Here is a 140,432-nt window from a genome sequence, read left to right as displayed (position 1 = left end):
TGGCTGAAGTCGGACGCTTAACCGACTGCGCCACCCAGGCGCCCCGAAAGGCCTTTTAATGGCATACTCTACATTCTCAAATTTTTCATTTTTAGAGCCTATCACAAAAGGAATGTTAGTGCTCTCTGATTTTTATTTGCGGAAGGGGGGGGCTTCAATAACAAACATTTATTTCTCACAGTTATGGAGGCTGAGAAGTCCCAAGATCAAGGTGCTGGAAGATTCCAAGTCCAGTGAGAGCCCAAACCCTGGTTCATAGATGATGGTCTTCCCAATGTGTCCTCACATGCTGGAAAGGGCAAGGGAGCTCTCTGGGGTCTCTTTTATAAGGGCACTAATCCCATTCGTGAGTACTCCACCCTTATGACCTAATCACCTCCCAACCCTACCTGCTAATACCATCACACTGAGGGTTAGGATCTCAACATCTAAATTTGGGGGGGAAACATTCAACCTATAGCACACAATCTGAACATTAGTGGGCCATTTTCTTCTTTGCGCTGGACGTTAACCACCCATCTCAGCATCACAAAAGAAACTGTCACTCTCTGGTTTTTATAAGCACCTTTGTTCATTTATTCATTCTCTCTTATTCATTCAGCATACAAATGCCTGCTATGTAGAATATACGAACAGCCAATTATATACACTTCTTTTATTGCAACCAACTACATGAAACCATTCTGATCTCCCCATCCTGTGACATGGCCCCAATTTAACCGTGCTGAGCCAGTCCTGCCACCGGGCTTGGTGTCAAATGTGAGAGAACATCTGATACGGTATCTTTCTGAATCACTTCTTTTCTTGCAATTTCATAAACACTGATGCTATTTTAAAGAAAATTCTACTTTGGAAAATCTCTCTGCACAAAATCTCTTATATTCTTTTCATTAGAATGAAAATGCTGTTAGAATTTCTCATCTATTTTTACCCTTTCTAAGCCCCCAAATGCTGTAAACTTATGTGATAAAGCTTACAAGTAATAGTATGCTATAGTGGAATCAAGGAAAAGGAAGTTCATAAATTTGGTATTATATGAAGTAAAAGCTCAATATAATCAGCCTCTAAATTCCTTGTTAATCACCAGAAACCCTCTCTGATTTCCAAAAGAAAAAGTGTCTTTTCTCTTATTAAACCTGGATTTCTTCAAGCACTAACAGTACAGATAAATTAAAAGCTGTTCCTAGGTTATATTAATTTTTGGTATATTTATTAGTATCCTCTCCCAGCTATTTTTCATGGCAAAAACACAGAATTTCAACTGTTAAAGCCACATAGGCTTTGAGGGGTTAGCACAGAAACCTAAACCTACTTTGTAATATTGTTTCTATAAGGGAAAAAAATGCTCTAGATTCTAAATAGCTGATACTCAGACTAAATTTGAAAGTTCAACCTATTTGTAAGTAAGAAAATTCCTGTTCTACATATAGAAAACTTGCAGAGATAATTACCTATTTTTACTAAGATTTCTTTCAGAAGCCTGAGGTTCCATGTGCTGCGACATGGGCATTCATATTAACTCTATATGCTTCAAGACCAAAGACACAGCTAAGTAAGGGAGAGGATTCCAGAACCAATCAAAAGATTTATTGTAGGGGGGTATCTGGGTGGCTCAGTAGGTTGAGCACTGACTTCGACTCAGGTCTTGATCTTGTAGTTTGTGGGTTCGAGCCGCATGTTGGGCTCTGTGCTGACAGCTCAGAGCCTGGAGCCTGCTTTGCATTCTCTCTCATTCTCTCTCTGTCTCTCTCTCTGTCTCTCTCTCTGTCTCTCTCTCTCTCTCTCAAAAATGAATAAACATTAAAAAATTTTCTTTTAATTAAAAAAATTTAAAAATTAAAAATAATTCTAGCAGTCTTTTTAGATCTATTCCAGCTTGCCTCAAGTTAATGGAATCCACATGACCTGTCTGGAGCTGATTAGAACTCTAAGGGTGTTGAGGACCTAAATTCCCTGAGAAGAATCTTCTACTTCAAAGATGTTCTAGAAAGACACAAATTCAATCTTCTGAACCTCAAGTCTCAGATCTGAATTGCCCATAAGAGGATCAAATTCCAGAGATGGGTAAGTGGGAAACTCATTTTGTCAATGCTCATTCAACAGCTACCCTTGTTTCGTTAGGACTTTACTTGGCTCGATAAGCTAACTGCTAAGGATAATAGCAGCCTGTTTAGGTAAATCTTATAATCTTATCGTGGAAATACAATTACATTTTATACTGTTACCTACAGTTTATGCTTAATAGTTTAAAAGATCTCTGAACAATGATACAATTAAATTGATACTAAAGAAATGAATAGGTTACAATTAAACACTATGTTTAAAGTTATACACAAACCTGAATACTCCATGACCTCTTCAGGTGATTTGCCCTCCACCTCTCGAGCTATATTATCAATGTCATCTCTTCCATACTTCTCATTAGCTTTAATAAACTGGTTAAAATCTCGCTTAGTCCAGTTTGTGAATCCCTGTGAACAAAATATTAAGCATCATCAACAGAGGTTAAATTAGCAAATCCATTTATCCATTTATTATTCTACATGTTTTTTACAATGATACATTAAAAACAGTTTGAAAGACTTAAAATGTTCCTCCTTATAAAATCCCAGGGTATTTTTGGAATCAGAAGTTGAGTGTTATAAAAATAACTGATTTTCTATCATGAAGAGATATACTTCTAAGTACTACAAATGGATTTATAGTTCCAAGATATTGTGTAGTTTTTAATTCCGTATTTTATAGATGCCTACATTAAAATACAAATGCACTGATATAAAAATGCTAATATAAAAACGAAGTCCTTTATATTTCAGTGCTTCAACAGTTTTTTTTCAGATCTGTTCCCATGTAAATTAAGAAAGGAATGTGGTTGCATTAAATCCAAAAAACTTAGAGGGAAAAATAAGAATGCAGAAAATATTTCATACTCTTTATAGCATTCCAAATTACAGGTGACCCTTGGGTTTGTTTTTTTGTTTTTTTGTTTTTTTGATGAATACAGTGCAGCACTATAAGTGTATCTTCTCTTCCTTATGATATACTTAATAACATTTTCTCTTCTCTAGCTTACTTTATTGTAACAATACAGTATGTAATACATGTAACATGAAAAGTATGTGTTAATCTGCTATTTATGTTAGCAGTAAGGCTTCCAGTAAACAGTAGGCTATTAGTAGATAAGCTTTGGGGGAGTCAAAATTACAGGAAATTTTTCAGCTTCATGGGGGGTCAGCATCCCTAACTCCCACATTGTTCAAGGGTCAACTGTACTGTGAATAAATAATTTCTATTCAAAATTGTATTCATAAAATAGAATCTGTATAATCAGAATATGACTGGTCCCACCCAATTTCCTTATTAAAAGATTGAACAGTTTAATCACTGTTTTAAATCTCTGGTATTATTAGCATGTCTGTGAAATCACAAAACCAAGAATTTGTTTTCTACTTCTTACTTCCCAACCCATAAAAATATGATATCCCTGGCAGTTCAAAACTCTATCCCTAGCTTTTAGTTGATGAAGATTTCAGGTGACCCCACATTTTGTTTCTTTGCCATGATTTTTGTATTAAGATTAATTATTTAAGGCACCAGAGAAAGATGTTTAAAGATGAATTCAACTACTAGGAGGAACAAAAAAAAATTGACTTTACTTCTAGTTACAAACTAAAGCAATTTCTCAGTTGATAATGTGTATTCACAATATACTGTACATTCACCATATACTACAAGCCAAGTAGTATTCTAAGACCAGAACTTTACTTTTGTGTTCAGGAAATAAATTGTGAAAGTACAACATGAATATTTAAATGTTTTATTTTATTCTGTGGTAAGTCCTAATATTCAGCCAAAGCAATTACATTGTCAAACTAAACTTTATGACTTCCAGGCATTTGGCTGCAAAACTTATGATTATACTTTGCAAAAATTCATTCAGTAAAGTTACACATCATAACAAAGATCTATATAATAAGATAAAAATACAAAACTATCTTTCAATAATTAATGTGGCCAACTTTCCTAGCACTGTGCTTTCCATATTTTTCAAAAGAACTTGTTGAATAAATAAATCTTGCTAGCAACTTTCTATATACTAAGGTGGTACCATCCGGTACATTTGTTTATTATCTTGCACGGGTCTTTTACACTGTAACTTTTTTTTATCTTCTACAGATTATTTGTGTATTACTTCTATACTCATAAAACTCATTAAACCAACAATGACCAGAAAGCATTAATATTTTGTTGAAATGAAAATGTTCCCTATTTAATAACTATTAGCTTTTAATTATACAATAATCACATTACAGGTTCAGAAATCTCTCATTGTTATATGAAAGTCCTTTCCAAGAAAGGATAAAAAGCATTTTGAGAATTACGAAATTATTCTAATAAAATATTAGTAGAGTACAATTTCAGAGGACAGTTCACAAAAATGAAATAAATTTAAACTTTGAAGAATATGCTCGTAATTACTGTCTACCAAGCTTCGTATGTGTATTAACTGAGTTTAGTATAATTGCTAAAATATGTCTTCTTAGTAACAACTGACACTTATATTTTGCATTTATGTATTCTCTAGCATTTCCAAATCATGTATTCTACAAATGGGATAAAAAAAAAAAGAGGAATATCTGATCTAAATGTATGTTTACAAAATAGCCCTGAGTGTTGCTGATGTGTCTAATCAGCCCATACAATAAAAGGTAAATGTGATCTGTTTTTTTTCTTTTTCTACTGGTTAATGAAGAAGCACTTCAGCCACTGAAAATATTTTACTTGTGTGAGAAGTTTTTCTTTTTCTTCAGTCTCTTCTGGTGTAAGAGGTTCAGCTCCATCAATCTTTTTTTGCTCCTCTCTTTGAGCCACAGCTGGATTGGGGATATCAGGATTCCTTGGGACCTATAAATCAAGAGATGAATTTTAATTAAACTGTTGAGAAAAATTAATTAAGGGTATATATATATATATATATACGTATCAATCTTAGAGTTATTTCAACAGTAAACAATATAAAGCCATACCAGAATGATACGGGAACCTTTCCACGTTCTTCCTACAATGCTATTACCAAAATAAAAACCATTTTTAAATGTGCCATGTGGTATTTTAGAGTTAAGCCCACAGCTAAATGCCACATTATATTCTAGATTTATTTATAACTGTGGAACAAAATACATCCTTGTAATATTGTAATATATGGTGGTAACAATAATACCATTATGCCAACACTAACATTATACAATAAAATTTCAAGCCCAGAAGAAACAAAAAGTTTGGCAGTACAAAAAGAACTCATACACACCTGGCAATATAGACCAGGGTAGAGAAGTGCAATGCACTCAATGCTCTGATCACTTCAAAATGCAAAAAGAAAGGAATGGTTTTACTGCCTGCCAGGGCATGGAAAGGGAGAGCAACTTCACATAAAATGCCAAGACTGGAAGAAGTGACAGGATAATGAAGAACCCAAACTCTACACTCTACATATATAGAGAATATATGTAAGAGGGAAAGGGTGGTCGAGTATGCGAACAGCTGTGATGCAATCAGCAGTCAAGAGAAAAAGATAAAGTAGCAGTGACCAACAGAAATTCTAGTGTTTAGGATACAGAGTTACAGATAAACTGACAACTAAGAAGAGAGTTCAAGTCCAAAAGAGTGGGGACAGAAGCTCAGCTCTCCAAGGAAGCAAGCAATCAGCCAGGCACCTGTATCTCAAAACCGCAGCCCCTATGTCCAGTGTGTCACAGTGAACACAACCAGTACAGCTCAGCAGTTTCAGCAGCATTCACTGTATGGATTGACAAACTAAGTCACTCAGCCCAAAGCCTCACACCATTTCTATGTGCATCTGCAGTAACGTAAGTAACATAAGAGGGCAAGTACCTAACATGTGTACTGCATTTTATAGTATTCCATTAAACATGAAAAGAAAAGGGTTGGGGCACCTGGGTGGCTCAGTCAGTTAAACGTCCAACTCTGGCTCGGGTCATGATCTTAAGGTCCTGGAGTTCGAGCCCTACATCGGGCTCTCTGCTGTCAGCACACAGCCCATTTCAGATTCTCTGTCCTTCTCTCTCTGTCCCTCCCCCACTCATGCTCTCTCTCTTAAAAATAAATACAAAAAAAATTTTTTAATTAAAAAAAAACAGGTTGACACTAAGCCTTCCACTGTTTGATATGCACACCTATCATAAACAACTCATTCCCTATGGTTTTACTACAATGTAATTATGATACACATCAGAGTACATTTTTCTAATTGTTGTACATATTGCATAGAGTTTGAAACCATAGTGTAACTTGAAAATAAATATTTTTTAATTTATTTTTTGAGAGTGAGTGAGTGAGCCAGTAAGCGTGAGCCAGGGAGGGGCAGAGAGTGGGGGGGGGGGGGCGGGGAGACAGAGGATCAGAAGCAGGTTCTGCATTGACAACAGTGAACCTGATGCAGGGCTCAAATTCACAAACCATGAGATCATGACTTGAGACAAAGTCAGACACTCAACAATAATTTTTAGTATTTTCATAATAATTTTTAAATTATTGTATCCAGTAGTTTTTTAAATGTAAACCCTACTAATTTTAAAAGAATTACTGAAAAAACAGGTTCATTTGCAATCATCAGTACCAGACAATCAAATTAGTAAGTACAGACTAAATGTCTATTATGTCTGTAGCACCATGACAGGTATTCACTGGAATATAAAATCAGTGGACATGGTCCTTGCCTACAGGAAGCCTCACAACCCAGTTGTGGAATTTTGAACTCTAAGGATTTGGGGAGCTGAAGAAGAGGCAAACAATATTTGAGGCTGGAACACTATGAGCAAAACCAGTAAAAGCAATGCCAGGAAGGATCATACAGGGTTTATGTTGAAAAGGGGTAAGAAACAAGGCCAGGTGGAGAGAGATTTACAAGCCTTTTAAACTACACAGTACACAACAGCAAGCCACTGGAGATTTTTCAATAGGAGACTAAAGTGTCAAAACGTGTTTTCACTTGGAAGCTTTGTGCTGGATGCACTGAAGTGTGGAAACGGCAAGAAAACCAGCTAAACGGCCATAATCTAGAAATGAGGTATGATCACCTGGCCTAAGATGGTTACAAATGTAAATGGAAAACGTATAAATTAAAAATGAAATGCAGGCCAGTGACAAGCATGACTAAAATAACTTTTATCAAAAAATATATATATAAAATAATTTTTCAATAGCTAAATTCAATTTTTAAATTACAGGCGCACCACCAATTCCATTCCTAACATATCTATCTATACAAAGGCTTTTACAAAGGGGTGCCTGAGTGGCTCAGTCAGTTGAGTGTCTGACTCTTGATTTTGGCTCAAGTCATGATCTCATGGTTCGTGGTTTTGAGCCACATCAGGCTTGGGATTCTCTCTCTCTCCCTCTCTCTCTACCCATTCTGCACTCTCTCAAAATAAATAAATAAACTTAAAAAAAATACTTTTGCAAAAATGTTCACAGCTTTACCCCCAACAGCCAAAAGCCAGAAAACAGCCCAGATGTCCATCAACATGAGAACAGATAAGCAAACTGGTATATCCTTACAATGGGATAGTACTTAGCAGTAAAAAGGAATGAGCCACCAAGAATGGGACATGAATGAATCTCAAAAACATTATGTTAAGAGAAAAACACCTTACACATAACACATGATTACATTAATGTGAAATTCTAGAGTAAATAACTAATCTATGGAGGAAAATACTATCAGAAAGGTGGTTGTCTCTGGGGAGTGAGTATAGAGATTGACTGGGAAGAGGCACTTTCTGGGGTGACGGTAATATGCTATATCTCCATAGGGGTTTAGTTCTGCAAATATACATTTGTCAAAATACAATGAATGAAACACTTAAGATTTATACATTTCATTGTATGCTAATTTTACCTTGAAAAAAGTATCAAATAAATATTGAACACTGGCTAATAATATGCACGTTGAAGTGTTTCTGAGTGAAATATACTTAGGTCTGCAACTCTGAAATGCATAAAAAATAAGCTGGATATCCATTTGCTAGAAGGCTGGAGAAACGGACAAATAGGTGATAAAGCCAATATAGTAAGATATAAATTGAAGAATATATGTGGTGTGTATGTAGATGTTCACTATACAATCATTTCAATATTTTTATATGGTTAAAATTTTTACATAACAAAATGTTTGGAAAAAATTACAGACAGAGCTTTAAAAAGTTTAATAGACCTGGGGTGCCTGGTGGCTCAGTTGGTCAAACATCCAACTTTGGCTCAGGTCATGATCTCACGGTTCATGAGTTCAAAAGCCCGCATTGGGCTCTGTGCTGACAGCTCAGAGTGTGGAGCCTGCTTCAGATTCTGTGTCTCCCTCTTTCTCTGCTCCTCCCCTGCTTGCACTCTCTCTCTCAAAAATGAATAAACATTAAAAACATTTTTTTAAAAAAAGTTTAATAGACCCTTGGTGATATATGAAATTACTGTGACTTTAAGTTTTAATTTTAACTGAGAAAAACTTATTTAATCTTAAGATATTTCTCTATGAAATAGCTTCAAAATTTCCATGTCCAAGAAACCATTTTAACAAAGTACATATTTTATAAACATCTAATTTTATGCCAGAAAATGGAAATACACCTGGAAACATACCTGCACAAAATAAACTGCTCATTCCTATGCAGATATACCCAATACTAAAAATTTCCCCCTTGAACTTTAACAAAAGCAAAATCATAATACTATATTACACCATTAGATTTTAGGCTCCTTGGCAGACTACTTTTTCCACATCTACTGCTAATATTTTCAGTGCAGCAAAACTTTAGAAGGACTTCATCTGTGTTATGTTTACTATTTTAATTAAAATACCTAACCGCTAAAATTTCTAGTATTAGAAATTACTCAAAATGCCTACATTCCCATATCTCTTCCTATAATATTCATTTTTAAAAGGTATTATTTTTTCATTTGTCATATTTGAAGCTGGAGAAAGCTGTAGAACATTCTAACATTTATCTTCAATAAAAAATTCGTTAGGGACAGATACAGACATTTGACAAATGGAGAAAGTTCTATAATCTCCGTGAGTTTTGTACATATTTTATAAATATGTTCTTATCAGCATTAAACTTCCTGGAGTGATTTCAAAGTGCCATATAAGAACTAAGTAAATAAATCATAGAGATACCTACACACTACCTGAAATATTCATACTGTATGTCTTACTGATGCCCCTCCCCCCAGTAACACTTAATACAGCCACAATAAACTAAAAGTTATCTTTCGAGAGGAAACATCTCCATTATTACTTGGATTTCTAGTCAGACATTAAGGAATGTGCAACTAAGAGCGGTGTTCCATTGAAAAGTGAAAAAAAAAATTTGGTCATGGTCAGAATGAGTTTTAGGAAGCCTTTCATAGAAATATGGAACAATGAATTAAATGCAGCGGCACACAAAGTCATGTAGTGACCTGAAATCAGCACATGGTACTGTCCTGCCACTGCAAACAGCTGGCTCACGATGGCACATTACCAAAAACTCACAGAGATTATAGAACTTTGTCAAGTGTCTGTATCTGTCCCTAAAGAATATTTTATTGAAGATAAATGTTAGAATGTTCTACAGCTTCCTCCAGCTTCAAATATGGCACAGGTCTTTCACACCAGATCTTAGACTCAATGGGACTTACAGATCCTGTTTTTTTTTTTTAATTCTGCAATCGAAATTTCAATGAAGTCATCCTCTTCCAACAGAAAGATTTCAGGGAACAAGTGATTAAACACACTGAGTAACTCATTTAAGTTGCAAGGGCAGTAAAGCTTCTGAATGTGTCTAACTTGCAATAAGGTCAAAGCTAAGACAGCAGGGAGAATTGGCACATGATGCACTGCTATCCAACAAGTGGTTAGGGCAAAACAAAACAAACAAAACTTCTCAGGTTCAAATAAAATAAAATGCTTTAATTCCAGATGTTATCATGAGCAATATTGTTGTGACCTTGTTGTGCTGAGTATCAGGGGGAAAAACAAAATAAAATTAAAAATGCAAATAGGCAGGCTCTGGAGAAAAAATGTTCTTTACTAAGTGCTTCAAAAGTACAGAGCCCCCAACTAGACCCACCCAAAATCACTACAGAATAAGACTATGGGGGCTCAAAATGGACAAAACAGTACCATGCACCACAATACCCCCAGCTATAAGACAACACCTCTCTCCCCAACAATCCTTTAAGCAGAAAGGGGGCAAGAGTCCTTTTTAAGAACCTAACTATACTTCGAGAATACCAGGTAGTTTCACTGTAGCAGTTGTGTTCAACTGAGAATAAACCATTGCTCCATTCACTTTGTAGCTCTAGTGAGTTTTCTATAGCTATAGGGGAAAAAATGTTAGATACCTCTGAGAAGATATGTATAACAGTTATTAATATCACATGGTCCTGGGAAAAAAAAACTTTTGCAGAGGACTAGCATGCCATGCTCCTCTGCCTATAGTCTCAACTCCAACATGACACCCACCCAATTGAAGCACACACCTTAGCTCAGATCTGCATCCCCTGGTAAAGAATGGAAGAGACAAGGTTCAGAAACAGCCAACATCCAGAATGTACTCTTATTTGTGTTATAAATCCTCAACTAAATAAATATGCATATGGAGGATCAAGGCAAGTCTTAAGATGACACAAACACAATCCACGATGAGGCTGAAGAGAACACACAGCTAGTAGAGTGGTAGGAGATAAATTCTCCTTCCACCATCGCCACCATGCTCCAAGCTGCCATCATCTTCTCTCATCTTTTCATCCTTCAACAGCCGCCTGGCTGGTGTCCCTGCGTAAAGTCATCATTCTCTGTATGTAGCCAGGGTGATCTTTTAAAAAATGTAAATCTGATCATACTCCACATCTTAAAAGTTGTTTAACCTAGGGCAAATTACTCAACCTCTATGTGCCTCAGTTTCCCCATCTGTAAAACAAAAATACAGTCTCAGGGCTGTTAGGAGGATAATGAGCCAATCTTTTTATTTTTAAATTTTTTTTAACGTTTATTCATTTTTGAGAGAGAGAGAGAAACATAGCACGAGCGGGGGAGGGGCAGAGATAGCGGGAGACACAGAATCCGAAGCAGGCTCCAGGCTCTGAGCTGTCAGCACAGAGCCCGCCGCGGGGCCGAACCCACGAACCATGACATTGCGACCTGAGCTGAAGTCGGACGCTTAATCGACTGATCCACCCAGGCATCCCGAGCTAATCTTTTTAAATAACTTAGAACAGAAAGCAACACAAGTAAGGACCAAATAGGTAACTGCTATTAGTATTTCACGACCCACTCACCCCTCCACCTTAAGAACGTCTCAATGGTTTTCCTTTGCTCTAAAGCTAAAGTTCAACTTAATGGGACCTACAATTAATGTTCAGTTAATGACCCACTCCACAACTTCATCTCACCCCTCTCCCTCATCACTCCTTACCAACCCTGGTCTGCCTTCAGTTTCTGAAGGGGCAATCCTCCTTCCTACTGTAACACCTTTGTACCTATGGTTTCTCCGATGAGCTCTTCTCTCCCACACTTCATACTTTGGCTAATTCCTGTGCATCTCTCTGATCTCAACTTAATGACACTGCCTTAGGGACCAACTCCCTGATCTCCCAATCCACATTTGATACCCATATCATGTTCCCTTGCAGCACCCTCTGTAAGCATAGAAAACAACTAATGCCATTACTCTGTTGTATCAACTTAATATCCATCTCCTCCAATGAAACACAAGTTCCATGCACTGAGGGACCTTGTCTGTCTTATTCACTACTTTATCATCAGTGCACGTCATAGGACCTGGCACAGAGGAGTCCTCAGTAAATATGAATTAAATGAAAAACAGCCCTCCTTTCACTCATACTCCCTTCTCCTGTTACTTCTCTCTGGGAGGTGAGGAAGAGAAAACAGCAAGGTGCCATAGCGTGGATTCCATGCCATCTTCCCTTTCCTCATTCATCCCTGTCCTCCCTCCTTCCACCTGCCTGCTTCTTGTCACCCTCTGCAGCTGTCCCTTCATTCCTCTCTCTACTAGGGTTTCTCTCTCCTCCATCTCCTTCCAGTTGGCTACTACCCAAATATGATTGTAAGACCTCACCCCTAACCACAAACTGCCCGTAATGAAAGGCACTGCTTACATTAAAACCAGAGTTGTGGCGAGAATGTGGTGGGCACTGTACTATGACAGGGAAAAGAATTTCAGTATCTCCAAAGGAGCACCAATAGTTATATCCACAGAGATGATTTTTTTCATTGCTGCTATTTGACTACCACTTGGCTTACCTCCCAAACAACATGTCACACCACTATAAACACAGTCCTTATTTAGGACTGCAAAGAGAAGCACGGTTATGTCACATGCAGAAATAGCCCAGAATGCCTGGGGGAAAGAGCATAGCATTTGAACAGTGAGAACTCAGGTTTGAGACCAGCACCCTTGGCAACTCTGTTAGCTATGTGAACTTGAACAAGTCTTTTAACCTCTCTGAACTTCGGTCTCCTCATGTCTTATATGGAGGAGATAACACCAATGTCACAGGACTGTTAGAAATCAGATGAAGTGTGTGATAAAGGATTTCATAAATTATAAAAGGCTCTATACAGATATTTGATTAATAACTGGGTCTAACATTTCAATTAATTTTCAAGTCTCACTGATAACAGTCCATAAAAGTAACAATATAACGATTAACATTTTTATAACTTTAGTGGGATAATATATATTTGTAATTTGTTCACCTCATGAAATATTACTAATCACTTTATTAATATACTATTTTCATTTTTATTTTGAATCATTATTAAAATAACGTTATTATCACTATTTTTGAAATATTGGATAATTCTCCATTAATTTTACAGTTTCTTCTGGCATATTGCCATTTTCACTTTCTTTGAAACTGATTTTACTCCTGGTCTGAATGTTCAACCATGGTACTTTTACTCTTTCACAACTTCCTAAGACAGATTTTATCCAGTCATGTTGATTCAATACATTCAAATTTAATCACATTTCCTAAGCAGATTATAATTAACTACTTATATTCACCTTAAGTTTCTTGTTCCTGTTTATATATATTGAAATTTAGTACATAAATAGCAAGCAAACCTTTTTTGCTCCATTTCAAATGGTACTGCTCTCACTCTGGACAAACAGTAGAAATACTCTAGAAATTCACTCTACTTTCAAAATATAAATGAACTAAGCATCTTATATACATGAAGCTGTTCTAGACACAACTACTAATCAAAATAATTGGGTATAGTTCCACTTGTGATAAAGGTTCACAAAATAAATTAAAGCATAGCTTCCAATGCATGAAACAGAAAAGCTCATAAAACTACAATAGTGTTAATATTTTTTAAGTTTATTTATTTATTTTTGAGAAAGAGAAAGAGAAAGGAAGGGACAGAGAGAATCCCAAGCAGGCTCTACACCAACAGCACAGAGACCAACATGGGGCTGGAACTCACGAACCATGAAATCCTGATCTTAGCCAAAATCCAGAGTTGGACACTTAACCGACTGAGCCACCCAGTCCCTAGTGTTAATATTTTTTATAATTTTGTTTATACTACTGAATTTTATACCTTGGTCATCCCTTTCCATTCACCAGAAAGTGAGTTTCAGCATATAGAAATAACCAGGTATGCTTAATCTCTCAGTGTGAAAGCTTTAGGGTGACAAACATTTCACTCACTAAAAATGGGTTCCTATCTACTTAAAAATTAAGAGTTTTGATTTCCAAACTATCATTTTTTAAAGTTTATTTAAATGTTTATTCATTATTTTGAGAGAGAGAGTGTGTGAGTGGGGAGAGGAGCAAAGAGAGTGGGAGAGAAAGAATCCCAAGCAGGCTCCACGCTGTCAGCACAGAGCCAGAAGTGGAGCTCCATCTCATGACCTTGAGATCAAGACCTGAACCAAAATAGACACTTAACCAACTGAGCCACACAGGCACTCATCTAAAAGATCATTTTAAAATGTTAAAATTCATTATAATGTCTATTATTAGCTTTAACACCTACGTGGCAACAATCAAATAAACACCAACAGTGCTTTCATCAACCCAAGAACAATAAATACAAAAGTATTATTTCTTGATCTTATTAAGGAAAATGATTTAAAAAAAAAAAACCTCCTGTCATCTATCATATATTCACTTCTAATTAAAGTTAATTGTTCGATTGTTCTTTCTACATAGTCTCTGACCAAACACTAGCATTATTAAAATAATGTTATTATCACTATTTTTGAAATATTGGATAATTCTCCATTAATCCCATTTCAAATTCATCCTATTGGTGACTTGATAGTTTGATGCTTTACTTCTAGTTAAACCTCCTCTTTGGTTTTAAAAACACCACTAATTTGAATTATTCTGATGTTCTCTCACATTAAAATGGAATTCTTTCCAGTCAACTTTAACAGATTATATTAGTTTAGAAGATTATATTATAGGGCTTCCTGGGTGGCTTAGTTAAGCATCTGAGTCTTAATTTTAGCACAGGTCATGATATCACAGTTTGTGGGATCAAGCCCCACATCAGGCTTCACGCTTGCTGGAGCCTGCTTAAGATTTCCTCTCTCCCTCTTCCTCTACCCTTCCCCCACCTGCATGCATACACTCTCTCCTCAAAAAAATTATACTAATCTGAAAACTTTTAAAAATAATAAATACTTGAAAAATTACCTTATAGCCTATTGTCTTCCTGTAATAAAGAATTTCCTTTTCCAGGAGCTCAAACAAACGTGGTGGGAAAAACTGAAAATCCTGAACATTTGGCTGCTTTGGAGGTCGGGGAGCCTATGGGGGGAAATGCATTATACACATATTTGTTTTCAGTACATGAAGTGAACATACTTATCTTTAACTATTTCTTTAATATATAGAAAAATAAATATAATAAGTCCTTTTATATAAGGCTGGGCATACCAGCTACTTTTCTACATTGTTGTTATATTTTAAAGACTATAATTTCACACTAATATAAACCAATCTAAATCACAGACCATGTTACAGGAGAATTCTGCTGTAGAGCAAAACAACAGAGCTCATTCTTTTTTACCTTTGGAATCTTTGGCTCACTGACACGTAAAGCCTCTCTAAAGTAGGCATCCACTGCGTAGTTTGCCTTGCGTTCTCGTTTAGGAGGTTCGATCCATTCCACCATCCCAAGCTATACACAGTAAGAACAAGGAATTTAATTATTCCAAAATGTTTATAAAAAATCAAATACAGCAAAGTTGCACAAGCATGAGAAAACTAAAGCTATTAGGAAGAATCAAACTTGCTTTAGATGTCACAATTATGTATCCCAAGTTCCAAAACCTTGTACCATACAGGCCAAGTTCAGGTTCAAGGATGCTTATCTTTTTCCTTTTTTTTTTGTAAATAAGTTTAATTCTTATTTTAAAAAAAACCTACTTCTTCCTTAGTAACTGGGAAGAATTTGCACAATCAGATTAGTATTTTATGTTAAAATGAATACACAGTATCTAATACAGATGGAAGACTAACATTGATTCTGGTGACTGTGTCAAGTGTATGAATTAGAAATAGCTGAATGGAGTATGATGAATATCAACACAACAGGCATGTGTCCCTTCAAATCAAGAGTTAAGTAAGGTCTTGGGGCACGTGGGTGGCTCAGTCAGTTGAGCATCCAACTTCAGTTCAGGTCATGATCTCACCAGCTCATGAGTTCGAGCCCCACATTGGGCTCAGTGCTGACAGCTCAGAGCCTGGAGCCTGCTTCAGATTCTGTCTCCATCTCTCTCTCTCTCTCTGCCCCTTCCCCACTCGCACACTCTGTCTCTCTCTCTAATGTAAATAAACAAATTTTTTAAAAAGATGTAAAATGAAGTAAGGTCTTAGTAAGACAGCTGTGGGAAAAATCAGTGGAATCAGAAAGACCTGAATTTGAAACCAGGTTCTGCCACTTTACCAGTTGTAGAACTTGGGGAAGATTAATTTCTCCCTCTATGAAGTGGGAATAGTAATACCTAACTTTAGGATTAAATGTGACCATGTAAGTGAAGGTATTAAATAAACTGCCAGGAGGTAAGTGTAAATTATTATTAAATATCCAAAGTTGGGTGAACAATGATTAGGTCACATTAAAAGACTTTACCCCAATATTAACTAGAAAATACAATTTAAAAGCCAATAGGCAAAACTGACAATCCAAAATTCTGGAGTCTCAAGAGATGGTTTTCCAGTTCAGATATTTTTTTTTTTTTTTTGGTTTCAGAGTGTCTATCCTAGTGCCTGTACACAAAAGAGGCCATTAATCTATAATTAATACCACTCTATTTGATTCTATCTGAGGGTTGAGTTCCAACCTTGGTATCCTATTTTAAGAATGGATGAAAAACCAAGATGACTAAGATGGTCAGAGATCTACAAACTCTCAGTGTCCAGAGAAGGGAAGACTAAAGACAGACATAATGGTGGCATTCACATATGTAAAAGTCTATCAAATAGAAGAGAACACAGTTCTCTTTTGAGCCATAAGGTTAAAACCAATGGGGAAAGTAAACTGCTACTTGATATAATTTAACAAATATGTCGTAAATACCTATTTTATTATTTACAAGTCAGTGTCATGGATACAAAGATGAATAAAATAATGTCTTCCATCAAGGAGCTTGTAAGTCAAATAAGAAGTGTTATGAGAAGCAAAAAACATAAAACAGTGAAATGAACTCTCCCAAGGAGTATGATTCCCAACATGACCACATGCAAATAGAGGCTGGATAACTGTCCTACATGCTCTAGGTGGGATTTCTTAATTACAAAAAAGGTCGGACTAAATGACCTTTAAGTTATCTTTTAACTCTAAAAGCTTATGAAATACAGATAGTATAATGTAAGTTTACATAAAATAAAAATACTCAGTGAAATGAGTTTTGTTTTTTTCCCCTCAACTGAATTAAAGTTAGAGGATAGTAACAGAAAAGATGTTTTATTAATAACCAATATGTTATTTGTCTCAATTGGGATAAAAATAAATCAATAATAATTTAAATTAACTTAATCAAAAGTAATGTACTGGCCATTTAACCCAAACTTACATGCAAGTCTAGGTATTCAAACTTGGAATAAGCATTAAGGGTCAATTCCCAAACTTTGAAAAACACCAAATGGTGCTGAATTAGTTTTAGATAAGTAAATTAATACAAACTAATTCAAGTTGATTTCTTCAGGATCAATGTCAGTCATTATGATTCAATTTACCGGACAGACATGGCTGTAAAGTAATGCAACTGGTTCAACAAATCATATATGAACATCTACGTCATTATATAATTCCCATGATTTATGTACAAACCACATTCTTCTATGTTTTCAATTCTCTTCAAAGGATAATATTAACCTATTTTTTGAACCTATCTAGAAAATATGAAAAGCCAGAAATAAAAGGTCATCTCAAGTCAGAATATTTTTAAAAATCTTATTTGGCCATTCAATTATAAAAACACAAGTCATCATAATTATTACTAAAATTTCTCTATATGTGTACATTACTTTGCTAGAAATGGAAGCACAGGAAAACCTGATATATTAGAAAGACAAATATTTTACTAAGTCTAATTTTACTCTAAGAATGTAGATATGAAGATCCACTGATATTTAGACTTTTCGCTGTTTAATATTTTTCCACTTTATAAAACACTCTTATTACCAATAAGCCCATGGAAATAACTGTAAAGTTTACAAAATTCATACCACACAATGAGATCTGGAAAACAATTTCTACCTTATGCATGCAAGCCATCACGTTCATCTCATCAGAATAAAACGTAAACAGTCTAAACTAAGATTACAGATAGAACCACCAAATAGATGTAAGTGAAGACACTAAAAACTACCAGAACTAATGATAGCAACAGAGCATTATCAGCATACTAGTTGCAATGCAAACTAAAATGGCTCACCTCTCATTCTTCAGTAAAATCAATATCCAAAATAAGCTTTCTTATTTTAACAAAATTCATTTCTGTGAGTTAAAAATATAACAGCCTTATGGAACAATTTCAGCAAACAAAATGATAAAATTATATTATAACTCAGAAAGTGAAATAAATATCCATGAGTCCATGCTGATATAAATAATTGAATATATAAATAAATGGGAAGGGACAGGTCTTCCTTACAGAAAACTCTCCACTAATAAGTGTAGGAGGAATGAAAGGAAAACAAAATTACTATTAGGCAAACACCACAATAATAACTATTGCAGGCAAACTCCAATACATGCTTAAATCAATGGGTATGTTTGAGGAGTATATTCCCCAAGATATTTATCAAGTACAAAGGGAAAATGGTAACTCTACAGTGAAGAAACCCAGAAGACACCACCTCAACTAAGTGATCAAGGTTAACAGTCCCTACAATACAACACAGCAACATCTTATATTCCCTGGTAAGATGTACTGAGGACATAACATCTCTTCCATGGCATTCTTGCCAAAAAATACATAATCCAATCATGAGATAATGTCAGACAAATCCAAAATGAGAGACAAACTACAAAATAACTGACCAATACTCTTCAAAATGGTAAAAACTGGGAAAGACAAAGAAATACTGAGAACACAGATTAAAAGAGCCTAAAAATATCAGCAAAAAAATGCAATCTGGGTCAACAGAATGAGAAGACAGGCTCAGAATGACAGAAAATATTTGCAAAACATAGCTTATAAATGACTATTATCCAAAATATACAAAAAACTCCTAAAATTCAACAATAAGAAAACAACCTGATTTTAGGTGTTTTTTTTTTTAAGTAGGCTCCACACCGAAGATGGGGCTTGAACTCACAGACTCCAAGAACCAGAGTCACATGCTCTACTGACAGAGACAGTGAGGTGCCCCACAAACAACCTGATTTTAAAAATGGGCAAAGGGGGCATCTGGGTAGCTCAGTCGGTTGGGCGTCTGACTTCAGCTTGGGTCATGATTTCACCTTCTGTGAGTTCGAACCCCACATCTGGCTCTGTGCTGACAGCTCAGAGCCTGGAGCCTGCTTCTGAGTCTGTGTCTCCTCTCTCTCTGCTCCTCCCCTGCTCATACATTCTCTCTCTCTCTCTCAAAAATAAATAAACATTAAAAATTTAAAAATAAATAAATAAAAATAAAAATGGGCAAAGGATCTGAAAAGATGCCTTGCCAAAGAAGACATACAGATGGAAATAAGCAAAAGCAAATAGGCTGAACATCTTCTGTCAGTGAAATACAAATGAGAACAATGAGATACTACTACACACCTGTTAGAATGGCCAAAATCCAGAACATTGACAACACCAAATGCTAGTGAGAATGTGGAGCAACAGGAACTCTCATTCACTGCTCATAGGAATGCAAGAAGAGTTGGCAGCTTCTTACAATACTAAACATAAACTTACCATGTACTCTAGCAACCATGCTCCTTGGTAACTACCCAAAGGAGTTAAACTCTCTGTCCATCCAAAAACCTGCACATGGGTTTTTATGAGAGCTTTATTCATAACTGCGAAAACTTGGAAGCAACCAGGGTGTCCTTCAGTAGGTGAATGAATAAATAAATTGTAACACATCCAGACAATGGAGTATTACTCAGCATTAAAAAGAAAAGAGCTATCAAGCCATGAAAAAAACAGAAGCCACCTTAAATGCATACTACTAAATCAAAGAAGCCAATCTGAAAAGGCTACATACTCTAGGATTCCAACTATATAATATTCTGGAAAATGCAAAATTATGATGACAGTACAAAGATCAGTGGTTGCCAGAGGCTGTAGAGACAGAGAAATGAATAGGTAGTGTACCAAGGACTTTTAGGGCAGTGAAACTATTCTGCATGATACTCTAATGGTGGATACATGTCATCATACATTTATCCATACCCACAGAATGTATAACACCAATAGTGAACTCTAACATAAAAGATGGACTTTGAATGATAATGATGTATCAGTGTCAGTTCAATTTTAACAAATATACCACTCTGATATGGGAAACTGGTAGTGCAGTAGGCTATGTTTGTTTGGGGCAGGGAGAATATGGGAACTCTTTGCATTTTCTGCTTGATTTTGCTGTGAATCTAAACTGCTCTTTAAGGCTTCAGGGGTGGCTGGGTGGCTCAGTCAGGTAAGCGTCCAACTTCGGCTCAGGTCATGATCTCATGGTTCATGAGTTCAAGCCCCACATTCGGCTCTTGGAGCCTCCTTTGGATTCTGTGTCTCCCTCTCTCTCACTGCCCCTCCCCTGCTTATGCTCTGTCTCTGTCTGTCTCCCTTTCTCAAAAATAAATAAACATTAAAATAAATTTTTTTAAATAAAGCTCCATTTTTAAAAATTGCAATGTTGAGACCCTGGATTGTATTTCCTAGAACAGAGAAAGAACATTAGGGAGAAAATGTGTTTATTTCCTGGACTTGATAATTGTACTATGATCATGTAAATTGTTAACATTAGGGGAAGCTGAGTGAAGGATACATGTGAACTCCATATTATTTTTTGTAATGAAGTCTAAGTCATTTAAAATTTAAAAAAATTTAGGGGCACCTGGGTGGCTCACTCAGTCAAACATTTAACTTCAGTTCAGGTCATGGTCTCTCTCACAGTTCCTAGGTTCGAGCCCCACATCAGGCTCTGTGCTGATAGCCAGAACTTGGAGCCTGCTTTGGATTCTGTGTCTCCCTCTCTCTGCCCCTCCCCTGCTCACACTCTTTCTCTCAAAAATAAATAAATATTTTAAAAAATTTTTAAGTTAAAAAAATTTTAAAAATTTTAGTTATGGAGTGCCTGGGTGGCTCAGTCTGTTGAGTATCTGACTTCAGCTCAGGTCATGGTCTCCCGATTTGTGAGTTTGAGCCCCACATCAGGCTCTGTGCTAACAGCTCAGAGCCTGCAGCCTGCCTCAGATTCCGTGTCTCCTCCTCTCTCTGCCCCTCCCATGCACATGCTCTGTCTCTCTCGGTCTCTCAATAATAAATAAACGTTAAAAAAAATTTTTTAATTTAGTTATAGCCATAATTTTAAACAAAATAAGTAAAACTCCCACTTCCTCAAAGGACTCTTGTTGTCCATACAGTGCATTACTGTACCCTCAATTTGACAGGGGAGAAAAATGAGTACCCAAAGTCAATTAGTGACACAGTTGGGATTTCAGCTTCAGAATCCAGGAACTCAACCACAATCCTACACTGCTTCTCAAAAACAAGAGTAGCAGTAGCAACAGCAGCAAATACAATGATGAAGATTATGGTACTAATAACCTAGCAGAATATATTAAAAGATAACACTTGCATGAGATCTTCTGATTTACAGCAAATTTTACTCCATAGCACAGCACTGTAAGAGTTAAGTGCCAGTGGTTATTTTATTTTATTATCATTTTAATTTTATTTATTTTTTTAAGTAATCTCTACACCCAACATGAGGCTTGAACTCACAACCCCAAGACCAAGAGTCGCATATGCTTCTGACTGAGCCAGCAAGGCTCCCCTGCCAGTGTTTTTTAATAATGGTTATGGGGAGAAATGCTAATTTGAGAGTCTAATGGTTAAGGTAAAAGGTTACCTTCTGTTTTTCTCTATAATCTTCTCCTTCAAACTTGTACAAACTTTGTTCAGTGTCCATTCTAAAATTTCTCAGAGAAGATTCTCCCATTTTCTGCAAGCGTTCATTCATCTCTGCGGTCTAAAATTCAATACATTGAAATTAGAAAATTATCACTGAACTGCTTATAAAAATCTGTGGACTCTCTTTTTAGAAGTCAGGTTTTGACATGAAATATCCAATCGGTTAATTTACAAGGTAAGAATACAATGCTAACATTAAGTGAATATAAATTTAACTTCAAGTATTTAAATATTTAAATGGTTATTCAAGTATTCTCTATTAGGCTTTCTTTAAAATCTTTTATCACTGAAGATGTAGTCACACTTTGATTTCAGTCTACTCTTACTTATATTTGAAATTATCCATAATTTTTAAAATAAAAGAGATAAATTCAACACAAAACTATAATAGTCTGAAACAGCTTATTAGACTTTAACAAATGATCCTTTAATATTTCATGAAATGTTCACAAGAGATTTTCATTCAATGCAATTTATCAGTAGATAATTTCTAATACAGTGCAAAAAAATGGGAGTTGTAAAAATGTGGTCCTGATAGATGTGATTAAAAATGAAATTTATTTGGCTTTTAAGTAAATATCAACATCATTTTCAATAAAAATAAGGTATAAGGTCACTCAATTTTAAACTCTACTTCTTAGGGGCGCCTGGGTGGCGCAGTCGGTTAAGCGTCCGACTTCAGCCAGGTCACGATCTCGCGGTCCGTGAGTTCGAGCCCCGCGTCAGGCTCTAGGCTGATGGCTGAGAGCCTGGAGCCTGTTTCCGATTCTGTGTCTCCCTCTCTCTCTGCCCCTCCCCCGTTCATGCTCTGTCTCTCTCTGTCCCAAAAATAAGTAAACGTTGAAAAAAAAATTTTTTTTTTAAACTCTACTTCTTAGTGTTTATTGCCAAAAACAAAACTAAAAAACCCTAAACCACCTCTGGATATCAATCTACAAATCCTTAAAACAGGAATTATTTTAAACATGCATTTGAAATGATGAAAATACAAGAAGCATGCCAAAGTATGTTGATGTTAAAGCAATTCATCATGAAAACAAATGCCATTTTAACAAACCTTCTTTTCCCCTCTTTCTAGGAGAGTTGTAATATCTTCATCTGTCAGCTCACTTTCTTTAGAAGCAAAAACATGGGTGGCTCCATGACGTATCATTTGCAACATTTCCTCTTTTGCCAGCTTATTAGACTGTTGGTCAATGAGTCTTCCTAATAATAAAAGTTGTGTATTTTCAATTATATTCCAGAGAAAGCACAGCCTCATAGTTCTAACCAGACACTACCACATTTAACCATAAGTCAAGCTTTATGAGAAAGAACAATTAGTGAACTTTAAAGTTATATTAATGAACAGCCCTACCAATTTTTCTTCTACCATACCTTCTATTTCAATAGAAGTTTTTCTGTAAAATTCTAATTTTTAAAAAAGGAAGAACTTCTAAGCTATGCCTCACTGACATTTTAATTGCTTCCAAAAATAGTAAATTATCCCATAATTTATTGGGATTTTGAGTGCAAAGCTATTTTGCATCTTTGTACTTCTGAAATTAAATTTCTTTATCTTAAAATGTGAGTCACACTGACAGATGTGACTCTAAAACTCAGAAGAACAGAAATATTTTTTCATGTTCAAACTTCATTTTTCAGATCAAAATTTCTTTCCACCAACAGGCACTCTCTAATACCTGCTTAAAATGTTTTAACCTAGACATTTTAACTGCTGCTTAATATCAGAATCTTCAGAAGACATGCCATTGGCATTCACCTAGAAGGCAGTGATGTTCAACTATCTACTCCATACATTACTGAATACAAGGCTTTAAATTAGAAAGATTTAAATTAGCACTTATTAAAAAAAACTGACTTTTTTCCTCTAAATTTGCAAATTTTTGTCAACTTTAAAAGTAATCTCCTTTAAAGAAAATTGCATGTGTTTTTGCAAAAAAACACCTAATTGAGTTTATATGTTTAAATACCTTGTTGTATAACAATTGAGTCAAGTCTCAGTTTTATCTCTGCTCTTTCTACAATCCTTTCTTCAACAGTGTTGTCAGTGATGAGACGGAACACACGTACTGGCTTCTTCTGACCAATACGATGTGCTCGATCCTAGTAGAAAGAATCCTAATGTAAGATATTGGGTATTCTGGATAAAATATATAGTATAGCCATCATATGCTATAAAATGCTGGATATAAAATTAGTTTCTGAGCTCTCTAGACCTGTCACTTTTTAAAGAAGGATGATGAGAGGTGGTGGTGACTCAGTCGGTTGAGTGTCTGACTCTTGATTTCAGCTCAAGTCATGATCTCACAGTTCATGGGATCAAGCCCCACACTGGGCTCCACACTGACAGCACGGAGCCTGCTTGGGATTCTCTCTCTCTCTCTCTCTCCCTCTCTCTCTGCCCTTTCTGTGCTCACTCTCTCTCTCAAAAGTAAATAAGCTTTAAAAAAGGAAGATGATGAATATTAAGAATATCTACAGATCACTGTGACCAAAAAAATCTGCAAATATTATACTATACCATTAATGGAAAACTTCCAGAAAGACAACAGCCAAAGCCCCTGTAAGATGAGGACTAGAGGGAGTTTATTAAATAAATTTACGCCACTAAATACAAACATCTTCCCCACTAGCAAGAAATTTTGTGAGGAGCAAAGTAATTATCAAGGGTTGCTGTGGTGGCAAAGTTAGCTTTATCTCATCATCACGCAGTTCCTTCTGTTTATGGAGGCAATTCAGGGATGTAAAGGGTCATAAAAATTAATGGTATATCAAAATCCTTACTATATAATGGTCTAGAATTAGTCCTATGATTTATAGTTGGTAAAGGTGACAGATGGCAAGTACTGATTATATAAAAATAGCTAGGGAAGTGTCTTTAAAACACAGAAGCTGCTAGGGGTGCCTGGGTGGCTCAGTCTGTTAAGCATCTGACTTCAGCTCAGGTCATGATCTCAGGGCTCATGAGTTCAAGCCCCACATCAGGCTCTGTGCTGACAACCCAGAGCCTGAAGTCTGCTTCAGATTCTGTGTCTCCCTCTCACTCTGCCCCTCCCCCACTCGTGCTCGCTCTCTCTCTCTCTCTCTCTCTCTCTCTCTTTCTCTCTCTCTCTCAAAAGTAAACATTAAAAATATAAAAATAAAAATGTCCTGATGGTCAATATGTTTCAATTCTCTATTATAAAAAAAAAGAAGGTGGTGGGTGCACTCCTGAGTTTTGGCCTCAAAAAATATAAATACAAATATATAAATACATTTTTAAAAAAGGAAGAACTTGGGGCGCCTGGGTGGCTCAGTCGGCTAAGCGTCCGACTTCAGCTCAGGTCATGATCTCGCGGCTAGTGAGTTCGAGCCCCGCATCGGGCTCTGTGCTGACAGCTCAGAGCCTGGAGCCTGTTTCGGATTCTGTGTCTCCCTCTCTCTCTGACCCACCCTGTTCATGCTCTATCTCTCTCTGTCTCAAAAATAAATAAACGTTAAAAAAAATTAATAAAAAAGGAAGAACTTCTAAGCTATGCCTCATTGACATGACTTTAATTGCTTCCAAAGAGAATAAATTATCCCATAATTTATTGGGATTTTGAGTGCATAGCTGTTTTGCATCTTTGTACTTCTGAAATTAAATTTCTTTATCTTAAAATGTGAGTCACACTGACAGATGTAGCTCTAATTTAGTAAATGACACCATGATGAAAAGGAAGAGAAATAGCTCCTTGAAAAATTTTTTAAAGAGTAGGATAGTTTAGTTTTGTTTGAGAAAGAGAGAAACAGTGTGTGTGTGCACACATGCAAGCAGGAGAGAGGCAGAGGGAGACAGGGGCAGAGAATCTTAACCAGGTTCCAAGCTCATCACAGAGCCAGATGCTTAACCAAATGAGCCACCCAGGTGCCCCAAAAGGGTAGGATCGTTTCTAATGCTATCCTTAGGTAGCAAACATTTTCCTGGAATATATTCTTTTGTTACCTTTTAACCTCCTCACCTCATATGTTTTATTACAAAAGGTAAAATCATATCTCTCCCAATTTCAGTGCTAAGGATTTTAATATATTTACATATTAAGCAGAATTAATACTGACAGATTGACTTTTTAATCCTTTTCATTAAGACGTACGTATTATGTCCCCTTCAATATTCAGGAGTGGGAAAAAATATTACTGTTTCATGATAAAAGTCAAAATAAACACACAAATACTATCATTGGGTCTGGGGTATATGTGTGTTTGTTTTTGTTTCCTTTTTTGTTTTGCAACTGGCACAGCATCTTTTGTTTCCCAGGATAATCTATTTCAACACCTTGAAAACCTCCCAAAAAATAGTTACCCTTTTATCATTATTTATGTCTGTGCTGTATACATTAACAATAATATTCTGAGCTAAGATAAATGTCTGGCGTCATTGAAAATTACTAACCATAGCTTGTAGATCAACCTGTGGATTCCAGTCTGAATCATATAGTATAACCACATCAGCACTTGCCAAGTTAATTCCGAGACCCCCAGCTCTGGTACTCAGCATAAAGATGAATTTGCTACTATTAGGAACATTAAAGGCCTCTATTGCTTCCTTTTTTAAATTGACATAGGAGATGAAAGAAAAAGAGAGAAAAAATAACATTTTATTACCACAGTCCTTAAGAAAGAAACATTTTTAACATGCATATACAAAACCCCACTTTATAATATTCTTCCATCTCAAAAATATTAAAGCAAATGCCTATATATTGTACTTTGTGATTACTGTAGAAAGTATATTACATAAAGTTCCTAATGTTTAGAAGCTTACATCAATAGAGACAAACTCAGAACAACTGCACAAAGTAATAAATATTTTATTTAAAGTAATAATAGTGAATATGTTTTAATTGAGAGCTGAAACATATCTAGGAAGTAAAATGGCAGCTATCTCAACTTCATTCCCATTACTTTATATAGGATTAATAAGGAAGGTATAGTTTAGAAGATCAGCCAAGAGAGAAAAAGGTTCAGGATGCAAATGAGAACAATGGATAAAGGGGAGGCTAAGTAGATTTATTTCCATATCATGAAAAGGGGTAAACAGGGAAGTAATGAGGAAATTCAGGAAGGTAATCCAGGGATATTTAGTAAAGAGTCTTAACAATTAATGGGATGCTAACATCTAAACTATATAAAGATCTCATACAAATTAATTAGAAGAAAACACTAAGACCCCAATAGAAAAATGAGCAAAAAGAAAAAACAGACAACTCACAGAAGAACAAATACAAATGGCTAATAAATACAAAAATAATGTTCAATCTCACTAGTAAACAAATAAATGCAAATTAAAACATAATACCATTTTTTGAAGATTAAAAAAATGATAATACTCAATGTTGACGAGGGGGCGGTGAGACGGGCACTCTCATACATTGCTGCATTGCTGCAGGGAGTGTAAATTGGTACAACCTTTCTGGAAAGCAATTTGGCAATATGCATCAAGAGTCTTAAAAATGTTCATACCCTTTGACCCAGTAATTCCACTTCTAGGAATTTATCCTAAGGAAATAATCAGAAATGTGCACAAAGATTTATGTATAAGGACTTTCACTTTAGCATTATTTATAATAGTGAAAAATTGGAAACAACCTAAATGATCAACAATTGGGGAATAGATCATTTATAGTACGTCCACTGGATATATATTATAATTAAATTATTTACAATAAATTTTATTACTGATATAGGAAAGTACAACATAATGCTAAGTAAAATGTTACCAAACTTCATATATAGTATATATAATTTAACAGCAATTACTTATATATGTTATATATACAAGAGATTGGCCAGAAATACTTTTATTTTGCAAATTTCCTTCAGCAATCATATATTACTTTCATAATCAGAAAATACAGGAAGTTATATTTTTAATGAATGGAATGGCATGGTCAAAAGTTGCAGCAGAGGTGACACTCACTGCCGCAGTCCATATAGCATGTAGAGGGGGCAGTGTAGAAAGCAGCATGGTGTAGTGAGAGGCAATTTGGTGTAGAGGAAATAGCAAAAACCTGGTGTGAATCATTATCATTCATTACACATGTGTTTCTAAGCAAGCATTTAACCTCTCTGAGACAGTTTCAAGTGGAGAAAATTATACCAGAAAATTATACTTTACTGGAATGCTAGAAGAATTCAGTTGGAACTATACATTGCCTAGCTTCAAGTAGTTGCTTGACAAATGTTATATCCTTTCCCTATAACAGTGAGGAGGCCAATTAAGTAAAGGTTATAGGAAATGAGTCAGAGAATGACCAGGGTCTTAGCTAGCTGAATTTACCTGTATCACTGAAGGGCAAATCTGAGAACTACTGAAAAAGAACTGTTAACAGCTGGCAAATAATGAAAGTAATGAATCAAATATGGTAATTTCCTCCTTACTAGGGAAATAGATGAAATGATTATGTGGACAGCAGTATAATGGGAAAGGGGGGCATTTCCAAAAAAAAAAAAACAGCTCTGCTTTGCTGTATCTAAAGTCTAACTACTATAGTTAGTAAACTACTAAAGTAAACTATTATAGATCAGGGATCAGTGTAAACTTTGAGACACCCATTATTTGCAAATGTTATCAATGGGTATCAGGTTAACCCTGAATATTAAAAGAGCCTGTGTGTCTGCTATAGGCCCTATCCTATGCTATGAACCAAGCTTCAATAAGTAAGCACACAAGGGACAGTGTTCACTGAAGCTATGGAAGGAAAGAGACATGAACTAAGAGTCTTTGTAGCCTGAGATGGGGCCCTAAAGTTGAGGTAAAAGGCCTGTGTGCAATTTCCTGACAGTGTATCCTGCATGACACAGTTTAAAAACTATACTCACATCTATTATATCCAATGATCCTCACAACATTATCAGAAAAAAAGAAGCCTAGGTATTAACATTACCCTAATAATACAGTTAAAAATACTGAGGCTCAGAGAATTAAATAGCTTGCATATACTACAAAGTGGTGGAGTTGGTGTTAAAATTTAGGTCTTCTGAAACCAAGTTCAATGCATTTTCCACTATACCATGAAATCACAATCTTTGCCCAGAGCAGCAGAATAGACTTAAAAGAGAAGTCAAAGACATAGCCTTAAAGGACCACAGAAAAAAGAAGATAAATTAGCAAAGCCCTCCTCCCCCCAAGAAAGTGCTTTACATTAGACCCATGACATTCAGGAGGGATAATCTAAAGATCTGTTAATAATTCCTTTTGGGAATTCTTACAGGCTGAGAAAGATACTGGGTGCTAGTTAGCCTTCCTCACTAGCTAAGTGACTCATTCCTGTACACCAACCTTTTAGTATTCCAAGATCCAAATGCATGATAAGCACCTATACCTATGCTTATCCAATTTCAGTTTTACAAAATCTCTCTAACACTGAGATTATTCCCTTTACAAATTACTGTTTCATGAGTCTTTAGGGTTGCTAATAAACTAGAAAAATCTCAACTGTTAAACTCCAAAATGGCGAGGGTCTACTGTAGGAAGGAAATCAAGAAAAGTAAGATACAGAATCAGAAGTTAAAAAGTAGGATGAGAAACAGTAATCAAAAGGTTAGAGATAGCAGTGGTTAGAGGAGGTAAGGGTATAATGGTACAGTGTCCTTTAGATAAGTAAGGATGTCTTTGACGATCTTGAAAAGAATGATTTGTGAAGAGTCAGTGTAATGGGAGCCAAACTGAAGATCTCAGACAGAGAGAGGGAGAGGTGTTAGTGAGAAATTCAATGCACCTAGCTTAAAAAAAAAAAGTCAAAGTTCAAAACTACTGAATGATGAAAAATATGGATTAACTGAACTCTGAATTTGAAGTTTTTTTTTTCCTCACCTCTCTTTCTTCATGTGGGGTTTGTCCATCCAGTCGACAGTACTCATAACCACGCCACATACAATAATCCTCCAGAATGTCCAGCAAGCGAGTCATCTGGCTAAAAATGAGAACCCTTGAACCTAAAACATTTCCCCCCAAAGAGCAAGTTATTCAATTTGTGTAAAACTAATTTGAAACTTACAAAAATAAAAGTAAACATCACATGTAATAAAAATGCATAGTGCCTGAACACTCCACAAAACACACACATGCACACACACACAACCTTCAAGGAATGCTATACAGAATTATGCATTGCTGAGTTATGCATTTTTAAGGACTTCAAAACCCTCCACACATATTGAGATTATTTAAAGTCTTCCTTTATTCTGTCCCAAGGATGAGTGATGGTCCACACTACCTTTCACTAGACTACTGCAGTAGTCTCCCAACTAGTCTCCTGTTTCTCATCTGTCATCCTCAGTGGAACCCGGATACTGCTTCCAAGGTTCTCCTTCAAACATAGAAGTCTGATCATGCCAGCTGACACAGCAAAATCTTCTAGGACAAACCCCCTCCTCACCTTCCAAGTGGTCCAAAGTCCTTAAAGCATGCTTAAAAGGCCTTCTATAATCTGGCCCATCCAACTTTCCAGATTCATCAACTACCACTGTACCCAAATACCATAAGCTCTGCATTCCCTATTTTCACACTGCTGTTTCATTGCCCTAGATAATGTTTCCCTTCCTTTTCCCCATGAGTTACTCCTACACATTCTCCAGTGCTTAACTTCAAATGTTGTCTTTATGAAGATTTCCCCAACTCCCAGTATCTCAACTTACTTATTACTTACTTATTACTTACTCCCAGCATCTCAACTTACAAATTGCAACTATTCCTCTTCACTACACTATGAGTTTCTCCAAGGCAAACACTGTTGTCTTACACATCTTTGTACACCCAGCCCATAGGACAGTTCCTAGCAAATAATAAGTACTCAACAATGTTTGCTGAATGAATGGATGATGAGTAAATATGCAAAATATTATTTATACACAAGTCACTAATACAGTTATTTCAAGTGAATGTATAGATTTGTAACTCACCCTGTTCTTTCAGTTTGGCCAAGAGTTTATCAAGAACTACCATTTTACCACTATTGCTGACAATGTGCTCATCAGTGGTATAAGGTGGGCCAGGTTCAGCACCATCGAACAGGTAAGGATGATTACAACACTTTCGAAGCTGCATCAGAATGTTTAAGAGTCGCATCTTGTCCATCTTGCCAGCAGAGTTTAACACATCAATATCTTTCATCAGGATTTTTGTATACCTAAAATTTTAAACTATAATTAATCATTGATTATTAGAAAGGTTTAATGGCATCAAGCAATATCCCTTTGGTGATCAGCATTGAGTCCTATTTAAATATAAACAACAGGTCTGACTTTGAGACTAAATCTGATCGCTAAAATCAAGAAACTTTTGAACATTTTAACGTGTATATTGCCCATAAACCTGTTTCCTCCTGCTTTATCCATTGCTACAAATTGCCATTAGCTGATAAGTATTCAGATAACTGTATCTGATAATTAACTATTCAATAACTACAATATTTGCTGAAAGATGGCATCTACCTTTTACTTGTTTGAGCTTAAAACTATCACAATTTCTTATACCTATATTCATAAGGCATTTTTTTCTGATCTATAAATGTTTTTCATTATCTTTTGTTGACCTTTACCCAGATGAAAACAGACCTATTTATCCACCTGAACAGCAATTAATATTTAATTATAGTAACAGCCAACTTGCACTGAGTGAAAGTGCCAGGTATCATGGGAAGGGCTTTCTATAAATTATCTTGTTAAATCTTCACAACAACTCTGAGGTAGGTACTAGAATCACCCCCATTTTATGAATGGAAATTCAGGCAGCTATGAGAAGTGAAACAGCCTACTCAGGACCACAAAAAGGGACAAAGCCAGAGTTTGGTCTTTTGTCTGAATCTAGAGAAATATACTCTTCACCACTACCCTATACTGGTCTCAGTAGTAGAGAAGTCATTATATATTATAAGTGACCTGATTTTATTTATATAAGCAACATTTTGCTTCTTTAAGCAGCATTATGACATAAGCATATCTAATTTGTGATTCCTTGTGACTTCTCGTCAATTTCCTGCTTTGCTTGTACTTATCAAACCGATTCAGCTTCTATTTTTGTAATACCCACAATCGCTATTCTCATCCATCTTATTACTACTTATTATGGTTATTACTATTTTCACTGATGCAAAAAGCAAAAATAACAAACAAACGTGCAAGTGACATCAGCCTCTTTAACCCGGACATCAACTCATAAGCTAAGTATCATACCTGTTTTACAGAAGAGAAACTGAGGTTATAGAATTTGCCCAAGCTAAATAGCTACTAAGAGACGAAGCACTGTATTCAAATACAGGTGTATAGACTCAAGGCCGACATGCTTTCCCAAAAGCTAAATAAAATATTCACTAATTTTCTATTAAAATATTTGAAATAATTAACTTGCTATTTAAACATAAAATGTAAGTTTTGATCTAAAAGCATAACTGAACCACTAAAAAGTTAAATTTTAATAAATCCTTATACATAAATAAATGCTAATGGAAACAAAATAGCTCACCATTCTCGCTGCATCTTACTCAGTCCCAAGTAAATCTTTATTTCCTTTTTAGGAGGTAGGCTCTTCTCTACATCAGTTTTTATACGACGTAACAAAAATGGTTTCAAAACCTAAAAAGTGACAGTTTTCATAAAAGTTTATAAAATATCTAATATTATAAACTACATCTTTCATTGACAACACCCTAGTGTGAAATTTACTTCCCAATGCATAATCTGAAAAAAATCTGGCATCCACCAATGCCAGATGCCAATATTCTCAGTAAAAAAGAATCAAGTAATGGCCCATTAGAAAATCAGAATGGGGGGGGGGGGTCGCCTAGGTGGCTCAGTTGGTTGAGCGCCAGACTTCAGCTCAGGTCATGATCTCACAGTTCTTGGGTTCAAGCCCAGTGTTAGGCTCTGTGCTGACAGCTCAGAGCCTAGAGCCTGCTTCAGATTCTGTGTCTCCCTCTCTCTCTGCCCCTCCCCCTCTCCCTGCCCCTCCCCCCTCACAAAAATAAATAAACATTTAAAAAATGTAAAAAAAATAAAATTGGAATAGGGAACCTAAATTAGATATTCTTAATTTGATGGCACAAAATACATTAAAAAGACAACAAGATTACTGACTACTGAATAGTCATAAAAGAATCTCTTTTTAAAGTTTATTTATTTATTTTGAGAGAGACAGAAACTGTGAGTGTGGGGGAGGGGCAGAGAGAGAGAGAGAGAGAGAGAGAGAGAGAGAGAATCCCAAGCAGGCTCTGTGCTGTTAGCGCAGAGTCTGACATGGGGCTCAGTCTCACATACCAAGAGATTATGACCTGAGCTGAGGTCCAGAGTCAGATGTTTAACTGGGGCGCCTGGGTGGCTCAGTCGATTAAGTGTCCAACTTTGGCTCAGGTCATGATCTTATGGTCCATCGGTTCAAGCCCTTCGTTGGGCTCTGCACTGACAGCTCAGAGCGTGGAGCCTGCCTCAGATTCTGTGTCTCCCTCTCTATCTGCCCCTCCCCTGCTCACACTCTGTCTCTTTCCGTCTCTCAAAAGTGAATAAATTTTCTAAAAAAAACTTTTTAATTAAAAATAAGTCAGATGCTTAATTGACTAAGCCACTCAGGTGCCCCAAAAGAATCTTTTTTTTTTTTTAAAGCTGTTGTCATACAAGATTTGTTTTTTCATTTGGTATAGGAATAATTTTGATGGTAAGGAATATACATTTTTCCGAAAAAGACATACAGATGGCTAACAGACACATGAAAGATGCTCAACATCACTAATCATCAGGGAAATGCAAACCAAAACTGCAATGAGATATCACTTTACACCTGTCAGAATGGCTCATATCAAAAATACAAGAAATATCAAGTGCTGGCAAGAATGTGGAGAAAAAGGAACTTCATACACTATTGGTGGGAATATAAATTGGTGTAGCCACTGTGGAAAACAGTATGGAGGTTCCTCAAAAAAATAAAAATAGAAATACCATATGATCCAATAATTCCACTACTGGGTATTTACCCACAGAAAATGAAAACACTAATTTTAAAATATATATGCACTCCTATAGTTATTGCAACATTATTTACAACAACCAAGATACAGAAGCAACACCCAGATGTCCATCGATAGATGAACAGATAAAGATATTGTATATATGTGCATATATGTGTGTGTACATACACACATGATGGAATGTTACTCAGCCATAAAAAAAAGGATGAAATCTTGACATTTGTGACAACATGAATGGACCTAGAAGGTATTATGCTAACTGAAACAGCAAGATTTTTAAATCTTAGAGGAAATCTGAAGTCAGAGTATGGATCAGAGTGTCACTAAAAGTAAGATAAAGATGTAGGCCTCTTCAAAATAGCTAAATATATACATGAAGAGAAAATGGTTCAATGTAAGATACAGATAAATAGAGAAAAAAAGGTGAAATAATCAGTGTATACCTGCAAGACAGATTCTATCACAAGAACATAATAGCACTACCGTCTATAGAGTACCTGCAATGTGCCAGAAACTGCACCATAAACTTTACAAGACTGAGTAATAAATCCTTACAATACATCCTTAATGGGAATGTGATTATTTCAATTTTTATTAACTTAACCAAAGTCATTTTGTCAGTAAGTGGTAGAAGCCGAATTCAAACCGACATCAAGCTGATTCTACCATCAGCTCAGTCCCTGATTAGCTGTTGTGAGCCTAGACAAGTTCCTTAACTTTTCTGAGACTATTTATTCATCCATTCATCAAAAAATTATGATATATGTATATGACAAGCATTTTAAAATTAGGATAATGATACCTATTTCCAAAGCTGCTGAGAAAATTTGTGGTAGTACTTGTGTAGACCTTAATAACTGTAGATGTTAGTAAACAGCAGATATTATTATTAGAGATCTATGGGAGGTAAAGAAAAGGAGAGTAAAAGACAACTTCTGGTTACTGGTTTGGGCCACTTACATTTGTCTAAGAGAGGTTCTTAAGAGTTTAAACTGTCTGTGAGACATTTAGTCAGAAAGACTCAGAAGGCAGTGGGATATGTAGGAACTCAGCAAGAAATATGGAGAGAGAAACTTGGTAGTTATAAATAGATAGGTAGTTACTAAAACCACAGGAGTGGATGCCCAGAAAGAGCACATATGAAAAAGAAAGTCAAAGACAAAGCCCTACAAAACATGAAACTTTCAGGGACAGACTGAGAAAGAAAAGCCCATAAAGGAGCCTGATAGGAATGGCCAAAAAGGTAAGAGAAAATCCACTCTGTATCCCAGAAACCAAGTAGGAAATGGTTTCATGCAGGAGTGGTTAGCAGTGCTAAGCAGTACAGAAAAGACAAAATACTGAGCAAAAGGTATACCCTGAATTCAGCAACTGGAAAATGACTGAAGACCTTGCAAGGTAAGTTTCAGTTGTGTGGAATGGATAGAAGCCAGTGGTCAGCGGTTTCAAGAGTAAACAGGAGATCAGGTAGTAGACATGGAGAATATAAACTAATTTTTCAAGAAGCTGAGATATCAAGGGAAGAAACCAGAATCTCAGCTAGAGACACACAATGTTGAGAGTACTATTTTGTATATTTGTGAGGGTGGGTGGGTATGGGTATGAGTTTGGATTTTAAAATACTTCAGCATGTTTACATGTTAGAAAAAAGAGCCAATATAAAGTGAGAGCCAGAAAATTCAGTCAATAAGAATGATAAATAATGGGGAAAGGTCCATAAGGAAACAGGAAGAGATGAATGAGATCCAAGGTTCATGCTGAAAGACTTAGCCACTGACCAGAGAAAACACCTCTTCCACTCAGGAAGAAGGTAAACACAGAGGCAGATATCCTTGGAAGATGGATATCCTTGAAGGAGTTCCTACCTAATAACTTCTATTTTCTCTGCTGAGAAAGGAAAAGGGCAGGGAGTATCCATGATAGAAGTCTTGGAGAGATTGGGGAAGGTCTGAAATAGTTGTTATAGGAAATTGGAAAGAATGTTATAGGCAGCCATGTTGAAGGATTGCTGACATCATCAAATCCCAGCTTATGTTACAGAACATGAAATCTGGAGTTGTTCCAACGTATACAGTTGTATAACCTTCTTTATCAGTGTTGAGAAGCCCCCAGTATAGAGCAAGTCACTCTTCTAGTAAATGGTAGAAGCAGAATTCAAACCCAGAAGACAGAGACAGTTATAGTATTCTAGTTTAGGGTTTCCAGGGCAGAAATGACAGATGGACAAGAGAGAAAAAGAGTTTGGGAGTATTGGCAAAAGGGTGATTCAAGAGATTGAAAATGGGCTCAGTTCACTGATACAGAAAAAAGTAACCATAGGGGCGCCTGGTTGGCTCAGTCAGTGGAGCATGCAACTCTTGATCTTGAGGTTGTGAGTTCGAGCCCCATGCTGGGTACAGAGATTACTTAAAAATAAAATCTTTTTTAAATTTTTTTATTTTTTTAATTAATTTACTTACTTTTGAGAGACAGACAGCACAAGCAGGGGAGGGTCAGAGAGTAGGAGACACAGAATCTCAAGCAGACACCACAGCATCAGCACAGAGCCCGATGCAGAGCTCGAATCCACGAACCACGAGATCATGACCTAAACCGAAGTCGAACACTTAACTGAGCCACCCAGGTGCCTCACTTTTTTCTTTTTTTAAATAAAGGTTTTGGGGTGCCTGGGTGGTTCAGTCAGTTAAGCGTCTGACTTTGGCTCAGGTCATGATCTCGCAGTTCGTGGGTTCAGGCCCCATACTGGGCTCTTTGCTGTCAGCTCAGAGCCCATTTCAGATCCTCTGTCCCCCTCTCTCTGCACCTCCTCTCACTTCAAAATAAACATTTTAAAAAACTTTTAAGAAAAAAGTAACAACAGAAAAGAGGTAATGGATGGGGAGAAAAACAGGGGTCCAAGGACTAGAGGTCTCTGTATGGTAACAAAGTACAGGAGTAACAGGAATGAAGGAGTTAAAAGGACATAAGAAGTTGTTATCAAAGAATGGAAAAGTGTTGTCTTTTCTTAAGTTTATTTATTTATTTTAGAGAGACAATGAGAGTGAGCAAAGGAGGGGCAGAGAGAGAGGGAGAGAGCTCTGCCAGTGCAGAGCCTGATGAGGGCTCAAACGCACGAATCGTGAGATCATGACCTGAGCTGAAATCAAGACTCAGACGCTTAACCGAGTGAGCTACCCAGGTGCCCCAGAAAACTGGTTTTTAACAAATGTGAGGGAGTCACCTGGATGAATAGATGACAGAGAAGAGAATGGGTAGAGGTTGGACCTGCAACATAACTTAAGCTTTAAAGGAAGAGTTTTATACATGATGGTGGAAAAGCAGTGGCTTAGAAGTGGCATGGGTGGGGGGGCATCTGGGTGGCCCAGTCTGTTAGGCATCTGACTTTAGCTTAGGTCATGATCTCACAGCTTGTGAGTTTGAGCCCCGTGCTGGGCTCTGTGCTGACAGCTCAGAGCCTGGAGCCTGCTTTGTATTATTTCCCTTACTCTCTGCCCCTCCCCCACTTGTGCTCTGTGTCGCTCTCAAAAAATGAACAAACATTAAAATTTTTTTTAATTAAAAAAAAAGCAGGGGGCGCCTGAGTGGCTCAGTCGGTTAAGCATCCAACTTCGGCTCAGGTCATGATCTCACGATCTGTGAGTTCGAGCCCCGCGTCGGGCTCTGGGCTGACAGCCCAGAGCCTGGAACCTGCTTCGAATTCTGTCTCCCTCTCTCTCATGCCCCTCCCACACTCATGCTCTTTCAAAAATGAATAAATGTTAAATTTTTTTTTTTTAATTTTAACAAGAAGTGGCATTGGGGAACTAGAAAAATACTGATGCCATCTTGAGACAGGCTGAGAATATAGTGGAGTTCATTTCCCAAAGAGGCTGTCAGAAAGGTTGGGAGAAGCAGTGAGACTGAGCCAAGAGGTAAACCCAAAAGTTCAAACAGATTCTACGTCCGTTTGTTTTCTAGCTGGGCTATATACATTCAATTACTAAATTTTCTTGTCTATTACTTACTGCGTGAAGTCTTTCCACAAGTTTTTGATCACCAAGACAGTTTTTAGTGTCAAACCAAGAATCAAAGTCCTGTGGAGGGGTGGAAATTCTGCAGTAAGCACACAGGTGTTTGTTTGTTTGTTTTAATAAACTCAATATTCTATAAATTCTTATACAGTGATACAGCAGTAATTCATTTTAAAAGCACTTTCAAAAATATATTAACCATGATGGTCAATATTATTTACTTATGAAAATAGCTAAAATACTGGAGGAGTTAAGAAAATTTGAATTTCATGATACAGGAACTCCGCCAGCAGGGTTTCCTTATAAGACTTTTATGAGGCTTCCCCACACCATAGTAGTATTATATCCAGTTAAAGAGTTAGAGTAGGAGTGAGAATATAAAATTGAAGGCACATAATGATAATGAAACTTTTACACAAACAATAAAAATGAACAAAAGCAAGATAAGGTATACAAACCAATGGATAGCTGAACTTGGTACTTTTTATTATCAATTAATAGCAGTAATGAGGAAAGCTCCAAAAGTCCTTAAATCGTTCAATTCGGTTTGCTGCACTAGCATAACCTTGTGTTAATGATAAAAACAATGTAAATCATACATTTACAAAATATCTTGTTTTTCGAATCACACATTATGAGCTCTTCAGTACTCACAAATATTAACGACTACAATAATCAAAGATCATTTTAAAGACTCCACCTGCCAACCTAGTATGTAGAAAGCCCTTTCAAAGAAAATTTTGAGCTTGCTGTTATGAACTCAGCCTATCTCATATCTTAAGTTGTGGTAACAAGGAGATATAGGCAAAGTTTAAAAGGCAGAATAATCTCAAAGAAAAGAAAATCATTTCTCTAAATATCCCCATTTGAAAAATTTGTGCTTAAGAGCTTTTTTTCTGAGAACACCAAAACACACAGATAAACAGTTACAAGTGAAAAAAGAACTATAAATTTTATCTATATTCTATGATTGGAAAAGAGATCTGTGAACATAAGAAGACTGTACTTAAAATATAGGACTTAAACTTACATCTGCAGAATTAAAGACATCAGGCAATAAAAAGTTGAGTAATGCCCAGAGTTCATGCAGGTTATTCTGCAAAGGTGTTCCAGTTAGGAGCAAGCGGTTAGTTGACTTGAACTCACGAACAATCTCTGAAAGCTAGAAAAAAACAATAGTTCTGTTAACATTATTTCATTTGTAAGAATGCTCAACATCCGGAGTTCTTTATCCAACCAATGCATTTTTTTAATAAATCTTGAAAATTATCTTTCTATAGAAAAATATCCTAGTTCAGGTGACACTGCCACAGTGAGTCACAACTGAACAAAATATTCTAGGCATTTTTACACTTATAAGAACGCAAATCATAGTCCTACCTGACACCCCTCCCTCACTTTAAAAAACTTATTTGGTCTATTTTGGGTCCACAGAAACAGTCAGAACTCCATGGAATCCAGGCTAGTCACTTAACACAATAACATCTTTCTCCCTGCCAATCATGTTCATCCACATACCTAGCCAAGTTCTAACTTGGCCTGGTGACAATTTTTTTTTTAAGTAGGCTTCGCACCCAGTGCAGAACCCAATGCAGGGCTTGAACTCAAAACTCTGAGATCAAGATCTGAGCTGAGATCAAGAGTCAGATGCTCAACCAACTGAGCCACCCAGGTGCCTCAAAGGCCTGGTGACAATTTCTAAGCACCAGAGTTGAGCCCATTTTCCCTGATATCTTAACTTTCTAAATATAAGACTATAAAAATTAAAGCACAAAGCATAAAAGAACAGTAATCTTATCAATACAAATGCATATTTTTATAATGCTCTTAAACAATTATTCTCTAACATGCATCCTTTTATAAGGTATTAGTCTCAATTTGAAGTTAGTATGATCTGCCTGGTGGTTTTGCTCCAGTTCTGTCCCTGTTTCTCCCAAAGTAGCCCAGTAATCATAATAATCGATGCTTTTCCTATTGTTGATGGAGTTGAATAGCAAGAAATAGTGGTATTTTTCAAAATTTACACCATGCTGTAACTCACACAAATCAGGTAATTCCAGGAAATTATTTTTTCTAATCCTTATGAATACACATAAGGTAGAAGGCTCCTCAATAAAAATCAATGCAAATGCCTCTGGTACACAAATATTACCAAAATATTAAAATACTGTAGCATAACAGAGTTAGACTGCAACAGGTATAGAAAATGAACACCTTATTTTCTTTACATTAAAAACTGTTCAATTTTCATTTGTCTCATATTCAATAATTTAAACTTCAAATCATTTTTAAAATGGATTTTCATTCATATTCTGTGAATAAAATCAGAATCTTCCATCACATTTTTTTCTTTTGAATACACAGAAGTAATAAACGGACATGGTTAGTTAAAAGAAAAGTTTAACAATGATATTGAAAACTGGCTTACCTTAGATTTTTCATTCTTTATTCTGTGAGCCTCATCAATGACTAGGTATCGCCAATGAAACTTTTTAAATACAGATTTTTCTTTAATTACCATCTCATAAGAAGTAACACAAACATCCCATTCTCCTGGCATCATTTCATCACGAATAAAAGCAGCCTAATGCAAAATAAAGTTCTTTATATTAAAATACACTGACATGATGATCACAGAATTAAAGCATCAAGAAAATACTAATAATTCTAAGAGCCCTCAGAATCATTTGGTCTCATCCATCTTAAAGATAGGAAAACCATTTGGTGTCATCCATTTTAAAGACAGGAAAACCAAATCCCAAAGACACATTATCTGGGTGGCATACTAATATCAACAAAAGAGAAGCAAAGGCTTCCCTTAACCGAGTACAACATATTCAATGAACTGGAAAAGTTCTTATCACCAGATGACAGATATTAGGCTCTCTTCATACAACAAATGGTCCAAAAAGACAGGAGCAAAGTAAACTGCTTTCTGAAAAGCATGTTCTTACTAAGGTCAAAGCACTACCAACTATTACCAACACAGTTTCAACAAATGAAAAGAACTCAATATACATGAATGATTTCCACCTTTTGATCTCTTTTATGTTCCTTCCATTTCTAACAGGAATGAGTCATATATTTTGTTAAGGGGTCATGAAAGCCCATTAATGCTTTTGTGAATTCCCTGATATTGTTGTAAGACTACAAATATGATCTTATAAAGAGGACTTGCTCTATCTAGTACAGAGGGCTATTTAAGACAGTGAGACTATTTAAAACTATTTTTAAATCTTCTAAATCTTCATAGGCAGTGGCCAACATAGTAGGCAAGTTGACTGAGAGCATTTTTAACTTGTATGAACTGAATTTCAGATGTTATGTATGGGTCAAAATAAAACCATAGAAGTTAACAGGGAGCAGCCAAATCTATATTGAGAAGGTTCTGATTAGTACTGTAAATATGAAATTACAGTGCATAAACAAAATTAACTGTTCACTGCAAACTCATTATTTCATAAACTCACAGTTATGCACCAAACACACTGTGGACTCATTCAACAAATATTTACCGAGTGCCCTGATATCTAAAAGGATTGTCTGGACTGAAGTAGAGGACAGAAAAAAGGCCTTTGTAGAGATCCCAGTTGCACTCTGGGAAGTGGTCATATTTAAAAAGTTAATTAAGACATTACAGAATTGGAGGCAAAATAAAGAGAACCAGGATGCCAGACTCCATTTGGTCTTGCAAACACCTTATCTTTGTTTGATTTTTTTGAAACACTCAACTTTGAAACTCCTACAGTTTCACGGAACACGCATATATTTTTAATTTATATTAGCTCTGCCTTGAAATTTGTGTAACAGAACACTGAACATCACATAATCCAAAAGCTCTTTTATAGGTGACAAAATGAAGGCCCTTCAATTGTCACTCAATGTCACACACGGTCAATAGCAAAGCCAGAACTAAAACCAGATCTCCTGTTTCCAGGTCCAAGATCTTTGATGTCTCTGGAGTGGAAAAGGAAGGAAAAACCATGTTTGGTGGGGTGCCTGGCTGGCTCTGCTGGTAGAATATGCAACTCTTGATCTCAGGCTCATGAGTTCAAGCCCCACATTGGGCGTGAAGCCTACTTAAAAAATAGAAAACAACTAAAAAACCATTTTTGGGATTCACACCTCTATATACTGCAGGACTACATTAGCGTCAAACTGGGTCAGGAGTATTACTAAGAATTTCCCAACTCAATCAAATACCTGTGGTAACCTACATCAAATTTTTTATTAGTAAAACACTGACCTCATAAAATGTTTACAGAAGGCCAGGAAATTATAAAAACACATTGTATCTATCCCATGTGGTACCAAGATTCAAATTTGTCTATAAATAATTATCTGGGTGGTGCCTAGGTGGCTCAGTCAGTTGAGCATCTGACTTCGACTCAGGTCATGATCTCACGGTTCGTGGGTTCAAGCCCTGCATCAGGCTCTGTGCTGACAGCTCAGAGCCTGGAGCCTGCTCCGGATTCTGTGTCTCCCTCTCTCTCTGCCCTTCCCCAACTTGTGCTCTGTCTCTCTCTGACTCAAAAATAGATGTTAAAAAAAATTTTTTAATAATTATCTGGATTTTCTCTATACACTCTAACACCAATCTGTAAGTGCTGAATATAGTACATTATTTATGTAATTAATAATTACCATTCCACAAACTCTTTGCCCATGGCCCACAATAAAATAATATTTTAGGTTGCAATCCTTTTTTAAAAATGTTTTTAAGTTTATTTATTTATTTTGAGAGAGAGAGCAAGTGGGGTAGGGATAGAGAGGGGGGAGAGAGAGAATCCCAAGTAGGCCCCTCGGCGTCAGTGCAGAGCCTGATGCAGGGCTCGAACTCACAAACTGGGAGATCATGCATGACCTGAGCCAAAATCAAGAATCAGATGAGTAACCGAGTGAGCTACCCAGGCACCCAGGTTGCAATCCTTAAAAAATGAGCAATACATATCCCTACCATGTGCGAAACACTCTATTTTCTATTCTATTCTCATTTTTTTTATTGTTGTCCACACCAACACGAATTTGCAATATTAATGACTGGCAATATGAAAAGCACTGACTTTGAAGACTGGTTTTCAAGATTAAAAAATTTTTGAAGCCACTAGTAAAATCTCAGCCACTCATGGGGTAGAGATAGGGCAGTCACAAATTAAATACAAGCATTCTTCCTTTAAAACTCCCAGAGAGAAAAAAAAAAAAACTCCCTGAAATATTTCATGAAATCCTTGGATTCCATATAATATAGGGGAAAACCACTGACACAGTTTTATTGAGACATATGAAAACACAAGTGCACATATTTCTTTTTCTTTATGATCTTAGAGAAATACTTTCAAACAAAAATCAATACTTCAGAAATACAAAGTTTTTTAAGGAATGATATTACATTAAGTAACAGCAGTGATCAGAAAAGGGTTCTAAGTGACTAATTTGCCACTGGGAAATATTAAGCATAAGGAAGAATCAAGCTTGTAATTCTAAATTTATGACCTCAGTATTTCAATACTTAAATTATTTATAAGCTGAATTTAAATAAATTTAAGTAATTTTTCTGCAAGCAAAATGGTAAGAATAAAATTACATAATTCATTATGCTACCATTCTTTTGAGGATATCTTTTGATAACCTATCTAAATATGAAAAATAGAATAAATCTTTTCTCTACACTATGTCCTCTGGAAGCGAAATAAAGGCAAAGTTTAATAATATGCTTTCTAAGCTGATTATTCATTTTTATATTTTTGCATAATTTATTTCTTTTAGATTAATTCTACAGTCCTAAAATCATTGTAGCCTACTAAATTGACAAATGGCTAATTTAAGCAAGAGCCCAGCATTTCCAAAACCTAAGAATGTATGCAGGTATGTATTTTTGTATTCAGAGCAAAACTGAAAGCTGTGCCTTTGCAGAAATACAAAACACAGGCTCTCTGTATGAATAGAAAAGGCCCATTCATGTGTGCATCTATGCACAAGTGTGTGCATGTATACCAAATCAAAGTTAAAAAATTAAAAATTTAAACATAAAAAATTAAGTCATACAAACGTATATATTTTTGGTGTCAAAATAATACAACTGATGAGTCACTGATAAGATATACTGTCAATGATGATTTCTTTTAATAAAAAGTGATTTAAAATGCAACTCAAAAAAGCTGACGTTAATGTGCCAGTTAAAAGTAAATGCAGGGGCGCCTGGGTGGCTCAGTCGGTTGAGCGTCCGACTTCGGCTCAGGTCACGATCTCGCGGTCCGTGAGTTCGAGCCCCGCGTCGGGCTCTGGGCTGATGGCTCAGAGCCTGGAGCCTGCTTCCGATTCTGTGTCTCCCTCTCTCTCTGACCCTCCCCCGTTCATGCTCTGTCTCTCTCTGTCTCAAAAATAAAAATAAACTTAAAAAAAAAATTTAGAAAAAAAAGTAAATGCAGATAAGCATAATAAAAGTGATTGCGTGTTATTAATAGGTAACACATCTACTTCACAGGAGTGTTGGATTAATTAATATATTAAAGGCATTTACAACAGAGCCTAACATAGAGTAAGCACAATGTGTTATTTACTAGTAGTAGTCAACTTAAATGTCTTTTATGGTATTTGTATAAAACTTAACCCCAGAAATGATGTTATTCTTGATTGCCTCTTTAAATCAGTTTCTCACTTACTCTTGCATCCTTGTCTCCGACGAAACAAATAACACGGAGAGATGGGACCCATCGTTTAAATTCATTCATCCAGTTGTATAGAGTAGACTTTGGAACTAAAACCATGTGAGGTCCTGGAATGTTTCGGTAATGTTTCAGGTAACCAAGCAAAGCAATCGTTTGTAAAGTCTTACCAAGACCCTGCATTATCGTTACAAAGAAAAAAAATCCATAAATGTTTATTTAATGAAACATTTTGTTAGTAATAACAAAGACATTTGCCAACTATCTCACGTGGGGAAAAATTTTAAAGACCTTTGTTTTTTTTAAGTGAATAACCATACCAATTCGTACTTACTGTGTGCACAAAAAGAAACCAGGAACTTGCAGGCAGAAAGTTGCTTTGTTGCTCCTCTTAAAGGAGCAAGTAGCATACTTCATAATTTTTCCTAGTGGCAAAATTAGGGAATTTTGTGTATATGTGTTTCACACTCAAATACCAGCCTGCTTCGATACCAGTCTTTCCCATTGTCCCCAACATTATTACAGCCCAGGCATGAAATATTCAGACTATGCATCTCAAGGGGCTTGTAGCTCTGTACTTGCATCTCACACCTTTGAAGACCTATGGAACCATAAAAGAACAAAACATGAAAGAACTCTGCAGCCAGAAAAGGCCTTAGAGATCACCTAGTCCAGTAGACTTTTTAAAAAACAACATACTGAACAGGGGGGCCTGGGTGGTTCAGTTAGCTGAGCATCCAGCTCTTGATATCAGCTTAGGTAGTGATCTCATGTTAAGGGGATCAAGACCGGCATCCAGCTCTGTGCAGAGCATGGAGCCTGCTTAGGATTCTCTCTCTCCCTTTCTCTCTCTGCCTCTCCCATGTGTATGCACTCTCTCTCGCTCTCTCAAAATAAATAAGTAAACATTTAAAAATAAATAAGTAAAAATAAAAAACATACTGAACACCATGAACCCACCACCTAACCCATGAGGAAGGGAATGATGTCCTATGCTGTGTGGCCTTTTAAAACAGTTTCTGGCTTTATCTCTATGCAAGGTATATATTTTCTTTTATAAACCTAGGCTCAAAACTATTTTTATAGGGTTTATCCTAATATTTCACTTAATGAGATGCATCAAAACCTTAAAATACTTAAAATTCCTTAATCAAGCAATTCCATTTTTAGGAATCCTATGGAAATAATTTGAAAGGTACAGAAAAAGTAAATTACAAGGGTTCTCACAACAGCATTATTATGTACCATATACACGTGTATCAACCAATATATACTATATACATCAGTCCAAATGACCAGCAATAAGGGAGGATATTAACAGAATTATGGTAACTCTCCAGGATTATTATACAGTAATTAACAATTATTTTTACAAATATTTGAATTATACAGAAAATATGTATGAATGTGAAGAAATCAGAATACCAAATTATATGTACAATATGATCTCAACTATATAAAATAAATACATCCAGAATTAAAATGGTAAAACAAAAGATGCCAAAATGTCAACTGTGGTTATTTCTGGGTAGCATAATTATAATTTACTTTCAATTTTTTTCTTGTTTTTTTCCCAAATTTTCTATACTCCTTAAAGTATCTTTCCCTTAATAAAAAGTACCTGGTGTCAGCATAAATTCAATATGAAGGATCTTCAGATCCTTCATGTTTAAAGGCTGCAGTCAAGAAGAGCTTGGGGCAAATAATCCTGGTCTTTCTGCTATCCAATTAACCAAGCTCCTCCCCTCCTGAGCTAATTGTAGTCTCCAACCCAGAATACTAAATATAAGGAGCTACAGACCCTTGATTTTAAAGGACTTCCTGCCACACACCTAACAGTTGCTTAGCATCTATGGGATCATTACTACACTACATGTTATAGAGCATAAACAGTCATATGGCTCTTCTGGAGAAGAGTGATTGCAATAATGGCTCCAGAGTTTCATAAATAGGAATATCACTGGGTCATATAGATCTAGAACTCCCCCCAGTCCTCTCTTAAATCACATTTAATTTATATTGTCTTAAAATACCAATCTAAGTCTTCATATACTCCCCCAATCTGCTGAATTAGCATCTTCAATGGACTTACTTTTTCTCTTTGGTCATTTTATTTATATGTCCATCACTCCTTAGCTTACTTCCCAGGCCCTACCTGGTATTCTGCTAGGTCAGAACTCAACATTGCTCTTTACTTTTTTTTTCCATCTATTCACTTTCTCACTGCTCACACATTGAGGCATTTACATTTATTCATTCATGCTTTCATCATTTATTGTCTGGTCTATTCATTCACTCATTTAGTGTTTGGTTTATATACCCCACCTCATTACCAAAAGGATTTCAGGTAGCCTACAAAGAAAACATGTTTCAGGTGGCCTACAGTGAAAACATGGAACGTAAATTAATGGTAAAATAGATATAAAGAAGGGCCAGGGAAAGATTAGAAGGTATTGAATAGGAAAAGACACAAAAGACACAATGGGCCAACCATTACATTACACAGGTGCTCCATTTTGGCATTCATTTTGGCTCTGAGCTTCCTGGAAGCCAAAGTATAAATAAAAACAAAAGTACAAGGAGGTTTTTTAAAACCATTTGAGGAAATCACACTAAGAATTATGTAGCCTGTGAAAGTGTAAACAATCCTAGACTTTACAAATGCCTTTTACATTATAACTAAATAAAGCAATTAGCCTCCAGACCTCAGGGGTGCAATATAGCTCAGGCACTTCAAATTTACAAAAAAAAAAAAAATTGATAACTGAGATCCTGTTTTTAGCTATCATCTCCTTACCATTTCATCTGCCAAGATACCATTGACTCCATTTTCATACAAAGAGATCAACCAGTTCAGCCCTCGAATCTGATAATCCCTCAATGGTCCTCCTTTCACATCTAAAAAAGAAATCAAGATGCCTCATACTTTTATTAATATAATCAAGTAAATTTTTTCTAAAATCAAATTGGGAAAAAAAAACACAAACATGATGAGGTACTTACATGAAGGTGACACCTCAAATCTAACACACACATTAGATGTTTTCCGACTCTCTGAGAGTAGCTCTTCATCTTCTTCTTGTTCCGTGCGCCTGTGGCGGTAGCTGAAATGAAAAGAAATACCTTTATGTTCAACACAAATGTTAAGGTGTCAATGAAGTCAGTATACATCGCTAGTATCTTCATGAAAAGAAAATGAGTTACTTAAGGTCTTGCTTAGAAGTTGGTAGAACTGGCCTACATTTTTACTGATTTCTAGTGAGAAAAACATGTTGCCTCCAAAACTTATTTACACTGACAATAACCTTATTTTTTGAACATAGAATTATACTGAATAAGTGACGAGGGAATGAGAGTATAAGGAGGGAGAAGGGGGGACAGGAGGAAGAGACGGAAAGAGGGAAGAAAGTAGAGAGAGATGCCAACATACTCTCCAGCAGAAATTAAGCTCTGCTTGTCATCTTTCTTTATTCGAGGACGTCCCAATTTCATGTTCAGAGGAGATGTTGGAGATTTCTGTGCTGACGGTTGAATGAAATGTGCAAAAAGTTCTGTTTGCTTTAATAAAAATTCAAATCTCTTTGCTCGGTCTGCTTTCTAATGCACAAAAGAAAAAGTAATGATTTTCTTTTTTATTTGCTCGAAGTTATTTAACAAACACTTACATTGCCCTTACTTTGTACTATGTTCTAAGCACTTTAAACATACTAACTCATTTAATTCTCTTAATAAACCTATGAGGTAGACACTAATATTATGTCCATTTTACAGATGATAAAACTAAAGTACTGAGAGGGTAACTAACTTGCTCAAGTTCCCACAGCTAATAAGCACCTAAATTTGAAAAATGGCATTTTCAGATACTCTGAATAGAAGCCAAGTGATCTAACAGAAGTAAATGCCCCAATAAGAAGTATCCTGCTGGGGCACCTGAGTGGATCGGTCTGTTAAGTGGTTGTGCATCCAACTTCTCAGGTCATGATCTCATGGCTCTGTGAGTTCAAGCCCCGCATTGGGCTCTGTGCTGATAGCTCAGAGCCTGGAGCCTGCTTCGGATTCTGTGTCTCTATCTCTCTCTGCCCCTCCCCAACGCACAAGCGTGCACACACATGCTGTCTCTCTCTCTCAAAAGTAAGCAAACATTAAAAAAAAAAGAAGTACCCTGCTTAAAGAGTCAGGGTCAGAAAGCAAATCCTCTTTCCAAACCATAATAATTTTCTTTTCCTAGTTAACAAAATAAAGCATCATAATATGTAATATATCCTAAATGCAGAAATATAAATTATTGGCTTTGATATACATATACCATAAACTGATCTCTTAAGAATTTATAAGATTTGGGGGAAAAATACACATACACATATAAGTAAAATAGTTAACATATATTAACTATTAAAAATTTATATGTGGGGCACCTGGGTGGCTTAGTTGGTTAAGTGTCCGACTTCGGCTCAGGTCATGATCTCCCTGTCTGTGAGTTTGAGCCCCGCATCGGGCTCTGTGCTGAAAGCTCAGAGCCTGGAGCCTGCTTCGGATTCTGGGTCTCCCTCTCTCTCTGCCCCTCCCTGCTCACACTCTGCGTGTGTATGTATGTATGTATGTATGTGTGTGTGTGTGTGTGTGTGTGTCTCAAAAATAAACATTAAAAAAATTTAATTGATATGTGCTATAATTTCTCAATAAATTGTAAAAGGTCATGTAACTTGTACCATATTAATGAAATAAAACTTCACTAAAAAATCTTAGAAGATCAAAAAATGTACACATTATTCTAGATGAAGAAAAAATGAAAATGATTTTTTATTTCCCAGTCACTTTCTGACCACAGGGTAAGGAATATTTGATTGCTAATGAAGGATGCATAATTAATAATACCAGAAACTTACAAGAGTTCATTAACATAAACACAAGAATTAGACAAACATTCAGACCAGAAGCTGGAAGGAGGCCAAAACTTTTCCATTTTATGTTATCCTCACTGGAATGTTGTTTTTAGAGTTGTTAAAACATTAACTGTCTATGTTAGATGTGACCTTAAACATTAAGGCATGGAGTATGGCAAAATCACTATGAACAACCAAAAAAATACTTCATTTCTACTTATTTTTATAATATTACTGCAAAAGCTACCCCTCAACAAAAAAATTCAGTTCCAACTACTTGTTAAATTTCTCTTTTGAATTAACCAAGTTCACTGGTTTTGAAAGATCCCAGGGCATAAAAGATTAGTTAAAATGAAAGCTAAGATATGGATTTTAGTAAATAAAAACTAAATAATTTGAAATACACAGCAAAGCAGTAGGTGGCATAATTAAGATTATACTGTTTAAATACGTAACAGTTTCACGTACTGGGAAAATGTCCTCTCCTCCAGAGAAAGTGTTACTGTATTACATGTCTCATAATATGTAACATTCATTCAAATATCAAAGCAAGAACAGAGGGAGAAAAAAAATATCAGTCCAGCTCTGTGACCTGATTTCTTTCAGCCATACTGATATTCCCACTGATATTGTCACTTAGTGGATACAATATTTCTAGCATAAAGCATCTTAATATGAGATAAAGAGTGCTGAACAACAGTGAAAACATGTGGTTTCTGTTCCCAACTATTTCATATAGTTTTTCTGCTCCTTATTTTCTCATCTGAAAACGAGATTCATTTATTCAACAAAATTATGATGGATTTATTATTAAATTACTTTCCAATTCTAAAATCTATGATCCTGTATTCATTATATATGAACATGTATCATTTTAATCTTTCACATCTCCTCAATAAAAATCAAGTACAGTGAAACTAATGTTAATATTGGGTGCCAACTACAGTTCAATGACAAAAAAATCAACTACATTATTCATGATCAACCCAGGAATATATTTACCATTTTCTCTTCATATTCTGGGTCCATTTCCTTTTCAGATTTAGAAGCTTTAGCAGCAAGTTTGAGTTGAAATGAAGAAACATTTTTCTAGAATTTCAAGAAAAAATAAGCCATCAAATTGCAAAGCAAGATCTTAAAAATGGTCGACACTGTCATTTGAAGAAAGTAAAAAGTAATTAAATACTAAATAAATAAATCAACATGGGCCACACATAGACCAATGATGAGAGCATGTCATGAAGCAGGGCTTATGATTAATCCAGTTCTGTGCACCTGGGGTCCAATAAAAAATCTGTATTATAAAAGCTAGAGAAAGAACATTAATTAAAATAAACACCAAAAGGTGAAACATTGAGCCATTTCATCTATTTTTTAATTTCAAGCATAAGAAAGTACAGAACCACTGAATAGATTTAAAATCTAGAATATGGTAATATTATCATCCACAAACCAAGGAATTCAAGGAAAGTAAATATTAATTCTCAGAAACACATCTTTATGTAATAGAAACGAGCCAAAATTTCAGAAGGAGACTATGGTTTCTGTTCCTGAAAAGACACTTTTTCATTGTTTTCATATTCTAATAAGAACATTTAAACTTTTTAATGTAATACATGTTAATTTCTATTTAAATAATAACACAATACAGTTTTAAACTTTTGATTTATGTTAATTTTTCCCAACTGGAAAGAAAACTATTTTAAACCCTGTTACATAAATATTTTGTAGCAGTTTCTCAAGGCTATCAACTGTTAACATTTGATATTTAAAAAGTTGTGATTTAGTGAAAACTAACATAAATCAGCTTCTTCAAAATATTGAAATTATCTGGGGGTTATTTCATGCACACTATCCTTTGTAAAGATAAGCTTGTACTTGCAAATATAATTAGGTATATAGAATATACCTCCTTCCCTATAATAAATAGAAAAATAATAAAAACACAAATCTACCGTTTAGTATCAGAGCTGAGAGTATTTCAGTTTTAACACAGATTTTGCCCAAGTCACAAATCAGTTTGTGAAAACTACAGAAATTACGTCCATTTTATCATGGCTTTTGTCAATCAGTTCCTGAAAACTTAGATCATAAATCAAAAACAGAATGTGATGTTAAACATAAAAAAAACATAGCTCCAATGGTTAATGAATATGCCTTCTAACATTTACTGAAATTCCTAGTTTAAGACAATTCAAACTAGGATTATGGAATTTGACCCTGGTCAGTGTTCTACTTTGAAGCACTGATCAGATATTGTTCAGTTATTCTTAACCCAAATAATAGCCATCTTGATTTAAGCATCACATACATATATATCGTCCATGTGAGATGTTTTGAATGTAATCCTGGATGGACAAGAATAGAAAACTGCTAAAATCCCCTCAATCCCACTCTTTCAAACTGTCCCATGTACTATAAATCTGATTTTATTTTCAAAGCAACAAGTAATGGAATACTGGGTAACAAAATTCACACCTTTATCATTCCTTGAAAAGCTGCATGAAGTCTAGTTTTCAAGTTTCAAAACAGTGAAAATTACTTCACATCATATACACAAGTATATATCTAATAGTGTGGGACAAAGACTTCGCTTATAGAAAAATTAAGGCTTTAATTAGAAAAAAAAACTTTACTCAATACTCTTGCCTACCTTGTGGTAGAATACCATAAAATTTAATTATATGCTAATTAAAATTCCTAATCTTAAGCAGTGCTATTAAAAGCTGTGGGTAATTACTTAATTGGCACTATCTTCCACAACAAATTTTAAAATACCTACCTTCTAAACCTTCTCCTTTGCATGTTTTCAAAAATACACTTCTTGTACAAGAAAACATAAAAGGATATTTTAATGAATTTCCTATGGATTTCATCATCTGGTAGTTTAGATGCCATGAGAATGTGGACAAGGTCATCAAGATGCCCTTAGAGACCATGACCTTTTTCTTGATGTTTTCATTACCAGAAATACCAACTCCAACTTCCAGTGTTAGGTTATCCACTGTCACTTAAACCAAGTTAAGCTCAAGAACCAGAAAGTAAACAAAAATACGTTTCTGTAGCTAAATGTCACAAGTCAATCAACCAAATCTCATCTACTTTATGCATCACAAAAATGCGCTTACTCAGAGCCTATTTTCTTTTACTTGATATACAATTCTAGCAAGTTTCATCATCTGACTTGCCATACTACAGAGAATAAAAGCAACAGCAAATGACACAGGAAAGATCACTTAGAAGAAAGAAAGCACAATGTCAACAGCAAGAAGGGATGGCAGAAGCCCAGGACTAAAAGAGGAGTTCCACTGCAGTAACATCCCTTTTCCTTACTATTCAGGCATAATTATTTCCCTCTCCCTGCTGCATCACTTGTATTTTTATATTTTGTATTTTTACAGTTGTTTTAAATGATTGTATGGTTTTGTTACATCTATGTCATTTTATCATATGTTCTTTCTGATGAAAGTAGATGAAGTTTTTAAAAAATGATAGCTAACACCTGACAATTGAAGGAGGCGAGTGAAAAGTCATTTAGGAAATCAACACAATACTGGGGGCACTGGCTAACTCAGTCCGTAGAGCATGCGACTCTTAATCTCAGGGTTGTAAATTCAAGCCCTGTGTTGGGCATGGAGCCTAGTTAAAATTTTTTTACAAAATCAACACAATAGTGGAAATGCCCGGGAAGTGGTTATTTAATTGAGGGGGAACAGCCTCCTACATCTCAAATACTGTACACTTTCAGAGTACAGTAACTGATGAACATGAAGGAAAGTTTAATCTACATTTTCAGTCCATCACTTAGGCAGTCAAGGTAGTGAGCAATCTATTTAGATGGAGTGGGGGGAGTGCCAAATTACTTTATTTAAAGGAATGAAATGATACACATGAAAGAACTTAAGTAGATATTTGGTACTCTTTAGATTTTTCAGAAAAAAATTAAAAATGAAAGATGTGGTGACTAAAATAATCAACTTAAGGTATTCAGAAAGTTCCTGCCATGCAACACTTCACTTCCCGATGCTGAGCAGACAAATGAGATAGTATTAGGACAACTTCTGATGAGGCTATAGAATTCATTAATATATGTATCAATTCAGTGTTTGTTACATAGGTTTTTTTTATTGATTCCCAATTTTTTCACAACTCAAAAAATTTACACAATCTGGAAATTCAACAATCTTTGCTGCCATACAAAAGAGTTTATCCCTTACATTTGCACAGTCTAGGGAATAAAAGGCACCTAGACTCATTGGTGAATTCCCCAGCATTTGATTTTATATTGATACTTCGTATCTGAACCATCTTTACAATACCATGTTACTGATTCAAGTACCACATAGATGTTAAAATGTGTATGTTTTGTACGGTTTTCACTTACCACTACAATTGTCTTTCTGTTTAGTCAACCTTGTAACAGTAAAATATATCACTTTAAACAAATGCTGGATTTAAAATTACTAATTCACGGCAAAAGGTGTTAATTGCCTTCAAAAGCTTTTCATTTGGTCGCATCGTACCATATAATAATTCAGACAAAGCCACTTGAGATCTCTAAAGCATAATTTTAATTACCTACCGTTGTTTTAATTGCGAGATGTCTACTCGTAAACGGAAAAAAAAAATCTACCCATAAACGATCCATTCTACAATTTAATTATACATCAACAATCCTTATACCCCATCTTATTTTTTATTCTGAACGTGTTTCATAGTTTCATTTGCATGTCTTGGTCCATATGAAATATGCCTTATGGAGATAATACATATTTTCAGGATTTGGCTTTAATAGGTGTCTGAGTGGTCCCTTTATGTATGTTAGCAGGAGCTCATCCTAGCGACGCTGGGTTAAAGAAAAACAAAAGAAAAAGAAAAAGAAAAAGAAAAAAAGAAAAAGAAAAACCCTGCATGTGTCCAGGAACCAGCAGCGCCCACTAGGAGAGGGAGGCGGAAGCCTGGAAAGCTTGGGGCCGGATTGGGGGACCATTTGGGTGGCCCTGGAGTGAAACACTATACCGTCGGGGGCGGGGCAGGAGAGGGTGAGGGTGCACACGTTGGAAATTTTCGTAAGCCAGCGTCCACGGTTCCTCAGTTTGGGGTCTGGATTGCGGGGGAGCGGGTAGCACGCGGAGAGCTCATTTTCTCGGGGTGACACCCCCGCTTCAGCAGGCGGGGACCAAACGAACAAGGGATGATTTTTTTGCTGCCACCTAAAAGGCCGACATGGCCATTCAAAAAAAATAAAAGTCTCTCCTATCGTCCTCCGCCTCCCAACCACCAGCACCTTGAAATTCAAATTAAAAAATTGTAAGCCCCAGCAGAACCCCTTTCGCGCGGGTGTGGGATTGAAGGGCCCAGATTTCCCAGGCAGAGGCCGACGGGAAGGGGGGGAGAGGGAGCGAGCGAGAGGAGAGGGAGAGGCGGAGGCTTTTTCCTGCACAACCCCATCCCCCACCCTGTTACCCCAGTTCCGGGAATATGGATGGGGCCGGGGGCTGTCGAGGGGCGTCCAAGCCCCGGGATAACGGGCACCCTCCGCCCCGCGCCGCGCCCGCGCCCAGCCCCGCCCCCGCCCTCCAGGCGGCATGGAGGAAAGGGGGAGGGGAGCGAATGCTAGACTGTTCCGCCGCCCCCCACTCCCAGCGCGCCCGCGGCCCCCATCCACGCTGAGCTCCGCCGGTACCTGTCGGCGCTGAAAGGTCAGGGCTTGGGCCCCTCGGAGGGGCCCGGCTCAGGATTTGTTGACTACACACACACCCCCTTCCTATTTACCTCCTTCTTCTCGCCCTTCTCCGTGGCCACGGTGGCTTCTGTGGCCGCGGCGGCCGCTCCCTCCTCCTTAGAGGTGGATGGCCCCGGCTGCTCGTCCTCTATGACCACGATTGTGGCGGTCGCATCAGCAGCTGCCACGGTGGCTGCCACTGCAGCGGTGTCCGGCTCCATTGCGTTGGAGCGGGAACGAGGAAGGGGACGAGAGCTCCTGGGCGGCGGCAGTGGCTGCACTGGAAAGAGCTAGATGGAGCAGGGGTGGGGAATCACTCCGCTTCCAACCCCTTCGCTCGGCCCCCCCTTCTTTAAATAACCCTCAACCCTGCCCCACTTCCGTCCACCCACCCTACGTCATGGCCTCCCCCCCCGTCACCCTCCCCCTTCCTCCACCCCCCCCCTCAACGATCGCGAGACTCCCCCTCCCCACCAAGAGCCCGGGCCGGCCCCGCACGACCAACTGTTGCCTGAGTGTGGGGCGCGGACTGCGGTGGAGGCGGGAACCCACAAGCCCGCGGCTCCCTAAAAATCTCCCTTCCCACACGCCCCCAACAGTCAGCCTGAGCTCCCCACGCATATGTGTGCAGAAGGAATCCTCTTTCCCTTAAATCTGCTCTTTGTACCTCGGGGCGCTCTCCCCTTCTTGCACAAAGAACTTTTACTCTGCTTGTAACTGCACTGTAAAAGGTCTCACTATTTGCAAAGCAGAGAACCCCTCTGGGGACTGCCCTTTCCCAGGTTCCAAAAGGGGTATTGGTGGTGCTATTCCCACCTTTGGAAATTCTGCAGAAGGAGAAGCATTCCTTGAATCTCTTGATTATAGCTGCAAACATTCTCTTACAAGGCAAAGCGTGACACTTGGGTTTTATGTATATTTGCTCTATATGCAACTCTGATACTTCTCAGATGGCCAAAGTGCAGGAGCCCTTCTGTTGCCATCACCGCTGAATTTTAAAACTCGTTGCGTGGGGGACAAGGTCAAGGGCCTCAGAGAACCTGGGGCAAATCATGGTAGAAACCCAATATTAGTAATTAGATTAAATTACCGTGAGTTTTTTGGTATGTGTTCTTTTTGTATCCCCATTAAGTAGTAATTAAACACCAATAATAGGCATAATCATGGATATAAAAGCATTTTGTAAAGGGTGGGACAGTAGGCAAATGTCGATTATTAAATATTATTGTTTCTATTTCTCCTCACCATTTATTTTGATCAATCATGGGAAGGTTTACATCTTTCTAGATTTTGATCATTACAGACGAAAGATAGCAAAACAGGTGGAAAATAGTATACCAAACAACAATCACAAAATCTACAATTTCCAAAATGAAGCAAATACTTTTCAAAGTGTAAACAAATCATGATTAATTTCCCTCAACACACCTTCCTAAATTACCAATTAAAATCAAATGTGATTTCTATGAATAGCAGGAAAGCACACAATTGCCCCCCAAATATATCCCTTTTTCCTGGGAATAATAGCCTAAATTCCTCTCTGTTTTAAAGTTGTGACTGCTTCATATGCAAAATCCTTGTGACATTTTACCTACTATTGGTCATTTAAACCTTAGTGTAAAGAGGTGTGAGATACTGTCCAGGGACTGGTTTTGCACAGAAGCACACAGGTTTTTAGAGGCAAAGAGCAAGACAGTGGTGATTGAAGGAGTGTGTCACTGAGACTGGTAGTGATAGCTTTGCTCTGATTTTACTTTCATTATTTTTATCATTTGCCCTTGTTTCTCATCCTGAAGTACACATGTGTAGTATCCAATGGGTGTGTGTGTGTGTGTGTGTGTGTGTGTGTGTGTGTGTGTGTAGCATATATAACAATGGTTTGTATTTCTGGAACATCAACCTTAATCAAAAAGTGGGATGGAATTAAACCACTTAACTGATCATTTGAAACACTATTTTTTCTGTAAAATATGCAGATGTATTAAGGAATGAACTGCAGAGTTTGAACTCTCTCCACATAAAAGCTTGAGACTTCCAGTTAGATATCCTACCCCTTCACCACCACCTTTTCAGTCTCCTCAGTCATTAAGACTTGTTTCATAGGGAAGTCCAGGAAGCACTAAAAGACAAGGATGTACGTATCCACTTGACTTGAAAAGGATCCTTCTAGAAAGTGTGATGAAAGATTTCTTTTTCATGAAACTGAAGCTATGGAAGGATATAATTCCCCTTTCCTTGCCTGGGGATTCAAAGAAAAAAGGGTTAGTAAATATTTATTATGTATTGGTGTGTTCCTGCTTACAAAGATACTTTATTCCACTGTATTTCTCATTTCCAATGTATAGTATTTCAGTTACACCTTGGGCTAAATGCACTCTTAGAGGAAATCTGGGAAACTCACATCCGTTTGTAATACCTTTTCTTTTGAAACATGTGTTTCAAGTTCCAAAAAAAATAAGTTAGAAATTCATTTGGGGGCCAGAACATATTTGTGTGTTGGTAATTTTCCATATGTGTATAATGTGATCCTTCCTTTTCAGGATGACATGGCTGAAAGTGCTACCAAGTAATGAGTTTGGCTGGAAAGGTCAACGCTTGGTCCATAGACCTTGCTTCAGGATTCATGTAAATATTGCCCTTTGGCTTGTGGCAACAGCTGCTATTTACAGAGCATGTGCTATCCTTATTTGCAAATCTGCCTAAAATTCATGATCTGTAGACTTTGCTCAACAAAAGTCATCTCATTTCTGAGCCTACCCAACACCTTGCTCTATCTGTTGCTACTACTACCTTCTATTTTGTCTTTTCATTTGAAATGGTCTTTAATTGCTGTACTCCAGTGAGGTAGGAGAACAAACCAAACTTTTGTAGAGGATCTTGGGGTCATATTTGGGAGCCTCAAAACCAATCCTAGTCTACTAGACAATACACCCATCTTGGCAGATAGCAAGTATCATAGAAATTATCCAATAGTCATTTTTGTATAGCCAAACAGTATCTGCCAGAATGCATGTCCAGTAGTGGTATTAAATACTTTGATAAAGTTCATGAAGTCACGGTCAAAGACTTGGTGTTCATTCTCTTATCCTGTATCTGATATTTATCATTGAAACCACAGTGTGACTTAAAACTACACTGTGATCCCACTAATCAACGTTCTTTAGAAGTTGGTACAAAGGATTCCGGTCACAGTATCTCGCTTACCAACTATAGTAACCTCTCTGTTCTTAGCAGTAAGCTTTCTCACCATTCTCCTTGAAGACATTTATGATATGTCATTTTTGAAAATATGGTTATTTCCTCAGCACTCTGTATATTAAGGAAAAGGTCATCATAGTGGCTAGTATACATCAACCATTTCTTGAGCACTCACTATTGTACTAGGTTCCTGACATATGATGTTGCTAATCCTCCTGGTAATGCTATGAAATAAATGTTATTACCCCTATTTTACAGATCAGAAAATGGAGACTTAGGGTAATAACTCATCTAAGGTTTCACAGCTAGTGAGTGACAAAAGCCAGATTCAAATCCCAGGCCATCTGGCTCCAAACTTCATCTTTCCACTTTACCTTTATGAAGTTCTCTGTTCTTCATAGGGCTTCCTCTTTGACAGTTGAAATCATATTGAGAAAATTACTGAAAAATACTTTTGCCATCTATCTCCAAAGTGTTCCCTCTGGATTTCTGAGGAGACATTATCACTCTTAAGGCTCTGGTAGTATGCACGGCCAGATAATTTCTTAGGCTGTACATAAAAGTTGCTGTAAGGTGGAGATTAGAGAATAATTTGGGATTCTTGAACAGCATGTACCCAACGTAAATTCTCAGAACAGTAATGGGACTCAGGACACAGTGCAGAGCGGGGGAAAAGCTAACTGAAACAACTTAAATGTGCAAGAGGAAGTGTTTGGCAAAATGTTGTACAAAACATTCATAAAGGGAATACTATGCAATCATTATGAATGGTTATGGAAGTATGTATCTGGTTGATATGGAAATATAACCCTAATAGGTTGTTTTTTCCATTTTTCAAGTTTTTCATTTTGTTCATTTTATCATGTGTATATAAAATATTTGAGTCTCAACAGTCAAAATTATGTTAAAATATGTGTTCCTAGAATCTCTACTACAACACTGCCTTATCTTTTTTTCTGTTCCCATCAAGTAACCACTTGTATTCTTTTTCAGTTTTCTTTCCCATTTTTACACCAAAAAGCTAACTGGCTATATGATATTCTCCACATATAGTAGAGATCACTCCATATTAGATTGGTAGTCTTTCTCAGACTTTTTATAACTCCACGTTATAGAATCATGTGTCCCCCCTCATTTCCTAGGTCGTTTTTTTGTTATTTTATTTTTTTATTTTTGGAAGAGAGAAGGGGAGAAAGAGCGTAAGTGGGGGAGGAGCAGAGAGAGAGGGAGACACAGAATCCAAAGCAGGCTTCAGGCTCTGAGCTGTTAGCACAGAGCTGGATGCAGGGCTTGAACTTACAGTGAGATCATGACCTGAGCTGAAGTCAGATGCCCAACTGACTGAGCCACCCAGGCGCCCCTCCTAGGTCATTTTCAACAGGGCGAGTCAATATGACAAATTCTACCTAATAGGATAAGAGTAGAATAGATATCTCACTTCTAGGCCAATTTTTTAAGAGATAGTCTGTGGCCTTCTTGCTCCCGGTTCCTTTACAGTCATGATCACAGAGGCCCCTAATATATTGTTGAGTGAAAAAAGGCGAGCAACGAAGTAGAATGATCCCATTTTTTAAAAGAAAGAAGGAAAGAAAGAATTAATTAAGTAGGTAACTAATTTACATAAATAGATTTCCACAAAGGAAAAGGTCTTGAGGGTTCTACCCCAAATGTTAAAGTAGTTGCAAGAAGGTGGTGGGATTATGAGTGACTTTTTTCTTATTTTGTTTCTCTATTACTTCTAATTTTCCTTGGTGAAGGTGCTTATACTTATATAATGAATAAATAACATTTTAAACGATTAATTGCAAAATATTGCTCAAAACTAGACAGGTTGAAATAATCCGTAACAGATGGAGTAGGAGCTAGTAGACAGAATGATTCAAAAAAAGGAAAAGAACACTTTCATACTAAAGAAACAACACAGTTATTTAATGTGTAAAGTAAGAGAAGAAATATAAATTACTGGGCCGTTTGCAATAATATTACCTGGTTAAAGAACTATTTTTGACATTATCATTTTAAGTTGTATGTAAAAGGATTTTTCAACTTTTAAAAATTATCACCCAAATCCTAGTTCTAAAAAAAAGATATTGTCAGTTTTTTAAACACTTCCCACCCTGAAATTGTATACAGCAAAGCATGCCCTAAAACCTGTAACACATACTAAGTAGTCTGAACTGGGTTTTCTAAAAACACATGGTGAATATTACCGGAAGGAGAATAGCACAATTATTACCAACCTGGGCTCTAGAGTCAGAAAGACTTGGAGTTCAAATGCTACCAAATTATTTTTTTTTTAACGTTTATTTATTTTTGAGACAGAGACAGAGCATGAACGGGGGAGGGTCAGAGAGAGAGGGAGACACAGAATCGGAAGCAGGCTCCAGGCTCCAAGCCATCATCAGCCCAGAGCCCGACGCGGGGCTCGAACTCACGGACTGTGAGATCATGACCTGAGCTGAAGTCGGACGCTTAACCAACTGAGCCACCCAGGCGCCCCATCTACCAAATTATTTAACCTCCCTACGCCTCAGGTTTGCGTCTGCAAAATGGATATAATATCTAACTCAAAACCAACTGCAATTAAAATAACAACTTTTAAAAAACCTAACTCAGAGTTGCTTTACAGAGAATTTAATGCACAAGTATATGTAAAACATTTCGCATTGTCTTGGTACATAATGTGCATTCATTGGATGGTAGTTAACATGAAGGTGATGCATTGAGCTTCAGACTGAGCCAAGGAAAAAGCCAGGACACAAGAAAAGTCAGTCTGGAAGTAAGTCGTGAACTAAAGTGGAAATAAAGCAAAACTGTTGTTTGCCAAGTTAATTTTCTCTCTCCATTATCATTTATTATGGTCAGCAATTACACTTTCTCAAAGGTAAGTTCTGAAGAAAAGTAGTAAATGAGGGAAAAGAGGGTCAGGACACTTTCCTACATAGACCGTGACCTCCTTGAGGACAGGGACCATATCTGATTCATCTTTGTTAAAAGCCTCCATGAAATGAGGTGGAAGGAAGCGGGCCCAGAAACTGGCTCCCCAGCTCCATTGTGTCTTCCACCCTCCGCATATACCCTTCAGATTTTATGTTTGCCCCTGAGGTTTCTCCCACTTTTCCTCCTAGGTATCTATTTGGCAAGATCTCATATGCATAAAAATGCATCTATAGGACACGTTTGAAGGCTCTTTTACAGCTTATCCACTATGGGTAGAACTAAATAGGAAGGACTATGATGGCTCACAAAGAGAATGGATGAGGTCCTTGTCCTGCACCTAGACCAGAGGTCTCAGACTTTAACAAGCCCTCCAGGTGATGCTGATGTGTTAAAACACAGATGGCTTGCCCCATTCCCAAAGCTTCTGAATCAATAGGTTTGCAGTGTGACTAGGAATTTCCCTTTATAACAAGTTCCCAGGTGATAATGATGCTTCTAGCCCAGGGACCACACCTTAGAACCAATGACCAAGAACAGAGATAACAAACTTTTTCTGTAAAAGGCCAGATAATAAATATTTCAGACTTTGTGGCCCTTAAGGTCTTTATCACATGACGCTATTGTGGTAGCATGAAAGCAGCCATAGGCAATAGGTAAACCCATGAGTGTAGCTGGGATCCAATAAAATTTTATTTATTTATGGACACTGAAATTTGAATTTCATATGAGATATTATTCCTCTTTTGATTTTTTGAACAATTAAAAAATATAAAAACCAGTATTAGGTTGAGGGGGCATACAAATATTGGCTCAGGCTGTTTTCTGATCCCTGCCTGAAAAAGGTTCATTATCTAATGAAGGCAAAACAAATACAAGTGAAAAAATGAGACATATCAAAGGAGTAAATGTATCAGAAGGTGTTTAACCTCAATAGTCATCAGAGAAATGCAAATTAAAGCCACGACAAGGGCTCAGTTGGTTAAGCGCCTGACTCTTGGTTTCACCTCAGGTCACGATTGCATGGTTCATGGGTTCGAGCCCTGTGTTGGGCTCTGCACTGACAGCGCAGAACCTGCTTGGGATTCTCTCCTTCCCTCTCTCTCTCTGCCCCTCCCTTGCTCTCTCTCTCTCTGAAAAAAAAATAATAAATAAATAACAAATTTTAAAGCCACTATGAGATCCTGCTACACATCCACTAGAAAGGCTAAAATGTTTTAAAGATTAACAGTACCAAGAATTGATCAGGATGAGAAGCAATAGGAACTCTCATATAGTGCAGGTGAGAGTGTAAATTGTACAACCACTTTGGAAACCAGCTTGGCATTATTAACCAGAGCTGAACACTTATATACCCTATTGCGGGTTGTGGTAGAGAAAGAGATATAATGCCACCCAGGTTCCCCTTCAAGGAAGGGCATTCTGCACAGGTATGGGTAATGCACCAACAGATAGCCTCCAGCTGCCAGCTCCTTGAGGGTCTACATTATCTTCAGAGAGTTGCTTTGCCCAAGGTCACACTCTTCCTAAGGTGAACGAGCAAGGCAGGAGCAATGCAGAACACATGAATGAGCGCTACTTGTTCCAAAGCTCTATACCAAATCAGCTCAAGCTTTGTCAGACTTGTATCACAGTTCATCTTTTTTCTCTGCTTAATCCTACTTCCTTCACCTTTCTTTCACAAATGTTAGTCCCTAATAAACATCTTGTACTCCATACTCCATCTCAGCCCTTACTTCTGGAGAGCCCAACATGCAACACCTTTGACCTGGTAATTCTACCAGGATAATATACCCTAGAAAATAATCATTCATATGTGCACCAAAAGCCATACACAAGAATGTTCATAGCAGGTTTTATTTATAATAGCCAAATTCTTGCAACCGTTTAAATGTCCATCAACAGGAGAGTGAATGAATTGTATTCATACAATGGAATACTATACATCAGTGAAAATGACAGCTACATACAGATACATGCATGACATAATATTGAGTGAAATGAGCAAGACATGAAATAGTGCATACTGTTATGTCATTTATATAAATTTCAAAAACAGGCAAAGATATTTATGGCTGCATCTGTAAGGGGTAAAACTGTAAAGAAAAGCAACTAAATGATTATCATAGAAGTCAAGACAGTGGCTATGTACAGGGATGATCCTCAAAAATTTAAACAACTGGTAAGATACAAACCTTGACTAATCCAAACAGACAGAAGCTTTTATGCCTCATCAGATTATCCTGGCTCAGTACCAGCCCTGTTTTTTTTTTTTCTTCAACGTTTATTTATTTTTGGGACAGAGAGAGACAGAGCATGAACGGGGGAGGGGCAGAGAGAAAGGGAGACACAGAATCGGAAACAGGCTCCAGGCTCTGAGCCATCAGCCCAGAGCCAGTACCAGCCCTGGTTTAATTCTGGGTGGAAGAAGAAGAGGTGGTCAGAAAGAGAGGTATCAGGTTGAGGGGTGTCTTCCAAAATGCTAACAATGTTTGCTTTATTTTCTTTTTCTATTAAAGACTTTATTTTTAAGTAATTTCTACACTCAACCTGGAACTTGAACCGTCGGCCCCGAGATCAAGAGGCACCCCAATGATGTTTGATTTCTTGACCTGGCTAGAGGTTACATGGGCATTCACTTTATAATCATTTGTTAAGCTGTACATATATATTTTATGTTCATCAAAAGAAGGAAAAAATAGGCATACTATGGAAAAATATAAATAAGTGTTTTATAAATGATTTACTTGAAAAAGCATAACAATAAAATGCTGAGGAGGTGGTGGGAGAGTAAAGATAAGAAACATCAGAGCTCATCATGTGCTTCTTCGTTCTGTAACAATATGATACAAGATAGACCTTGAAAAGTTCCAAGAACTGTTGTTCAGAAGAGGGAGCATTCTTTTCCAGCTGAGGGGTGACAGGAGAAGAGCTTCAAGAGGAAGGACCATTTGAGGTGAGCATTGAAGAACAGAGAATATTCCCGCAGGTATAGTTGCAGAGGAGGTTGGGGAAAAGACAACATTAATGAGATGGAAATCGTACCATGTGATCAAGAAATTAAATAGTCAAATTGATTAAAGCAGCATTTCACAACTTGTTTTGATGCTTAACACCATTAGGAAAATTCTAAATCATGCATTATTTTCTTCAAGGGATAATTATATGTTCCACAGATACCTATCAAATAGCTACCGTGCTAGGTGCTAGGTGCTAGGTGCTAGGTACAAAGCCATAGCAAGAGAGAAAAGGTTCTTGAGCTTACACTGCCTATATTTAGACTTAATTTCTTTCTAGAGGCACCATTCTTCCTGGGAGCAGAAAACAATCTAGCCTTGTCCCCGTAAACTGAGTCAATTCATTGCTGTGTGTGTGTGTGTGTGTGTGTGTGTGTGTGTGTGTATCATTTCATGTTAAACTCAATCAGATTTAGGAGTTACCTCTTCCCTTATTTACTCTAACGTTGATTTGGAACTCTAGAGTTTATGCAAGACTGAAATAGCAGTGGTGGGAGGAGGTGTCTACTTCTAGGGCTCTTGATATATTCTGGACCATCCTTCCCTGGGATATACAGTCACCCTCTTATCCATCCCTACTGCCATTCATTAAGGCAGCTAACTCCCCATCAGGCCTCTAATGACACAGTCCCTACTGCTACCAAATGCTGCTTCCTCTCATCATGACCACAAGATCCCATCTTCTAAGTTCCCTTTTCCTACTTGCCTTCCCCTTCTTAGTTCTGAGGCTTTTATCCACTAGGGTAGAGTAATGGGGTGAGTAACATAACATATCTTCCCCAGCAAGTATTCTTCCTAAATCTGTCTTACACCCTGGACTGAGGCATAAAACAATAACCTAAAAACCAAGAGAATGTTCTGTCCTTCTTTCATGATACCTGTGTTGGAGGTGAGACCAGTCTTATGTGTCACTGCCTGCCTCGAGAAGGGTCACAGGGTTGAGGATAGAAGGGAGCTTAAGTAATGCTCATAGATCATCCCACTAGATCTATCACAGTGTAGATTTTTTTCATAGTGGGCTCCATGCCCAACATGGGGCTTGAACTCATGACCCTGAGACTAAGAGTTGCATGCTCTACCAATTGAGCCAGCAGGCGCCCCCACAGTGGATTAAATATCACAAATAGACAAAAAAAAAGTTGAATTTAGTCATAACCCTATTTTCTCTTTTCAGGTTTTTGAAGTATGTACTAGAGAAATCTTTACATGCCATGTAAGAATTTTGATCAGATAAATGCAACTTATGGGTCCGATGATTATCACCTCGAGAATTTGTAGAATTTTTATCATTTTTACAGTCTGTGTTTCAACATCAACATCTCTCTAATTCTTTGTGGGTATATATTAACCAGCTTGTGACCATTAAAAAAAATTAACACTCTATAAAGGTTAAGACCGAGATGACAAGTTAGCAGTATTCAGCTGAATTATCAATGGAGTACCTGAATCATGAGCACACCAGTCTGATTGCCACTAACCACTGCACATGTTCAGTTCTTAAGAGAAACTCTGGGTAGAGCATAAGGTTTATAAAGAGTGGTCTTGGGAAGTAACTGGGAAGATATGTTCAGCACAGAATCCTTGGGGCCTTAAATGCCAGGCTAACTCTATATTCTTTCTGTTCAGCATCTCCAGAAGGAAAGTAGGCCTGGTCAATGCCAGAACTGGCTATGGGATTCTTGAAACTGAAAGGAGAGCCTGACCTAGCAGAAAGAAATAGGGGTGGAGGCAGAAGGAAATGAAGAAATTAGCTAGGGTGGGAATAAAGCAGCAAGTACCAAATTCTAAAAGAAATGCAAAGTACAAATGGAAATCTGTAAATAAAAATGAGCTCTTCTTTATGCCACTTTGTATGGAAAGCCAGATCTATGTTGGATTTGTGTATATGAAAAGTGAAGCTTTTCAACTAGCAGTGATTTAAAAATCAGTGAATCATTTATACCTCTGTTCAGCCTGCCTTTCAGCCTCTGGCTGCTGACTCACCTATGTGAAATCCTCCCCAGCCTCATCTATGTTAGGCAGGCCTGTTTCTGCCTTTGCAGGCCCTAAGCTCTCTCACTTGTGAAGGCTTCAGCCAGCATCATATTAAACATATTAAAATGCATCCACATCTTGCATTAAATATTTATATTTTTGTTATAAATTTTTGAAAGGGCTTTTGTAATTCTGCTTTGGAATTATTTGTCTGTGCATAACTAATTTAATTTATAATGGCTGTGATTTCTCCATAATTATTATGCATATTGGAAATTCTTGAGAAGTGAGAAGATCCAACCCAGAAATTGTTTTTAAAGACAGTAGATTTTTTAATAAATAGAAAATTGGGGTGCCTGGGTGGCTCAGTTAGTTAAATGTCTGACTCTCAATTTTGGCTCAGGTCAGGATCTCATGGGTCCAGAGATAGAGTCCCTGAAGCCCTGCTTCAGATTCTCTTTCTCCCTCTCTCCACCCCTCCCCCACTCACACTCATGCTTGCGTGCTTACCTCTCTTTCTCTCTCTCAAGATACATAAGTAAACTTTAAAAAAATAAAAAAGAAAATGTAATAATGAACTTGATATGTTATATTTTGTAGCCATTTAATTAAATAATTATTTATAAGTTTTCTCATTTTTTTTTAGTATTTTATATTCTTTTCTTAAGATCTCACTTTTTAAATTTTGTCTCTAAAAAGCCTGTAAGTTCTAAGCTCTTAGTTACAGTAGTCTAATGTATAAAAGATAGGCACTGAGCACCAATTTAATTGTGTGTGTGTGTGTATGTTGTACATATATGGTGTGCATGTGTGTTGTCTGTGTATATTTGTGGTGGTGGTGAAGGTGGTGAGACTCATGTTTTCTTGAAGGTAGAGTTTCATTTAATTTTTTTAATGCTTATTTTTGAGAGACAGAGAGAGTGTGAGCAGTGGAGGGGCAGAGAGAGAGGGAGACACAGAATCTGAAGCAGGCTCCAGGCTCTGAGCTGTCAGCATGGAGCCTGACACAGGGCTCGAACCCATGAGCTGTGAGATCATGACCTGAGCCGAAGTTGCATGCTTAACCAACTGAGCCACCCAGGTGCCCCACTAGAGTTTCACTTATTTAAATTTTGTTCCACAGCCATTTAACTCTTTGCATTGGATGTCTCTTGCATCTAAATACAAGTATAGGCTGTAAGACCTTTATTTAGTTAGGCACAATGCCATCTGATGATGATAGGTAAGAATGATCAGAGATATACACTAAGGAATTTGCTATAGAACTGACAAAACTTGAGTTATTGGATATGATAGATGAAGGGGAAACACGGTTCACCAATAAATCTGAAGTTTCAAACTTGGGTGACTAAACAATGATGTCATTAACAACTGTAGCTAAGTCAGAAGGTGGTTGTGGCTAAAATAATGATTTTAGCCAACTTACAAAAATTACTTAACATATACAGAAGCATCTAAGTAAGCATAGTCCCTGAAGTGATCCTAAAAAAATACAATAATTTGCTACAGGATCAGACCTAGGGGAATGATTGCGTTCGTCAAGCTTGCCTTCATTCTCTCTGCTGGTCTTAGGCTGAGGGGATATATACCTTTACTTAACTTTGACTCCAGAATAAGCTATTTCAATGCATCCCAACTACCACTTTAAACTCCCTCACCCCATGACCTACTGCTTTGCCTGCTATACTAATTCCCAAGCTTAATGCACCTTCTTGGTATATTTTTACTACTCCCACTTTTCAAAATCTGCCAAGCATTGCTACAGAAAGTTACAGACCCGTGCTGATTTGGACCACCATAGAAATTCATGTCATCTTCCTCCAATTGGGCTTTCTCTGTTGACCCTAAACACTATTAATTTTTCTGGATTCACTGTCACTCTCCAACTGTGGCTGTTCCCTCCTTCTCCACCTTATTCAAGTTCTCAAACCCTCTCTCTCAACTTCAGTTTCATCAAATTAAATGCGATAATACAGGTAGGGAAGTTACCATAATGCCTGGCACATAGAGGGTTCTAAATAAACACTTACTGTTAATACTGTTAATATTAAACGAACAGCATAATGTGTTTGGTTAAAAAGTTCCAACTCTAGGGTGCCTGCATGGCTCAGTCAGTTGAGCAGGTGACTCTTGGTCTCAGCTCAGGTCTTGATCTTGAGGTCGTGAGTTCAAGCCCCCTATTGGGCTCTGCACTGGGCATGAGGCCTACTTTAAAAAAAAAGTTCCAACTTCAGAGTCAGACTAACATTAACTTTGAATCTTGATTCTGACATTTACTAGTTAATGGGAAAGCTGCTAAACTTCTCTGAGTCTCATTTTTCTCACCTTTAAAATGGAAACAATAGGGGCGCTTGGGTGGCACAGTCGGTTAAGCGTCCGACTTCAGCCAGGTCACGATCTCACGGTCTGTGAGTTCGAGCCCCGCGTCGGGCTCTGGGCTGATGGCTCAGAGCCTGGAGCCTGTTTCCGATTCTGTGTCTCCCTCTCTCTCTGCCACTCCCCCATTCATGCTCTGTCTCTCTCTGTCCCAAAAATAAATAAACGTTGAAAAAAAAATTTTTTTAAATGGAAACAATAATATTACCACTTTACAGGGATTTAGTGAGGATTAAATGAAAGTATGTATGTAAATCCATGTGGAGATTGTCACATGAGCATTCAACATTAGCCATGAGGATTATTTTTGGTATTACTATTACAACATCCACTTACTATTTTTTTTTGGGGGGGGGGAGAAAGTCATTGTCTCCCCTGTGAGAGACCACAGTTTTTAGTGACCTCACCTCAATATATTTCCATTTTTTCCCAACCTCTTATTTGTTTTATTTTAGAAAGGGAGAGAGAGCACTTGTGAGTGCAAGTGGGGCAGAGGGGCAAAGGAAGAGAGAGAGAGAGAGAGAGAGAGAGAGAGAGAGAGAGAGAGAGAGAGAATGAACAGGGGAGAGGGGCAGAGGGAGAGAGAGAGAATTCTAAGCAGTCTCCATGACCCTGGGATCATGACATGAGCTGAAATCAAGAGCCGGATGCTCAACCAACTGAGCCATCCTGGCGCCCTGGTGTGATGTGAATTTTCAAATTTTGCCAAACCAATGGTTGTGAAATGCTATCTCATTGCTTCAATTTTCAAATTTCTCTGAATAGTAATGAAGTGAAACTTCCTTTCTTGTCTTTATTGGCCATTTGGGTTTCTTTGACTATGAATTGCTTATTCATATATTTTGTCAATTTTTCTACCAGGTTTCTTTCTTTTTCTCACTGATTTATAGCAGTTCTTATACATTCTGAACACTAATTCATTCATTACTTTAATCAATATTTTTCTAGTGTATACTTTGTTCCAAGAATGGTTGTAGGTGCTGGGAATGCAGTTATGAACAAAACAGACAAAATCTCTGCCCTCATGGAACTTATATTCTAGTGGAGGAAGGTAAACAATAAACAAGATCAATAAGTAAAATATAGGATAATGGATAGTGATGAATCCTATGGGGGGAAAAATGAATGTGGAAGATGAATGAAGCTGCATGTTTCAGTAGAAATGGATAAGGAGATTGTTGAATTGCAATGTTAAATGAAGATGTCTAGGAAGGCCTCACTGAGAATGTGTCATTTGAACAAAGACCCAAAGGAGGTGAGAGGCCAGGCAGAGTAAACAGCAAGTACAAAGGCCCTGAAGCAATAGTGTGCCTAGAAAGTTCTAGGAATAACAAGGAGCAGTGTGACTAAGCAGAGTGAGTTGCAGAGTGTGGTGGGAGAGAAATAGGTAAGATGATGACAAGTAGAAGTGTAGAACTTCATAGGTTATCCTTTGTCAGTTATATGCATCAAAAATATCTTCTCCCAGTTATGTGGCTTGTCTTTTAACATGTTTATGTTGTCTTGAAGCACATGCATTTTGAAATTTAATGTAGTTAAATGTATCTATTGATTCCTTTATTGTTTGCACTATCTGGTATCTTAAAGAGCCATTCTCATTCCCTATTCCCAGCTCATAAAGATATTCTCCTATTTTCTTTGGAAAGCTGTAAAATTTTGCTTTTTCACATTTGGATCTTGAATCAACATGGGATTGAAATTTTCCTCTATGGTATGAGGTAGGGATCTAGTTTTATTATTTTCTATAGTGATGATCAGGAGTCCCAGCATCATTTAGTGAATAATCCATTCTTCTCCCATTGATTTGAAATGCCACATATGTTGCATATCAACTTTCCATATATGTGTGGGTCTGTTTGGGGCTCTGTATTCTGTTCTATGGGTCTGACCAGCTCCACTCCATACTGTTTTAATTACTATAGATTTAAGATCAGTCTTGCTATTTAGTCCAGTGTAGATTCTTGAACAAGTAAAAAATACAATTGAAACATTACTCTGAGAAGAATGTTGTTATGATTATCAACAGAGTAAAATGATCAAAGGAGATATCATAAGAGCTAACAAAGTGAATGGTGGTACAGATGGGGAGAAAACAAGGAATCTGAAAGTAACTCCAAAGAAAATATTAATAACCTTTGTTGACGGATTAGGTACAGAGAAATTAGGAGAGAGGAAGAAAGCATATGGCTTCGAAGTTTCAAGCCTGAGTGGCAGTGTGAAATGAGTTAGTTTTGTCATCCAGTATTGTGTTAACGATGGGGTGTATTAGGCAAGGGGTCTGAGCTAAGGGAAGTGTATTTGGTCGTTGTCTGCTTAGAGATGACCTGGAGGGGGTGCAAAGGAAGAGCAAAGGTCTGAGCTTTGAGGATTTGTCCGACGATTTCGGTGGTGGAAGGAAGAAGAGGAAGGGGAGAACATCTGAGAGGTAGAATTAACCAACACGGCGCGTTCTAACTGTAATAAGGATTTTTTTTACTGGATGATGTGGGTCCTATTGGCCCAACACATTTGAGTTTTCCCACAGGTATGGCTGTGTTTTGTTTCTGTGGCAATCTTCAAAATCCACAGAATAACTCTGGTGTCACAGGCAGCATTTAAAACGCACTCCTCCTTGGACCTGGTAGAGACGCCCGCGTCCGTCGGTCTCTCGCTGCAGTTCCGCAGGTTGGCCGCAGGGGGCGAAATCTGCGGCGGCCTGGAAAACTGACGGGGGCGCAAGGCGCCGCTCTCTCTCGGGTCAGGCTCTCGGTTCTCGGCTCGGCTCCCGGCTCCCGGCTCCCGGCTCCCGACTCCCGGCGCCCGGCGCCCGGTGCCCGGTGCCCGGTGCTCTGCGCGGAGTTGTTCCTCAAACAGCGCGCAACCAAGGGCGGTGGGATCCGCCCGCAGTCCGCAGCCCCACTGAGCCCGGAGGCCGCCGGGATGGAGCCGCCGCTCCCGGTCGGAGCCCAGCCCCTTGCCGTATCCACCAGAGGGAAGGGGGAGGGGAGGCCGCGCAGGGCGGGAGGGGCGGGGGTCGGAGGGACTGCGGAACGCGGCAGAGGGGTGGGTGGTCGGTCGGACTCAGAGGCAGAGCCGAGCCGAGGAGGGGGGCCGGCGCGGGAGGCGATGCCTTGGGCACCCAGGAGGGCGGGCAGAGGGGCGGGAGCCTCCCTCCACCCCGCACCGCGCCACCCCTCCCCGGCCGCGCTTCTGGAGGAGACCCTTGACTGTCGCCCACATACTGTTGAGGGTATGGAGATGAAGGGTGCTCTCCGGGAGCCCTGCTTCCTGACGCTAGCCCAAAGGAACGGGCAATATGAGTAAGTAACCACCTGATTCCCACGGAGGAGGGGAGCCTGCCATTACCTCCTAACCCCAAACTGCGACAAGCCGCCCACTCTCCGTCCACTGAGGCAGCGTGGGCAACAGGTTCAGGCCCAGGTGTGAAGTGTGAGTTCTGTAGCCATGGGGCTTTGTCCCCAACTCTCAAGCCGCTAGGTCGCTCCTGGCAGTGTGGCTTAGTGGAAGGACTCAACAGGCGGGCGTTGAAGCAGGAAGCCTGGGTTTTTAGTTCCTGCCTCTGCAACTGGCATGTGTTGTGTAATCTTGGGCAAGTCAACAATGATTTCTGGGCCTTGGTGTCCTCATCGGTCAAATGAAAACATTAACTGCCTTACCTTATAGACTTTGAAGTTGCAACTGGTGGAATAATAAATAAATGCAAAAGCGGTTTGCAAAAAGTAAAAGTGTTGTAGAAGAGCTGCATTGTTAACCTTACAGAAGTGCCTTTTCTTAACCCATTCAACTGGTTCCTCCTGTCGCCCTACTCCCTTATTTCACTTGCTTGCAGGCATATTCATTAATTCAGTAATGGTTTAGTGTAAGCCAGTAACTGCCTCACTTATTGACTTGACTGTTAGAAAAAGTAACGAAACGTGTAGAAATATAAACAGCATTTGGCAGTGTATCAGTGTGTGTTACTTTCCATTCTGCCTTGCATATATAGGAGCTCAGTAAATACTGTTGACTGGTTGAATAAAAGATTATTTTGATAAGCTATCACTATAGCTGCTGATCTCACTCCCTTTCCACTAATGCCTCATCTTAAAAGTATCGATGGTGACCATTACATACATAGCATAGGCCCTGTCGCTCTGTGCCCAGTTCACCTCCCTTGGGTCTTCTGTTGGTTTCTTGACATCGGAGTTTAAAAATCGGTGATTTTTAAATCCTGTTTTCTCCCAACATTGTATTCGGCCAATTTTTCTCGGTCCCTGCTTTTAGATCTTACAGACTCAGTCTGGGTCTATGCTGTCGAATTTACACAGAAGAAATTCCCACTGACCTAGCCTGACCTTTTCTTGAGACTCTTGCTGCCACTCTAACTGGACAACAGCAGGGCCTATGAAGTGGTTCTTCCTTAGGTCCTGCTTGATCAGTTCTGTTGATGTGGTAAATTGATGTTATTTTCCCCAGATTTCATCAAACACTGAAAGACCAATTGAATAGTAAATTCAACAGAAAAGTGAATTGAAAAGTGGAATACCACTGCCACTTCCAAAGGCTAGAATGGGGTGGAGAGATGTGACCCTTGAATAAATCAGTAAATTTTTTACATCTTGGTTTCCTCTTCTGTAAAAACAATGTTTTGAGGATTAAATAAAATAGCTACATTGTTGAGATGACCACAGCCTCAGATATGGTTCCTTGGTTTGATAGGGTTGGAGCTCTAGTTAGCTAATAGGGGAGTGAGCAGCTGGCCTTGAGATGAATGCCTCATTCTATCTTGCCTCGTGTGGTAGGAGAACTGGTAAACTCGGAGTGATAGCTCTATTTGTGTCCTCTCCACAAAGAAATGAAAGCTTTATGTTCCATATCTGTTTGAGTTAAGGGGGTATAGCAACAACTGAGACTTAATTGGCTTGGTGTGTGCCAGGTACTCTTCTGAGCACTTTCCATGAATTAGTTCATTTAACCCTCATGTCAGGGTTACTGTGAAATTGTGATATTATCACCATCACCCCCATTTTCTAGATACAGAAATTGAGGCACAGAGAGATTAAGTCACTTGTTCATAGTTAGGAAGTAGCATACCTGAGATTTGAACACATGTAACATTTCAGAATGACACCGTTTGAGAAGTTTCTTTTGAAATCATTTATTGGAGATACTGACTATTGTCATACCATCTATAATCCTCACATTCTTGTCTCATGGGTACCTTCTCTGACTTGGGCTCTTCTCACAACTTTTTTCCTTTGGTCTTTTTATTCTAGAACTTGAAGTCTGTTTTAGTATTTAGTACTGTAGTTCCTGCTGTCAACCTGCTGTCAATAGGGGAAATTTAGTTGAGAGAGTAAAATTACAATTGAAAATAAGGGTTTTTTTTCAAGGAGACTGGATTATGATGCAACCTGTTTCATCTTTAACCTTCCTTGAACAAATCAAAGTATTTCCTAGAATAATGCTGAGTCTGCATTCAAAATTTGTTACTCTTTTCTGTTTGACAACACTCAAGTTCTAATTTCCATTGTTTTGTCATACACCTATTATTTTTCATCTTTCTGTTCTGAAAGTAATGATTACATTTAGGAAGAATTTTTAAAAAAAAATTTTTAAGTAGGCTCCATGCCCAATATGGAGCTTGAACTCATGACCCTGAGACCAAGAGTCGTATGCTCTACTGACTGAGCCAGCCATGAACTCCAGAAGAATTTTTATACTTATTCTTAACCCTATTCTTGCTACAATTTATTTAGTGACTAATACATGGTAGATATTGTGGAATTGACTTAAATTCCAAGTTGATCTTTGTTTTGTGATGGATTTTTTGGGGGGAGGTTGCATTTTTAAATTGAGATATAATTGACATATATTAGTTTCAAGTGCACAACACAATGATTCAATATTTGTATATATTGTGAAATGACCACAGTAAGGCTCCTTAACATCCATCACCATACATAGTTACAGATTCTTTTCTTATGATGAGAACTTTTGAGATCTACTCTCTTAGCACCTTTCAAATATACAGTACAGTATTATTTATTGTAGTCACCATGCTGTACATTACATCCCCATGACTTATTTATTTTGTAACTGGAAGTTTGAGCCTTTTGACCCCCTCCATCCATTTCACCTACCCCCCACCTCTAACCACCACCTATCCTCTGTATCTATGATTTTGGTTTTTTGGTTTTGTTTTGTTTTTAGATTCTACATATAAGTGAGATCCTATGATATTTGTCTTTTTCTACCTTATTTCACTTAGAATAATGCCCTCAAGGTCCATCTATGTTGTCCCTTTTGTGAGGGCTTTTAACAGTACAACCTAGTTCAAGCTTTAACTGCTAATATCAAACACTGTCTTTTTAGTCATTTCTTGGAGATTGTATTGGTTTGTGTTCATTTTCTCCAAAGTAAGCTCTTCCTCCTTCACTCTTGCTTTTTATCTAGTTTCTGATCTCCATCTGGGTTTATAGGACTCTGCTTGACTCATGAATTTTGCACATTGAAAGGAGCCTGCCCCATATTCCTCTAGTCACCTTAAAATATGAACCCCTACAGATTAGGCATGCAGAATCAGAGCAGAAAGACAGCATTAATACTTTTATTTCCCTTAGTTCTATCTGAGCAATTCCTTTCCCCATGTGATCTCCTTTAAAGTTAATACATTTGAAAAAAAATTCAAAAAGCTAAAACAAGCCCCTGAGAAGACATCAAACTAGAAATAAAGCCCTTCAAAACAATGACATTTTTTAATGTCAGGTTGAACAAATTATATTTAGAAATTTATCTCTGTTTATAGCTTAGTGAAACTGGTTCATTGATTCAACCAATATTTATTGAGCATCTCTTAGGCAGGAGGCAAACTGAATATGATAGGGTCTTTAATTTCAAGGAGCTCAAATCAATGAAGGAAATAAATATAACTGCAATGAAGGGTGTAAATGCTCTAGTAGAGGGGCAAACAAAGGGGACCAAACAAAGGGGACTGCTTCTGCTTGGGGGAATTAGGAAAAGCTGCAAAGAGGAGGTGATATTTGAGCTGGGTCTCGGAAAGAATAGAAGAGTGTTCCTGGCAAAAAGAACCACCTGAAGACTGCTTGATTTGGGGAAGCTAGGAGATGTTCAGAATGGTCGTTTTACCACTAGGTCATACCTTGATCCTGGGCCACTAAGGATAAGCAGTAAATGAAAATTAATATTTCAGGAGTACCTAGGAATTTAGAAGTCCTTCATTTCATACTGGGAGGCCAAATCAGTTATGTTTACCTAGAAATACCAGCATGAAGTTGGAAACTATAGTAAAACACAAGGAATATAAGGCACTGGTTGTGATATCTGCTGCCTTGGTCACAGGTTATGTTAACTGATCCAGCTGGCTGGGCACCTCTTCTTACTTCTCCATGAACCTGTATAGTCGTTTGAAGAGATAGAGCCATTCTTTGGTAAAAGCCAGAGGAATATAATCTGAAAGCTAATTTATGAAATTTCTAATTCACTTATTCAGCAAACTTGAGTGACTGCTATGTGCCAAGCACTGTGATAGTTGCTAGAAATACTATGGTGAAAATGCAATCATAAGTCTGCCCTCATGGCATTCACACCTAGCTATTCTTTGCTCTAGTATACATACTCTGAAGGTGTATGCACTATAATCCTTGCTTTTGAGATTGTAAGCTGTTTTTAGGACATAGACTATTATATATTCTTTATGGCATAGGACAGTGTGGGTATTCAGATATTGATCGTCACTAACATTCTCTTAGATCTTGAGTGATATCTCACTGTCATGATGCTCAGATCCAGGAAATATATGAGATATAGTAAGTAATATGAGATATAGTAAGTCTAATAAATATGGACCAGATTTGTGTAACAACACAGCAGTATATTTTATTGTTAAATGTTTGGGTTTTTCAGTAGCCATTCGTTGATGCCTTCTTCTGTTTCCTAGGTTAATAATCCAGTTGCGCGAGAAGGAACAGCATGTTCAAGATATCATTCCTATAAATAGCCACTTTAGATGCGTTCAAGGTACTAGCTTTAATTGCCTAGCTAGCTTTACAGTGTTTTTCCTTAGTTGTTCTTGCATTGTCTAATACCATACATATTTAAATATGTCACTGCACATAAAATGAAATGTATTAGTCTTTGCATAAAGTGGTAACATTACTAAGCTACCATTGAGAACATGGTAAATACTTTGTCTATGAGTGCTGAAGGGCTATACTGAAATATGTATAGACTCACCTGCTTCCCTGGCTGGGTGTTAGAGATGTATGTAGTCTCTTACCTATGTAGGTAGTCTTTTATGCTTATGGACTTCTATGTGGATTTAAATGACATTCTTGGTTTAACAAATACACTGCTCATTGTAAAGTATCAAGGTCACTGGATTCACACACATTCAGTACTTTCTCCCCACACTGTTTGAAGTTAAAACATTTGGCAACATGCCTTACCAGATTTTAATACCTTACACTCAATTGTGCTGATTCTCAGACCTTGATGTTGGTGAATCATACTCCAGAGAGGACATATTTGGCTTCGTGCCCTCAAATTTGGGGACAGAGAACAGAAAATCTGTTGCTTCATCTGCTACAATGAGACTCAAAATTTGGGAGCTTTGTGTGGGAAGTGTTGCTTCTGTCGTCTCACATTGCTGTAGAAGGAAAATTGATTACTAGAGAACAAACGCATTATGTTTCCAGTAGGTTCATTGGCTTTGTCAGAAAGAAACATTCTGTATCAGCTGTAGCTTCTTGAAAAACTTGAATCTTACCTTGCATGGATTCTTTTTTAAACTACATTGAACTTTTTTTTATCACAGAAGTAATATGTATACTGTAGAAAGTTTGGAAAGAACAGAAAAGTATACAGAAAATAAGTACATTCCCATCCTTCAGGAACAAACACATAACATTGTCCCTTTTTTTTTTTTTTACACATGTAACTTTCAGGGTGGGCAGAACTCACACTATATGTAGTTTTTTGTCTGTTCTGCATGCCATCGTATTATGAGTGCTTTTCCATGCTATAAATAGGTAGTGTACTATTCCATTTTATGAATAGCCTATAATGTAAGTATTCCCGTGTTTGACATTTGAGTTATTTTTTGCTAGTTTAAATAGTAATGTGATGAATATCTCTGTACATAAATCTTCTTGCACATCTCGTATTAGGATTTATTCCTGTAAGTAGAAATACTAAGTGGGTATGACTTTTTAAGACAACATTGTATTGAGAATTAAAAACAACAGTCTCCACATTGTGTAGAAGAGTGAAATAGCCGTTTAGCCTGACCTGTGTGAGAGTTACATGTTGAACAAGGCACTTGCCTGCCATAGTAAGTTGCTGTGGTCACTTTACTTTTCATGGGGTAGTACCCTTTATTACATACCTAGCCCTTTAAGGAGGAGAAAAACTAAAGAACACAACTTTAGGTTTTCGTATCCTATTAACCCTCTACCTTTTTGTACTACTTCTACAGTCTCTTTAACTCTCTTTCTCTTAGTATTGTTTTTAATAAGAAATATAAGGTAGATTGTTAGGTTGGAATCTAAGAAAATATGTGTGTGTACACATAGTCGTTCCCCATAACAAATCTAGAATGGCTACCTCCTTGAGTTTTCACATCCTTTGTTTCCCAGCCTGTGCATCCATTTTGATAAGTCTATAAATACTTGGGTTTTAAGGAATTAAAGTTACTGAAGAACAGTGGGGAACTTAAAGTACTATGTCCTGATTCACTATTGTCTGTTGATTCATCATGCTAGTAAGGATATTGAGGCTATTTTTTTAATATTAGACTACTTAGTTCCTTACCATAGCTTCTGTAGTAACTGAATAATACAGCCAAATATACAATCTGGGCTTCTGAAGGAGCTAGAAAAGGCTGAGGCTACTCCATCTGGCCAAGGTAGATCCAGACTAATCCTAAGGAGTCAGTACCCAGAGTTCAGCTACCCAGGAGGGTCTTACAGGTGCTGTTGGCCAAATCCAGGGAAGTCCGAGAGGAAGAGATGGGTTGGATCTAGACACTGGAGCTAAGGAAAGAAGTTCAGGACAGCCGGGGGAGGGGAGAAAACCGAGCTCTGAACTACAGAGACTGTGCTTTGCCCTGTTTTATACTTCCTTGTTGGGTGTGGTAGACCCGACCCAGGTATTAAATTGTAGCCTGAAGGTAAAGAACTGAAGGTATTCTCTGACCCTAAACATGGCAAAGGCTGAAGAAAGGAGATTGCTGGAAGTTTTCAGAGACTAGGTCCAAGTTAAGAAAATAATTCACTTCTGGGCCTTTGGGGTCACTTTCTTGACTTTTTATAAGAATTATCTAGGGACACCTGCCTGGCATAGTTGGTAGAGCATGTGACTCTTGATCTCAGTGTTTTAAATTGAAGCCCCATGTTGGGTGTAGAGATTACTTAAAAATAAAATCTTAAAAAAAAAGAATAAATGACACAGATTATATTAAAGTCAGTGTGTTTTGGTTGAGGGGAATTAAACTCCCCTTCACTTGAATTAACATGTTCTTATATTGCCTACTATTGTCATTGCTTGATTTGCTTTGAGTTGTTCCATTCAGTTATTTGTTTAGTTTTCTTTTAGTTGAATTGCCATAATCTTTAGAACCTAGTGATACCAAAATCCATTTTTAAAAATGCTAAACAAAAAAACAAAGGATTTGTAAAATGTATTGTAAGACCTAGGAGTGGTGATGGAGAGAAGCAGTTATTTACTTAGGCATGCACTTCTTTTAGTTGTAATGAATGGTTTTCCCTTCCCTAATCTTGTTCTTTCTTCTTTTCCCTCAGAAGCAGAAGAAACTCTTTTGATTGATATAGCTTCAAACAGTGAGTATCTTTCTGAGTGGAGTTGATTTTTGTTCAACAAATATTTAATTGAATACCCACTATATTCAAGACACCTTTTTTGGCACATTTTTATTTTACTGTCTTATTCTGTATTCTTCATTTTCTATTTTTTTAATGTTTATTTATTTATTGGGGGGGGCACACATGAGCCTGAGTGGGGGAGGGGCAGAGAGAGAAAGAGAGAGAGAATATCCCAAGCAGGCTCTGCTGTGTCAGCACAAAGCCCAACGAGGGGCTCGATCTCACAAAGTGTGACATTTTGACCTGAGCCGAAATCAAGAGTTGGAAGCTTAACTGACTGAGCCACCCAGGCGCCTCTATTATTCATTTTCTTAAGGCAGCCATGTGAATTAGCATTGTCCTCCCAAAAACATTTAGGCTAAGCATAAGAAAAAGCAGGTGGCTGGCAAGAATCTTTAAAAAGTTGAAAATATGATCTGCTTGTCTAATGCTGAACTTCTTTGAGCCATCAGTATTTTTGCCATCAGTTAAATCATTACTGTGGAATTAAAAATTCCAGAAAGAGCCAGAAAATGTTTAAAGCACATAAGGTTTATGAGTGGTTTTGTTTTTATTTTAACTGCTATTATATTTTTAAAAATTTTCTGACTTGCTTTTTAGTTTTGGATATTAAATCATAATTTTTTCCTTTATTTTATCATTTTGGGAGGCTATAGAGTCACTCTCATACCCTTTTTTCCTTAAAATAATTTTGGTCTTTTATTTAACCTCCATCCCCTCAATGCATCCCTTTATCAGGAAGAACATGATCTTCCTTCTCACTGTTTCAGTTCTCTCATTTTTATCTGTTTGAAGCAAATCATCTTGAGTTTCTGTGCAAGCTGTTCTCTGTTTATCATCTAATTGTACTGTGTTATGGGGAGGAGAAAATGGGCACTTGAATGCTACCTTGACTAGTCTGTGGTTGCTATGGAAAAGAGTTTGTGATCACATAAATGTAAATCAAAGTGGTTGCCTTATCTCCTGGTTGAGTCCTTGGATAGTGGGGCTTAGCCCTTACCTTGGGGCTATGGGTTATACATAACTTTGTTTAGAAACAGTCTCTGTACTTGCCACCATTAATTTGTATTGAACAGTTTAGATAGGCTTTTTCTGGTTTGGGTTTTATTATTCTTTTCATTGGTCATGGATTTTAGAAGTCTTAACGGTTGATTCTGAAAGGCTAAATAAACCCAGCTGCTAACTTCTGCAGGTATCCAAGAGATCAAATAACTTTCTATCTCTCTCTTACTGTGCTTAGAAAGGAGAAGGCAGAAACAACACTAAAAAAGCAAAATTTGAGCAAAGGCATTTCAGCAGTGACTGGCATTGCTGCTGAAATAAGATGTTGAAATGTCCTGTTCTTGCTGTAGAAATAGATATTTGATCTAAGGCTGAAAAAGTTAAACTGAGCTGTGCTTTTTCTCTCATAAACATTTATGGCATTAGTTGTTTTGGCCTTGCCTACATAGAAATTAGCCATGTGTTGTTCTGTCCAGAGTTCCAGTTACTGGATCACAGCAAGGTAATAGTTCAGTAACCACTTGAATAAAATCCTTTGTTACGTCTGCCCATTTAGTAATATTTGCAGTGAAATAAGATTTTATCATGATTCTTGGGCTTCATACATAAACCTTTAAAGCACACAGTATGTTGCTTGAGGGAGGCCCTGGGTTTGTTTGTAGTCCTGATTTTAACATAAATATGTGTTTTCCCATTATCTGCATGTTGGTATTAAACATTTTAAAATAATTTTTTTCTGATTGTAGAGGAAATAGACATATCTTCATTATAAACAATTTGAAGAATTTAGAAAAGTTTAAAGTACCAAATTAAAATTATGCTTCTGCAACCTAGAGATCAGCACTGTAGTTAATATTGTATCTCCTTCCAGTTTTCTATTTCTACTTTTGTATGATTGGAATCTTTAAACAAAATTTTTTTAATGTTTATTTATTTTTGAGAGAGAGAGAGAGACAGAGCATGAGCGGGGGAGGTACAGAGAGGAAGGGAGACACAGAATCCGAAGCAGGCTCCAGGCTCTTAGCTGTCAGCACAGAGCCCGACGTAGGGCTTGAACCCACAGACTGAGATAATGACCTGAGCCAAAGTCGGATGCCCAACCGACTGAGCCACCCAGATGCCCCAATACGATTGGAATCTTTATATGTAGTTTTTATCCTGCATTTTCATTTAATATTATATTGTAACTTTTTTCCATGTTATTTAAAATTATTTAAAAACATGATTTTTAAAGACTAATATTTCACCATAGGTATGTGCCAAATTTTATTGAATTAACTCCTTTACAAAATTAAGACACTATCAAGGAATGTGGTCTATCATTCTACTTCTTCAGGTCCTCTTTATATTTCTCAGTAATGTTTTGTGTTTTCTTCATATATATCATACATTTGTAGGTTAAGGATTTTATGGTACATTTTATTTGTTTGAGTGCTATTGTCAGTGGAATCTTTTTCTAATTGCTTATTTCTATTATATAGAGAAGTTATTGAGTTTTAGATATTTTTTATCTAGCCACTTTATAGAAATGTATTTTAAATTTTGGGGGTTCTGTTTATTTTGTTTTTTGGTTTTGATAGACGGCCGTGGTCATCTACAAATAATAATTTTGTTTCCTTTTTAGTAGCTACAACTATTAGTTTTGCTTTGTGTCTCATTATACCAATGAGAATTTTAAGACCAATATTAAATAATGATGATAATCCTTATTTGGCTCCTATTTTCAGTAAGAAAGCCTCAGGTGGTGCTTCATTGTTGAGGACATTATTGCCTGTGGATTTGATAGGGTTTTTTTAAAAAACCATATTAAGAAACTCCATTTCAAGTTTGTGTGGTTTTTAAGATCATGAATGTATATTGAATTTTATCAGATGTCTTTACACTATTTGTAGTGTAAAGGAATATTGTTATTCCTTATTTGTCCCATCAATGGACTGTATTATATTAATTTCCTAATAATAAATCTTCCCTTATTCATTATTCAACAAATATTTGTTGAGTGCCTTCTGTTTGCCAAGCACTGTTCTAAGTGCTGCAGAATCAGTAGAGAACAACATAGCTAAGATTGCTGCTCCTGCTTTTGTTCTTGCTTCTGTGCTGTTTGGTACTAGTGTCACACAGATACCTATAATCCATCGTATAAAAATATGAATACCTTTTATGTGTCAGGCACTGTGCTGGTCTAAGGATATATCAGAAAGCAGTATAGTCATGGTACTTCATTTAATAGTGCAGGAAACAGACTTTAAACTGATAAGGTATAGATACTTACATAATTGCAGGTTTGATCAATGCTATCAAGGAGAAATACAAAGAGTTTATAAAAGGGCTGACTAAATTAGGTGGCATGGTCAGGGAAGGCCTATTTAATAAGTACCATTTAAATTGAGACCAGAGGGGCTAAGTAAGACGGGTAAAAATGGGGGAGAGAAAAGTATGCCAGGTAGAAGGAACCACATGTGTAAAGGTCTCAAATTGGGTAAGTAGCTTGACACCTTTGAAATAAAAGAAGGCCAGGGTGGTTGGAACAAGGCTTAGGCATCAAGTTAGGATGGGGTAAGGCCAGATCCAGTAGTATCTTGTAAGTCATGGTGAGGAATCTGGATTTTTATATTAAAAAAAATGGGAAGAATATGAAGGATTTTATCCCAGGGTGTCAATCATTTGCATGGAAATCAGTTAGGAAGCTGTTTCCAGAGTTTAAGCTAGAGACTATGAGTATGGTGGCAGTATAAATGGAGAGAAGTAGACGGATTTGATAAGTGTTTTCAGAGGTTAAATCAGCAGAGGTTGGTTTGGGCATGGGGGTAAGTTAGAGAAGTGTCAGAGATGAATCTTAGGTTACTAGCATGAATGTGGATGATGGTACCATTTGCCAAAATAAGAACATTGTGGGAGGAATGAGTTTTCCTTTGAGGGGGTCATGAGTTCAGTTTTAGCTATATTTAGTTTGAAATTTCTTTGAGACATTTGAGTGTAGATTATAAATTGACAGTTGAATGTATGCATCTGAAGCTCTAAAGAAAGGTCTGGGCCACTAGCACATAGATGTATTTGAAACCCTGAGAGATGATATGATTGAAAATAGAGCTGTGCTCTCAGATACGTTAGTTTCTAGCTACATGTGCCTATTTAAATTAATTAGAAATAAAATTAGAAGTTCAGTTCCTCAAAGTAGTCACATTTCAAGTACTCAGTAGCCACATGTGATTATTGGTTACCATATTGGACAATGCTGATACAGAGTGAGAAAAAGGTTTAGGACTGAACGTTAAGGAATTCTGCTTTTTTAAAGGTTAGATAGAGGAGGAGATACCTCAAAGGGCACTAAAAAATTAGTGATCAAAGACAGAGGCAAACTAGATGAGGATGGTATCATAGAATCCTTTGGAAAAGAGTATTCAAGGAGTGGTCAACTATTGATTTCTACTGATAGGTCTGATAAGATGACTGAAGAGGATCCATTGGATTTAGCAATTTGGAGGTTCTTGGTGACCTTAACAAAGCTATTTCAGAGGGGTGGTGGGAGCCAAAGTCATATTGGAATGGATTAAAGAGAGAAATGGGAGGTAAGTAGTGACTGTGTTTTTAATAAAGCTTTACTCTGGAGGGGAATGTAGAGATGGACTGGAGTTGGAGGGAAATACAGGGTCCAGGAAGGTTATTGTTTTTCAAATGGGGAGAATTTAGAACACAATTTGTTTCTTTTAATTTTTTAAAGTTCATTTATTTTATCTTGAGAGAGACAGCACGAGTTGGGGAGGGGCAGAGAGAAAGGGAGAGAGAGAATCCCAAGCAGGCTCCGCAGTGTTGGCACAGAGCCTGACATGGAGCTCAGACTCACGAAACTGTGAGATCATGACCTGAGCCAAAACCAAGAATCAGGTACTTAACAGACTGAGTCACCAGGCGCAATTTAATTTAATGCTAATGGGAAGGAGCCTGTGAAAGGGGGAGATGAAAGATATTGGGGGGAGGTGTCTAGGGAATGATTGTGAGTATAAAATTCCTGAGAGAACTAGAGGGGTTATAATTCAAAGAGAAGGTGGTCTTTGATAGGAGGGCTCCTCTTATCAGAAGGGAAAGGAGAAGATGGGTACAAATACAGGTAGCTTTCCATGTGGTGCCTTCCATTTCCTCTGAAGCATGAGGTGAAGCAATCAGCTTAGAATGAGAGGGTTTGAGAAGAGGGGGATCCACAGATAAATGAGGAGGTGCGAAATAGGTTTTCCAGATAGTAGTGGGAGACTAGTTGACTATTGAAACTTAACATTACTTCCTATCATAGAGGGCCAGATTGAAGTTAGCAATCAATTTGTAATAATTGTGTGTGTGAGTGTGTGTGTGTGTGTGTGTGTGTGTGAGTGTGTGTGTGTGTGTGTGTGTGTGTGTGTGTGTGTGTGTGTTTACTCCCTCTGGAGTAAGGCAGTTAGTTGGATTTCTGAGGGTTGAAAGTTAATCAGGTAGGGGCTGTGGAGGAACAGAGTGGTAAGGCAGTTCTGGGCTTTTGCAACAGAGTTTTTTTTTTTAATGTTTATTTATTATTTTTGAGACAGAGAGAGACAGAGCATGAATGGGGGAGGGGCAGAGAGAGAGGGAGACACAGAATTGGAAGCAGGCTCCAGGCTCCGAGCCATCAGCCCAGAGCCCGACGCGGGGCTCGAACTCACGGACCGCGAGATCGTGGCCTGAGCTGAAGTCAGACGCTTAACCGACTGAGCCACCCAGGCGCCCCTGCAACAGAGTTTAATGATGACATCTGTTTGATAAAATGGGAAGTGAATGTAGGAGTGTGTGAATGGACACTAAGTAGAAGGCTGGAGGTTCCCATTTGAGCAAGTAAGCTGGAAATAGGTCAGAGTTGGGTATTTTATTTATTTATTTATTTTTTAATTTTTTTTTTTTTAACGTTTATTTATTTTTGAGACAGAGAGAGACAGAGCATGAACAGGGGAGGGTCAGAGAGAGAGGGAGACACAGAATCCGAAACGGGCTCCAGGCTCTGAGCTGTCAGCACAGAGCCCGACGCGGGGCTCGAACTCATGGACCGCGAGATCGTGACCCGAGCCGAAGTCGGCCGCTCAACCGACTGAGCCACCCAGGCGCCCCAAGAGTTGGGTATTTTAATTAGAGATTTATGAGGTGATAGTGTTTCTATGATGAAAAATTTCAGGGTATAACTGAGGGAGTCCCCATAGGGACTGAGGGAGTAGGTGGCTGAGATGGTGGGGCAAGGTCATTGCATGAGGAAGTTGAAGATGTTTACTGTGTTTTCTGTGTTAATTTGGAAGGGACTCAAATTTAAGCCAAGAGTTTGAGTGGAGAGGAAGTCATATGAGTCAGGTATTGAATCCTGGATTCAGAAGTTTTGGGAAGGATGGCACATGATCTCATGGGGGAGGGAAGGGAAGAAGCTGGTATAGCCCAGTGGGTGAACCTCGAAGGAGAAAGGATTTGTCCTGAGGGAGGAGAAGAGGGAATGGTCTAGAGTTGGCGTTAGGACAAAAAAGGACACCAGTCTTAAATTCCATAGGGTGTGAGAGACCATAAACAACATCCAGGGATAAGCCACTTTGCAGATGACTCTTTGGTTTTCAATCTGGATGCACATGAATCACTTGGGGAGTATTTTAAAAACTACCAGTGCCTGGACTTCACCCCCTGACATTCTGCTTTATTGGCCTGGGATGGGATGCAAATGTCTGTTTTCTAAAAATGCCTCTGGTAATTCTAATGCATTTTGTTGAGAGTTACTGAGAGACATAGGGAATGTTCAGAGGAGAAGTCTGAGGGTATACGAGTGCCTGCTGGTCACACAAAGAGGCCAGGGGGTTTTAGAAGGAAGAGTAGTAGAAGGTTGGGTCATGGGATAATTTGTCCTCTTTCCCATACAACTTAGTGAGAGAACATCCAATGTTATTTTGTAAGCAATTTCTGGAATTTTCTGTTAAATGAGTCAGTGTATTTTTTGTGTTTGCTAAAATATATCTTTCAAGGATTGTGGGAGAGAGAGAAAATGTATTATTGTTTAAGTTTTATCAGATAGAGACTGATCTTTTAATTTCTTTTCTACTTTTAATATAAATTATCTGAGAAAGGGAGGACTACTTGTGCCCTGAAGGAGGTTTTCCCTGTATCTTCAAGGCTGCGATAACTGACAGCCTTTATTCATGCCCTTCATTTTTTTTCTTCTCCTTACATTAACACACTCAGTAATTTTCTTATCTGTGGTCTGCTTGGGTGCCTCCTTTCTCAGTATTTTTACCTCTTTTCTTCTAATCACTAAATCTGTGAAGATAGAAACTTACAGAAATACAAAGGAAAAAGAGTCAGAGGTTCACAAGTGGATTTCCAACATAAGAAACTAGGATTTTCATTTCATTTTCTCATCTCTTTGTCATTTACAAGTATGAAAGAGGTTCAATAGTCATTGATTAAATGCCTTCTGTCTGTGAAGTCTGACATTCATTGTCACCAGTAAAGGAACCAACCATCCTGGTTTGCCTGAGACTTTCCCAGTGTTCGCTTTGAAAGTCCTGAGTCCTGAGAAGCCCCTCCGTCCCAGACAGTCTGGGAGCTCCTCGGAAGTGTTGTGTTGGATAACTTGTATGTGTAGCCCACTTCTTGCTCTCAAGGAGCTTATGGTTTCCAGGAGCATGAGAAAGCAATATATGTGGTAAGTCAGTTAAATAAGAATATAAACAAGTACATAGGTTTCCTGGATCACCATATCCAGACCATTGATATGGATGAGAACTAGGGCATCAGAAAAAGGGAGACAGTATGTTAGACACATAAGAAACTAAAGTCCTAGATAACTTTACTATTAATTATACTGTTTTCCAGTTGGCTGTGCTTTAACCAGGCCACTCCTAGTCATAGGTCATTATATTGCTTTCATATGTTTATTCAAGATATGCATTGTTTACTTGAGGTAATGAGATCTAGATCCTTCTTTCTGGAATAATTCAAACCAATTCCACTACTCTTTTCTTTTTTAATTAGTTTGTAAATTCAATTGTCTAGGTACATTGTGTACCTAGGAGCAAACCATCTTATTTTCTTTATTCCCTTTATGCTTTAGATACTCTTACTATATGATCTGTATTTGAAATGGCAGGAATCTACGGCTGGAAGATGGGAGGAGGGTGGTTGGGGAATTGATCTTTTGTTAGAATTTGGTCCCTACGTTGACAATGGAGACTATGATTTCAATATCACTGTACTGGGCTGCTCATTGACACAGTTCATCGGCCCCTTAGATTTCCCTGTCTGTATTGCACCCCCACCACAACAAATCCCCTGATCCTGTAGATATGCTTCCTACATTAGAAGTCTTAGAATATGTGTGATCTGGACCTTCTCTTGTTAAACTAATAAGTTGAGAATCTGACCCCAAGAAAGCACATATTCCATAGCTGTATGTGTATGGATTTCACTTCTTTTTAGGTGGCTGCAAAATTCGGATTCAGGGAGACTGGACCAGGGAGCGCCGCTTTGAAATCCCTGATGAGGAACATTGTTTGAAGTTCCTCTCAGAGGTCCTTGCTGCTCAGGAAGGTAACTCAAGACTCAGCAGTTTTCTTTCTACTTGTTTGAATGGCAGTGACATTCTGGCATGCAGATGCAGAGGCAAGCAGCCGTTAGCAAAGTACCTCACCCCTTGAGTCCTCATAGCTGATTTTTCTTCCTTCAGGAATGAACCAGGGTTAGGCTAGAGAACAGGTGTATTCAGCTATAAGGAAGGACACTGAGCCATTTTCCAGAATCTTCAGTGTCACAGCATGGACAGGTTACTGAAGACAGTAATCCTCCTTCTGTTCCCAGATCATCCCAGAGCTGCCCTCATTCTCTTAGTCTCTTCCTTTACATGCAAGAATGCTTCTGGTCCCTGCATTTGAGGAGTGCTGAATGAATGGCTTTTGGTTATGGTAAAATTCACTCAGTGAAGGGCTCCCCTGTTTCTGACCATGACTCTTATCTCTCTAGCTCAGTCACAGCTTCTTGTTCCAGAGCCAAAGGACTCATCTAGCTGGTACCAGAAATTAGACACTAAGGACAAACCTTCTGCTTTTTCAGGTACTGAAAAGATTCTCTTTTGCCTGGTTGCTATGATCATTGCAGAGTCAATAGATTTTATCTGGACAGATAAGATAGTGTGGATTAATGTCAATCTCAGACACCTTCTCCTATGGAGTGGTTTTATTGAGTTCATGCCCACTGACTGATGTTCATTCCTGATATTTTCTGTGGCATGTTAGCTCCTCAGGAGCCAGCTTAGCAGTGTGGTAAAGATTGGCGTGCTCCAGGGCCAAACTGCTTGGGTTTAAATTCCAATTCTACGACTTGCTAGTTACATATGACCTTGGTCAAGTTACTCAACAATGCTGAGTTTCCATTTCTTTTTCTGTAACATGGGAAGATTTTTAACACTACTGGCCATATGGGGTCTTTGTGATGATCAAAAGACATAATAATATAATCCCTTACTATCAACCAGGCATTATGCTAAGTCTTCAATAAATGTTAGCTGTTATTATTCAGGTTCCAAATTAATGTAACTTGCTGTTGTTCTAGTTAATATGTCAAGTCCTTCAGGGACAGATGTGTTTCTTCCCCCAGTCTAACTTATCACTCTCCTTGTGATACCTTTCTGTTTGGTAATGCCATTGAGCAAATAGTGATCAAATCAAAACCACTGTGATGAAGGCAAAAAGCTCTGTCTATCCTGGATAATTTGGATGTTATCTTTATTTTCCCCCTTTGATTCTGGATTCTGTGTACTTCAGGGCTTCTTGGATTTGAGGATAATTTTTCATCTATGAATTTGGACAAGAAGATTAATTCACAAAATCATCCTACAGGGATTCATCGGGAACCCCCACCTCCACCCCCTTCTGTGAATAGAATGTAAGTCCTATGTCATAACGTATTTCTCATTTAGGAACTTTTATATTTTAGGCAGTTTCACTTTTGAATTTCTCATTTATTTCCTAGGCTTCCACGTGACAAAGAAGCTCCTAATAGGGAACAGCCCAAAGTGACCAACACCATGCGGAAGCTCTTTGTGCCAAATACCCAGTCTGGGCAGCGAGAAGGTCTCATCAAACATATCCTGGCAAAGCGAGAGAAAGAATATGTCAATATTCAGAATTTCAGGTTAGTCTCTCTTCTACTTACTGAGGTATGGCATAAAATGTCCTTTTGTTACTTAAGGTATTAATTTAATTAGCTTAAGAATCAAAGCATAATAAAAAGGGATGGTCAGCCAGTTCAAGCCCCTATCTCTATATTAGTCAGTGACATACATATACAAACATATATATATACAAAACTGTAGCAAATGCTACAGTTTCCCTTGGATTTTCTAACTACTAATGATACCGTGTCTACTAATGGTTCTGTCTACTCAGAACCAAATCAAACTCACATGTACTGTGAGAGAATTATCCCTTAGCACATTCCCTAAGCAAATGTGTTTATCTTTCTGGACTGCTGAGTTTTTTCTCACCAATATTAGAAGATTAAAGTCTCCCATTACCACTAGTTTAACTTGCTTACTTTGGTAAGTTAACTAAAGAACATTTCACCCAGTCCTCTTGATTGAGAGATCTGTCTTGGATTCTTTCTTCTTTTCTCTGTATCATATTTTTCATTTCACCTTTGCTTGTCAATCTCTTCTTCTCTGGACCTAGCATGAGTGGTGTCTGATGTGGCGTGGTGTATATCCCAACCTGCAAAGCAGCAACACTTTTCTTTGTTGTTTGTGAACGGCATGTGCCCTTAATAGTCCAAGATTCCAGTCCCATCTATCCCATTAAGCCTCATTTGTTATAATTCAATTATAACTGTATCCCTACGCCAAAATCTATAGTTCCTCATATTCCCCATGATGCTTATTTTTGTATGTAAACAGTTAAGACAGTTATGAGTTTTTCCTTCTGCTTTCCCCCTTAGTACTATATCTGCCTCAACAGAATTTCCTACACAGATGTCCTTGTAATCCTTTGGGAAGTGAGTTTTTGGATTCAACTATAGCTCCTTATGGAGCAGTTATCCACATCAGACGTATTTACAGCATGAAGATACCTTTTTTCCCCATCTACAAGCTCTCCCTTCAAGTATAAGTTTGGATGGAGTTTAATTGAAAGGAAATGTGGTAGAGCAATTAACTTTATGTTTTTTAAATAGAGACTTGGTTTCCTTTTGTGGATTCACCTAATATAAAATTTAGAGAATGAGCCTACTGCCTTTGTGTTCTACATGCAAGAGGTTTTTCTTATATGTGTATAGCAAAACATTTTGAGAAATTGGCTTATTTGTGAATATACCCTTGTATAAAGAGTGATGAGAGAACTTTTATTGCTTCATACTTGACCTTTGTTTTCAAGTAATTTTTCATATTATGTATTAGATTTTTTGTTGGAACGTGGAACGTGAATGGCCAGTCTCCAGATAGTGAACTGGAACCTTGGCTGAACTGTGATTCGAATCCTCCTGATATCTACTGCATTGGGTAAAGAACACATCTGGAATTTCCTTTTGGCTATATGTTTGGTATTAGTTTACATGACATTTTACCCTCCTTTTTCTAACGATTTGGTAAAAACCTACTATAGACTATATGTGAGAATTATCTTGTTGGTCAAATTTGTGAGATAAGAAAGGAATGATACCTGAAATGGTGAAAGGAAACATCTAGTCATCTCAAAATGCAAATAAAACTATATTCTTTTTTTTTTGAATCTTTATTTTTGAGAGAGAGAGAGAGAGAGCACAAGCAGGGGAGGGGCAGAAAGACAGGAAGACACAGAATCTGAAGCAGGCTCCAGGCTCTGAGCTGTCAGCATGGAGCCCGACGTGGGGCTCGAACCCACAAACCGTGAGATCATGACCTGAGCCGAAGTCGAGTGCTTAACCGACTGAGCCACCCAGGTGCCCCCAAATAAAACTATATATATATATTTTTAATGCTTATTTTATTTTTGAGAGAGACAGACAGAATGCAAGTGGGTTAGGGGCAGAGAGAGAGGGAGACACAGAATCCGAAGCAGACTCCAGGCTCTGAGCTGTCAGCACAGAGCCCGATATGGGGCTCAAACCCACGAGCTGTGAGATCATGACCTGAGCCAAAGTCAGACGCTCAACCAACTGAGCCACCCAGGTGCCCCTAAAACTATATTCTTAACAGCAACTGAGACTTGAGGTCATTTCCAACAGTGACTATTCCTAGGATATATAAGCAAAGCTCCACTGTTATCCCTTGTGGAGGTTTTTGTTTGTTTGTTTATGTTTTGCATAACCTGTGCATATACTTATAAAGAGTCTTTTGAAAACAAAGTTGCTTGTCCTTACTGATCACCTGGGTCAGTGGACCAATTCTATAAAGTTTCTCTCTTCCCCCATTCCCTTTCCACCTAATGTCTCAGAAAATGGGATGGGAGGTAGTCAGAGATAATTATGGGATATGTATAGATCTCATGTCTTCGTGTTTTTTTCAGATTCCAAGAGCTGGACTTGAGCACAGAAGCCTTTTTCTACTTTGAATCTGTGAAGGAACAAGAGTGGTCCATGGCTGTAGAGAGGGGTTTGCATTCCAAAGCCAAGTATAAGAAAGTAAGCTGCATTTCATTATTAGTATACAACTAAATAGAACTCACTAGAAGTTATTCTGTTATCTATATCTTGTTCCAAAAGAATGGCTTAATTGAATTCTTCTCTGTGTGTAATACTGCAATAGGGCAGAATAGTCCTTTATACCTATTTTCTAAAAATATTTTTTTTCCTAAGCTTTCTGACCCTATATTTTCATTGCTTAGGTAGCTTTTAGGATAAAAAAAAGAATTTTATTCTCAGAATGATAATTAGCTTATGATAATTACTTACAGAGCAACAGTAAGAGTTTAAGATCAAAATTGTTCACTGACCTGGTCAGAACCAGATACTTTACAGAAAAGCAGTTTGAAGCATGTGGGTGCATAGGGTATGCTGTGGAATCAGGAAGAAGTATTGTGGAATTTAAATGAGTTCTAAACCTTGTAAATCAAAAGTAGAGTTGACTTTAGCAAGGTGGGCTAATTTCTTGGTCTTTGGAAGGCATGTGGTAGAGGCTACCAGAAGAGTTATTTTAATTACATGGTTACCATAGTAACCCCTTTAAAAGGAGTCCTCTGAATATTTTTCATCCACTCCTTCCAACAGTTGATATAGGTAATAAAAATCCTGAAGGTGTTATTCCTCTCACATAGATCCCTGACTAACACATATTTCAGACATATTTCTAGCTCTAGTTTACATACTTAAAAAAAGATTGCTATTTTAGAAATTTTAATTTCTTAAGAAATTGGAAATCAGAAACTAGGAAGGAGAGGCAAAAGGAATAAGCTGGGATAGGGGTTTTAGATTTGATTTTTTAATGCTAACTACTCCTGGTAAGTTTAAAAGTGATTAAAATAGATACATAGGTAGGTAGGTAGATACATACATACATACGTACATACGTACATACATACATAGATTTGATTAAAATAATGTATCCTAGAGCTGAGTATACTTGATGTCCCCAAAGATTTTTATCTCCAACTGATCAGAGCTGGATTAGAGTTTCCCCAGAGAAATTTTGTTTCCTTTGTATGGGGTCCACTGGGAAATTAGAGGGTTTGGATTCAGATTTGAACATCATTAATATCTTATTGGTGGAAAATTAGTTGTGGGATTAGATGTGTGGCAAAGAGTGTATTAACATGAACCTTTTTCTAACTCCCTGGAACTCGTAGGTTCAGCTAGTCCGCCTTGTTGGGATGATGCTCCTCATATTTGCCAGAAAGGACCAGTGGCAATATATCCGTGATGTTGCTACAGAAACAGTTGGAACTGGAATCATGGGGAAAATGGTGAGTTACTTTGGAAATGAGCTTGATTATTATTTATGTCCATGTGAAATTCACCTGCCAGTTCTGTCTTTGTACTAATTGTGAATAATTACTCTTGCTAACAGGGAAACAAAGGTGGGGTAGCTGTGAGATTTGTATTTCACAACACTACCTTTTGCATTGTCAATTCTCACCTGGCTGCCCATGTGGAGGACTTTGAGAGAAGGAACCAAGATTATAAGGACATCTGTGCACGAATGAGTTTTGTGGTCCCAAATCAGACACTCCCACAGCTGAACATCATGAAACATGAGTGAGTGGTTAAATCTCCTTTGTCCTTTGAATAGTGGGGCTGAAACGAGATTAAACTGGTAGGAAACTATGGAACTGTGAAGAGTGAATGAATACTATTTAGGGATTGGAGTTGCAAAGAAGAGCGGGTTTTTGAGGAATTCACTGAGGCAGATTCACTGAAGAGATTCACTGAGACAGAGAAATCAGATTTGCTATCAGAGGTTCTATTAGTGGGCATGTAAGAGTAATGCTGGAGGGGTGTGTCAATTGGAGTCAGTTTTTATTATTTAAAAAATTTTTTTAAGTTTATTTTGAGAGAGTGAGTGAGCATGGGTGGGGGAGGGGTAGAGAGAGAGAGAGAGAGAGAGAGAGAAAGAGAAAGAGACACAGTCTCAAACAGGCTCTGCACTGCCAGTGTGGAGCCTGATGTGGAGTTTGAACCCACAAACCGTGAACTCATGACCTGAATGGAAATCATGAGTCAGGTGCTTAACTGACTGAGTCACCAGGCACCCCTTTATTGTTTTTTATTATAAAATAGAAATGTTTATTATGAATGTAATAAAAGATAAAAGTAGAAATCACTTTGCTGTCCGCTAGCCAGTTTCTATCTTCAAAGGAAAGTGTTATTAATAGTTTGGTGTGTATCCTGGAACTGTGCTGTCCAATGTGATAGCTAGTAGCCATAGGTGGCTATTGGACACTTAAAAGTAGCTAGTCCAAATTGAGATGTATTGTAAGCATAAACTATACACTGGATTTTCAGAGACTTAGTAAGAAAAATGTAAAATATCTCCATTTTTCAATATTGATTACATGTCGAAATGATAATTTGGATATATTGAGTTAAATGAAATATAGTGTTAAAGTTATATTCACTTGTTTCTTTTCACTTTTAAATGCAGCTACTAAAAAATTTAAAATTACATCTCTGACATGCATCTTATTTCCTTTGAATAGTGCTGTTCTAGACCTTTCTGTATATACAAACACATGCACACTCATTATAGAGGACTGTATTGTCCTATTGTGGGTCTCATTCCAAGCCAGTGTGTGTATGTATTATATTAATTTATGCATTATATATATATTGTATTATATCTATATTATTTTTTTAATGGCTGTGAATCATTAAGAATTGGGGCACTGGAGATGTAGACAACAATGGATCAACAGGATAATATGAGAAAAGTTTGTGAAGAATGGGACTTAACAAGAATACAAGCAGAAATCAGTTGAGGGATGGACTGGGTAGTACAAAATGATTAGTCTTCAAGAAATTAATATTGGTAATTGAAATTCTGAGAGGGTGGTGTGATTTGGAATAAGTGATTTGAGATGGGAGTTAGGAAAACAAAAGATAATTTAACATATTAGGATCAGCACAGAGTAGGGTATTTGGGAAAATAGTAGGGAAGAGTAGTGATATTGGCCTGATTCCATAATGTCTCAATAATTAGGATCCTATAGAATTCTTTTTTTAAATTTTTTTATGTTTATTTATTTTTGAGAGAGAGGGAGAGACAGAGCGTGAGCAGGAGAGGGGCAGAGAGAGAGGAAGACACAGAATCCAAAGCAGGCTCCAGGCTCTGAGCGTTCAGCACAGAGCCCGACGCGGGGCTCGAACTCACAAACCGCGAGATCATGGCCTGAGCTGAAGTCGAACGCTCAGCTGACTGAGCCACCCAGGTGCCCCGAGGATCCTATAGAATTCTGCTTCATGGTAGTAAAGTCAAGGCCTTGACGTTAATGGTCATGAGGTTGTCCTGAAATGCCTTAAATTTATTTCCTCAGGATTCCAGACATTTCATGTTGCATTTAAGATTGGCAAAGAGACCCATTCAGGACTTGAGATAGCTCACAGGAGAATCCTTTTTAGTGTGGTAATTTCTGGGTCTTCCCTGTGGGGGGACTCTCAGCTCATCTAGGGGCCTGTGGCAAGCCAGTCTCCTTCCTGCCTGAGACTTGGACTGTTCATCTGGGGCAGGAGTAGGCAAATTGGCTATGGTGCATAGCTGGTCAGACCACGCAGACCTTAGTTAAGAGTCTGCAGAATGTCAGGGCTCAGAGAGGCAGAAAATGTTCAGATTCTCTTCCCCTGGAAGAGGGGCAGGAAGCCAGACAAAATTTTGGAGCTAGTCCAGCAAATAAACTACATGCTTCTTTTAGGCAGTTAACTCCTTAGCTTCTGAATTCCACACATATACTGTATTTCCCTCTCTTTGTTCTTCATACTTCATGTATGGAGTGCCTATCTTCCCACCAATTTGGTAATCCCTAGTCCTTCTCAGGTGTTGGTAGTACTTGCCCCCAGAGGATAAGTTACAGCTTAAACTCCTTGTGTCAGGTAGTGATAAATGAATCCTTATCAACAATCTACTAGTTTTCTTCTTTCCGTTCTTCTCTGATTGACTTGTTATGGTAATTCTTGCTACTTCTGTTCCTGTATTTCTTGATCTTCAGTGTTGTCATCTGGTTGGGAGATTTGAACTATAGGCTTTGCATGCCTGATGCCAATGAAGTGAAGAGTCTTATAAACAAGAATGACCTTCAGAGACTCTTGAAGTTTGACCAGGTAAGTAAATTTTCGTTTTATGGGTATGTTCCTAGATGGCAGATAAAATTGTTTGGTTTATGAGATATATGTGTGGGAGGTGTGTCTTACTCTAGGAATAGATGGAAAGGTCTCATTGTCTTGGGAAAACAGGGTGACTAGCAATGCAGCAAATGCACACAGGTTTGTAGTGCTTTTATTGAGCACTTGGCATAGGAGAAGGGGAGATAAAAAGTAAATATAACATTTGTTCATTGTCTTTATCAAGAAGAGATTTTAGAGATTTATATAAAATAAGTTGGATAATGGGTGGGGTTAATTGGAGACCACTTCCTGGAGGAAGTGGGCCTTCAGCTATGTTGATGCAGTTTGGCAGATGGGACAGGGAATGTTGCTCTATGATTACTTGGCAGTCTTAGAAACAGCATAGAAGTAAAAGAGGGAGGCCCTGTGAGGGGATTGGGAAGAACAGAAGTTTGGGATAAATAGCACAGACTGTGGTCTAATGGGAACTGATTGAGAAGTTGGGCCTGGCTGGCTTATAGATGTTAAAACCTGTGGGAAAAGCATTGATTTGGTAACATTTATATAAAACTTGGTATTCAGGAACCTAGTTTTCTGTAAATTTGCCTTGGAACCTGGCACATGACTTGAATTTTTACTTCAGCTTATGGATACTGGTTGCTAAAAGTGAACACTTCTTATAGAGGGAAGAAAATGTTTCGACTTGATTTTAATGTCTTTAAATCCTTATGAAAGCCTTTTTGACCTTTAGACATAGTAAAAATGTAGGAGTTTTGCAGTAGAATGTTTTTTTATATATAGTGAGTCTTTTTGGGCTCTTTCTTCATATTGAGGTTGACTGGCTAATTTCTTTGCATTTATTCCTCTGTCATGTTTCCAAAGGGGGTACAGTTGGAATAAATTCTGAGTCTTATGTAATTCTGGTAGAGTATTTGAGTGAGGATAACTTTCAAAATGATCCATAACTATTCACTGAATTTGGCTTTTGGAATTATCCATTCAACATTTGTGTGCTTTTTTAAAAAATTAAAATTGCGCTAGATGATTCCTGTCCAACTTCAGAGAAAGATTATTCTTATTTCATTTTTCCATTTTACTCAACCACTATTTTTAAAATTAGAAAAAAAAATTTTAACATTTATTTATTATTGAGAGACAGAGACAGAGCATGAGCATGGGAGGGTTAGAGAGAGGGGGAGACACAGAATCTGAAGCAGGCTCCAGGCTCTGAGCTGTTAGCACAGAGCCTGATGCAGGGCTGGAACTTCCCAATGACAAGATCATGACCTGAGCCAAAGTCAGACACTTAACTGAGCGACCCAGGTGCCCCACCCAACCACTATTAGCAATAAAAAATTAGTGATTTGCACATAATGAGCATTCTATCTGTGGGTAAGTTTAGATGTCATGGGAATGGCAAGATTTAATTCATAAGGTACAGAAATTTTATTTATGCACTCTGACAGTTGCAAAAGCAATGAAACTTGATAGTTAGAAATCGTTGATCAACCTGATTATCACCTGTATTAAGATGGTGTTACTGGGGCGCCTGGGTGGCGCAGTCGGTTAAGCGTCCGACTTCAGCCAGGTCACGATCTCGCGGTTCGTGAGTTCGAGCCCCGCGTCAGGCTCTGGGCTGATGGCTCGGAGCCTGGAGCCTGTTTCCGATTCTGTGTCTCCCTCTCTCTCTGCCCCTCCCCCGTTCATGCTCTGTCTCTCTCTGTCCCAAAAATAATAAATAAACGTTAAAAAAAAAAAAAGATGGTGTTACCCTGCTTATGTGATGCTTTTTTCTATCTCTAGCTAAATATTCAGCGCACACAGAAAAAAGCTTTTGCTGACTTCACTGAAGGAGAAATCAAGTTTATCCCCACTTACAAGTATGACTCTAAAACGGACCGATGGGATTCCAGGTAAAGTGACAAGAACCTTGTCACAGAATAGGTTCAGGCCTGGTATTATTTCTGTCCCTACAGATTGGTGAATGGCTAGGAATTTTTAGGTCATGCCAGATGCAGATATAAAGACCTAATGGTTCAGTGCTGTTACAGAAGAGTTTTTAATGCATGTGTACTCACAGGTGAATTTATCTTAAAGTATTACTTTTGTTGAAATTTTATGGGCTTGTCTGCAGTGCCTTATTTCTATCATCTCAACAGACTTGCTGAGATTTTTACCTTTCTGACCCCCTCCCATTTCCTTATCTATTGTCCTGTTCTTATTGTTTTATCCTAATTGTTTCTCAACTCTTCAACTGTGAACACCAGAAATTGAGTCACAAAAGGCTCTTTCCAGCACAATGGTTCTCAGTCCTGATCACACATTAGAATCTATTGGGGGACTTTTAAAAATACTGATGCCTGCAAGCTCACTGCTGTCAGTGCAGAGTTGGCTTCAGATCCTCTGTCCCCTGCCCCCTCTGCCCCTCCCCTGCTCACATGCTCTCTGTCTCTCAAAAGTAAATAAAACATTTAAAAAATACTGATGCCTGGGCCTGACCTCTGCAACTGCCAGAGAAAGCTGAGAACCATTGCCCAGGGGGCCCTTTGATTTCCTGATAATCCCCAGTTAAGTACCTCTGTCAGTATGTTCCTGCTAACTATTTGCCTTCTACCTACTGTCTCTTTGTTCCCTATGGCGTACTAGCTGGCTGAGCCCAGAAGCTTGATTAAACTTCTTTAGACTCAGAGAGCACTAGGATGGGGTGGAGAGGGGTCTGCATTCCTGTGCTCTGAGCGAGCTGGTCAGCAAGTGAAAAGTGACACTCAAAGATCTTGTACACCTCACCTTGTTTCTTCCACTCACCTGACTTGAGAGTCAATTGAAGAGCTACTGATAAGAGCTTATGTGTGTCACCTTGTGGCTTAGGTGTACAAGGTGTTACTTATTTTAATTGAATGATGACTAGGCTTTTTCCCTACCCTTGGTATTCTATGGGCTGTTATATGTTCAGACTTGCATGCTTAGATGTTAGTTCATCTCTATTTGAAGAAGCTAGTCATGAAAGTCCAGGTTGAAAAGGAGAAATCTCTAGTTATTTCCAGAGATCAAGCCCAGTCTAGGAATATAGCATTGGATTTTTAGATTCTTACCAGTTGTCTATCTGTTGTGAAATGTCATTGCAAAATGTCATAGAGCAAAGTATTCTGAGTATAATCCTGACCTTCTGAGGATATTTTAAGAAGATGCTATTATATTTTCCTCTGGGGCAGTGTTGTTAAAGATGTAATGCTAATTTGGGGAGCACTGTTTATTCATTCATTACATAACTAATCACTGAGCACCTACTTTGCACAAGACACTGTCCTAGGGGTTGGAGATTCAGTGGCAAACAAGCAGACACAGACCCTTTACAGAGTTTGCAGTATAGTAGGGAATATTATAGTTGGGATCATTAGGGAAGGAGAAGCATTTAACAAGACGGCCTAACCCTGGTCTAAACCAGTGTGGTAGGTATTACATTCTTGTGTGGTATGTTCCCTTCATAATTCCTTTCTTTATTTGCAGTGGGAAATGTCGGGTTCCAGCCTGGTGTGACCGGATTCTTTGGAGAGGAACAAATGTTAATCAGCTTCATTACCGGAGTCATATGGAACTAAAAACCAGTGACCACAAGCCTGTTAGCGCCCTCTTCCATATTGGGGTAAACACTTGTTTGTTCATTTATTTGTTTGTAAGTTAAGTATATATTCTTAGAGCATCATTTAGCCTCAAAAGAGATCAGTAGTTCAGTGAGCCATAAATGTTACCATAACCAAATAATTATTTGCAACTTTGAGAAATTAGTGCCCCCAACCGTCCTAAATGCTGTCCATATGGTTCTTAATGAGCTTGGCCTTTTAGTGACACAGATGTTTCTCATGCTGCAGAGTGTCTGGGTGGTAACCTTAGCCTCCTAAAGTTGTTATTCATAAAGAAGAGTTAGAAGCTAGGTTTTAAAGAGTGAGTAGATAGATAGATAGTAAGGAGGGAAAGGCCTAGGAGAGAGGTTCCAGGTGGAGGGGCTGGGAACAGCAAGAACAAAGGCATAGACTGATCAGCATACAACCAAATCTGTATATTAGCTTAAAAGGCATATTGTCAGCTGTACTATTAGTGAAACTTTCCTGTTCAGGAGCACATGTTTTAAATTTTTCTTTAACTCTGTTGCATCCTAGGCTGGATTAATGGCCAGTTAATTTTTTTTGTCTCTGTTGTGAGTAGTTTTTGCTTTCAAATTGTATTTTCTAGCTGTGTGTATACGTAGGTTATATCTTGGGATCTTGTTGATTTAATTTATTACAGCTAGTACGTTAAAAGAAATTTTTTAATCTTTATTTATTTTTGAGAAAGAGAGAGACAGAGTGCGAGCAGGGAAGGGGCAGAGAGATAGGAAGACACAGAATCCGAAGCAGGCTCCAGGCTCTGGACTGTCAGCACAGAGCTGGATGCAGGGCTTGAACTCACAGACTGTGAGATCATGACCTGAGCCGAAGTCAGATGCCCAACTGACTGAGCCACCCAGACACCCCATGACAGCTAGTACATTTAGATTATTTCTTGTAGATTTCCCAGACCTACAGTCATGTAATCTGTCAGAATCTATATAGTTCAGTGCTTGATAGGGTGGACTTTATAGACTGCTTATATTTGCATCCTTGTTCAACTACTTCCTGACCATGTAACCATGAAAATTTATGTAACAGCCCTATGCCTCAGTTTCCTCCACTATAAAATGGGGATAACAGTGGTACTACTTATGGGGATTAATGAGTTAAGACATGCAAAGAGCATAATAGGGTAGATTTCTTTCCTCTGTGTATATGTTGATTCTTTTTGCTTCTGAGATAGATTATCCCCAACATGTCTTATCCTTCTGTCTTAAAGGGGAATTTTGGGGGTATTTCCTTTATTTACAAAGTTACTTCTTGGTCTTAGAATAATCTGAAGCAATTGTGACTTGACTTTTATCCATTTTGAAATTTTAAAATAATAATAAATAATAGTTTTTCTCAAATAGTAGCTATGTGTGCTAGGGACTGGGATGGGCAGTTTAGACATATCTCATTTACTCCTCACAACAGTACTATGAGTTAAATATTTCTCATTTAACAGGTGAGCAAATGGAGAACTAATGAGTTAAAATAACTTCCTTAAGAGCATTCAACCAGAAGGAGAGCTAAGATTTTAATCTTGTCTGTTTAACTCCCAAGCCTATGGATGTTCTTTCCACTAACCCCACAATGCCTCTATAGTTACAAAGAACTTACAGACTACATAAACCTTTAGATACTATTTCTAGCCCACCTAATTTCTATTTTGTACTTGTGAGCTGCTCTGTTTTCTTCATTTGAATTCTCTTAATTCATTTTTAAAAGGATGTCTTTCCCCAGACACTAACCTTTTTGGTTTAATCAGCTGTGCTTGGCTTTTTTGTTTGTATTTCTTTTCAGAACCTTGGAATATTTGTAATATTCCACACATATTAATCCAGAGCTCCCAGCAGGATAGTTAAAAATTTTCCATACTACCTGTGTATTTTTGTGTATCTTTAATAAATGTCTACCTTTCTAATTTTTAATACTACTTAAATTATGCAGGAAATCAAAAGTGCTTTCTCTTTAAAATTAAAAAAAAACGTTTTAAGCAAAATTTACAGATAAGGCTGAAGTTCTTCAATCCCTGTTCTACTCCCACCTTTGTCCCAAACCCCCACTTTCTAGCCAGGCCAACTACCATTATGAATTTATATCTTTCTAGACCAGTATAGTCCAATAGGTCTTTCTGTGATGATGGAAATGTTATAGATCTATCCTGTCCAGTACAAAAGCTACTAGCTTCAGGTAGCTATTGATCACTTGAAGTGTGGGTAGTGAGACTAAGAGAGCTGAATTTTCAATTTTATTTAATTTGAAGTAATGTAAATTAAAAAAAAATTAATGTTTATTTTTGAGAGAGAGAGACAGAGTGCAAGCAGGAGAGGGGCAGAGAGAGAGGGAGACACAGAACCAGAAGCAGGCTCCAGGCTGTGAGGTGTCAGCACAGAGCCCCACGCAGGGCTCAAACCCACTAACTGTGAGATCATGACCTGAGCCAAAGGCAGCCACTTAACCAACTGAGCAACCCAGACGCCCCTGAAGTAATGTAAATTTAAATATCCATATGTGGCTATTGGCTATTATCTTGAACAACACACTTGTAGACTTTTGCATATGCTTTTCAGTGTCCCATATACAATAGAGTATTGTTTTGTATATTGGTACATATATCATAAATGGTCTCATACTGTATTTGTTGGTCTGCAGCTTGCTTTTTAAAAAAAAAAAAATTCAGGGGCGCCTGGGTGGCGCAGTCGGTTAAGCGTTCGACTTCAGCCAGGTCACGATCTCGCGGTCTGTGAGTTCGAGCCCCGCGTCGGGCTCTGGGCTGATGGCTCGGAGCCTGGAGCCTGTTTCCGATTCTGTGTCTCCCTCTCTCTCTGCCCCTCCCCCGTTCATGCTCTGTCTCTCTCTGTCCCAAAAATAAATAAACGTTGAAAAAAAAATTTTTTTTTAAATAAAAAAATAAAAAATAAAAAAAATTCAGTGGTGTGTCTTGGAGAGCTACCCATGTTACTACATAAATATCTAGCTCATTAATCATCTAACTCATTCTTAATTCCTAATTTTGTTGGTAATTTCCTTTTCTAAAGTGGGTGTATCAGGTGGTGACATTCTTATGGTGGTTTTCCCCTTCATTATCCTTGATATGCCATTAAGGGGTATGATCATGATAACCCACTGAGAAAAGTTTTGAGTTTATTGAGTTAACCACCCCATATTTTGGTCTCTTGGGCATGCTTGGGCATGATTAGAGGCTTTAAGAAACCACATTATATTTTTACCACCATTGTCATCAATGACTGTTAATAAAGGGACCAAGTGCTCAATGGCCAGTTAATTAACTTCAGAAGACTTGCTGTGGGCTAGCTGAGATATGGTTTTCACCCCTGTACTTGGTAATGGGATCTGTTGCATTGGTTCTCAGACTTTGGTGGACAAAGAAATTGCCTAGAGATCTTTTTAAAAAATGCAGTAGGCCAAGGCATCTGCATTTTTTAAGACCTACGTGAATTAATCGTGTTGCGTACCTGGTATTTTGGAAAGGATCTTACACTAGAGGTCCAGATACAACAATTGGATACAATTGTGGATACAACTGTGGCAGTGAGCAATTTAGCTGATCTTTTTGTATCTTGATATTCTCAAGGATCAGAAGAATAATCCTTCCTTTGGTAGCCTGGCTGGTTGTTGTGAAAAGATGACACACATAAAATACTTTATGAAATAAGAAGTTGCAAAATTTTATAAAAATATTAAAAATATATAAAATTTCTCTTAACACTATAGTATGGACCCTGGTGACACTAGTGATTGCTTGGGCCTCAGTTCTCTAAGAGTTATGGCTTAGACATGTAAAAACCTTCCCAGTCGTTGAGATCTTTGGCTCAGCTTTGATGCTTTTATTTTCCATATTTGATTTACAACCTCTGCTACATGCATCAGTCCTTTTTTTTCCCTCAACATGGAATCTGTGAAGTTTTCTTTCTAAAAAGAAGCTGCAACCTCAAAAGTTAAAATGCTATGTTAATTATGTTCATTTTTGGCATTGATTTGTATGAAGTTTAATAGTGAAAAAAACCCGAAGCTATTTCAGGAAGCTGAAAGCGCTGTGTCAGATGGGAAAATTTTTTGATCTATTAGTCAAGATGATTTGTTTGTCATGCTTTTTTTACCCTAATCTAGGGCATTTTGTATTGGCTCTTCTCTAAAATAACCATAGGATCTGTTTACTAACGTACCTTTATCATTATATAATGATATAATGCACTGACATTATGATTCTTGGCATTGCACATAGCAGCTAATAGAATTAAATGCTTTAATCATTTTTCTGCTGTTTCAGCGCTTTGTGATCATTGTTAGAAACAGTAGTAGGTATGTTTTGACACTTAATTTGTGCAATGCAGGAAATAATTTTTACCATAATTGTCACATTTCCCCCAATACCAAATAACTTAACAATGGAGCAAGAAAATATTCTTCCCAAATATTATTGCCAAGCTTTTTATTTATTTGTTTGTTTGTTTGTTTGTTTGTTTATTTATTATTATTTTTTTTTACTGCCAAGCTTTTTAGCACAGAGGTTTAACTTTTCCAGGAAGTTAACCAATTAACCTTACCTTTACCATAAAGTGTGTAGTGCTGAAATGCTTAGTTTAATTTATATTTGTTTTAGTGATGTTTAAAAAATTGTTAGACTCTTAGAGATTCAAGCTGAGAGCACACAAGACTAAAATAAGGATCTGTTTTCTTTGAGGTAAAAGTTGTGGATGGAGTGATATTTCAGAAAGTGTTTGAAGATGTTGTTTGCACCACATTTTATTTTAAATGATTGCTGTAACAACGCCTTTTAAATTGTTAGGTAATCTCAAAGGAAGATGAGCTAGGAGCATGTAAGACTGAAAAAGAGGGTTTACTTTCTTTCAGGTGAAGGTTGTGGATGAACGGAGGTATCGGAAAGTGTTTGAAGATATTGTACGCATCATGGACAGAATGGAAAATGACTTCCTTCCTTCCTTGGAGCTCAGCAGGAGGGAGGTGAGCAAAAATACATGGCTTCCCCATGCACTGCCCATCATGGTCAGCGCAGGGGAAAGCATGTTTCTTAGAGAAGGCAACACAACAAAGTGGTGAAAACCATGTGTGTTGAAGTCAAACTGCCTCCGTGCTGATTCCAGCACTGTCATTTAGTAGATGTATGACCAGAGGCGCATGTCTAACTCTCTCAGAGCCACACTTTCCTTTTCTGGTTAAAGGGGTGGTTGTGAGGATTACATGAGTTAGTACATGTGAAGCTCTTAAAACTGTGCCCAGCACAAAGTAAGCCCTCAGATGTTAGCTTTTCTTAGTATTTCAGAGCTGCTGGTTAATTCATATCTCAGGAACCAGGATTTGGTCATGGGATGAATGTCCTGACCCAAGGTTGGGTTATCCTCTTAGGATCTCAGGAATAATCAGAGCAGTCCAGAGAAGTAGCAAGAGCTGCCTAATTCCTCTTCTGCTGGTGTGAGTAGAATAACAAATGAGAGGACGTGGCATACAACCAGCTCAGTCAGTGAAGGCGTACAGACAATAGTTGTACACCTGGTCAATAATAATTACCTTATTCTTTATTCATATTCCCTATGGAATAATCCAACTGACTGACTTCCCCTACTAGTGATGCATGTTTGTGTCTGTCTGTTATTCCCCAGTTTGTGTTTGAGAATGTGAAGTTTCGGCAACTACAAAAGGAGAAGTTCCAGATCAGCAACAATGGACAGGTTCCCTGCCATTTTTCTTTCATCCCTAAACTTAATGACAGCCAGTACTGCAAACCATGGCTTCGGGCTGAACCTTTTGAGGGCTACTTGGAGCCAAGTGAGTTGTCCCTTTACCATTGTCTCTGCTTGCAATGCATCCTCTCCCCCTGGCTCCCACCCCCTCCCTCTGTTTAACTTCATGTTTTCTAACCACATGTCTCTTACCTTTACTGTCATTATATTGGGGAGATCTCTTTTGTGTGTCTAGTCTCTCCTTCATCACCTGATGACTTTTTAGAGGACGCTTCTTCTGTTGGTTTTCATCTCCTTTCACTTTTCCACCATAAGTTTCTGTTACCATGTGTCATTTCTTATATTTCAGATGAGACCGTGGACATTTCCCTTGATGTGTATGTCAGCAAAGACTCTGTGACCATTCTGAACTCAGGGGAAGATAAGATTGAAGATATTCTAGTCCTTCACCTGGATCGAGGCAAAGATTACTTCTTGACCATTAGTGGAAATTACCTCCCAAGTTGCTTTGGTACATCCTTAGAGGCTTTGTGCCGAATGAAAAGACCCATCCGAGAAGTGCCTGTAACCAAACTCATAGACTTGGTAAGAAACATCCTAAGACACAGAACCTCCTCTAGATATAATTTTCACAATACTTAAGTGATGTCCTCATTGTCTCTAGGCTTTCTCTTTTGCTGGGGTTGGGGGAATTGTCAAGTGATAAGAACAAGAATGTCACTTTACTCTAGCACTACTTTCATTAGATTAAGTCTCAAAAAAGAGAGAGTAATCTGTAATTGGCTCTTGTCAGGAATATATAATACTGTGTTCACTGAATTAGATTAAAGACTCCCTTCTTAAAGATCTAATGCTTATTTGTTATGCTCTTCATAATTTAAGTTACTTTTGTATAAATTAGCATGTGTGTGAGGTCCAGTAAGTTGGGGGGGGGCAGTATTATCCTCATTAAACACATGAGAAAACTGAGGCATGAGACAATAACTTTCCCAAAGTGGAATAAGTTAGCAACGAATCTGTCCCCCAGACTTTCTCATTCCCAGTTTGGCAATTCCTTACTTGTATCATCATATCTAATCCCAAACTTGGCTGCATGTTGCAGCCCAGACCTGTAAATGAACCTCAGAATCCCTGGGGGTCCTTGAACAAGTACAGATTCTTCCCTCCGTTCACCTCTGGCAATGGAAGGACAGTCTCGGTGTGCAGGGCTTAGGAACCTGCATTTTATCAGCATCCCACATAATTATAATGTACACTGAAGTTTGCTGCATGTTTAATGGGACTCAAGAAAGGGAAGCAGTAGGATTTCCCTTCCCTGACACCAAACTATAATAGCAGTGTTCTTATATAGGAAATGCTTACTACCTTCCATAATGTAAATTGATGTAGTAACAAGTTCATCCTGTTAAGAACTTTTCTTCTAAATAAAAATATTGCCGGATTTGTGTGCAGACCTCTTTGGGCTGTAAAAGCATGCTTTTGGTCTTTTACCAAGAAAAATGAGGTGATGTGGCAGCCATACTTTATCACTACTATTAGTATTCATGTTGATGTTCTTTAGCCTCACCAGAGCAGCGATGTTATCATCTAGCAAGGAGGGCTAGACCAGCGGGCAGACTGCTGGCCTGTGTGATCTGTTCTGTTGCCATGGAATTGTTTTAGCTATGACTCAGATGGCAGATTAAAACACTTGAGTCCAGTCCCAGCATTCTTTCTTGGAATTATACTTGTTTCCCTAGAGCCCTCATAACTGGGTGTATTACCTCTGTTTGAGAGAGAACCATTTTCTTCAGAAATTTACATCCTTACATTCTCTTATTTTTTTATGATATTGTTTTTTTCCTTTTACCACCATATTCTGTCTTTCCAATTTCGTATTTTACTGTTTAGGATATATTCTAAATGAAGTTTCCCATTTTTTTCCCTGCCCCCTTCCTTCCATCCTAAATATCATTTCCCAGCTTTCTTTTTCCCAACGTTTAATTATGAAAGTGGCAGATGTACAGAAAAATGGGAAGGACAGTACAATGAACCCCCACATGCCTTACATAAAATAGGCTTTTTTTTTTGTTTTTTGTTTTTTTGTTCTTGTTTTTTTTTTTTTTTTTTTTTTTGCTGTAACATCTGAAATTAAGTAGTGATATGTCACTTCACTGGTGAACACCTTACTCTGCCTCTCTTTTTTGAAAAATTTTTAAAAATGTTTATTTATTTTTGAGAGAGAGCGAGCATGAGCAGGGGAGGGGCAGAGAGCAAGGGAGACACAGAATCCAATGTAGTCTCCAGGCTCTGAGCTGTCAGCGCAAAACCCGATGCGGGGCTTGAACACACGAAACATGAGATCATGACCTGAACTGAAGTCTAAAATTATCTGTACCCCATTTGTAATATCTTTCCACTGTATTTTGATTTGATTTTGACCTTCTGCAATGCTTTATTGTATTTGTTTATATTTGTTCCAAGACAAACATGATATTTTACATCCTATCAGATGATGCTATTAATAATGATACCCATTATCTTCTATTGTATTATTTACTCTAAAATTTTGGTGAAACCAGAAATGAGTTCAGTGCCTATGTTGAGTTTCCTTGTACTGTTTCAGAAAGATTCTTGTGCCATACCCTCTTCCCACCAAATGTGGAATGAAATACTGGCATAAACCCTTTTCATTCTTCTTGCCCTTCTGAATGATAGTGAATTTGCCACTACTAGAATAGTTGGAATTAGCACAAGTGACAGACAGAGGAAAATTTGTTTGTAATTATCTTTATTCTTTTCCAGAATAAAGATAAAATTTTCTAGTTTATTAACTAGCATATAATCATCAATATTTATTCATTACACATTGAATACAAAGTATTATGGAGTTTATGTAGGTTCCTGAAATTTAGTGGTGATGAAAGTTTACTTATATATACAATATGGCTAAATTATAAATCAAGGTTAATAGGGAATTTGGTTAGAGATACTCTAAACATTAGCTACTTTTACTGGTTAATGTCCAGTGTATTTGGTAAGTCAATATTTTGGAAAGGCATTTGTAATGAGACTTGTGGAGCTTGTAATTTGTATTAACAATAGATTCCTTTCCTGTGCTGTTTGCTCAAGCCTTATATGTTATAAAAGCTTATTGATTAACCAGCTAATTTCTATAAAAATCAATCTCAGAACCAGCTTATTTTGGCTTTAATGCATATTTGATTCATGTAACATTAACATAACTAGAAACAAGTTCAGCACGTAAGAATAAAATTGACTAGAAAAGTGATTTGGGGTTCATGATACAAGTATTTTGAGTTAAGTCCAAGTATTCAAGAAATATGTATTAACATTATTGGGTGAGCATGTCTCCCAGATGTAAGGGACATCATGGATAAATGCTAGAAGGTAAAAGCAGAGGCACCTAGGTGGCTCAGTCAGTTAAGCATCCAACTCATGATCTCAGCTCAGGTCTTGATCTCAGGGTCATGGGTTCAAGCCCCATGTTGGGCTCCATGCAGAGCATTGAGCCTACTTTAAAAAAAAGGTGAAAGCAAAAAGACCACATATGAAAAATTATAAGATTTCCCTGGGAAGGGGCACCTGGGTGGCTCAATCAGGTAATCATCCAACTCTTGATTTCAGCTTAGGTCATGATCTCACAGTTGGTGAGGTCAAGCCCTGAGTTAGGCTCTGTGCTGACAGTACAGAGCCTGCTTGGGATTCTCTCTCTCTCTGCCCTTCCCGCATTTGTGCATGTGTATGCTCGCTCTCTCTCTCTCTCTCTCTCTCTCTCTCTCTCTTTCTCTCTCAAAATAGATAAATAAACTTAAAAAAAGAGATATCCCTGGGAAGAGTGAAGATTAAAGAAAAGAGTATGTGAGGCTGGTTCGGTAGGTTGGGAGCAGGGAATAGAAAGTCTTGAAGTCAACAGATGAGTTTATGCTGGAGCAGAGGGCATCTACAACTATCACAAGACTTTTATGGGTAGTATGAGGTTGTAAATTGACATATTTGGAGGAACAGCTTGGTCTTGCTTATAGAGTGGGCTAATGGACAGACCAGGTTTGAACTTGCCAGATATGGTTAAAGGTTTTCTCATAGATACGGAGACAAAAAATGTTGAAGGATGAATGGACAGACTATATTTTCTTGGGGACATGTTTATTAGAACAATATCAAAGTTGAAATAATAAGAATAATGGTTTGGTGATTAGTTCGTCCCCAGTGATCTTTTCATTAGGTGTTTACTTCGTCTTACTGATCAACCACTCATTTCTTATCCTGTTAGGTGTATGGTTTGTGTTTCTCCTTTTTATATTTCATTTTAATTAATCCTTTCTAGAACTTCGATATACATTCAGTTTTCTGCTTTTTATTTTCTTTTATTTTTTATTGTTAAAGTTTATTTTTGAGAGAACGCATAAGCAAGGGAGGGGCAGAGAGAGGGAGAGCGAGAATCCCAAGTAAGGTCTGTGCTGTCAGTGCAGAGCACGACGTAGGGCTTGAACTCATGAACCATGAGATGATGACCTGAACTGAAATCAAGAGTCGGGCACTTAATGGACTGAGCCACCCAGGCACCCATTTGCTATTTATTTTTAAATTTGAATCTGCCTCTAAATGACTCTTTAACATTATCTTAGCTACATTTACTACTGGCAAAATTCCTCTAGGGATGAGTGTTGGAGTGAAGAATGATTTGCAGTACATTTGTAGCATGCCAATGTTGCCCCACTAGGGAATCTGAATTAGGTTTCCTTTTTAAATGTAATCAATGCAGGGGCACCTAGGTGGCTGTCTGACTTCAGCTCAGGTCGTGATCTTACTGCTCATGAGTTTGAGCCCCACGTCGGTCTCTGTGCTGATAGCTCAGAGCCTGGAGCCTGCTTCGGATTTTGTGTCTCTCTCTCCCTCTCTGCCCCTCCCCCACTCATTCTCATTCTCTCTTTCTCTCAATCAAAAATGAATAAACATTAAAACATTTTAAATGTAATCAATGCATAGCCTTTTGTAGAGAGAGGACAGGTCAGTTGAACTAAGTGATTATAAGCAACCTTAGAACTACCTTAGGAGTATGCTGTTTATCAGTGGAGGCTAAGTAGTGTTTCTGTTTGCAGAATTGAGCCTAGTGTTGAAATAAGTTATTTACATCTACTATATGCCTGTAGCCAGAGAGGTAAACTCTCAGTATAAATGTGCTGCCCCACCAATATCTAATCAAAGTCCTTTTGATTCTTCTTTCAGAATTTTCTCTTTTATCTATTTATTTAAAAATATATAGTTTTCCCATAATTAGTTAAAGTGTTTACTCGCTCCTTTTTGATCTACCTTGATAACCTCTTAATAATCCCTTTTGCCTCTATCGCTGCTCATTCATTTTTCCTCTTCAGGGCTGTCAGACTGATCTTTCTATAATACAGCTTTGGGGCCTATCACTTCCTTGCTTAAAGGTAGTCCGTGGCCTGCCCATGCCTACTAAATACAATCCAAATTGCTTTACCTGTCATTCAAGTTCACCAAAAGTCTGACTTTAACATTCCTTTTCATACTTATTTCCCACTATTTTTCTCAACATACTCCCATGCTGTCTGCAGAACAGATGACCAACTTTTCCCTACACCCACCTTGGGATTTACCTTCTCTGAATCTTTGCTTATTTTTGCCCCTTCCACTTGTAGTGTCCTGACCCCATCTCTACTCTTTAAAATCCTATGAATCTTTTAAGGGCTAGTTAGGTTCCATCTCATTGTGAAAAGTCCCCTGACAGCCCCAGCCTAAAGCCATCTCCTTCTTTTGAACCCCTTTGCTTGTTTTTCATATTAACCGTTTATTGAGAACTCCTATCTGTGAATTATAACAATATCAGGCTATAAATTCTGGGATTTCTTACCCCAAATCAATTGCATACCCAAATCAGGGACCATATCATTCCCTTCTGTGTAGCCTCCTTTCTCATCCACCCCTCACTACACCCCCCAAAGGCATGCCTTGCACTGCTCAAAGAAAACTGCTTTGAGGACCTGGTTTGACAGGTTAGTGTATAAAAACTCTGCCTAGTTTTACTCATCGTATCATGTGGCATGTGTTCATGGGTGGAAAAATAGAGAAGTCTGTTAGGCTAGTTCTACTATTTCTTAATAAGTAGTCCTAAATTTAAAGAAAGGTTGTGCTCCAAAATTGTGTTAAATTAGATGTTTGGCATTCAGAATTTAACTTTTAAATTAAAAAAATAAAGTAATTACAATACTATTAATACTGCATACTTCATAAGACGATATTACTCTGATTATTTTTAGCTCGATTTATATGTGGTATTTAAAAGTCTAGGTAAACCTATAAGAGCCTGTTTAATCCATAATGTATCTAATAATACTAAAAAAAAACCTATCCACCATATATATAAAAGTCATTTGGGGGAAATGTATTTACCATTCTATTTGGAACATCAGGGAGCACACACTCCCCTGCCTCCAGCCTCCTGCACATCTCTCGTAGTAAGATCGGGACTCCCCCTTTTACTATCAGACATGAGACGTGTGATTTATACTCAGGTTCTTGGTGGCCTGTGGCAGCGTTGGCAGGATTCCAGCTGGGAGTTGGTGGGGAGGTGCTGGCATACTGCACCACCAGTGTCCCAACATGCCTGGATTTTAGGCTGTTTCCTTGTCCTACAAAGTAAATATCATTATCCCTGTTTTGGAGATGAAGAAACTGAGGCTTTATAAAGTTTAGTAACTTGCCTAAGGTCTGTACAAAATTAATAGGAGGCAGAACAAAGATTTTACCCAGGACTGTCTACCACTAGTTTCTGTACTGTCTCCACTAACCATGGTGCTTTGTTTCTCACTGTCTTTTTCACAGCCTTGCCCTGCCTTGCCTCTCTGCCCAGGAAGCAGCTAGATTGTATTTTTTGAGTTGTCTAGGGGACAATAGTGGTAATGACTATAGAGTCAGTCAGACCTGAGTTCTAATCCTGTACCTGCCACTTAATACCTAATAGTATGACCTTGGGCAAATAATTTAACCTGGTAGAGCCTCAGTTTCCCCATCTGTAAAATGGGAATAATATCTACTGTGCACACTTGTGCAGACTAAATGACATTGTATACAAGTACTTTACAGTTTCCAGTACATGGCAGGTGCTCCCTAAGTGGTGGCAGTAGTTATTGTTGCTCTTGTTATTGGATTATAATAAGAGCACAGAAGACAGAGCCAATTAACCTTCTTCCCTCTCCCTTCTCTTTTTTCTCTTATATCATACAAGAAATCACAATAGGGATAATTATGGGTCTTCTGGTCCACAAAGGTCTGAAATGAAATAAATTTACATTTCAGAGGGACCTCCATATTTGGGGAGTTTAGGGGCCTTTGAGGAGGGGAGTAGGTACATGGCGAGGGAAAAGAGTGTGGGATACTGCTTAGGGTGAAAGGAATGGCAGGGAGAGGGGAGAAGCCAATTGTCTCCTTCTGAATGGCCACTGTCAGACTCACAACCAAATTCGTGCATCGAGTGGCATTAGGATGACTTAGGAAGCCGCATAGTATAGCAGCAGGGCCTGCCTCCAGGCAGCATGTGGAAAGGAGCCATCACTGGGCATTTGGCCAGGTCAGCTGGAAGCTGCCAAAGGACACAAAAGTCTAGAACTGCACATGTATGTTTCTTGAGTGATAATCTCAATAAACCACATGAACGTTTAATATGTACAATAGAGAACTTTGCATGTAGAGAGAACATAACTCCATTTTCAACAATAATGATTTATTTGAAAAATTTAAAGCTATTTAAAGTATATACATCTAGCAAGATAGTGAGTTCTAATAATACTGATCTGTTTCTAATTCTGTAAATTAATTCTGATTTCTGTCTGTCAATGACTATCTTTTCCTGCTCTGCTCTCAGGAAGAAGACAGCTTCCTAGAAAAGGTAATACAATCCATTGGTGGTTATGTGCTTCCTGTGCTTAATTAACACTTAACTGTGGTCCCTGGAATTTGTCCCTAATCTTTCCCATATCAGAGACCTCTGATTCCATGAGAATCCACCAAAGTCCTGCCAGCTGTTTTTAAGTGTGTCTGAAGTATAGAAAAGATATTTACTGCACTGGTGGTCGTTGAGACCCAGTACATAAAAGCAATAGGAGTCAAGTTTCCAAATTTGTATTTTTAAAATGAGAAGTAACTAAAGAGCTGTCTTGATATATGTGAAAGCTCATGAGGTGGAGCAGGGTACCATTCAGCTGTCCTCCATTTCCAATGATAATAAAAGCAGAAGTGGATTTGTGTTGTATTAAGAGTGATTTGGGGTTGGTGACAGTAGTCATTAATTACCAAAAGAATGCAGTTATATGGTTAAGAAAGAGTGTAGAATAGAATTATAGAGCTGAACAAGACCATGAGGGATCATCTGGTGTAGCTCTCTGCCTTCAGACAGGGTAATTTTCCCCATTCTAATAGATAAGACAACCAAGGCCCAAGGTTGAAAAACTCACTAAAGTCATACTACTCCTGGTATCAGGGGTGTGGGGCAGAGGGCACTAGAACCCACATCTCCTGAATACTCAGTCAAGGAACCTAGTAAAGGGCTCCTGTAGTGCTTTGCCACTTCTGTCTTCAAGCTGGAGGTTGTCTGGCTCCACACAGGGCTATCACATAGAGAAATGTGGGCTTGAAAACCATTCTTAAAGCGGTGTCACACAGCATCTAACACCATCTCCCCATTTGATGGAGTTTAATGCATTTTGATGGTGGAAATGGTGTACTGTTTTTCTGCATTAGTTATTAGTGCTAAGGTTTCAAAGTGTGCTTTATTTCCCTTTGAAAATTAAAGTTATCAGGATAATTTGTGGACTTTTGAGAAAGTACTATTTCTTGTGCATGATCTTTCTCTAGACTTCAGAGACACATGTCTGACATTTCATGTTATCACGCATGAATTTGAAAATGGATAGTGGATGATGTATATAACCTACTGACATTTTATTAACCTTTTTAAATTTTTTTGTTTGTTTGTTTTTCAACGTTTATTTATTTTTGGGACAGAGAGAGACAGAGCATGAACGGGCAAGGGGCAGAGAGAGAGGGAGACACAGAATCGGAAACAGGCTCCAGGCTCTGAGCCATCAGCCCAGAGCCTGACGTGGGGCTCGAACTCCTGGACCGCGAGATCGTGACCTGGCTGAAGTCGGACGCTTAACCGACTGTGCCACCCAGGCGCCCCTTTATTAACCTTTTTAAACCACTAAGGGTTGAGACAGTTCTGCTTCCCGGCCTTTCCTTGTTAATAGCAGGCCATGTTGTCTTTTCATCGCGGGCAGTGCCTTGTGTTGCCTTAATGCCTTAGTACAGGAAAAGCACCAGTTGGATGTCAGATTTTTTAAAAAGTACATGAATCAGTGCTGAATAATTTATATATGGTAAGTTTGGAGGCATCTGCTAAATCTGTACATGTGTTGCATTTGGTTCAGAAAATGAGCAGAGTGCATTATGGACAGTGTTTTGATTCAGATACCATGTGGATACCTGGATTTAATACTTGCAACTAGAAAGAAGTTAGTGGATGAGCCCCTGATAAAGTTCTGGCAGCCACAGGGAGCATGAATATCAAGTGATAGACTCCCAGGGAGGGAGGGAGGGAAGGAAGGAAGGAAGGAAGGAAAGAGAGAGAGAGGAAAGAAAGAAAGAAAGAAAGAAAGAAAGAAAGAAAGAAAGAAAGAAAGAAAGAAAGAAAGAAAGAAGGCAAAATGGATGTGAAGAAAATAGATTTTAAATGGTAACCAACTGTCATGCTCTTTTCTCTTCCTCATTCTCTTAGAAAGGTAAAACAGCTTTAAAACGTCAGCAGTGCTGGTTGAAGAACATAGTATTAAGCAGAGCCCTCATCTCTGCTCTAGTGTACACAGTCTTTGGAAGCCGTAAAACACTTTTCTTTCCCATAAGGCAACATGGCTGGGGTTGGGCTAGAATTTACAGAATTTCCTAAAGTTGAAAGTACACAATTTATAACCTCAAGCTGGAGAATGGGGGAAGATGCAAAGAATTGGTTACTGTTTTCTCCACTAGAATTTTTCTGAAGGCTGCCCTCAAGGACTTAATCTATTTCAAACACCTTTTTGATATAATTTATATTTGACTATATAAATACAAGATAACTGAGTTTATGTCCCCAGCCATTTCCGAGTTCAGGTTTAGTTGTCACTTTTGGGTTTTTCTCTTAGATTCTTTCAGGAGAATCTAACAGAAAGTAGAAAAGTGAAAGGGGTCACAGCCTTGAGAAATCTGCTGAGTTATTAATATAAAGAATAACTTCTGGACTCAAACCTGGAACTTTTCACAGTATTTTTGGCTCTTGGTATGCTGTATTCGGTTTACTATTTTTGGATCTTAAGGGCTATGAGTTTAGTGCCTTAAGATTAGACCTCCTATTGAGGCTGAAATATTCATGAATGTAGGTGTAATGTGGAGAATTGTCTTTAATTTCTGTGGACCAGAGAGCCTCATTTAAATCAGCAATGAAAACTGTAATTTTGGGGCGCCTGGGTGGCGCAGTCGGTTAAGCGTCCGACTTCAGCCAGGTCACGATCTCGCGGTCCGTGAGTTCGAGCCCTGCGTCGGGCTCTGGGCTGATGGCTCAGAGCCTGGAGCCTGTTTCCGATTCTGTGTCTCCCTCTCTCTCTGTCCCTCCCCCGTTCATGCTCTGTCTCTCTCTGTCCCAAAAATAAATAAACGTTGAAAAAAAAAATTTAAAAAAAAAAAAAGAAAAGAAAACTGTAATTTTGTGGTAAGACCTGAAAGAATCAGAAGTTAAAAGTCACCAAAAACCTAAGTAGATGCTGCTCTTCCAAAGTACTGTGTTGACCATTGTAATTTAATGGCCCACAAGTCTCAGTTGGTATGTGCACTCTGCCGTGACTGTACTGCTATAGCGCTGGCTCTCCGTGTCACCCTTGAGAGGATTTACCACACACAGGGCATCCAGTGATAAACATAATGAATCCAAATGGAATGCTTACCTGTTAAGCATCTAGAAAACGAGATTCTTTAACTGTGGGAATCAGTATCAAGTGCCTTCTGACCAGGAGTGACCCCAGTGAGAAAAAATGAAAAATCTTAAGAGATGAAGATGAAATTGTACTTACATAAGCAGAATCTGGAGGACATCAAGTTACATACATGTTTTTATTGTGACCGCTTTGATTCTCTTCCTTTTTCATCTATTAGGAGAAATCCCTTCTGCAGATGGTTCCCTTGGATGAAGGTGCCAGTGAGAGACCCCTTCAGGTCCCCAAGGAGATCTGGCTTCTGGTAGATCACTTGTTCAAATATGCCTGCCACCAGGTAAGTGACTATGGGCCTACCCTACAACTTTGGAAGGTGTGTGATACCTCCTGTTGGTATTGTGCTTGTAACTTTTGCAAGCTACCTTCACAGAATAGCACTGTCAGATCGTCTGGGCAGATGGAAGTATCCGTATTTACAGATATGACAATGGAAGCATACAAACTAAGTGATTTAGTTAAGACCACAGTGTAAGTGTAATGGTGGAGCCAGGCCCAAACTGAGCATGCCTGTCTCCTGGCTACACACAATTTCCCCTGGACCACTGTGTACCTCGGTCTATAATGCATGTTTCCCGTCTCACATAGGCATTGCAGATTTTAAAGTCCAAAGCCCATTTCTATACTTCTAATACTTCAAGCCCATTTCTTGAATTTGATTTTCATTTTTTAATCCTATCTAAAATATTAGCTACCCCCAAGCCAACCACCCAAAAAGAGAAATTTCTTGGGACTAAATTGAAGGAAAACATTTTTTTACCTACTGAAGTGTAATAGAACTCAAAAGCAAGGTTTGGTATGGGCATGCCATTTACTGCTGCCCTAGCATTCCCTAAGTTCAGTATTTAACTGTGGTTCAGCTGTTTGGACTCTGCCTTCTACTTGTCAGGAAGCTAGAAGTGGAAACATCTGGTCTCCCACTGTAGCCATCTAGTCCTCTGCCATATCAGGTATAAGCTAAAACCTGTGGAGATCATTTTCTGGTTTGAAGTAAAATTTCACACGGATTATACAGATGATAAAGGGAAAAGATGCCATTGTCACACCTCCATTCCTAATCACGAGTATGCACATTACACTTCCATTTGCATTGTCACTCTCTTGATCCCTGGATGGACTTCAGATCCTTAGGGCTGATTATCTTGCCTTGTTCCATTTATTGTCATGTCTTTGGTAGGAGGATCTGTTCCAAACCCCTGGAATGCAGGAGGAGTTACAGCAGATCATTGATTGTCTGGATACTAGCATTCCCGAGACAATCCGTATCCTTTTTGACAAAGGCTTAGGAAGCTGGATGAATTCTTGACCAAACTTTTCTTCCCTCCTACATTTGATTTTTGTGTTTCCATCTGTACTTTCTCTCTGACTGTCATCTATTATAAGGTAATCATCAAGTCTGCAGTTGTTTTTCAATTCCTTTCAGGAACTTTTGACTTCTCTCTGTATCAGACTCTTACTGAAAGGAATAAAGGGGTAGGTAACAACAACTTTTAATAAACATGGAGCATAAGACCCACAGCACTGGTACTGTTCTGCTTCAGGCTTTTGATCACTCCTGCCACCATGTATGTTGTCACTAGGACATAAAAGAGAATGGGAAACACTGGGGACTAGTTTCAAGGACTGATCAAGTGTGAACATCATTCTGCATGCCACATTCCCCTGACTCTCAAGTTGAGCCAAACCTCCCAAGAGTCTTTGATCAATTCTGTAACAACTCAGCTGCAGCATACCTGGACCAATAAAATATCAAACCCCAGTTAGGATCAATGTGCCCTGAATAACAGGAAGGAAACTGTCCCTGAGGGGGTTGGAGGAAGGAAGCAAATCAGGTCTCTGTGTGGCCTTTTTCCTAGAGCCTCTTTCCCTTGACTTAAGTTGGTACAGCTGGCAGTAATCACTCTGTGGCTGAAGCACTGCTCATTTTCCTGGAGGCCCTGCCAGAACCCGTCATCTGTTATGAGCTGTATCAGCGATGCCTTGACTCTGCTCAGGATCCCCAGAACTGTCGACAGGTGAGTTTTACTGCTCTGAGGATGTGCCTGGGGTAGGTTCCCCCATAGAGAAATCAATCTAGCAAAGCCAGGCGTGTAGCTAGCTATGTGGTAAGATAGGTCTGGATCTGTTATTCATGGCAGAACACCAGCTTCGAGAGTTGGGACTTATTTATTTATGAGCGGGGGAGGGGCAGAGAGAGAGGGAGACACAGAATCGAAGCAGGCTCTGGGCTCTGAGCTGTCAGCACAGAGCCCGACACAGGGCTTGAACTCATGAACTGTGAGATCATGACCTGAGCTTAAGTCGGACACTTAACCAACTGTGCCACCCAGGTGCCCCGAGAGTTAGGACTCTTAAATTTTAGGTTGTATTATTTCCTATTATAGTTGCCACACTTTTCTAGTTGGCCTACTGAGTAGGGTGGATACCTCTACGTTGGCAGAAGATTGTTTATGAAGCTGAATTCTGGCTGACATTACCAGGAATGGTCGGTGATACTTGTGAGCCTTTCTTCTTTTTGTCTTCTTGGTGTTTTTTTTAAGATTTTATTTTTAAGTCGTCTCTGCAGACAGTGTGGGGCTACACACAACGTGGGGCTCAAACCCACAATCCTGAGATCAAGAGTCACACACTCTGCCAACTGAGCCAGCCAGGCACCCCCTTGGTGTTTGTTTTTAATCTTGAAATAATTTTGATGCACAGTAGCTGAGAATACTTCTCAATCAGGCTAGTGAGTATTGGGAGGAGCTCCCATCCATGCTAAATGGCATTACAGAGAAAACCATTCAGCTTGGCAGATGCCATGGATGCGTGTCTGAGGAGATGGGAGAAGACCAGATTAATACCAACCTTCTTGCGAGGTGGGGTGTGCGTGTGACTGTGTGATGACCACGTAGCCTGGTCATTGAGTGTATACACAGGCCAAACAGGATGACCTTTCTGACTTGGAAGTTATTATTTGCAGGTACTCTGTTAGTCATGAGTGAATAAAGGAAAGTTGTGACAGATGAATGGGGTTCTGTATAGGTTGGATTATAAACTACTTCTGTGGCAGCTGTAAGCTCTTCTTACTCCCTTCCTTCACCTGTTCTCACTGCCCACCCTTCCCCCCCTTTTTTTTTAAAAAAACAGGTGATTTCCCAGCTTCCAAGATGCCATAGAAATGTTTTCCATTACTTGATGGCATTCCTTCGAGAACTCTTAAAATTCTCTAAATACAACAATGTCAGCGAAAACATGATCGGTAAGAGTGCTTCATAAGAATGGCAACGTGAGTGGGGGTAGGCTGGTCGGGACAGTCTGTGTATGGTGTACACAGTGTGTTCCTTCCTTCACGTCCAGGCACATGGCAGTTACTTCCCTCCAATTGCCCTTGTCCCCTGGCCCCCCACTTCCTGTCTCTGAGGCTTTGCTTAGGTTGTGTCTGACAAAGGGTTTTACCTTTCCTTTCTCTCACCCTCTAGCTACTCTCTTCACTAGTCTTCTCCTAAGGCCTCCACCCAACCTCATGGCAAGACAGACTCCAAGTGACCGTCAACGTGCTATCCAGTTCCTTCTGGGGTTTCTTGAGAGCGATGAAGACTAATAAGCCTTTACCTCTTACTACTCTCCAAGGTTCTAGAGGCGGAAGGTCTCGGGCACTAAGTATTTCAGAATGGTTTGAAAAGTCATGCCACAGGAAGGGGCAGTTGCAGAATTTTGAGGCTGTTGGCATGAAAAAGTTGTTTCTAGTGCAAAAGGAAAAGAGTTTCCTAATCCCTCCCTTACCATATCCTGCACAGCAAAATACTTTTAGACTCACATTGCCAAGCCAAAGGTACCATATTTTGGTGTTTTTGTGTTCTCTCTTTATAAGGCAGGAGATCTATATCTACACTCCTTTATCTGGGATGTGTTTGTTGCCTCCTGCCAGCTATCATGATTGTCCTTAGCACCCTAGGCCTAGATTCTGAGATGTTCCCATTCTAGGTCTGCAAGTACTACGTGCTCTAGCTCAGACTAGTCTGTAGTCCTTCGTCTAAAGCACTTTTGCCCGGCCCCCTCCCATATCACCTCTTTGCACTCCACTACACTAGTACTATTACGTCAAAGGAAGTCTGGGTAAAGCTAGTGACTTCTCGGGTGTCCCCAACAGTGAGTTAACTGTCTACATGTGGTTGTGACATGCATTTGTGCATTTCTACTACAGTGGCATCTGTATGTCTCTGTAACATTGTCCTTGTCATGGATCAACACTAGGTGGAACCGTATTCTCTTGTCTCCAACCACATTGAGTAGCAGAACTTTAGGGACTGTCAGAGATGCCATCCCATTGATGTGAGAGAATCACAATCAGAGTGGAAGCACTTTGAGCGTTTCAAGAGTGAGAATATTCATGTTTGACAGGTCCTGCTTTCTACCATCCCTTTTCTGTTTTTATTCAAATTGTACATGAGCACTCATCCTGGTTGTCTGTGGGACCTGTTCCCCACTTACACATCCATCTCCAGAGCAATGCTTGCATCACAGTCAAAAAGGCAGTCTGCATCTCAGGTGGGCCTCTCCAGCGATACTGCTCCTTCCTTCAGCAAGGCTGTTGTGGATAACCCTTAGAACCCCCTCTCTGGTCTTCTGAAATACCAGGGGGTAGATGTTGCCCCCTCTCCCGTCAAGGCTGGTTCTGGGCTCTATGACCAGCTCCCCATGGTTTCTAGTCACCTTATCCAGTGTTATGTAAAAGAGACTATGCAGTGGGACCAATGAAGCCCCTTTCTCTCCCACCCAAGACAACCCTCTGAGCATTTCATTCACTCAAGCTCTGTGGGGAGCATTGTTGTTGTTGTTGTTGTTGTTTAATTATTCTGTGTTGGTTGGCAAACCAGCCATCAGCCACTAACTGCAAAACTACCTGATGCAGTTGGCTTCTTCCTGGTTTTCTTTGATTAAAACCACCCTGAGTTAACTCATTCTTGGCTGTTAACATTAAATCCAAGGAGCCTAATGTATAGGCTTTGTGTCTGGTCTTGGGCATTGACTCCTGACTCTTCTAGCACATTGAAGGAGAGAGCCAGGGGAAACACCACTGCTGAATGGTTCTTCAGTTCCCCCCATCTCTTGTAAGTTGAGTTCTGTGGGGAAGAAAAGGTATGTGTCCTGTGATATACTGGTTAAATCCTTTCTTGATAGGGAGTTATGGAACTAGGAGTTCAGTTCTCTGTGCCAAACAGCTGCAGATCTGATAGGTCGGAGGCTAGGTATTGAACTTAGTTAATAGAAGATTATAGGCAGAATGCTTTTGCCATCTCCACTAGGCCAGAAGGTTATCATAGAGGCAGATTATAGAATCTGGGGCAAGGTCGTTACACAAAGACACGGAGATGCCTGTCCTGGACACATTGTCTAGTATATTGCCAACCTGGGACCTTTGGGTGATCAAGGATGTGGTTGGTGGGGGGTGTAGGCAGCATCCTAACTCTTTCCTCATAAGGCAGGCAGATGCACTAAATTTGTTTAGTGCCTCTACGTTTTTCCAGCTCTGGCCCAGGGATGTACACTGCATTAAGTGTTTGAGACAATCTCTAGGTAGGGGAGACAGAAATAGAGTAGACGGAAGAAATCTGCCTCCCTACTGTGCCTACTCCAGCACAACCTCTGATTCCTAAGTAACTCTAATGTGCTATTTATTTCATAGCTCCTGAAGTAAGGAGTTCAGATTCAACTGGTAGAGAAGGACTCCACATCTGTTGTTTTAGGGAAGAAATGGCTCGAACCTATATGGTGACATTGCATTGGTTTCCCTTTCACTGTTTTCTGATTCTTATTCTGTAATTGTTATATTTCTCGAAAATGTCTTGGTCACTAAGCAAAGCTGCTAGTGGGATTCTGTATTTTGTGTCATCTTTTTTATTATAATTTATTGCAAATGTTTTTCTGAATAAATATATGTTGTGTGAAAAATCAGTGTGATCTTGGTAAATGGGGGCTTATGGTCACTGGATCCTACTTGACTGCAGTCCTCACAGCTACGACTGTACCGTTATTTCCTGTCTTACACAGAAATAGAAGAATGCTCGGTATGTTTGCCCCTGGAGGGGAGAAGAAGCCACGTTATTTTCTGAGGCTAATAAAGTCACAGTGCTTCCAGAGGCCAGCCCAGGATTCTTATTTTAACTCCAGGGATTCAGGCAACAAAATAACACGATTACCAAAAAGGATGTTGATTGTTTATGCATGTAAATATCACACTGGGTCAGATCCATGATCACTCCAGCCCCAGAAATCTGACAAACCCCAACATACACATTTTGGGAGAACCCAGTTGTCCTTGCCAAAATAGCCTCAGCGGTTTAGACATGTTCCTACAAAGAGCCTGTTTTCACAAAAGTCATTTTGCAACTTTTGAAAACCCATTTTGAAGCTTTATTACCTCTCATGCTCGGTAGGGGGGATGAAGTCCATAAATTAAGTACTTCTGAGGGAGCTCTACTCTGAACTCTAATACTTTAGGAGGAAACCCCTAATTTGATCATGCTGCCTTTTATTCCCCTGCTTATCTCCATTATGACTTTGCCCATTCTGGTTCCATTCCCTTTGAGGCTGAAGAGGCCTCAGCTGGAGCTTTCATAACCAGGGCCCTCTTCCAGTTCCCTTTGACTATGAGCTTGACGCTGATGAATGTGCTGATTCAGTGTTGTCATGAACAGTTTTCTTAGCCCCACCCAAAGCCTTGGCAGAAGAAGATGTTTCCTTTTGAGAGTGATTTCCCCCCAGTGGATGGAGACTGACACCCAGCAGTGTTGACACAGCAGCAGGCAATATGGCCGAGCACACACCTCTTTCCAGAGGTTACAAACTGCATCCCTGGATGCTGTTACAGGAGAACCATTAGGCTCTTTCAGACCACAGGACAAGCTGGTGACCTGGCTCTTGGTGTAGCCTAATGATTTAAAGCTAGACACTGCCACAGCGGGATTACTGAGTATTAGGGAGAACCTTAATGGTGATCTAACCCAGTCTCATTGTTACAACGGGCAGAATCAGGCTCAGAGGGGACAATGAGGGAATCAGCGTTACTTAGATTAGTGACACAGTAATGCATAGTGGGTAAAAAAGAGTTTAAGCTTTGATGTTAGACCTAGTTCTTTTTGTTTCACTTTATTTATTTTGAGAGAGAGCACAAACAGGAGAGGGGCAAAGAGAGGGGGAGAGACAGAATCCCAAGCAGGCTCTGCGCTGTCAGTGAGGATCCCAATGGGCTCGAACTCATGAACCATGAGATCATGACCTGAGCTGAAATCAAGAGTCAGATGCTTAACTGACTGAGCCACCCAGGCACCCCAGACCTCTTTTTTCCCAACTTTTTATTACAAAATCTTTCAAACATACAGAAAAGTCAAAAGGATACAATGAATACCCTATACCCTTAACTCATCACCTGTTAACATTTTGTCACATTGCTTTATCTCAGAGAGGCCTGATCTTTAATCTAGATTCAGACACTTCTTCATGTGACCCCAGACTGGCTAACCTGTAGTTTCCTGGCCTATAAAATGGAACAGGTGTAGTACTGAGCTTTGACAACCTAACTACATCTCCTCACTTCTCTCTTAAAAACTTCAGTGACTTCGCGGTCTAATTAGAAGAAAATCCAAACTTTCCATGGCCTACCAGGCCCTGCGTTATTAAATGAGAAAGAAAGTGGCAACCACGGTACCTGGCATGCAGCAGGTGTTGTGTAGATGTCAACTTATGTCCTGCTCCCCTAGCTCTCCACTATATTTCACTGACTCTACCGCACTGCCAAAGGCTTTATGGCTTTCATTTGATGTTAACCTTGTTAACTAGGTATAATCAGACCCCATGTCAGCCTACTCCGTTGCCCTCCTCCCCACCACCACCACAGACACACCACGGTGCCACCTTCTATACGTCTGTATTTAAGCCTTTTGCTGCAGATTTTTGGGGAGTAGGGGTGAGGTGTAAATGAAAGGATGAATAACAAGCTGCGGAGCTGCAGTCACCAGCATATACACCTGGCTGTTGTTGAGCCTCAGGAGCCACACCTGCTGTTCGGCCCTTCCCCCCATTAGCCTCCTTTCGCTCTTTCCTATGCTGCCGTTCCCTGCCCTGGGTGCCTGGTTCCTAGCCCTTCTTTCTCTTCCTTCTGCTTTGTGGATAAATCCCCCCACCTCTAGTTTGTACCTTTGCTGCTCTTACCTACATTGATTCTTACGCAGTCAGTGCTACCTACCTTCTCCCTCATTTCTGTCTTGTGGAAGCTACTCCCATCCCCTAGCTCCTGCGTGGAGAAGAGGGGCTTTCCTCTTCCTCCATCACACTTTGAAGCCATGGTTTTGTGCCATTCAATTCCCCATCTTCAATTTAGATGCATGGTTCTCAACCCTGGCTGCTCATTAGAATCATCTAGGGCATGTTTCTCAAAGTGTAGTCCCCAAATGAGTGTCACCTGGAAGCTGGTCTAAATCAGTGGTTCTCAACCCTGGCCACATAACCTAGGGTTTTTACAAAATACTAGTACCTACACCCCACCTTACAATGTTTGAATGCTCACCAGTAACCCTCCCCTGTCCCCACCACTGTGCTCTGACACTGACTACCCCCAATTAGCTAAGCTCTTTTCCACCTCAGGGCCTTTGCACATGCTGTTTTCTCCTACTCAGAAACCACCTCTCTTGTGCACTTTAGGATAGCTCAGTTTCTACCTTTACCATGCCTAACTCAAAGTTACCACCACCCCATACACCTCCATCCCATTCATGGTTTTTTTTGGGGGGGTTGGTTTTTTGTTTGTTTGCTCCCATTCCTGGGCTTCCTGGCATAGCATTGGCTGACTGCTCCTAGGCCTGCCATATATCATTTATTCCACAGTCCTCCTCTTCATCTCTTGCAGACCCTTCCTAGACTTGGTGCTTCAGGAACTAAGAGGCAGGAGATTGCTTTGGTTCTTTGCATAGGCCCCAACAGCTACATTGCCTGGTTCAAATCCTAGCTCTGCCACTTCTAGATGTCTGATCTTGGGCAAAAGTTCACTGACCTCTCTGGGCCTCAGTTACCACATCTTAAAATGGAAGTAATAATAGTATCTTCCCTCATAGGATCATCATGAGATGGCATTGGCTAGTATGTTTCAAGGGCTGGGAGCAGTGCCTCATGCATAAGCACTAAATAATTGGCAACTAGTATAATTCTAAAACCTTCCACTGGCCTCAAGGCCCAGACCTCTCTTCCTCAGCCCGTCAGCTCTCAGCAGGTGGCCACATCCTTTACTTTATGCAAATGTCAAAGCAGTTAGCTGAAGCAGCCATCTCAGAGCCCTGCTCTGCAAATCAAAATGTCTATAGCTCATCCCTCCCCCTTCCCACCTGTCAGAAATAAGTGGTCTTCCTCCTTGCCTAGGCTAACTCTTCCACTGTGCTTTGAGCCCTTCTCTTTCCACCCTGATTGGGCTTGTTCCCATCATTCATCACCACCCACCTCGCGTCTTCAATATTGATCAACCATTCATTCAATACGTATTTATTGAGGCCTCCTGCATGCCAGGTGCCTCTCAAGGTGCTGAGGCTATAGAAACCACGGTGCTTTCACTAGGAGGGTGGGGCGGGATGGGGAAAGCAGACATAGAAATAGTGCACAAGGTAATTAGTATGACAGATGCTCTGCAGAGAATAAAGGATGATGTGCCAGAGGGCATGGCGAGTGGACTTGGTCAGGGAAGGTTGCTTTGAGGAGGTGATGTCTGCTAAGACCTAAATTTCAGGAAGACAAAAGATCCCAAATCCTGATTTGAATGACGATTATACAGTATATATGTCCCCCCCCCTTCCAAAAAAAAAAAAGCCAGCCATACAATATCTGGCAAAGAACATTCCAGGGGAAGAAAAGAGCAAATGCAAAGGCCTTAAGGCAGCAAAGCAGCTTGCTGTGTTCAGGGGACAGGCAGGGAGAACACAGTGGGGTGGTGATGGGGGTGCTGGACAGGAAGTGGTCAGGGCCTGTGGAGCCTGGAGAAGGAGGATGCCTTTTATTCTGTGTGTGCAACAGGAAGCCATGAATGGCTTTACTTGGTAATGACATGATTTATGCTCCCTCTGACTTTAATAACAGTGATAGTCACTAACAACTACAGCTATCATTTACCCCAGGTGCTGTACTAATACATTTAACCTCACATTCACCCTTGATAACCAGTTTATTAAGTACTACTTTATCCCCCTTTCATAGGTGGATAAAACAGGCTCAGAGAGACTACTTGGTACTGGGCTAGTGGCAGACCAGAATATGACCCCAGACCATAATTGGTGCTCTTAAATATAGCCACTATCTCCCCAGCTGGAGTGTGAATGAAAGTGGGATGTTCCTTGAAATCTCTCTTCAAGCTACATCCCAAAATTTCAAGTCAGCTGGATGACCTTCCAGAAGCTCAAATTAACCTGACTTTGAACAGCTTCTCCTGGCATCCTACTCTCTCCCATCAGCCAGGCTTAAAGCTTTGGTTATTTTTGGCCCCTGTCCCACTTCGAATTAGTCACCAACTGCAATTCAACAAATATTTACAGAGCACTTGCTAAGTGTAGGCCACTATGCAAGGTTCTAAAGGAAACCAAAATGAGCAAAACTGGTCATTGTAAGACATACATAATATTTTTCAAGAAGAAGTAGGAAGAAAAGAAGAAAGAAAAAGAAGAGGGAGGGAAAGAGAAAAGAGGGAAGGAAGGAAGAAGAGGGAGAGGAGAGGAGAAAAGGTGTGATGGGATAGTCTCGGAAGGGAGTCCAAGGTCAGGTTGTTCATAGTCTTGTCCATCTGGCCCCTCCTTTCCTCTGCGCACTTCCCACATCCCACCAGCAAATTCAAACCCTCATTACTTCTGGCCTGGTGTATCCTGTTTAATCCCTTTCTAACTGATTTGTCAGCTCCCTTTCAGTCTATTCTACACACATCACTGCCAGACTAATCTTCCCAGTGCATTACTTTGATGACACTCCCCTAATCAAAACCCCTCATAGTCCCAAGCCTCCACTTACTGCAGAGTCCCAGTTCTTCAGCCCGGTATTAAAGCTCTTCTTTCGTCTCTCCCACCGACCTCTCTGGCCAAACCTCCCACTCTTGACTTTGTCATGCCCTCGCCTTCCCTAAACTCACATACACTCCACTTTGGCTCAGTCTGTGTAAGCCACTTGGAACTCTTTGGCCACTACCACTCCACCTGTCCAAACCCTATCAAACCCAAATGTCACTGGCTCCAGAAAGCTTTTCCTCACAACTCTTGCTTCCTGTGAACGCTTAGAACCTTCCCCTTGTTCCACTATATTAACACACCACACACAAAAAAGTGTTGTTGCCAACCTGGGACTCAAAGTATCATGAGAGTGGGAACCAAGCTAGGCATATTTTGGATTTACCCACAATGCCTTGCTGAGAGAAGTGCTCAATGATATTTGGTTAATAAATATTGTTCTTCAGATCACTTAAAGACACAAGTCTGTATACAATAGGTGTTTTTAAAAGGTGAATACATTTAATTATTCATACTGAGCTCTATTAACTTTAGAGGAGTTCACATGTGGGTGTGTGTGTACTTAGTAAATTATATTAATGTAGTCCAAAAAGTTAATAGCTTTTAGCAGCCATCCAGTACTATTTTCTATCGCTTTTGTGGGCAACAAGATCAGCCTTGCTGAATTTGCTTTTTAAAAGTGGTTCTCAAGGTTCCTCAAAAAATTAAAAATAGAACTACCATATGATCTCCCATCCAAGTACTAACCAGGCCCGACCCTGCTTAGCTTCCGAGATCGAGATTGGGCACGTTCAGGGTGGTATGGCCGTAGACTACCATGTGATCCATCAATCGCACTTCTGGGTATAGATCCAAAAGAATTGAAAACAGGGACTTGAACAGGTATTTGCACACACGTTCATAGCAGCATTATTCACAATAACTAAAATGTGCAAGCAGTCCAAGTATCCATTGATGGATGAGCAGAGAAACAAAGTGTGGTATCTGCATGCAGTGAAATATTGTTCAGCCTTAAAAATGAAGGAAATTCTGACACAATGTTCTAGCATGGAAGAAGCTTGAGGACATTATGCTAAGTGAAATAAGCCAGTGGCAAAAAGACAAGTACTATATGACCCCACTTACCTAGCAAATTTACAGACAGAAAGTAGATGGTGACTGCCAGGGTCTGGGGGGAGGGAGAAATAGGAAGTTGTTGTTTAATGGGTTTAGAGTTTCAGTTTTACAAGATGGAAACATTTTGGGGATCTATTGCACAACAATATGAATATATTTCACACTACTGAATCATACACTTAAAAATGGCTACAGTGGTAATTTTTTTTTATTTGTACCACAATTAAAAAACATTTTTTAAAGTGATTCTCGAAAGGCAGATGTAATCGCATCACCCCTCTGTTTAGAGCCATTTAGTGGCTTCCCAAAACCGGGGCCCACAAGGCAGCAGGTCTGAGTGCCACTGACTCCAGCCTCCTCCCACATCCTGCTACTCCCATGGTCTCTGCTTCAGCTATACAGACTTCTTCCTTGACTGCTCTCTGCTTCCTCTCACCACAGAGCCAGCTCTTCCCATGCTGCGCTCCCGCCCCACTCCCCCCACCGCCACAGCATCGTCACAGTCTGTACTTACACGGTCATTATTGGGTCAGGCCGTTCTCCCACCAGGTCAGGAACTGCAGAGGCTGAGACCATGTTCTTTTTTTTTCCTTACTGTGCTAACCCCAGGACGTAGCCCAATATCTGGCACCCAATAATCTGTGTCATCTATAACTCTAGAGGCACAGGTGAGGGAAAACATGTGTGTCCACCGCTTGTCAAAGGCAAATGAGTGTCACCTCTCTAGAAATGATATGGTCATAGGTATCAAGAGCCTAGAGACATTCATAGTAGCAGTTCCGCTTCTAGGAAATGTGCCAAGAGGAGCACAAAGGGGCAAGTCCACATAGGTTCATCTTAGTGTTAGTAGAACGAAAACCTGGCAACAATCAGAACCAGAAGATGGGTACACATGTTATATATTTTATGGATAAAACATTATGCAGCCTTTACAAGTAATGTTGCTGAGGGATGAGCAGAAAAGCAGGCTCTAAGTAGGTATGTACCAAGTGTTCCTAAATTTTGAAAATCAGTTATAAAGATAATACATAAAGATAAAACATGTGATGTAGAACATGGTGAATACAGTCAATAATACTGTATTGTTTATTTGAAAGCTGCTAAAAGAGTAGATCTTAAAAGTTCTCCTCACAAGAAAAAATTGTGTAACTCTGTGGTGGTGGATGGTAACTAGACTGTGATCATTTCACAATATACACAAATATTAAATTATTATGTCATACACCTGAAACTAATATCGTGTTATATATCAATTATATTTCAATAAAAAGTAAAATTTGCAAAAGATAATACATAGACACAAAAATAGTGAAAGTCAATGTTCCATTCAGTCAATAGCAGTCACCCCGCGGTGGTGGCATTGTGGGCTGCAGTGGCTCCAGAATGTCTGTTAAAGGAAGGTTTAGAAGCCATTCAAAGGGAGGCTAGTGACTGTCTGGAAACTGCAAGCCGTATTTGCATAGCAAGTGGAGTTTTTCCTTACATTGCGTGTATATTTAGAACGACTTTAGGAGTGCTAATGGAGATTACGGTAAAGCCCCCCAAGCCACCCTCTGTGCCAACCTAAATTATTTTGTTATTTTTATATTTCTCTGCTTCTCTAAATGTCTTACAATGACCACCCATTACTTTTTATATCAGAAAAAGATTAAAGAAAACATTATTTCATAAAAGAAAGAAACGTCTGTGTGTTGGAATGAACGGGTGCAGTGTCCTGCTCAGGCTTGTAGGAGGCTGGAGAGGGCCTCTCGGGCATGGAGCCCAGCCCCACACCGCTCCCTCACATCCCTGGCCTGCTCCGTCCCTAGCGTCTGCAAGCTTCTCTTCTCTAACTTCTGGCCCAGCACACCAGCACACCAGCAGGCAGCCATGGGGCTCTCCAGCCAGCCTGGCAGCTCCCTGGGGCATGATATTCTAAGCCATGTCCAGGCACAAAGCACAGTTGCAAGTGCCATCTGGTGACCATGGGCCACTCTACCTTTAATGGTGGCCCTGGCTCCGCGCAGCAAGGATCTTTTTTACTGATTGTAGCTGTGGCCAGTAGGTGGCAGAGGAGCGTGTTCCCAGATGTAAAGCTGGTATTTAAAGCTGCAGTCACTTCTCTGGTTTTCTGATCATTTCTTTCTATTTTGAGGAATTTCATTGACTATTTTCCTTATAATCTCTCACTTATGGCCTTTGAAGTCAACAACAACGAAAACAATGTTTCAGGACTAGACTGAGATTATGTAATGGCCATGGAGGTTTCAGCACCATCTCGCTGAAAACAGGCCAAATGAAATATCATTTTCCTCTCTTGCTTCCTTCACCATCACTCAATGCTGCAAGTTATTTAGAAAGTTTCAACAAGGGTGGGGAGGTCATTTTGCTGCAGAAAAATGATGCATTAGATCTTCTACTGCATCAGGAGGGGTCAGGAGGGATGGAGGCCTGGAGACAGCTGGAGGAGGAGGAGGCACAGATGTGAATGGGAAGGAATAGAATAATTCCTGACCATACAACTGGACAGGAAGTGGAAAGAAGGGAGAACAAAAGGCTTGTTATAGGTTGAATTGTGCCCCACCTGCCCCCATGAAAATCCATCTGTTAGAGCCCTAACCTCCAGTACTGTGATTGTGACCTTATTTGGAAATAACATCACTGCAGATGTAATTAGTTAAGTAAAATGAGGTTATTTGGGAGTAGATGGGCCCTAATCCCGTATGACTGGTGTCCTTAGAAAAAGGGGAAATTTGGACACGGACGCACACACAGGGAGAAGGTCATGTGAAGATGAAGGTAGAGATCTGGGTGATGCACGTACAAATGAAGGAATGCCAAAGACTTCCAGCAAATGACCAGAAGCCAGGGCAGAGGCCTGGAATAGAGTCTCCCTTGCCACCCTAAGAAAGCTTTCTTAGGATCTTGAGCTTCTGGCTTCTATAACTATGAGAGAATAAATGCCTTTTGCTTAAGTCTGTGGTACTTTGTCATGGCAGCCCTCTTCAAAAACTAGACTCTTTGGGCCAAGGTTCTAGGAAAAATGAGATGGTGGCAGAAAATGAATGGAATTCCTTTGCTCATCCCCAGGACTATACATGCTGGTATGAGGAGTGATGGCTGATGGAGAGAAGCCTTCCTGTTCTACCAATCTGTCCCCCACAGCCACACTTCTTAAAAGAGTTATCTCCACTTGCCACCCCCACTTTCTCACCTCCACTCACCCCTTGACCCTCTCTGGCCCATCCTTCTGATACCACTCCCACCAAGGTCACCAGCAACCTCCATGTTTCCAAAGCCAAAGGTTGTTTCTTAGCCCTTACCTTCTCCAACCTCTCAGTAGCACTTCACTACTTCTTCTGGAACACTCCCTCCACCAGGCCACCAGGACTCAAACTCCTCCCGGTTTCTTTCCCACTTCACCCACCATTTGGTCTCAGGCTCCATTGTAGGCTCATCTTCCTCCCTGACCCTATTGCTAAATGATAGCATATCCTAGGTCCTAGGCATCGGGCTTGAGCCACTTGTCTTCTTATTCTATATTCTTGCTCCGGAAACCCCACTCACTCTTCTGTCTGCTGTTGCCACCTATGTGCACATGGACCCCAAAACTCTGAAATGGTGTCCTTCCCCACCACCTTGTACTTCAGACACATTTACGGTGTCATCACACCCCATTCAGCATACACCCTACAGTCAAGTACTTCAGGCAAAAATTGAATATACACAGAAAAAAACCTTAAATACCCCAAAAGAGAAATAATGCTCCCAGGAAGCATGTCAAGCACACATGTGTGCACATGCACACACCATAAAACAACAGCTTTATTTTTTTTGCATTTTTAAATCCAACTTAGTTAACATATAGTGTAACAATGGTTTCAAGAGTAGAACCCAGTGATTCATCACTTACATATAACACCCAGTGCCCTCCTTGATGCCCATCACCTATTTAGCCCATCCCTGCCACCACCTCCCTCCAGCAACCCTTAGTTTGTTCTCTGTATTTAAGAGTCTCTTATGGTTTGCCTCTCTCTCTGTTTTTATCTGATTTTTCCTTTCCATCCTCTGTGTTCATCTGTTTTGTTTCTTAAATTCCACATATATGTGAAATCATATGATATTTGTCTCTCTCTGACTGACATATTTTGCTTAGCATAACACACTCTAGTTCCAGCCACGTTGTTTCAAATGGCAAGATTTCATTCTTTTTGATCACCAAGTAATATTCTCATATATATATATATATATATATATATATATATATATATACACACACACACACACACACACACACACACACCACATCTTCTGTATCCATTCATCTGTCGATGGACATTGGGGCACTTTCCATAATTTGGTTATTGTTGATAGAGCAGCTTTATTTTTTTTTTTTAAAAAAGATTTTATTCTTAAGTAATCTCTCCACCCAACATGGTGCTCAAACTTACAGCAAGATTCAGAGTCACATGCTCTAATGATCAAGCCAGCCAAGCTCCCCACAATAGCAGTTTTAAATACATGACCCGTATCAGCCCAGAGAGATGATCCTACCGTGACAGGCATGGAAGAACTGAGACTCAATGAAGGAGCGACAGACCCACTTCTTTGTCTTACATTAATTGAAGAGTCCATGCTTACTTGGCCAAAGGGCAGGTGGAATCACTAGAATACTTGCCATCGTCATCTTTTTCTTTGGCAGCATGAGTAGACTTGAATTCAGGTAAATCAAATGCTTGTGTGAAACCACCTGCTGGGTATCTCCACTTGAATGTCCCACAGCCATCTTAAACTCAACATATTCCACAGCAAACTCACTATACCCCCATAAACCTCCTTCTCTTCCTGTGTTTTCAATGAATGGCAGCACCATCCCACCCTGGCAATCTTCATGTCTCTTCTCTCCTTAGACAGGCAGAGCAAGGGGTGGCCCAGGATTGGCTGGTGGTGTGCTTGGAATCAGCCAGTGAGCTAACATAAATGGCTTGCTGCAGTCAAGGAACTGATACCTATGTGTAATGGCCCTAGTTGAGGTTTGGATTTAATCCAGTGATAGTCTAGGATACCCAGAATGCCAGGAGGTCCTGCTCTGTGAAGGTGGGCACAGAACAGTTGAGGGACATAAGCCAGATGCCCTGCCCACCTAGACAGCCAGAAAGGCTCCATTTAAGATGTCCATGAAGATTCTCTATGACCCTATATTTGATTTGGCACTCTCTTGTGTAACTGATGTGTAATTTGCCTCTGGACAGGTCTTGTAAAATTAGGTCTCAGTTGCTCTCAGAGGTTGACAAACTATGGCCCACCATCTGTTTTTGTAAATAAAGTTTATTGGAACAGAGTCATGCTTATTTCTTTACATGTTGTCTATGGTTGCTTTTGTCTGACAAAAGCAGCATTGAGTGGTTGCAACAGAGACCATAAGGCCTGCAAAGTCTAGTATATTTACTATCTGGACATTTACAGAGAAAGTTTGCTGACCCCTGCTCTAGACTGTTGTGGTATTAGCCTTCCATCACTGGAGCCTGGGGCTCCTTAAAGAGCACACACAAACCTGGAGGTTGGCCTTGATAGGAAGTACATGTCATGTAGCATTTAACTTTTAGGAATTTACATATATATGCTCAGAACAAAAAAAGAGATAAAATGATTTATGCAAAGGGATTTCAGTCTGCTACCACTCAACAAGCACATACCTTAAAAGGGCACGAGATACATGGGGACTGTGAATCTGCTGTTCCCTCAGTCACCGTCCCTACATGCTTTTCCCTGCGTGAGCATCTTACCATACTGGGTGTGATTCTAGTGTGTACTCTTCAACAAGCCATGTTGGGACAACTGGGTAGTCATTCGGAAGAAAATACAACTGGATCCACAGCTCACATCTAAACAAGTCCCACAATCAGGGACTGAGAAACTCCTCCCCTGCCCGAGGAGGCCACTGGCAGGATGGTCAGGTTGGAGACATGAAAGGTGATTGGTGCCTTGTGGGACTCAGAGACTGCAAGGGATTTGGGTTTCATGGAGCTGGTCTGCAACAGGTGGAGCCCTTGGTTGGACAGAAGGCACCCACGCTGGGCTTCTCAAATGTATATCTCTCAAAGCCAGCCAGGAGGTGGGGCTAAAGCTGATGGTCTAGGATGGAATAGGCCAGTGGCTCACATAAGGTGAAGCCTGAGGAGCATATCTTGATGTCCTAAGAAGACCACAGCCTGTCAGCCCAGGAGGTCAGGCAAACTGTTCATTAGTTACTGAAAGATTGCTAGGGCACTGTACAACTTAATGTCCGTGACCAATTTTCTCCCCCCAACCCAACCTGCCCTGACCTACAGAACCTCCAGAGGTCCTCATTCTGGAAGACTCACTGCCCATGCAAAAGATGAAGGACTTCCTATTTCAAGTCAACAACCAGAGACCCTGATGGGAAGGGAAAGGGAGAAAGTGTGAGGCACTTGGACCTAACTGGACCTAACTGGTGTCTATATCCTTGCAGGGGCTCAATCTCAGACCCTTAGAAGTATTAATTATAACAAACAGCAAAACACTTTACGTATATTAACTCATGTGGCCTGGGTGGCCACCCTATGGGGTATTATTATTCCTATTTTGCAGATGACACATGATAAATTATAGATTTCTCCAAAGTCTTAGGCACAGGAAAATAGGGTCCAGGGCTCCCAGAGGCCATGAAAAAGGCTGATGGCTAAAACCTGCTACGAGGAAATGGCATTCATCGGGAATGGCTTACCATCTCCAGCCAGATGGTGTGGGAGACATCAGCTGTGGATCAGTGATCACCTCAGCCTCAGTGACACAGCCTGGGTGTTCCCAGGCCCTCATGGCAAGTTCCTAGTGGGGAAGGGAGGGAGCTGCATTTCCTGAGGCAGTCTCCTTAGAAAACCTTTTCAATAACTCCAGATCAGCTTTGTGCTACAACCCACAGGGTCATCTGAGGCCTGATGTCTTTCAGATCCCCAGCTTGGGGCATAGAATGTTGGCTCTGGCCACATACTCACAAGCTCTGGTGTGGAGGGGAGAGAGGGTGGGGCACCTGGTAGGTTCTTTCTGATTGGCTGTAACCCCAGAGAAGATGGTGGCATGCTGGAGAGTGGCCAGGCCCACTGTTTGTCTGGCAAACACGCCCACCATGGGGAACCCGATTGTGAGACCCACTCTGCACTTCCAGTTTTCTGGGCTGGAATGTCCCACAAGCAGGTGTGGGAGGGACCGCAAACACAGCTATTTTTAGATAGATACCAGGCTGGTATTGATCAGATATGGAAGGCTGGGAAGTTTGAAGGCTATGAGCTGTTCAACCTGGAGGCCAGCTTCCTGAATCCTGTCAAGAACAGAGACCTCAAGGCCTAGTTGTTCAGTTCTTTGGATGCCATCTTGGGCCACCTGTCTACCAGCAAGTCCACCAAATGGATGTGTTGTTCAGATTCGTAAGAGCTGAGGAGCATCAACCTCCTGATGGATGGCCACCAGCAGAGGCAGGCTTCCTGTGCCCTGCCAGGGGAGAGATAGGAATGTAAAGCTCTCTCCATGGTCTACAAACCAGTCTCCCATCTCGCCTCAGCCTGCAGTCTTCTGTGTGACCACTAAGTGGCACTGTTGGGTCACAAGAAGCTCTGAGAAGCCAGGACACTCTTCTAGCCTCAGCGTTCTGGGGGGGGGGGGCGGGGGAGAAAGCCCCTAGGGAAACCTGTGGTGTTCTGGGAATGTTTGGAATTTTCCTCCTTGGCAGGAAGGATCTGTTCTAGTCAGTCATGGAGGCCTGGCCTGGGCACCTCATGCCAGCCGTTGGGGAGAGTGGTGCAGAGAGGCAAAGAACGAAGCCTAAAGGGACCCTAGCTTGATTCTAGGCACCAGATCCTGGCCAATTAGCTGGACCAAAGTGCAGAAGCAAGCAGGTGTGAAATCGAAAGGAGCCAGGCAGGAGACCGGCCAGAGCAGGGGAGGACAAGGGTCTGGAGGCTGTCTTGGTTTCTGGGTTGGTAGTTTCTCTGGGATGTTTTAGGAAGGACCTTTGACCTCAAGGTATGTGGTAATTGCAGTGAGGTGTGGTTAGAGGACCCAACACAGAGCAAGCAGCCCAAACAGGAGATTGGGTCTTATGTTTGACACCATTCTTCTCACTTTTTCTCATCCATGTCATCCCCAAGTTCTTTCATTTCTATCTCCTGAATACCCCTTGAATTTTTCCACTTCTATCCAACTTCACTACGTCTACCCTAGTCCAAGCCTCCAGCATATCCTTGATGTCTCTAAGATAAGGTTGCCAGATAAGATATGGGATGCCCAGTTAAACTGGAATTTCAAATACATGAATAATTAATTTTAGTATATCCCATGCAATATTTGGGATAGACTTATACTAAAATTTGTCTATCTGAAGTGCCAAATTCAGTAGGCATCATGTTTTCTTTTCTTCTGTTTTATTTTGTTTCTACATTTGGCAACCCTCTCAAGAGCCTCCCCAGCCTTACACTTCTACAACCCATTCTCTATAAAGTAGCCAGAATAAACTCAAAAATTCAAATCCAACAATGTCACTATTCTGCTCAAAGCTTTTCAGGGATTACTGATCACCTAGGGATCAGGTCTAAGCCTTCCGTGTAGCACACAAGACCCTCCAAGCCCTGACCATCAGCCAGCTTTCAACTTTATCTCTCACTGTCCCTCTCAATGTGCACTACAGGCCCAGCATATGAAACATTCTGTTGTCCCTTACATGTGCCTCTATGCCTTCACACATACATATCTCTGTCAGAAGGCCTTTCCCTCAGCCACCTAAAGAACTCAAAGTCAGGGAGCCAGGGTGGCTCAGTCAATTAAGTATCTGACTCTTGATTTTGGCTCAGGTCATGATCTCATAGTTTGTGAGTTTGAGTCCTGCATCAGGCTCTGCGCTGACAGAGGGGAGCCTGCTTGGGATTCTCTCTCTCTCTCTCTCTCTCTCTCTCTCTCCTTCCCCCACTCGTGCTCTCTCTCTCAAAATAAATAAGTAAACATTTTTAAAAAACCTCAAAGTCAGTCACCAAACTCAACCAAGCTCTTCCTGACGTGTCCCCTGCTTCCGCTAAGCCAAGCAGGCCTTCTTTGTGCCACATAATGACCTTTAACAGAGCACTTACTTAAATGCTTCAAAATGATCTTTGTGTGTATATCTGCTCCACTAGACTACAGCACCCTTCAAGGAGGGGAGGTCTCTGTATTATTCATCTTTGTACCCACAGTGTACGGCACAGCACTTGGCCCAGGGTGGGGCAGTCAATACTCGTGTGAGGCACGAATGAATGGTTAGTAAGTGATTCTAAATCTCCTGAAACTTAGAGGGACCTCTGGCAGTGACTGCAGTGACAGAAGTGGACACCAGGGGGCAGAATTACCTCAGTTTTGTTTGGCTTGTTGGCGAATGGCACAGAAAGCTGCCTCCCTGAATCTTGACACTCCCCGCCCCCCCAACTCCCCTGTGGGAAAACCTGTCTGTTCTGGGTGCGCCCAGCTCAAAGTTGGCCACTGTGCTAGCCGCACATCCCTGGATCCTCATCAACCAAGCCTAGAATGTCCTTGTAGACCTGAAAGACTCTGTGAATCACAGGAAACCACTGGGCCTTGGCCCAGGCCCTGTGGCAGCTACAAATAGGACTGGGAGAAGGTGAGGCAGGTGAGGTGCCCAGGGTGCAAAATTTAGGGGGGGTGCTCTCATCCACTGCAGGGCCAAGCAAGTTCAGGGTCAGCACCTGACAGTGAGCACCTCCTGACAATTTGTGCCCTAGGCACCTCACCCGTGCCCTGGCCCCAGGCACAGCATTGAAATCTGAGACCTTGTTCTCCATCCAGCTGCCAGGCCAGCCTAACCTCAGAGGGTCCACAAAGAGGCAGGGGCCACCAGAGCTCTTTGAAGGAAGGTCAGATGGATGGCAGGTATTCAGGGATAGTGTTTCACACTGTGTAACTGGTTCATTGTAGTCTTAACTCAATGGGGTACAGACATACAATGATTTTCTTTTTCTTCACTCACTATCTTCAGTTTGAGAGGGGTCTGGAGGCCTCCCCACTTCAGAGTTTCCTGATGTGGAAGAAGCTATTCAGCCACTACTTCTTCCAACTAAGCCCCCTGCCCTCATGCCCACACTTACACACAGATGCTGCCAGCAGTATCCTCAAAGGCCTTTGCTCCCAGGGTCCCCTCACCCAGTGGCCAGTCCTCTTGGGTAGTATAAGGTAAAACAGCTCAAACCTCACTACCTTCTGAAGCATCCACTTTACCTGAGGAAAGTGCCACGAGTCTGCCATGCAAGCAGATGTCCAACCAGGAATGAGAGGCCATTCTACTCTCCTCACAGGTCCCCCAGTCTTGATGGCATTCTCTTGGAACCCCCTAACCTGGCTGGGGGCCTGGGAGGGGGGAGAAGTTACAGCACTAGTCCAAAGCTTCCTGATCCCAATGATGACACCGCCCCCCTTTTCTGCTTGTATAGTCAGTGTGGGAGGGGATTTGGAGCAGTACATCCTGTTCGGTAGGCTCTTTTTAAAATTTATTTTGAGAGAGAGAGAGAGGGATAGTCAGAGAGAGGTAGAGAAGGAGAGAGATGATCCCAAGCAGGCTCCACACTCCCAGCATGGAGACTGATGCGGGACTTGAACTCACAAACCATGAGATCATGGCCTGAGTTGAAGTCAAGAGTCAGACGCTTCACTGAGCCACCCATTTGCCCCTAGTAGGCTCTTGATAAACTCCACAGAAAGTGCTGGCCCCCCCCATTGTTGGAAGTCCCTTGGCAGTTCTCATGTGACATTTGACCTCAGCTTTAGGCCCTAGTTACCGGTTCTGGAACTACAAAACTCCCATTCACATCTTGTTGAATGTCAACTGCATAAGTCTGTATGCCTCTATTCCAACTCCTAAGGATCAGAAATAAAATGAGTGCCCTTCATTGACCTCAGCTATTTTCAATTGGGCAAAAAATGAGGCTTAGGACACCATGGTGCCAGGAGAGGAGGAAGGGATTACCTGGTGGCCAGTTTACAAGTGAGAGGCACCTTGGGATAGCAAAAAGAGCAGCTCATTGTCATTCATTGGGTGTGTGCCTTGTGCAACTCACGGACCTCTCCAAACCTCTGTTTCCTCATCTGTAAACTGAGGATAACACAGATGTCTCAGGAAGGCAGTAAAGATCAGATGACACCAAGTATGTAGAAGCCCTATAGAAACTGGAAAGTGCTGGCCAAAAGAGAAAGGCTAATTATTAACCAATTAAAAGAAACTGTCCCTATCCTCAAAGAACTTACAGTGATTGAGGAGCAACTCAAAACATATGATAATGGAGGCTGACCTGTCAGGAGCAGAAGAGAGTACCGGTTATAGCAGGAGGTCTTAGAATCTGATAGGCTTGGGTTCCAGCTTTGCCACTTATGAGCTGTGGGATCCTGGGTAGGTCACTTCCCCTCTCTGAACCTCAGTTTCCCTGGGTGTAAAATAGGGATGATAACACCTCCCTTAGAATGTAGGAGGATCAGATAAGATAGCATACAAGAAATATGAGCTACTGAAAGGCTTAGTGGTGCATAGTGGTATACAATAAATGTTGGCTATAGTTATTATTAAAAGATCAGGAAGCAGGGTGCCTGGGTGGCTCAGTTAGTTAAGGGTCTTACTGTTGATCTGGGCTCAGGTCGTAATCTCACAATTCATGGGATCAAGCCCCGTGTTAGGCTCTGTGCTGACAGTGCAGAGTCTGCTTAGGATTCTCTCCCTCTTTCTCTGCCCCTCCCCTACTTGCTCACTCTCTCTCTAAAAGAAAGAAGGAAGGAAGGAAGGAAGGAAGGAAGGAAGGAAGGAAGGAAGGGAGGGAGGAAGGAAGG

At 39.2% G+C, this 140,432-nt stretch overlaps 2 protein-coding genes across 10 annotated transcripts in view; one reads left to right on the top strand and one right to left on the bottom strand.

Annotated features, from left to right (window-relative positions):
• The window catches only part of SMARCA1 (SNF2 related chromatin remodeling ATPase 1), a 71,951-nt gene extending 16,686 nt beyond the window's left edge, over positions 1–55,265 (bottom strand). For 4 of the 6 annotated variants that reach the window (XM_040468135.1, XM_040468136.1, XM_040468137.1 and 1 more), the window contains exons 1-21: positions 54,983–55,265; positions 50,210–50,296; positions 47,755–47,921; positions 47,328–47,428; positions 47,122–47,222; positions 44,322–44,501; positions 40,088–40,243; positions 38,690–38,821; positions 37,654–37,722; positions 32,155–32,264; positions 30,594–30,820; positions 29,506–29,627; positions 27,153–27,188; positions 26,083–26,235; positions 23,642–23,774; positions 22,726–22,874; positions 21,607–21,726; positions 15,107–15,217; positions 14,731–14,844; positions 4,783–4,905; positions 2,339–2,471 (exon numbers count right to left, since the gene is read on the bottom strand). In XM_040468135.1, coding sequence (XP_040324069.1) covers positions 2,339–2,471; positions 4,783–4,905; positions 14,731–14,844; positions 15,107–15,217; positions 21,607–21,726; positions 22,726–22,874; positions 23,642–23,774; positions 26,083–26,235; positions 27,153–27,188; positions 29,506–29,627; positions 30,594–30,820; positions 32,155–32,264; positions 37,654–37,722; positions 38,690–38,821; positions 40,088–40,243; positions 44,322–44,501; positions 47,122–47,222; positions 47,328–47,428; positions 47,755–47,921; positions 50,210–50,296; positions 54,983–55,153 — 2,695 coding nt within the window. In that variant the 5' untranslated portion in view covers positions 55,154–55,265. The remainder of the gene's footprint in view (positions 1–2,338; positions 2,472–4,782; positions 4,906–14,730; positions 14,845–15,106; positions 15,218–21,606; positions 21,727–22,725; positions 22,875–23,641; positions 23,775–26,082; positions 26,236–27,152; positions 27,189–29,505; positions 29,628–30,593; positions 30,821–32,154; positions 32,265–37,653; positions 37,723–38,689; positions 38,822–40,087; positions 40,244–44,321; positions 44,502–47,121; positions 47,223–47,327; positions 47,429–47,754; positions 47,922–50,209; positions 50,297–54,982) is intronic. The other 2 variants (XM_040468138.1, XM_040468134.1) reach the window with 1 other exon arrangement.
• An 8,729-nt stretch (positions 55,266–63,994) lies between these two features.
• OCRL (OCRL inositol polyphosphate-5-phosphatase) lies at positions 63,995–122,388 on the top strand. 4 transcript variants are annotated; one of them, XM_040468153.1, is made up of 24 exons: positions 71,188–71,392; positions 71,654–71,733; positions 76,374–76,453; positions 79,237–79,272; positions 87,766–87,876; positions 88,306–88,395; positions 89,106–89,226; positions 89,314–89,475; positions 90,731–90,832; positions 91,818–91,932; positions 93,093–93,209; positions 93,314–93,501; positions 95,946–96,057; positions 97,864–97,973; positions 99,568–99,703; positions 104,568–104,678; positions 105,335–105,500; positions 105,765–106,000; positions 113,301–113,324; positions 116,618–116,734; positions 117,632–117,716; positions 118,342–118,469; positions 119,584–119,695; positions 119,916–122,388. In XM_040468153.1, the coding sequence occupies exons 1-24, from the start codon at positions 71,354–71,356 to the stop codon at positions 120,035–120,037; spliced, it is 2,700 nt and encodes an 899-aa protein (XP_040324087.1). In that variant the 5' UTR covers positions 71,188–71,353; the 3' UTR covers positions 120,038–122,388. The 4 variants fall into 4 exon arrangements, with proteins under 4 accessions (XP_040324089.1, XP_040324087.1, XP_040324086.1 ...); XM_040468152.1 differs by having other exon boundaries at positions 79,234–79,272; XM_040468155.1 differs by lacking the exons at positions 71,188–71,392; positions 71,654–71,733 and adding an exon at positions 63,995–64,023 and having other exon boundaries at positions 79,234–79,272.
• Positions 122,389–140,432: the final 18,044 nt, after the last annotated feature.

Source organism: Herpailurus yagouaroundi, unplaced genomic scaffold, assembly GCF_014898765.1.
Source record: "Herpailurus yagouaroundi ecotype Mexico unplaced genomic scaffold, PumYag 67681, whole genome shotgun sequence".
NCBI classification, from domain to species: Eukaryota; Metazoa; Chordata; class Mammalia; order Carnivora; family Felidae; genus Herpailurus; species Herpailurus yagouaroundi.
This window is presented reverse-complemented; position numbering and strand designations above follow the sequence as displayed.

What these genes read in the sequence shown, in the direction of transcription:
- OCRL (XM_040468152.1), top strand. Translation starts at nt 71,354, where the DNA reads ATGGAGCCGCCGCTCCCGGTCGGAGCCCAGCCCCTTGCC. An exon ending in CAAACCTTCTGCTTTTTCAG is followed by an intron (nt 88,396 to 89,105) that starts GTACTGAAAAGA and finishes TGTGTACTTCAG; the next exon opens with GGCTTCTTGGATTTGAGGAT. An exon ending in GCGCCCTCTTCCATATTGGG is followed by an intron (nt 99,704 to 104,567) that starts GTAAACACTTGT and finishes ACTTTCTTTCAG; the next exon opens with GTGAAGGTTGTGGATGAACG.